Consider the following 121,896-nt stretch of genomic DNA (forward strand, 5'->3'; position numbering starts at 1 on the left):
TCATGAGCATCGTTACCTATCAGTTGCTGGGGTGACATGCTGTGCTCTAATTTCTTACACATGAAATACACATTACAATTTTCTGAGTTATTAGGGTGATGCTTGCCCTGATTCCTGCTACTTTACCAAAAATTAAATCGCAATATTTTGTGATATAGTTCCGAGAAGAATCGAGGCTTGCCCCATAAATACACCTACAATACATTTTAGAACAATTCAAAACACCTATAAGAGAATGACAGCTTCTAAATTGTTATTAAACTTGTTTCCAATTATGGTTCTTTGTGGAAATCAAAAATTATTAAAAAATAAAAAATATTAAGAAGTAATTTGTTTGATATCTCACTATGAATTTGAGGCACGAAAATTCTCCGGAATCGATTGGGAGATAGATACTATGTCCAAATAATAATAAATATTTTTTTTAAAAAAAACACACTTCTGGCTCCAGCAATAATAACACGAAGAAAAGATACAGCTAGGCATAGAGAAGCTACACAAACACAAAGCTGCGCTGAATAGCATACTATTTTTACTATAAAATCACTGAAAAAACTATTATACCTATTCTTGAATTGTAATACAATTCCACAACGAAATATTTTCATAATTACCATTATTCATTACAACTGAGAATAATTTCTATGTATCAATAAGCACAACACATTTTCAGATTTTAACTATTTAATATTTTCAGAACACTCCCGCATATAATTTTAATCATTATTTAGTGTCCTAGGACTCAATCGTTAGGGCGTCTGACTACCATGAGAAAGACCCGGGTTCGGTCCCCGGCGGAGGCGAACCGGGATTTTTTCCCATCTGTTCAAGCGGCACGGGCGCCCATCCAGCGTCGTATAAAGTGGGTACATGGAGGGAACTCTGGCGGGTAAAGGCGGCCACCTTCGGCCGTGATCAAGAAAGTATGGAGCTCTAACTCCACACTCTCTATACGCCTACATGGCGTAGTGAAAAGCACAGGGGAGCACTTTACTTTTTACATTATTTGGTATCCAGTATGTCATCATCAACAAAACATATTACATACACGCACACACACATACACAGTTTTTTGGGATAACAATTATAATTTGTTACTTATTAGAAACGCTTATATTGAGAGCGAAGCAAACAAGAAAAATATTACTCATTTCATATCTTTCATTCTTTCAAGCAGGCAATAACAATTTTACTTTCACGAGTCATGATGTAAGTAAACTGCTACATTTTCTTCGTCCTCTTGCATCTGCCCCGCCTCCCTCCCCCAAAGCCCTCCTGCCTCCTCACTCAAGTTATTCCTTGCTCGAGGGCACCGAGGTCATTGGACCGTTCTGGTACTTGGCACCCTGGATAGAAGCAAAATCTAGCAGAATGAACAAAATGAATCGGAAACAAAGATTTACTGGGGGAAGGGAAAATTTAACCATATTTGCGTATTGCCTTACAGAAACTGTGCTCTCAAACAGCAGGGGTACAACCCAGGGATAAGTCTTCTCTACCATTTGATTGTCATTTCCTTCCCTTTATCTTCTCAATCTTTCCCTTGTTCCCTTAAAGCAAGAAAGACCGCTCCTTGCAATTTGTCAGGTTCGACAGGTGACAACTGTCCTCTCGCAGGAATATTTTATGACATGCAGTTCAGAGAGTATTTGGGACGCAGTGCCGCCTTCGGTTGTCGGCAACCTTCGCGCCAACATTTGTTGAACAAGCTTGTTGTATTGTCTCCATTCAAGCTTTGTGCTGGTCTTAGGACCGCCTTGTGCCTTGTCAAGACGTTGCTTTCCTGAAGATAGAAGATCGCGTTTTATTCGTATTTCTGGGCCTCATCGATAGCGCAGTGGTAGCGTCGTTGCCTTGTAATTAAGGGGTCCCGGGTTCGACACCCGGTGGAGGCACATAGTGGTTCGGACCCCACTTTAAACTGTAGGTCCAGTCCCGATTAGCCTTACTGTGCATAAAGTGGACTTAAAACAATAACTCAATCAATCAATCGCATTTCTGGCTGCGAATTTAGGCAGGGACGTAATGATAACAATAATAGGACGTTACAAAATCATATTAATAATAGTAATAATGATGACGCCTTTAACATTGAAATTATTTTCAAATTTAAATTCTAGCAGTATTCCAGCGCAAGCAGCACTTTACATTACACGAGTGATTTGTAACTCTCCTCCAGACACAAACGTACGCAGGATTTTCTTTCGGAGGGGAGGTGGAGAATGATTTGGTAATTACCACTTTTGGGATTTCTTTTTAAAGTTGTTCAAAGAGAGAAATGGTATCTAGGGTCATTTTAGGGGGTGTGGGGGTTGAACTTACCAATTTGTTTTTTCCCCGAGTTCTTTACAGTTTTCATTTCAAAATTTTGTTTTTCTCAAAGTTTCGAGAGAGTTGTAGCCCCATCAGCTCCCCCATGTGTACACCAATGCCTCGAGATGTAATAGGAAAAATAGGACGCGTGCCACTTTTCTTGCGCCAATTTCGAAAATTGTGCACCTCTAAACTTGCACCCTGCATTATCGCAAAACGACGTTGGTGGTTTGTACAAGTGTCATGAAGACACTGACTTAGGTATTTTCACACTTTGTTTATTTCTGTCTCAGTTCGTGTTATCAGTAGTAAGCGCGTTTATAATAGCCACAAGCCATGCTAAATAGACAGGTAAATTGGCGCCAAAAATGACAACTTCAAAAAGCCCAAAAGTAGGTAGTGAATATCAATTTGTTATAACCTTTCTTTTCAGTTCATTTGTGAGTTTTCCTTCATTAATTGCCATTTACTTTTATTGTATGTATATTTTATTTTTCAAATTTTGTACCGCTTTTTTGTTACTTTTAGTTAATCGCAATGTTGACGATTATGAATGGCAATTAATGAAGGAAAACTCGCAAACGGCCATCACAATTATATGTAACATGCAGAATATTATTAGCGACTCAAATATTCTGGTTTTTCTTGTTTTTTAACATTCTCAAGAATAAATTCACATTTTTGCTTTATATTGCATATTTCTTATAACGACACGTTCACCACGGCGGGCCTCCCAGGTGTGGTTTACCACGTTCCCTTATAACCAAAGAGTGCCAGGTTCAAGTCCCGATGGAGGCACATTACACAATGGGTCGGAGTCCAATTGACATTATAAATCCAGTTCCAATTAATATATTTGAGCATAACATGGACTTTAAACTATTTTTGATTACGATGACAAGTTATTGTAATAATGAAAGAAAATAATATCTCCTTCAGGATTCAAACCTAAGACTCAGTTTTACAGAAATTTTAATCTCTAGACCAGTGGTTCCCAAAGTGTGCGCCGCGGCGCCCTGGTAGGCTTACGGGGCCGCCGCGTGATGTTCCAATATTTTCAATGAAATTCAGTCATCGATATGATTGTTCCAAATATATGTTCTTATTTTGTAATTGTTACATAAAAAATGTTTCTGAATTTTAAATATGTTTATTTTTTAACTTAAGGCAAGCAACGTAAGCTCATTAACAGAGCGTTACAAGTGTTAGATAGGGCCTCCCCGGTGGCGTAGTGTTAGAGTTCGCTACCTTGTAATTAAGAGGCCCCGGGTTCGTTACCCGGTGGAGTCACTTAGTGGTTCGAATCCCACTTTAAACTGTAGGTCCAGTCCCAATTAGCCTTACTATGCATGGACTTAAAACATCAATTCAGTCAATCAAAGCAAGTACTAGATAGGCCTACATTCATGACGTAGGCGCTGTGGAAAAATCTTGAAGGGCGCCGTGAAACGAAAATGTTTGGGAACCCCTGCTCTAGACAGTGGAGATTAGCTTTGTACCTTCGTTCGTCAGTGCTGTATATATTTTTTTAAACAATGCAAATATAGGTAAAAATTATTTCTCCGTTCTGCGAGGTATCGGTAGACCGTTAACATCTGCTAGCAATGCCAACAATGCATTAGTGTACATGTTATTATCTCGGCTTCCACTCTCTCCGACATTCATTCTAAACCATGGCATTACTTATTTAATTTATTCCAGTGTTCGTGGCGGTGGCGGAGAGGTAAGCGTGAAGGGCTACGAAATCAGAGATCCCATGTTCAAACCTCCACCAGCCATTGGTGACTCATTCTGTTTGTCTATGCTCCCATCACTTTTCCATCCGTCCATCATTCATCAATCCACATCGACTTGTCGTAAAAATTAACCTACGAGGTAGGAAAAAAGGTAAAATAGCCAAAATGTAAACCTATCGAATTTTAGCCGCCTCAGTGGCTGAGCACGTTTGCTCCCGAATTACGATTTTGTCCCCAAATGTTCTATGTCCTCTTCATGCACAAATAGGAGGCCAATCGGGACTGGACGTACACTTTAAAGTTTGATCCGAACCACTATGCGCGTCCACTAGATATCGAACCAAGGATATATATGGAATTATATGGTGACGACATTACTACTACGCGATGTCCTCCCCTGGACAGGCAGGCGTGTCTTTTGTTACTGTCAATTCATTAATTTCTTGTATCACCGTTGCATATCTTTGACGAAAATCAAAGTACATCCAGTGTTCGAATTAAAATGGGGGGGGGGGTAATTTAACTCCTGACCATGTAAAGAATTTACCCTCATAAGTATATTCTAGATCATATTTTGCCATTGCTCAGAATTTGACGCAATCATTTCTTTCAATTTCAAGTAAATGTTACATTAATATCAACATATATATTGTCAGTTTCTGAACTAAATTTTACATTAAAATTAATACTGTTGTTGGTTTGCAAATTACAATATATATATTTAATGATAAAATATTTCCTGATTAATTTGCCTTCCTCTAAGAAAAATAATTCTGATATTAAATAAAAGTCCACTGAGACGAGATCAGTGATTACTGAAATCTTGTACACTAATTGGAAAATTTGTGTTATTTACTTTGAACCCAAGAAATTTATATAAATCAGTCCGTATGTTTTAGATACGGGATTCTTGAAACCCCTCCCCTAGAGAAATTTCTGCCCAATGCAGTTGGCTTTCTATCAGGTACAATTCTCAAAATTAGAATAGGGAAGCTGTGAAATTTTTCCCTCAGCATTTTTTTTCAATTTGAACACTGGATACAGACATACACATATTTCATTTTTTAAATTTAATCTACGAACACACACACACACACACACACACACACGCATATATAATTGTTTTACAAAACTAATTGGTACTCACTTTGTAATACGCCCAGTTCCATGCATTTTAGATGGTATGACGTGCCTTCGTGTTCCTTGATTTTTTCACATGCTTTCTTCCAGTTGCGCATCCCTATTTTCCTGAAATTTGGTTCTGCATATCCATGGACGTCCGCAGGATTTTTTCCAGGGAGGGGCGAGCAAGGTAATTTTTTTCCAGGGGGGGGGGGGTGGCAAAGGACATATATTTTCCTCCAAAATAGTGATGCCCCCTCAAAAAACACTGTTTCAGTCTGAAATTATCATGTTCCTTCAATGAATTTATAATAATTAACATAAATTACTGTGATTGGAATGCAATTATGTGTGAATTATATAATTTTTGGGTATCATTCATTTTCCAGGGGGGGCTGTGGCCCACCCTTGCCCCCCTTCTGGACGCCCATGTGCATATCCTGAATCTGTGCCAAGTTTACGGCATGGAAAACAAAAACATGCGTCAAGTTCCACACTATATTCTAGCCACGGCGCAGATGCAAACCAGTGTTTTTGAAATGACCGCTTTCGCTTTCCGAACGTAGTATTTGGATACTTTTGCAAAAGTGGTTGCCTAGGATTATCTACCCCAAGATCAGTAATTGTTTTCACATTAGTACATTCACTTGTTTTGTCTAACTTTGGAACGTCAGAACTTGGACCAACACCCTCTTCATTGCCGTCATCTTCCACATGTTTTGAGATAGTTTTAAAATATCCGCAAGATGGAAATGCACAACAACGCTAGAACTCTTCCCACACACGAACAAATACACAGTAACCGTAGGAACCCGATAGCAGACCTTCCTCGCAAGCAAGAACACAAAGCTAATCTGTGGCTCTGAAGCTGAAGCATAGAGCAATTTTAAATCTCAGAACAATGTCAGTACTGGAGAACTCCCTCCATAGCCTATGTCGCTCGACCACCTACTGTTGACCGCTCGGCCACGGCGGAGTCTTTCATTCCATCTGTATTGGAAGGGTCATTTGCAACAAAAGGGTCGTATCTCTGGTTTCCAGGAACTTAGGGCAAGGGTAATAACCTCTAAGCAGGCAGATTTTATGACCTTGGTTATAATCTGGTAAGCAAGGAAAGGGTGGAATTTTGCTGTCCTACATTTGCTTCCGAAGATTTTCTTCGGAACAGTGTTTCCAAATCTGCTACAAATTTACCAGAAAATAATATGTAGTATTAATTTAGGATAATTTTTAATCGATCAAAATTTTGTTTGCGGGGGCCAGAGTTACAACTGCCGGGGCCAAAGACCCCCAGCCCCCCCCCCCCCTAACGACGTCCCTGGTTGCCTACTTACGTAGCTCCTAAATCCTACGAAGTCCTAGGAGGAGCTCTCTCCTACAAGGAGAATTTATATACATAACGATTTCAGTTCAGCATAAGCAGTTTTTATCTTATTGCCAGGAAATGCACGTAATATTACAGCTTCATTTATCTAAATGAATGATCGAGCAAACAAAAATCTCCTCACTGAAAACTAATTGTTTTTCATTGCATGGTGCCTTAACCAGGCACGCAGTGGCGCAACCAGGGGGGTAGCAGGGGGCATTGCCCCCAACCTTGGACGGAAATTAAGTCTAGCGGAGGGGCAAGGGTGGGGGTCAAACATTAAAGTACAAGAAAAAACAGGCTAGCAGAATTTAAGAGTAGCAGGGCTAAAAGGTACTCAAGATGGAATTAATTTTCATATTTCTCTTGCATTTTCCTTCCAGACGGCCAAGGGCACCTGCAGAGGGGGAATGGAGGGGTAATTGCAACACCTTGATTTCAAATTTTATGAAAGTAGAAATATATTATAAAATATTATACAGTCTCATCAAGTTCAATGCCGTAGCAAGGGGGTAGCGGGAGTCGGTCCTGGGCGCCGAATGATCTAAGTGAGAAAAGTTTTAAAACAGAGAATGCCATGGCGGCCCGTGATATTATTTGCTATTAAAGTTGGTTTGTTACGAGTTGGATGAATTGATTATGTAATGTATTTAAATAATATATATGCTTTAATGAAATTTCGAATATGTACACAATTTAGTGTTAGCATATGTATTTCTTATTTTACGTTGCTCCATGTGAAGAGAACATATCGTAAATGGAAATTTTACATGCCATATGTATGTACATTCGGAATGCATTTATCATGCACTTTCTTTCTTTCAAAAACAGTTTGTGTGCTTGTTTTCCATTATTTGCTAATGTGAAATTGACGTGTTGAAAAAAATATTTCTAATCCTCTGTTTCAACACAAATGCTTCACAACCGACTTCTACCCCCTTTTTGCATGATTTATGAGGATAATAATGCCTTTCATGCTACTTTATTACTATTATTGTTATTGTCGGCACGTTTATCCAAGTACTTGCCCCCCCCCCCAAAACGAGGGTAACGGCAATGCCCCTGGCTGGCTACGGCCCTGGTGTTCACAGTAGAACAGTGTGTTGTTCGACTCGCGACCTCGTGACATGTTTCAGTCCTGCCCCATATATCACCATAGTATATATGTATATTGCTTGTTTACGACATATACTTATGGATCCTGTGCCACAGAAAACCTATTTCAATGTGTGTGTGGGGGGGGGGTGTAGCAACATTTGTAAATCTCATTTCATTGGCGATGTGGCTTACGAAGCTTTGAGTTCCCTTTTTTAAGTAGTGAAAATCTATTGCAGTTGGCAACACTGCAGAACGGTGTGGACCCGGTGCAGTGTCTACTCGAAGCAACTACGTCATGCAGAGGGAGGGGCGTGCAGTTGATTGAATGAACGCACTGAGACCTACTAGGTATCTTACGACTGCGGGTACCCGGTGGGTTTTCAATACCTGCCAAGAAGGATCCGGGCAGATGGTCAGGCAAGGTGCTCAAGCGAGGGTGTTGCGCAGGTTGCATGGCATTTCAGGAGCGATGTCTCGCGAACGGGTCTGCTCCAGGTCTTGTGCAGGCCTCTAAATATAACCCTGTTCCTGTATTCTTCACTCAATGTTTTCGGGCCTCTCATTTGGTCGCAGTGGTAGCGTTGAATCATTGTAATCAAGGGATCCCGGGTTCGATTCCCGGTGGAGGCACATAGTGGTTCGGATCCCACTTTAAACTGTAGATCCAGTCCCGATTAGCCTTACTGTGCAAAAAGTGGACTTAAACCACCAATTCAATCAATCAATCAATGTTTTCGATTCAATGCATTTTTAATTTGATTATTCCGCTCGAATATTAACTAAATAAACTTTATTTCTGTTCTTAACAATAAGAGAACGATAAGAGTAACGATGTCAATTTCCAGGGGGGGGGCACCGACCTGTTCGACCCCCTGCCGACGCCCATGACTCTGGGCTCCTGGCATTTCAGAGTGGCAGGTTTATCATATGTTGCATCTTTCGTTTGATAGTCCTCAATTCTAAAGGGATATGCATAACTCGAAAGTGGGGTGGATTTCCCAGAAGCAGAAAGATGAGATTAGGAGAAGGTATCTTTCCTATTGCTGTTAGTTTGCCATTGTCAGCTGTGTGCTGTGAAGTGTGTCTAGTTTCTATAGTTTGTTCATCTGTGGCCTCGTAATTATCCCCCTTGTGTAAGCAGCATCCGATAGTTTTTCTTTTTTATTACAATTAGTAATTGATTTGTGTAATTCGTTTGCAAGAAAATTTCCAGTGGAAAGTAACTGAGTTCCGTTTTAAAAATGAGTAACTGTAACTCTGTTACTTCTTTAAGCAAGTAACTGTTACTAGTTACCTTTTAACAAGTAACTTTCTGAACACTGCAATTAACCCCAAACACATTTTTGTAAATTTCCAAATGTATTTAACACAATCTGGGAAGAAGCTTGGACTGGGTAATAATTTTTATTATACACACACTCTAGGCCCGTACACAGAATTCTTTTTAGGGACGGGCCACATCCGAAAATGTGTTCACATACACGATTGATTGATTGATTTGCTTTATTTTCCTTATTTTACTTCGCTTTGTGCCACTTTTGGGTAATTTGTGAAGATGGGGATGAGTGATGAAATTGATGAATGGACACTCACAAACATCCATGTCCAGCCCGGGATTCAAACCCAGGATTCATGCCGTCGTAGCGTAGTGTGTTTGTGTATATTGATGCGTTCACTTGTTTCAAGAGCATAACTACGGGGATCGTGACTGTGAACGCTTTTGGGGGTCAGATGGTAGAGCTAGGTTACGTTTTATGGTCCCCATACAATCTCCTGACAAAGACTGTAATGATTTCAAGTGATATCAACGATGTACATCTTACCTCTCGGCCAAGCGGTTGAGTGTAGATGACAGGCAACAGAGCACGGGGTCCTGAGTTCGATGGCCCCCGTCTTCTTGCCGTGGCTGGCGACAGAACACAAGCTGGTCTTGGAGAGATAGCCTTGAGAAGGCCGTGAATTACAAACCGTGGTACTGAGGCTTGTCTTTTTGCATATGAACTGTGTAGTTGCCTTTGGCGAAAGCTACGTCTCGGTTTCCCACGCCACGCTTCAGACTTGAAAAGTGCAGAAGGTCTTCGCCTGCTAGCTGGTAGAGTTCTTAGAGCTTCTACTGAATTCTGTGGTGTGACTAACTGCCGAATTCTAGTGCCTAGCTCTTTTAAGCTGCTGGCAAATACTTCCTATCTGCATGCTCAGCTATTCCGTATTTGCCATCAGATGACGGGCTTGAACCCGGTAGTATCGAAGTATGCAGAGTCTCCTGACATCATGTGCTTCCGCTATTTGTGGGATGTTACGTTGTGCAGTGTATGGTCGATTGACCGAGCACAGATGTCTGGAGAGAGATTTTACCTTTTTACAGTCTCCCTTGAATCGTTTCACAATATAGTATATATATATTACAAAATAATTGACATGTTGAAATGTTTCTTTTAAGTGTTAGATTTTATTTAATTCTTGCTTTCTGTTAATAATGATCAATAAGATTTCATATTTATATTAGTCTTGCATTCGTTTTTTATCTTTATTTTGTAAATGTTTGCTAAGACCCGTACGCAGGATTTCTTTACGGGGGAGGGGGTAGATCCGATTATATGGAACATATAAGATCAGAAATGATTGAATTACATTTTTTAGGTTGCTTTTCTGGCAAGTTCTTGCAATCGCGACCAAGAGCGATGATATGATGAAGGAACGCACTCACAAAGAACACCTATTGGTACGTTTATCCTGGTACTTGTCCCCCCCCCCCCCCCCGCCAAAAAAAAATATCATGGTTGCACCTCTGAGATCAACTAATCTTTTGCAATTCATTTACATTTACTTTTAGAAAAAAGTATGGAATAGAGGTTATATGTTTATATTCATAAAAATTATAACAAAATAGTACAGTATTGCACTAAATTGTCAGATATTTATAGATATATCAGATCACTAAAATTATCGGTAATTTTACAGACATCCCTATTTCTGCTGATAATGACAAGAGTACCGATTACTAATCTGTCCAATCCCTAGTTCTAAATATTAAAACACGTACATGAATCTGGCCAATGAGAAATAAAAACAATAATAATTAAAGCATCATTTACACCTTATACCAACAAGCTTATGAACAAATAATATGAATGATTTTTACTTACCTTATTGTTTCTTTCCTAACAAATATTAATTTTTAATACAGTACTTCTATTGTGCCCAGTCCAATATAACCTTTGACGACTGTTTGGATGAATTGATATATTGTTAGAACTAAATATGTACGAGGAAAAAAAAAGTATATATGCTTTCCCACTGCTGCAGCACAGAGCTAACTGTGTTAAAATAATTGGGACTAACTGAAATAAAGGCAAGTATTAATCTCATCATTTTGCTGATGTAGTATATAGGGTTATTAAAAAATAACTTCCTGTTTTTGCGATTTTATTGTGGGGAACTTACAGAACATATCATTCGGGTCTGATATTTACAAGTTTTTATTCAAGCAGTCGTGCATACCACTGGCTCTACACTTTGCTGTTCGGAGCATGGAATGTAACATGTAACATTGTAACAATGTAACATGGCACCATCTCGACAGGAAAAGGCACCATGTCTTTTGCAATTACATGAAACAAAATCTGTTACAACCGTATGACAATGGAGGAAGGAATTTCATAAAAAGCCAATAATGGCGAAAATAATTCGTAAGTGGTACACTCCGGTTCACATAAAGTGGGACACTTTATAGGGTTGAACAATTTAAGAATCTGCCCTTTTATCTGAATTGGAGTGTACAAACAATGGCTGTCTGTGCAAAGGGAAATACAATGGTTGACCATCACTTTCGAACTAGGCTGTGGACTGGTTCACGAAACTTCCCAACTTTCCCACAGAAATCAACAAATTGGGCAAGTCGAGAGCTGCCACAAACAAGAATTGTCTGAAAGTGTCTACAAATGAAGCTATATGGCTTGCGATTGCTGCAAGCACCGACTTCTCTCCCTATTTACCATGTTGCATTGCATGCTCCTAACGGCGTGGACAGCTCTTCAAATAAAAACTTGTGGATATCAGGCACAGACGATAGATACATTCCGTAAGTTTCCCCACAATAAAATCACGAAACCAGCAAGTTATTTTTTAATAACCCTGTATAGAACAGGAACGACAGCAGAGAATTGCAGAGTACAAATATCAGGTATAAATCAACTCAGCAAGAACATTTCACAAATTTCTGGTTCTCATTACCAGATTTCTGCAGGATAAATATCAATAAGCTAGAATAACTGCATTTGAAGTGCTAGCCTTCTTAGTACATTTACATTGGCAAAACATAAATTTGGCATAATCAAACAAAACATTGTGTAGAAAATATAATTTTTTAATTTTATTTTACTCGGCAACCAATATTATGCACATTTACATGCTTCCATTCATCAACTATATAATCAAGACCAAAATTACATCTAATATCACACCATGATCAGTCTTCATGAAAAAAAAAAAAAAAGCCTTTGCAGACATAATTACACAAACACATCCATCATGCATACAGTGCAATCTTAATTGTACTATTTTCATGAGCCAGAGGCAGAAAAATACATATAACGTGAAAAATGTAAAATATGGGTAGTAGTTGTTACATCAAAAACTTGAAAACACAAAATGAAAGAAGAAATACAAATGTGAACACAAATGCATTGCATACATAAAGACAAACTGAAATGTTATTTTTTTGTACTCCATATGTGCCAGCGCACTCTTTCATGAAAGAGGATAACTTTTGAGCATTTCTGATCATTATCCTTACATGAAAACGTAAAGATACCCAACTGAAGAGTTAGTAGAACAAAATATTTTCTTCCAAAGTCTAAACCTAGAATTCCAATGGACAAGTTGACTTTGTAATTTGTCAGTTTTGTGACAGCATTTATTTGATCGCATACGGCAAGTCTCCTGAGAAACCATTGAATTTTGATCGCATAGCATTGAAGAAACCTCAAAGGGTATTCTTGTAAATCAAATTGTGCCTCAGTTACAAATATGGCAAGGAAATTGAATTCTCATGGATCAAACTATGCTGTAAGACCCACAACAAACATGGGGGAAAAAATAGAACCCTCATGAATCAAATTGTGACATAAGCACCCAGCTACAATATGGTGGGAAAGTGTACCTAGCTTACAATTAATGGAGTGGCAACCTGTATTACATTTACACAGCAATTTAAGTTGATAAATTCAGACTCAACCAAGACTCAGATTCATTTGTGTTTGCTTGCTTAAATTTTCACATTATGGCATCTACTGTGTGTACCAAATTATAATATGTTATGCTTAATATCTTAAAAAATATATATATTGAATGTTACTTGGCCTCAGCTCTCACAAATGTTTCATCAATTCCGAAATATCGAGACTACACTTCATATCCTTCACCTGCTTTTTACCCCAAAGAGACAAGCAACACACGTCATTTGAGGATTTCCCCAAGTAAATGCAGGCTTGTGCAGTCTTATTCAACTGTGTGATGTGAAACGTTGCTGTTGATTTGTTCATTTGCAAAGACATGTGTCACTTGTCCCTTCGGTGTGAAATCTCCCTTACACAATGTGAGCAGAAGACACACACTTGCCAAGACTCATGCGGCAAGCACTGTATATACCCTATCTATGCATTACTGTGCATCTAAGGCAAGATCACATCTGAGATGGATGAAGCTACCTCACCAAAGGCTCCAGTGTCAGTAAAAGAGAGGGGGGAGTATGAAATTGAGACATCCACATGAATTTTGCCACACGTTTATCTTACTCATAGGAATATATCTAACATTGTATGTACACAAGACTATTATTGTTACTGTTGCAATGCTTTGCATGTGTATATTTGAACCAGCGGTGTCAATTAAAAAAGAAATCATATGCCATGAAATAAGGTTAAGTATATTACCTCCCCTGAAGAAACAGTTTGCGTACCCACATTTACAAACTGCATGGCTTCTGTCCTTCGTTGCCCTTCTACAATGACATGATCTATTTTTATACATTGTTCGGCAGAAACAAGACCGTCAGCAGTGTCGACTCCACGACTGACATTGGTTTGAAGCTGAGAGCAATTAACAATGTCACACACTCCGATTGGAGTCTTCAGCAATGTGTCTTCGGGAGCAGCATCCTCACAGTGATCCGTCATTGTGCCCACTTCTTTCTTATCGACATCTGCGCACACATCCTCCATGTTTTCTAGAATCTTTGCTACCCAAGAGCTGGCCATGACCTTCACACCAGCCTCTACTGTATCTGATAACAATTCTTCACCCGTCACTGAAGAAATGGCTGACTTAAATGCAGATTCCAGTAGATCACTCGCCAAAACCATCTTCTTCACTTCCTCTCCAACAAGAAGCATGACCGTGCTACTGAGGCAAGTGGACGCAGATTCGTTGCCATAGGTGTTAAGAACATCGACCAACGTGGACTCCAAAATATGCTCAAAAGCCGCATTAAGGCAGCTGACTGAAGAAGGCTTGCAGATCAAATTATCATTGACATCTTCAGCATCAGATCCTGTTTCTTCACATGGCTCCCTATCGCAAGCACTACCTGGCCACAGTGTTAATCCGTCTTGTTCACCAACAGCTGTCTTGGCTTCTGATGAAGATGAATCTGGTGATGCTGAATTCAGCTGCTGGGATCTACAAGAAAAATGCAAAATAAATAAAAAAATAAGATGGGATCTGAACTGGCCAATTGAATTACTTTACTGTTCTAGCAAAAAGTAAGTAACTCTCTAGCCTTCTTAAACTCGGAGGTTTATGGCTGCAGGAACACACGCCTTCCATTTGTTCCTATCCTGGACAAGATCAGTCCAATCTTTCCCTCCTTACTGATTTCTTTTGGGTCCATCTCAACGTTGTCCTTCCATCTTTGTCTTGGCCTTCATACAGGTCTCTTACCTCACTGCTCTACCAATACAACAAAGACCCTCTGGTGCAGTTGTTGAATTTTCAACATTAAGCAAGCAATGCAATCAGCTGCTTGCCATGCAATCCTAACCTTGCATTGCCAAAATGTGTGGCATGCTTCAACACATGCCCATCGCCTGAATTCAGTACCAAGTGTTTGTGTCATTATGAAGGAAAGAATCACTCACAGCAAGAACAGAGATGGAATATTTAATGTTGTTGAATTTTTTGACAACAAAGCAAGGAAGGGATGTTATAAATAAGGCAACAGGAATAGGGATACCAGACATCCTCTTTTTCCCCGACATGTCCTACATTTCAGCCTTGTGTCCGGCATCTGTGAGGAACTTCAAAAATATCATAAACGTCTTAACATTTTGAGCATCGCATAACATAAATTAGGAAAATACATGTTTCGTTTCAACACACATAAATCATGAAAGTTACAGTCTATGGACTGCACTCCCAAACTCAATATTGAAATTTATTTTGATTTGGTCATTGCCCAGAAAAAAAAGTGTGTCCAGCTAGAACAAAGATGGAAGCAATTAATGAACAAAGTTTTGGGGTCACTATTCAATGCCTGAGCAGAATTTCTTGCTTTGGAGTTTAAATGGAGGAAATTAATCATGGAACTTACCAGGCGTTTTCCATTCTTATTCAATTTGTTGATTGTTAAGCAGGGGGACACACAGAACAGTTATTGAACTAGAAAACATCCCAAATAAAACTTATGGAAACATTCCAAGTTATGTTAATAATTGCTAAATATTTGTTTGCAAATCTGACCTCCCCAATAGCATAGTGGGTATGTCATCACCTTGTAATCAAGGGGTCCTGGGTTCGATAACCGGTGGAGGCACATGGCACAGTGGTTCGGATCAAACTTTAAACTGTAGGTCCAGTCCCGATTAGTTTATCTGTGTATAAACTGGACTTAAGACAAGAGTTCAATTTCAACTGTTTGCAATTACAGGTCATATTGATGATAGAGTCTGCACTGCTAATGGATCAGTGTAATTTCAGAGTTTGACTGTTCAGAGTTTCATACGTATATTTTGACTCAACCTGAAATTTTGAGAAAAATTGGTAGTAAGAAGTGCAATGTTTAGTATTGATTAAAAGTTTGGTAACTTCCCATTTAAAAAATCATTCTTTTTAAAAAACTGAAAATGTGTCAATTTTAGATGACTTTTTAACATGTTCTAGGAATGTGTATTATTTACTCGGAATGTTTAGTGTTCTACTTTTCCCTTATAGCGAGTGATATGGTAACCCCAAACATGACGGGACAAGCTAAAGGGAACATTTTTGTTTTAGAGTGACAAGAGGAGTAAACAAACAAATGTCCACTTTAGTTCCCAAACTGACCACAGCTGTTTCCTTCTTGATATGATTGAATGTTGCTTTTCTGTCACTTTGGCTAGTAATGACAATGAATGGTGATCAAATGAAATGGCAAATGCACGCAAGAAGAACAAAACAGCACAAAGCTCACAGATGATTATGCTGGCTGTGGGTCTAGGAGCACCTTGCAAGAATGCAGCTTACAGGGTGTGGAAGAGACTTTGACATTTAAAGACTCTCCTATTGAGAATGAATTACAGGAATGATTTTTGAATATTACAGCAGTTTTTCGAAAGAAGAGAAAAATCAGGGTTGCTACTTTTTTCATTATGAAACTCCCTGACATTTCCAGAATTTCCTAGTACAGAAAATAAATTTTTCAAGCATGATTTTCTATTTTGAAACTTGTTTTTTTAATTAAATATAGGCCTGTTAAGTATTACGAATATTCACTTTCACCAACTTTCTTTAAATCAAATTTCATTCTACACACAAAAAATACACAAAAATTACGATCAGCATGAAATATGTCATGTGTTATACTAATCACTTGCATCTAGCCTTCAGGCTAATGTAACACAGGTGCATTATTTCACCATAACATTTTCGCTATGTAAAAACAACTGAAAATGTTCATAAATGAAGGGCTCGGGTGCAAAACATGATGACAAAATGCAGGTTTCGAGATATTGGAAGTTGTTTCAAAAAAATCTGATTTACAAATTAGAATAAATTTCTAAATTATTTACAACAAATATGATTCACTTGTATGTTGTTTACTATCATACAAACATGATATTTCATCTGAATTATTTTTTTCGGTGGTGTTACATGCGATTTGTTTGAGGGTTGTTCAAGGAATTGTTGTAGTTCCCATGCTTTACATGCAACGATATTATCAAAATAAGTGATCAGATACGCTTTATTCAAGCTAACTTGTGATGTCAGTTCAATAATAATATTTTGACATTAGACTTTTTATAGCAGCCATAACAATTTGTAACACAAAAATGAAAGCCTTTAATAATAATAATTTTATTCAATAAACAATAACCTGAGCTACTTGTTGTAACAAGTTTATGCTTTATATGTCTATGACTGAAATGAACACAATTAGAAAAGTAGATTTCATCATTTTATTATGTTAGTATTTAAAAAATAAGTTCTGAATGCTTGTGATTAAAAATAACTTCCTTATATCTATATGGAGATCAATATTCGTAAAATAATGTTTATATATGAGCGGTTTTTCAGCTTCACATATCTACTTCACAGACACAGAGGCTCTATTTATTATCTCAGTATGCCAAGCAGAATGCGATTCACAAGCCTCTTTTGACACAAAGCTGTTACGTAGACTATCCAAATTGCATACAATGGCAATATTAGATTTTTGTGATTCAATAAGCAATTTATACATAAGATAGAGATGGTCTTTTTTTCGAAAAATTGAAAATCGAAAAATCATTTTTTCAAAACTGAAAAGTGGAAGTATGAAAAAAAAATCGAAAAACAAAAAAGCAAAAATGAAAACCTTTTTTTTATAAAAAATATTTTATTTTTCGAAAAACGAAAAACGATTTTTTTTTAAAAAAACTTTTCTTTGAAAGACTATTATTATGTTAATTAAATTACAAATACGTTATTAGGTCCACCATAAAAATATTATAACTTTTAAAATGCACATTACAGATATATGAAAGAAATATTTTATAAAAAAACTAAACTGTTCCAAATAATTGATATGATTCAGATCATATTACACATTCCTTAAGTGTAATACATTTTTGATGTTGCTTGTAAGGCATGGTATCTTAAAGCAGCCTTAAATGTGCATACCCAATTAAAAATCAAACTAATTTCTATGTGACTTCAGTTATTTATATCTAGTAGAAGAAAAGTATGTGCTTCTCTACTAGATCCCAGTTCACATCCAGGTACGAGAGTAAAATTTAATTCGAAACTGCCATTATGAGCACTGCTGCATGTTAACAATGGTATCTACAGTAGATACCATGTTTTACATGAAATAGAATGTACGTGGCCATACACAGTTTTAGTCGCATTTTTGATTGGCAACCTCTTCATTCCCCTCATTCTTAGTCGGTGGTAGATATTCCGGGTCATTATGGGAATCATATACACTTTCAAACTCATTCTCATCTTTGCTGTTGCCTCAATAACTTTCCGAGACACGTTGCAATTCAGTAACAGCCGTTTCGCCGCCATCTTTGCTACTTACCATACTTTACAAGAAACGACTGGTAGATACCATAACTTCTAACACGTCTAGCTCTGTCATCTGTTGATGAAATGAAACACTTCAAGTATGATTCGACTCCATTTACGATGAACTACACGATGCACATTGTAACTCCAAAATGACCAAAATGTCACTTACCATGTTTTACACGCAAGCCCTTAAAATAATAAAACCTTCTTAAACCATACAAAGTTTTCACTTTCTAGCAGATTTGCTATATAATTCCTATTATGCAACAAAAATTTCTCCAGATGCTGTGATTATAAACATAAACAAAGAAATAGAATTTTCTACTACACTATATTTGTATATTTGCTTTCTGCACTCTACATATATAGGGTTACCAGACATCCGGTTTTGTCCAGCGTCCAGGAGGAATTTGAAAAATATCATAAATGTTCTACATTTTGAGCATCACAAAATATTAATTAGGAAAATATGTAAAAGAAACAAATTATGCAAGTTACAAGTCTATGGACTGGGCTTCCAAACTCAATAGTGAAATGTATTTTGATTCAGTCATTGCCCAAAACAAAAAAAAAAGTTTGTTCTGCTATTAAATAAACGGAACCACTTTCTGATAGCGTCATTGTTCAATTCCTGAGCAGAATTATACTGACTGTGAGACCAGATGCCAAAGCCTCGCTTGTCTGTCAAACACAGTTCAGGATGCATTAATACGAGAAAGCAGATGTAATTCTCTTCTTAAATTCAGCTTCAGTTTTTATCTTAACTGGCCCTTTGGTAAATATTTTTTTCTTAACCCGGTACCGCATGTTGTGCCATATCTGGGACATACCGTTTTTTCCGTTCTAGGGTTTTCACCTTTTACCTCTCTTCAACTACATGTGCATGAGGCTGTTCGTTATGAATGTGTTACTCGGTCCGCAGGAACTGGTGCCACCTTGTGGCTAATTTCTGAATTACAGCACGCCAAATGTTCTGTTGTGCTCTTCGTGTGGACGTGAAGTTGATGGACAAAAATAATATTTTTTTTCAGTGATTATTTATTTCTGACCAATAAGAACTATATACATTTTGTTCCTGAACATTCTTGTTCGATTTACAATTGTTGTATACAATTATTTGTTACGCATAGTGTGAGAACTTGGTTTTCTGTGTTTGTGCCACATGTGGCACATTGTGCAATAGAGGTCATGGATCCAAATTCCTTTTATGGGCGAAAGAATCTCCCTAGAACATTTTCAAATGAGTGGCAACTGCTGAGTAGCAGTGAAGATTCTGACTTGTCTTGCTCTGATGATGATCCTGAATGTAAGTATAATTTTATTTATTTTGTATATTGTTGTATAATCATGATAAAAGTAATAGAAATACCACAATGAAAACCATTGCAATCACAAAACGATAAATTGTCATCAAATATAAATGATTAAGTATGCAGTTGTCCTTCCTAGGTTTATAGAAATGATGAAATTTATCATATTATGATAATGATATGATATCATATTATCACTGATAATTATATCAAATTTGTAAAGCATGGTGGAATTTATTATTTGCAGGTTATACAAATAATAATAATAATAATTCCACTCAGGTAAAACAGCGATAGCAAAAAATCAGGCGAGGCTAGGCTGACTCGGTAGCTCAGTGGTTAGAGTAATGGCACGGTATGCCAGAGACCCGGGTTCGAGTTCTGGTCGAGCCTGCATTTTTCGCTGAAAATTTCTACGTAGGACATCTCCTGTGCGTGCCTATCTAAAATAATTTCATATTGATTGAAATTACATTGCTTTCAAATTTGTTGCATGTTTAGAAAATATAAATCCTAATTACTCATATTCTTTATTCCAGATGTACCTGAAAATGATGACTGTACTAGCAGTGATGATGATTCACAAAGTATGGAAGATGTTGAAAGAAAGTCATCCAATGAAGAACCAGCTGCAGGATCTTCCTCCGAGGGTTGTCAACAATCTACAAGAGCTGTAGATGGAAGACGCATAATATGGAAGCACAATTACCTCCAACATTCGGCTAGTGACACATTATTTTCAGGTGTTACAGATTTGCCCCAGTGTGTTTCTGCTCTCAAAAGTCCACTTGATTTCTTTTCCTTTTACTTCACACCTGAACTGATAGAACTGATTGTGGAACAAACATGACTCTATTCAGCACAGAAAAGGCCTCAGAAACCAATTGATCTGACAAAAGATGATATGGAAAAGTTTTTAGGTTCTCTTTTGTGGATGTCTATCATCAAACTGCCTAGATCAAGACTATATTGGAACAGCAGTTTCTTCATACCCCAAATTGCCTCCCTGGTGCCACTGAACCAATGGGAAGAATTAAAACAGTTCTTACATTTCAATGATAATTCCACTCAGGTATCTCGGGATCAACCTGGATATGATAAGCAACATAAAATAAGACCACTCTTAGAAAACATAAAAGTTCAATGCCTGAAAGTTCCAATGGAAGAGAATCTGTCTGTAGACGAACAAATATGTGCTTTCAAAGGACGGAGCTCACTAAAACAGTATAATCCCAAAAAGCCTCATCGCTGGGATTATAAATTGTATGTTATTTCAGGAGTCGGTGGACTTCCATACAATTTTGAACTTTATAGTGGAAAATTCCTAATGAAATTGACTGTGGTGCATCAGGAAATGTGGTAATTAGATTGACTCAACCAGTCCCAAGGCATGCTAACCATAAGGTATATTTTGACAATTATTTCAACAGCCCTAAATTGCAATGTTACCTTTCAGGTGAGGGAATTTTCAGCATTGGCACAGTCAGAATAAATCGAGTTCCTGGATGTAATTTAGTAAGTGAAAAAGATTTGAAAAAGAAAGGACGGGGTTCATATGATGAAGTTACAGCCACAATAGATGGGACAGAAATATCATGTGTCCGTTGGTTTGATAACAAGACTGTGAACTTGATGTCAACATTTGTGGGAAGTCAACCTGCAGGAAAGGCTAAGAGATGGTTTTCCTCAGAGAAAACATTCAAAGATGTTGACTGCCCAAGTGTAGTTTTGGCTTACAATAAGCACATGGGAGGAGTGGATTTACTAGACTCACTTCTGTCACTGTATAGAATACAACTTCGTTCGAAAAAATGGTATTTCAGGCTATTTACTCACATGCTGGACTTCACAGTTGTCTCTGCATGGATTTTGTATCGTAGAACTAAGATAGAGCAAGGAATGTCTCCACGTGAAGTACTAAACCTCTTCCAGTTCAAAGCAGAAGTTGCGGAGTGCCTTGCTTTATGCAAAAAGTCGAATATTCGAAAAAAATCTGGTCGTCAGAGTAGAGAAGTTGAACAAGAACTGGAAGCCAAGAGACATAAGGGCCCAAGAGCAGCAGTCCCTGTCTCTGATGTTAGGTTGGATGCGACGAGCCATTGGCCTGAAGTTACTGATGATCGCCAGAGATATAAGAAACCTAAGTGCAGTGGCAAGTCCTTCATAAAATGTTCTAAATGTTCTGTTCATCTGTGTCTCAAGAAAACAAATAATTGTTTTGTTGAATTTCACACAATGTGACATAAAATAATACAGTATGGTTTGTTAAATATTTACTTCACTATTCACTATAATTAATTCCTTGAGCTTCACATGTGCATATTGTATCATATTTGGAACATATTGTAAGTGACTTGAAAAATGTTCTAAGTGTTCAGTTCAATTTTATCAAAAAAATTATTTGAAAAATTACTTTGCACAATCCCATAGAAACTAATAATGCATGAAATTTGCCCATTTTTACCATTAATGCAAAGGTGCACAACGTGCCATATCTGACACATACTGGTATCTCAAATTCAAATAGTGGTAGATGATTTTGGTTAACATTCTTTCCATATGTACAACCAATTGACAATAAAAACAAAAAATAAATATTTTTTTAGTTTCATTTTCTTAATTCATGCAATGGAGGGTTAATTACTAATTTCCAACTTTTCCTAAGTAGGGGTCGAATAAATAAACGTTAAGAAAAATGAAACAAAGGTCTAGAAAAGTCCAGAAAAAGTCAAGAATTCTGGATGTGTTATTTTGGTAGACACCCTGTTATTGAACTAAAAACTACCCAAGATGAAACTTCTGGAACCATTTTAAATTACAGGAATTGCTGAATATTTGTTTGCCATTACAGGTCATAATTCAAATGTTGAGAGAGTACTTCATTACCATGAGCACAACAGCACGAGATAAATTATTTTTCAAAAAGTCTGTAAAATGTTCGGTACTGGTCCCTTTAATTTCCATGCTAACATAAATATAGTTTGACTAAACCTGAAATTTGATAAAAATTGTCTTCTCTGATAAAACAAGTAGTAACGGGTGCATTGATTAGTATGATTGCAAGTTTTGAAATGTTGAATTTAAAAATTCATTAAGAATTAAATTTTTTAAAACGGAAGTGTCATTTTTCAAATACTTTCTAAAGTGTTCTATAGAAATATGTATTATTTATTGAGAATGTTTTGTGTCCTACATTTTGGGACAGCATGTTCTACATTTCCCTTACAGCGATCTTGTTAACCCTACATATATTTACTACTATTATGCAGAATCCACAGATAACAGTAAGACTAATGTTCATTATATAAAATTCTACTAGCGTTATACTCTTACAAACAAAATTTCTTTGCTTGCCAACAAGACCAAGTTCTTATAAAATAATAGATGATAACCATCTTCTTCATCAATCTTTCCAATAATTATGATCATGTTATCAACCTGGTTTAGTTATCAATCAGTATAGCTGGACTACAACTTTTACGTTGATATTCTCTCTAAAACCTAGTACAAAGAGAAAATTAAATATAGTACCTACAAGTCTATGTAGAAATGAAATTCAAAGGAACCATAATTTTGTAATAAGATGAGAATCATAAGAACGAGATGAACAAGTTTCTGAACTGAACCAAATGTTCATTTTGCAACTCTTGCAGACTCCAAAATGCATGTAATTTCCAGGTGATGTGCAAAATTCCATAACATTTCCCTGTTTTCCAGATGCATAGCAAAACCTACAAATTTGGAAACAGCTGCCCTAGCCTCAGCCAAAGGTCCAGCCGAGCCTTAAGTGCTTATCTTTCACCCCTTACACCCTATCTTTCACCCCTTACACCCAAGACAAAAATTCACTTTAGCATACTCATCCTTATGGACCTATTATTTCATGGATATGGGCATTGTCAAGAAACATGAATGTTCATAATAAAAAAGAAATGCAATGTACGCTTTAAGGAATATTTAGAAAATAAACACTAACACTTTATAAAATACATGCATAGTATACCATTTTTCAGTTTGAACTACAAAATTTTATGAATAAGCTTACATTTCTCATTATATTTATCAGTTTTTAGAGTATTATTAAAGTTATAAATTATTGTGTGTATGTGTGTTGCAATTATTTTTTTTTTTAGCAAGGGGAGTGAATCTGTATGCAAGGAATAATCTGCTTGAATGTGGAAATTTAGTCTTTGGGCGATTCTACATCAAATCAGACTGACGTTGACCACTGACCTCCCGGATTTTGACAGTGAGTGGGCATGGACCTTATTTCTATGGTGAAAGTGAAGTGAAAATAGAAACCCTCCAAATAACTGAACCCTGAAATTGAAAACTGTTGGACACAAACTCTATTCTAACTTGGTTGACTGCCAAGAACATGTGTTCGACAAAAAGCTGTTTTATGTTATTTTGATTAACCAAAATAGGTAGACAAGCGCTGTTAAGTAAGAAAAATACTAAATATCCAGATTCTACAGATATTGTATCTGCCAATGTCAGTTGGTAATGCAGGTGTACATACACAGAAACCTCGCATGCTTAAGAAGTTGTAAGACTCGCAACCAGTGTGTCGTAGAGCATTTGTCTGTTCAGACACAGATCACAGCAGGCACTGTAATGAGAAGCTTCAGGATGCCAGAAAATGTACTTCCTCTGACCTGAAGATTTGTCATTCTACACACTGCAATTGGATGTCCATTGTCTGGTCTATCTTAATATGTGTGCACTCTGGCATGAGTGGATGGTGAATGAATAGGGGCATGCATATTTCGAAATTTGAAAAAACACATTGTAGTGTTAATTTTTCATGTTTCTGAAAGGAGTGAGATGCATTTTGTGACCATGTTTTGTCACGAAATAATGCGAAATGAACTGCAAAAAGCGAAATTTACTCTTAAACATGAAATTCAGGGTTTATTCACCGACGCAACACCTTCTGAGGTCTGAATTATCCTGAGAGTTATGCAATTCCCGGAAAAGTTTTTAATTCTGCTGTTAATATTGGAGAAGCAAAAATGGACTCCTTTACACAGAAATAAACTTAATACTCAGATAACTACATAAATGGGCTATTAGAAGTGAAATGTTAATTCTGTGGAATAAGTGTAGTTTTTAAATCAAATTTAGGATTATGTTCACAATTTTAAAACCAAAATGTCTTTTTATATACCACTTTTGATCCAATTTTTCACCGCTATAACACCGATATTTTATTTTATTTACCACTTTTGAACCCGAAATTTACCCAGTTTTTATACCAAAATTTTGCTTTTTTATTTACCAAAAATATGTGCCTCTATGAATGAATGATGGTGAACGTAACATTTTCATTTTATTTTTATTACTTTAACTTTCATTATTTCGGGGTAAAATGTATAAATTTCATGGCAGTTAAAAGCACTTTCATTCCTGAAAGGAGGAAAATCATTTTTCTATGACAATTAGTTCTCAAGCTACAATTTATTTTAATTTGTTTATTTACTTTTAATTTTTTTTTTGTGCTTCATGGCACCTGGAAAGCCATGAGTGGATTACCAAGCAATGTGCATGATTAAAAAGAACTAGTATGTACTCAACCATAAGGGAAGTTAAAATTTGGAATGAACCAGAGTAGATGTAAGTATTGATAACCAAATACAATTACATATTGTAAAGGAAGAATGAATACCTTTCTGAAGAAACTTCTATGACAGGAACATCCAAATCTTGTGCAGCTTGAATACTTTCTTTATCTGTACATTTATCAGTTCCTGATGTATCATCCTGTAAATGTAATACATTAATGAAAACAAAGAACTCTGTTCACTTAGAGAAATGATAAAGATTACTGCTACTAGTAATGAACTCAGATCTAGTGTTATTAGAGTACATCCGTCACTTCTTTTGCATGTAAAAAAATATGAATTTAACTGCATTTCTCCATCACAACCGTTTATATAAATTTAAAAAAATATTATGTTCATATAATTAAATTTGTTGTGTGATTGATTGATTTGAATTATTTTACTTCACTTTTTTTCTGACACTTTTGGCAAGATATGGATGAGTGACGATTGATTGAGTTCGTGTTTTAAGTCCACTTATCATTAAGGCTAATCGGGACTGGACCTACAGGTTAAAGTGGGATCCGAACCACTACGTGCCTCCACCGGGTATCGAACGTGGGACCCCTTGATTACAAGGTGAAGATGCTACCACTGTGCAGTCGGGATGAGTGGTGAAATTGATAAAGGAACATTCACAATGAACACACCCTTGCCGAGTCAAAGATTCAAACCCAGGACACCTGGCATCTTTGCATGCTGTGCCATTTGTTGCATGAATAATACATGTTGTGTGTCAATAATGCTAGATAATAATTTCATATAGATCAACCAACTTGAACATCAAAGTCTTTAAATAGATACTTGACAGTGCATGCAGTTAAAACATGGTGCCAAAAACTTCCATCACAGACATATTTTGTGTGTGTGTGTGTGTGTGTGTGTGCCTGTTAAAAACTTCCTATATCAATTGCTAAAACAAATACTGCAACAGACTACTAACCACAATTAAAGCTATACTATCACTGGGGACTAAAATCTCCACACCATATTTAAAAGCTTAGACTGTACAGGGGCACTCAGCACACGTAAGGATACAGGGCAGCACACAGCCCTACAAAGCATTATACTGGCTGTGTATCCAAGTGCCAGAGCCTTGAAGCAGTTGCTGGGACCTATGCACATTTTAACATGCTATGAATACATATAGGAAGGGGGGAGGTGATGTGATCAGCATCATGCTCCAGATGTCTTTACCCCCTTCAGCCAAGAGGCACTCTATGCATGGACATTGTCAGAAAAATTTCCACCTAAAATCAAGCACCCTGGGAATCGAAACCTTGGTCTCCCACATGGCAGACAGCTAGCCGCCGTGGCAGAGTGGTTAGCACATGCACTACGAAGCCAGGGGGTTTTGGTTTGAATCCTGGCCTGGGCATGGATGTTTGTGAGTGTCCATTCATCAATTTCATCATATCATCACTCATCGTCATCTTTGCAAATTAGCCAAAAGTGGCACAAGAAGCGAAGTAAAATAAAGCAAATCAATCAATCACGTGGCAGTCAGGTGCCCTTATGAGTGGACCTCGCTAAAAGAAGAAGGTGGACCTTGCTATTGACTGCACCTTCTTCTTCAGACGAACAACAAACAAAACACTATAAAAGTTCGCTCCTAATGAAACATCTCATTTCTATCATACATGATGGACTCATACTTTAGAGAATGAAATACAAGGTATCAAATTAATACACGCAAAACTGTTTTTTTGTTCTATTAATGCAGGTACTTGGACAAGTCGCATGAGGATGGTCGCCAAAATTAATATATTTTGCATAAGTGAGTACTTCAGTATATTAAGACCTAGTGGACTAAGTATATGGATAAAATTCTTTGTCCTGAACATAAAATGTGGCATCAGTGTGGCATGTTTTTGGTAAGGTGCAGCTGGTCCTTTGACAGACAGCAGCGGATGCCTTTTGAAATTTCCACTCCTTTAAAAAAAATGTTATGAAATTGCAAACTGTGAATAAAATACACATACTTAAAATTCCATCTAGAGCATTAACATGAATCTTCCTGCAGTTTACTTTTGCTGTTGTCTAAATATTTGTATTAGTTTAATCCCTCAAGGTTTCCACCTGTTGAAGCGGCTCCGGCATCCACCCAGCGTCGTATAAAATGGGTACCTGGAGGTAACTCTGGGGGGTAAAGGCAGCCAGGGGTATGGTGCTGATCACATCACCCGCACCTTTGGCCGTGATCAAGGAAATGTGGGGTCCTAACTCCACACCCCCTATACGCCTTCATGCATGGTGTAAAGCACAGGGGAACATTTAACCTTTACTTTACTTTTTAACCTCTCAAGCTGGGACAATGTACACATGTACGTTTGTGGAATTTTGTACTAATTACGGTTCGGCATGTACGTTGGATGCATGGTTGACTTAAAACTGCTCTCATATGCCATGTATTGGCGATAAAAATAAATCGTTTTAACCAGTTGAAGAGCAGTGTTAGTCTTTACTGCCATCTACAAGGTAGTAAGGAAACTACATGCACAACTTTATTTTCACAAGTCAAACATTTTAATGGCTGCCATGTCGCAACCGGCAAGTAATGAGTAACTGGAACGGAGCTTGTTGGATGGAAGTAGTGTTAGTAGTTTTGATTTGGCTTCCAATAGTGTCAAATGTGCACAAGAAGAATTTACTTGCTTTGTAAATAACGAAGCTGAAGATGAAAAATATGAAGAGGAAATTTCAAACATCACAGTAATGAACAAAATATATCCAGAATAAATGGAAAATACATAAATCGCAAAAATTCACACCAATCAAGGTAGAAGACATTGTGGATGAGTAACTCTGAAAGTTTGATTTAAATATAATATCTAGTTGTTTCTTTTAACAATAGTCATTTGTTACAACCCGAAAATGCTAAATCTTACCAATTTAAATACCGCTTGAGGATCAGCTGGCAGAAATTTTAAATCCTGGCCCTGAGGGGTTAGTATTTTGACACAGCCATGAAACTATTGCAAATATTTTGACAACAGCGAAAGCAAACCACACAAAGATTTATGTTCCGAGGAACATTATAGGAGGAATTCTAAACATATGTAATTTCTCAGATTTTGTAACATCATAAGTAGTTTCTCGCAAGGGAAGGAAATTTCAAAAAGTGCCTCGCTTCCATCGGTCATAAGGCCCAGCCGATCCTTAAATACTGTTAATTTTATAATGCATTTTTCCAATATATGACATACAAGACATTATCCTGTTCTGTATTTCTAACTTACATTATTCTCTGCTTCATTCTCACAAATATCTTTAGGTTCAACTAGGTTTTCACTTTCACGTAGTTGCACATCTCCATTTAGGGGCAAACAATCTTCACTTTCATCCATCAAATATTTCTGCTGGAAGAAACAAAGAAGGGTTCAACTAAGAATTTAAAACACAAAACACAATAAACAAAATAGAATTAAAGGCAAAATGCATATTGCATATAAGCTCTGGTACAGGTGTGAAGAGTTCTGAACACTTTGCGACACTAGCAAATCTATATTCTCAATTCTTCCTCTCTAGCCTTCTTGTACTCTACAGGGTGTCCGAGAAGTACCCATACCCCTACATTATATTGCATAGTGCATAATGCCCCTAGATAAATTACATTTATTTACTATAACATATGTATCTATTTTTTACATTATTGATTAATTGATTTGGTTTATTTTACTTTGCATTTCTGCCATGTTTGGCTAATCGTAAAAATAAGGATGATATGATGAAATTGATAAAGAGACACACAAAGAACACCTATGCCCAGACCAGAATTCGAAACTGGGACCTTTGTTGTTGTAGCATGGTGTGCTAACCACTCCACCAGGAAGGAGAGCTCTATTTACATTATAACATACTTGCAAACTTTACATTACATTACAGTACATCATTGGCCCTGAGCATTGTCCTTCGTGCATCCACATACACATTCCTCAGTCCTGTAACTACGTCTGCTCAGATCAGTCATGTTGCAACAAGTGACATACAAATTCTAGTGAGTGTTCCATAAGAGGCTCAGAGCAGGGATGCCAACCCAGACCACTGTCGCCACCTCCCCCCACCCCTGTAACCATAATTAAAGTTCCCAACATCAGGCCCTGCCAGTTCCTACAACCCAAACAAACAACTAGTACTCTCCGATCGAACCACCCTACACACCAAAGCATCTATTCTCCAGAATTTATATCTGCAAATCATTTACTTTAAGTCTACACTATTCTCACCTTCCCTCCATCTTCTGCCAAGCAGTCCGGAATACAGAGACCAAGACGTCAACAAAAGACAACACCTGGGATCAGCGAGTCACCACAGAATTTCTACACCCAGTGTTAACAGTGTCAATCAGTGATTTTTTTTTAATGTACACCCACAAAGAGTGAAACAAGAACGAAGTTGACATAGTGCCGCCAAAGGACACAACAAATATTCAATGTGACACTCTGCAAGGACTCTAAATATTCAGTGAACATAGTAAAATTATGTGTGTCACAAAAAAGAAAAAAGAAAAAAAAAGAAATAGAGAGACTGAATGATAATCAAAGCAATAAGCACATTGTTATCATTACCACTAGTTGAACTTTACAGGTGGGTTAAGGGATATCAATATTTAATCAAAGTATGTTTAACAGCATATTCAAATTCATGTAATATTAAATTTTGTTGTAAATAAATGATACTCACTTATTTATCCTCACTCCCCCCAGCGGTCAGGGGAATGTGGAGAGCACAAGGGAGAAATCTCAAAATCATATCGCCTCAAGTCATCAACCAAAACTCAGTGAGGCAGTGACATACAAAATACCACTTATGTGACATCGAACGCCGGTAATACCATAATCACTGTGAGATCAAAACAAGTAAACAACTGTAATTCCGGAAAGATTGGTCAGCAGATGTCATGACAAAATAACCAAATAAACAGACAATGAAATTTGGAAGAAGGAGTCGAAGTCATAGTTGCAGTGAGGTGCTTAAATAAGCGATAGATCAGGCAAAAGAAACGTCAACCGTTGGTGGCACGAGATAAGGAGAAGGACCTGTGGACTGCAACTCCTGCAATCCACCTGCCATCACCATCGCCGCGAGCCACTGTGTGGCAGAAGCCCATTTGAAACCACTGCTCACATCCGCTCGGAAGTGACGTACGACCAATCCGACCACAAGACTGCCGACGCCGATCAATTGCACTCTGTGGTTCACAGAGTACATCTGAGGGAGAGATCGCCAGAACCTTGTCAGCTGCATTCCCGGGCCAAGTCATTCCCTACAAAGATACACACCGAGAGGAAAACTGCCTGCCAGCGAGTCACTCACAAGCTGTCCGGACTTCCTGAACGAGGGTAAGTTGTCGACCAAGAGCCTCCCTTAGTTTCTCCACACCTTGACTGGGGCAAGCAGGGGCGATAAGTGGGTTTGAGCGAGATCACATATGTCATTCATACGAGTTGGGCAAGCGTTCCCCTCCCGATCCCTCTCAATGCTTCAATGAATTCAGTGAACGCATCAATATGATGACATACAAGACATTATCCTGTTCTGTATTTCTAACTTACATTATTCACTGCTTCATTCTCACAAATATCTTTAGGTTCAACTAGGTTCTCTTCACTTTCACGTAGTTGCACATCTCCATTTAGTGGCAAACAATCTTCACTTTTATCCATCAAATATTTCTGCTGGAAGAAACAAAGAAGGGTTCAACTAAGAATTTAAAATCCAAAACACAATAAACAAAATAGAATTAAAGGCAAAATGCATATTGCATATAAGCTCTGGTACAGGTGTGAAGAGCTCTGAACACTTTGCGACACTAGCAAATTTATATTCTCAATTCTTCCTCTCTAGCCTTCTTGTACTCTAGAGGGTGTCCAAGAAGTAGCCATACCCCTACATTATATTGCATAGTGGATAATGCCCCTAGATAAATGACATTTATTTACTATACAATATGTATCTATTTATTTACATTATTGATTAATTGATTTGGTTTATTTTACTTTGCATTTCTGCCACGTTTGGCACAAAGAACACCCATGCCCAGACCAGAATTCAAAACCAGGACCTCTGTTGTCGTAGTATGTTGTGCTACAGTGGCACAACTACAGGGGGAGCCCTATTTGGGCAAATAGCAGGGGGCAAACATTGGCGGCCAAGGGCACCTGCACGGTGGACACAGAGGGGCAAATCTTATGCACATAAAAATACATTTAAAATTTTATTGCTCGCTTTGCTGGCAATGCCTGCTTTTCTCAGTCTCGTCAAGTTCAGAGCTGTAGCTAGGGGGCAGCGGGAGTCAGCCATGGATGTCAACGATCTAAATGAAAAATGTAAAAGAGAGAATGCCATGGCATCCAGTGAAATTAAATTTATTTGCACCCTATTAAATCAACATTGTTTTCAATTGCAAAAATTGGATCTAAAAATTGTCTTGCTCGCTTCGCTCACTATGCGATTATTTTCTGTAATGTATTTAAATAATATGTGTTGAATACATTTTGAATATGTACACAACTTAGTGTTAGCATGTTGCATATGGATTTTATTTTGTGTCGCTCCATATTGCATATGTGTAAAACATATGTTGTACATGAAAGTTATATATGTTATATGTACAAAAAGAATTATCTTCAGAATGCATTTATCATTCATTTTCTGCCATTCAAAAATACAGTTTGTTTGCCTGTTTTCCATTATTAGCTAATGTAAAATTGATGGTGTTGAAAAAATATTTCAAATCTTTGATACTACCACTAGTAGTAGTAATAATAATAATGCCATTATTGTTATTATTATTATTAGTACATTTATCCTGGTACTGCTCCCCCCCCCCTGACAGACGAAAATTTGTGGTTGCACCTCTGGTGTGCTAACCACTCTGCCATGAAGGAGAGCTCTATTTACATTATAACATACTTGGAAACTTTACATTACAGTACATCATTGGCCCTGAGCATTGTCATTCATGCACCCACATACACATACACATTCCTCAGTCCTGTAACTATGTCTGCTCACATCAGTCATGTCGCAATAAGTGGCATACAAATTCTAGACCCTCAGAGCAGGGATGCCAACCATGAAAATGATATCATTCCCAAGCAACCGAATACATTCAACAGTCATAATAAGATACATGTGAGTAGGGGTATGGGGACTTTTCAGACATACTGTATATCTAATGCTAATTCTTGTTCAACAAGTGATTCTAATCGTAATTGTGTCAATGTGAAGTTTTGATTCAACGGTGGCACGTGCAATGTGTTACAGGGATAAATGAATTCTGTTAGCACTGGGAAAGGACCACACGTGAGATGTACCATGTACAACTTTCAGCAAAGAAATACAGGCTTGATCTGATCTGAACCCAGATCTCTGACATACTCTTACATTGCTCCACAAACAGAGGTACCGAGCCAGATCTGGCTTCATTTGTTTTGTTTTTTTGCTTCTGCTCATTTACCTGTTTGTAGAGTTGTTTCTGTCAGTGCTACTGCAATGTGATCTGTTGCATTTGAGATGTTCACTATGTTGATGGGACCTAGTCTATTATAGAGTGGAGGTGCATATTACCTTGAAATTTGGCTATGTGCTTGGAGAAACTAGGTACTATCGACATCATCAGGGTTTCCAAGGCAATAGATTCAATTGCAATTGCACAGAAACATTCCACACAGGCATGATAGTAGCAGTGAAAAATCAGACACAACCAGGGTTGATTCATAGCTCAGTTCATACCGTATCATGCCAAAGGCATGACTCGAACCCAGGAGCCCGGGCACCATAGCCCGATAGTCTAATCACCTCATAAAAAGTGACCGAGTATGAAAGAAGCTGGAAGGAGCTTCTTTCAAGCAAATTACACCTGCGATCTTCAGCGGATGTAAAAATCCGCCGATACAAATTCTTCCGGAATCGCAGGAAAGATAATGCAAACACAGCTTTACGCTGAAAGTGCCATTATCAAGAGATGCGGTCTCTCAACAGCCGAAAGTTCGAATTTCATTTAAATAGCTCGAGAGAATATTTCTCCCCAGTCGGTATCTGAAATCTATCGCGTGCACAGTCGTAGCCTCGGAATTATACAAGCAGTTGAACTAAGAAAGTTATGGCGTGAATAGTTGTTGCCTCTGGCTTCTAGTTGATTATCACCCTGCGTTGGCAAGTCGATCTTCACATCGAGATCTACAGGTAACAAACGTTCCTAAATACTTTCTCTCACACCCCTGCCAGACCAGTCAATTGAAGTGTTTAAATTTAATCGTGAGTATAGTTCTTATTTCACGGGGCAAGCCCCTTGCTAGGTAGAGTGTTGACGGTGCTTTTCAGAGCTATACCCCTCTTACGATACACCTCTCGCAGCCAATTAACTGCAAATATCAGGCTTCACATAGGCTATCAATGGTCTCTTAATGTAAACAAACTGGTGTTTATACAATACAGCAATGGCACAGTATGCCAAAGACCTATGTTTGAGTCCTGTTTGAGTGTGCATTATGCTTCAATTTCTACATTTAGGCTGATTTCCACATCTTAACCATTCACACCAGTATTTCATGATCCAATTTGCATTCCCTGAATATAAAAATTGCATGCAACACTACAATAATGTTATAAGATATATTCCCAAGCTCTAGTATTATATACCCTCACAGAATATCATCAAAAGAAAATAACATTTAAAATATAAAATAAGGATGGGACAGATTAATCGATACTCTATTGGTATCGGTTGATATAGGCATATCGGTTTATAGGTAAAATTACCAATTATTTTACCAATTTGATTGCCAACCACTTGAAGGTTTCCGATAAAAACAACCAGACTGCACCTGCATCACATAGGAAAGACGTTCAAGTTGAGCATACCTCATACACTGTCAGAAGGCAAGAAGCAACAACGAGTGAGACAGCCTGTTTCTCGTTGCTTTTTTGGCACAGCAACACATCGATATTCGGTCCAGTGCTCACCAGTTACGAAAAGTGGGTCCTATATGACACTTCCAGGTGTGCCCGACATTGGTTGTCAACACGGAACTTTGTGCCTCACGCCACAAGACCACCTTCACACCCATGCAAGATCATGCTCTGTATGGTGGACTAGTTGCCAAGTGGTGCACTATGAGCTTGCTACCAACGGGCCAAACCATCGCTGGGGACCTCTACTCGCAGCAGTTGCAACGTGCGAAACAGGCACTGAAGCATAAGGAGCCAGCATTGGTTAATTACAAGTGTGTCGTGCTTCTTCACGACAATGCCAAGCTGCATGTGGTGCAGGTGGCCAAGGACAGAGGCCTGCACAAGACCTGGAGCAGACCCGTTCGCGAGACATCGCTCCTGAAATGCCATGCAACCTGCGCAACATCCTCGCTTGAGCAGCTTGTATGCCCACCTGCCCAGATCGTTCCTGGCAGGCATTGTAGACCCGCCGGGTACCCGCAGTCTTACGATACCTAGTAGGTCTCAGTTCGTTATTTCCATCAACTGCAGGCCCCTCCCTCTGCATGACGTAGTTGCTTCGAGTAGAAACTGCACCTGGCCCACACCGTTCTGCAGTGTTGCCAACTGCAATATATTTTCACTACTTAAAAAAGGGAACTCAAAGCTTCGTAAGCCACATCACCAATGAAATGAGATTTACGAATGTTGCTACCCCCCCCCACACACACACACATTGAAATAGGTTTTCCGTGGCACAGGATCCATAAGTATATGTCGTAAATAACCAATATACGTATATATAGTGATATAGGGCAGGACTGAAACATGTCACGTTCGACGCTGAAGTCGCGAGTCAAACAACACACTGTTCTACTGCGAACACCAGGGCCGTAGCCAGCCAGGGGCATTGCCGTTACCCTCGTTTGGGGGGGAGCAAGTACTTGGATAAACGTAACAACAACAACAATCACAATAATAGTAATAAAGTAGCATGAAAGGCATTATTATCCTCATAAATCACGCAAAAAGGGGGTAGAAGTCGGTTCTCACGCGCATTTGTGTTGAAACAGAGGATTAGAAATATTTTTTTTCAACACGTCAATTTCACATTAGCTAATAATGGAAAACAAACACACAAACTATTTTTGAAAGAAAGAAAGTGCATGATAAATGCATTCCGAATGTACAGACATATGGCATGTAAAATTTCCATCTACAATATTTTCTTTTCACATGGAGCGACGTATTACATAATCAATTCATCCAACTCGTAACAAACCAACATTAATAGCAAATAATATCACGGGCCGCCATAGCATTCTTTGTTTTAAAACTTTTCTCACTTAGATCGTTCGGCGCTCAGGCCGACTCCCGCTACCCCTTTGCTACGGCATTGAACTTGATGAGACTTGTACTTTAATGTTTGACCCCCACCCTGACCCCTCCGCTAGACAATTTCCGTCAAAGGTTGTGAGCAATTCACCCTGCCTCCTCTGGTTGCGCCACTGCGTGCCTGGTTAAGGCACCATGCAATGAAAAACAATTAGTTTTCAGTGAGGAGATTTTTGTTTGCTCGATCATTCATTTAGATAAATGAAACTGTAATATTGCGTGCATTTCCTGGCAATAAAATAAAAACTGCTTACGCTGAACTGAAATCGCTAAGTATATAAATTCTCCTTGGAGAAGAAGCTCCTCCTAGGACTTCGTAGGATTTAGTAGCTACGTAAGTAGGCAACACTGGCTGCAGCCGTCCACGTGGTGATGAAACACCTGGAGCGACACGCTGCCGGAGGGCTGTTTTTTCCAGCAGGTTTTGCAGGCGCCCGGGTCTTGTTGAATGCCCAGGTACCTTGTAAGCGCAGAGCACCTTGAAGATCGAGAACCCGGGTAAAGACGCAAGTCGACTCGTTGCCGTGGGCAGGCGAGCAGGTAAACCTGTTATCGCGTGCAAGCGGGCAGTGGGTAGGTAAAAGGCAGACTATGCTGGCCTCTAGCCAAGGATACCAAACAGCGACTTGGCTGGGAGACACTGTGCCATTCACGGCACTTCCCAGACCTTGAGCCAACAGATTATCGCCTCTTCCATTCCCTGGACAATCACATTCGTGGGAAATCCATCGCAAATGAGGCAGACTTGTGGCAAGCACTGGCAGACTTCTTTCCATCCGAGACCCCGAAATTTATTGCCAGGGCACTGCACAGCTGGAAGCATGTTGACAAAAGGTGCTGGATGCCGATGGGGGTTACTTTGAGGAATAACAGTATGTGACATTCTTTGCATACTTTTTTGTTTCTGATGATCAAAGACGGCAAGATCTTTTTTGGTTACCTTGTATATATGTATATGTGAGGAGGCAGAATAATTTCACTCTATGCCCTTTACCACTAAGCACTTAATTCACTTAACGAGGGGGAAATTCCCACCAGAGCCAGATAAAAGGTTATTAAACACTGATAATAGAAGGACCAGTCTTCATCACTGTACCTGTTGATGTTCCCGATGTGCTGGCCTGTGGAGGGCATCTATGTTGGGCACGGCCCAAACCTCCACACTGGCCTATTCTACACGGTGCACACACTAAGGCTACTGGCTTCTGACTCTCTCCGTCACTAACTTCTCACTGTCCCGGCGACCTCTCGACACCAGGGAGTTGGCTGGTGTTTGCTGATTTAGCATTTAAGGCCGGCACGTGACAAGCCACCTCCCCCTGAAAAGAAATGGGGTTGGCCAGAGAACCAGCCCATTTCTTTATTAACAAAGAAGATATGATTTAAAATATGGAATTAAATATATGTAGTAAAATTAACTTATCCACCAATAAATGAATGCACCTCGTATTTGTCGCCTCTCATCGCAAACTGTGTATACAAAGGAAAGCCCGTGCATATTCACATGTAACCACAGAATAGTAAAGTTTATGTAATGTCACATTAAGTTGCACTGTATCAGGGTGGAAAATTTAATACACAAAAGTGAGTGAAGCGAAATGGAACAAAAAAAGATACAAAACACAAATATATTGATCTCATGACGAGCACTGATCCAAACACTGTTGAAACACTTGCAAAAATATCACTGTTTACACTGGAAGAAAAATAAGTTAGGTGTTCACCAATGTGGAAAAATTACACATTGACGTTGGAGCAGAGGCATGGCGTGCATGTAGCCGGTGTTACCGCAGGTAACAGCAAAATGTAAAGAATTAAAAAGTTGTTTCAATAAAGTGACAACATTGTTAAATACGTTAATGAACCCCGTTGCCATTGAGTAAATATTGCCTAGGACATTTTTTCTGCAGCCGAAAGAAGCGAAGAGGGAGGCCGTTCCGCTACCCTGAAGAGGCAACAAGGGAGAAGAGGGCCCCAATGCAAGGAAAGAGCGGGGAAGGACTTTATGGGGTTATTCATATACCTGTTAAGGGGCCCTGTTGCCATTCAGACCCACCGGAGCAGCCAGTGTTGTCACATCGGATTGGCAGAAAAGAGCTAAATCCCGCCTAAATAGGAATACAATTTCTGTGAAGCAACTAGAGGTAGACTGCAGAGCAAGGCTGGATTGAACTACAACTCAGACCAGTTAGGTAATAGACGAAAATATAGTTCCTTGGTGTGATTCGTGATTTGGACAACCTTGCTCCAAAATACTAAGTTGGCAACAGTAGTACGTACAGCTGGGTTTCCCTTCCACAAAGGAGCGGAGTTCTGTCGTCTGCTCAGTGCTCACCACACAAAGTCAAACTGACCCGAGAAAAGTGTGGTTCTTCTTCTTCCCCTTCGCAGCTCATTGCAAAGAAACGGAGACAGATGAAGAATTGACAAGGGTCTACCACTTTTCATTGGATTTTCGTGGTAACTGTCTCATGAGTGGTAGTTCTTTCTAGGAGTGTTTGTAGCTAAATCACTGTGCTGATTGCAAAACAAGAACGAAATGAACAAATATCTAGCTCGAAGAAATATTTTCTTTACCGAAAGGGGGGGGGGGGGGGTAATAACGTCTAGCAGGCATAAATGTCGTACTGATAGCCGGTAACACTTTTTAAAAAGTCACGCCCCGCCACTGCGTTGGAGACAACATCATGTTCACGAAGAAAGTTCACCAAGAAAGGATAGTTGCTGGAATAATATTAATTTGATGTCCGTTCGTCTGCAACTTTGGATGACATATTGATGGAATCTGAAGCAATGGCTGCATCTTATTTCTATGACAAGTTACACAAGTGATGACACAGCATTTCGTGTCTGTATTATCAGTGTTTAATGTGTCAAAAACAAAGTGTGGGCGTGAATTGGAGCATTGTTAATTGAGTCAGGATGTAAATAACAAGATTGAAATATGGACTCAATTTTAGCTGAACAAATAATTATAACTCTTGATAAAAAAGAGGAATGGAAGTGTCAAATATGTAATAACATTTAATGTAAATAGATGTGAATGGCAATATTGCAAAAAGTCAGGAAAATGGCAGATGCAACAAGGAAAAATTCGGGATTGGGGACTTGATTTGGTATTTCTGTCCAAATCGTGTGAGTTGTGTTCGGTAGCAGTAGTAGTAAAAAAAAAAAAAAGTGTTTCTTTCTGTGTGAGAGTTTGGTCAGTTTTAACGATGCAGCACTCTCAATTAAAATTAAAAAGTCACCGAATGAGAGTTGTACAACAAGTGCAATGAAACCCTATTTTCGCTGCTAGCAGTGAAATTAAGAGGGCCCTCTTTCCGTATGCAGTAGTTGTAATCATCTTGCACATGCTTTTGTTTAAATGTACAGGTAATGCTAGCGAAGCAGACGATCGGGCTGCTTCGATGTTGTCTTCAGGAGTCCATCATTCTGACATCACGGGGACAAAGGATCGGCACAATGTTGTGGGAGAGAGAGAAAAAAAAATGTTTCGCGTGTACGGGATTTAATATCTTAATTTCCTTCATTCTTGTGTTGGACTTTGCTCTTGGTTGGAACGAGAGTTGCATTACTCGAAGTCGGTTCGATCGTCTGTGAGCACTGAACTTAGTGCTGACGAGAGAAAAATTCCGTAACCTTCTTGAGTACTGTACTTGGAACCGGCGAGTGGCACATCCGGTAAATTCAATGCCTCTTGCTTGTGGACTGGAATGTGCTGACTGCCGCCTCGAGTTCAATTTCCTCTGCACCAGATTTCTAAGATCGTCATGATCTTACGAGTGCAATAGTCATTGAAACTATATATTCTAAGATAAATGTGCGTCCCTATCCTATATGAGCAATACCTGGTCGAGAACAATTTGTGCTTCCGACTTAGACTATTTGGTGTTAAAATGGAGTCCTCTGTTAAGTTTTCTCTGGCTTCCAGCAATATGTTGATAGTATGAAAGTGTAAACAGTGGTACAATTTGAATCTACTCCAGACTGTCTTGGCTCCTCATCGAGAATTGTGAATTTATAAGACATAGTGATACATAATTTTTCCAAATTGGGGTGGGGATCTGGTATCTATTATGACTATATTACGACAAAACACGCGCCTAACCACCATGTTACGTTTTAGGCTGTTCGCCGACTTAAAATGCTTGGCTGCAAGAGATTGTGTGTGTGCATATATATATATATGTGAGAAGGCAGAATAATTTCACTCTATGCCCCTTACCACTAACCACAATTTATTTGGAATTCACTTAATGAGGGGGAAGTTCATGCCCGAGCCGGATAAAAGGTAATTAAACACTGAAGGACCAGTCGTCATCACTGTACCTGTTGATGTTCCCGAGGTGCTGGCCTGCAGAGGGCATCTACGTAATGCACAGCCCAAACCTCCATGCTGGCCTACTCAGGGTGGCTACTCTAGGACCATGATAAAATTCAAGTATAATTCCCGGTTTTCAAGGTGAACTTCCCAAAAATTCAAGCAGATGTTTTCTCTATTTCAACCTTACGTATTACCACCTCTCAACATCCACACTTAATAATATAAAGGGTCTATGTGATTCCAACATCCAAAAATTATAATTCAATTAAATGGTATACGTAATATAATTAAAATATTTAATTTAAGGTGCTGAGTTTCTATTTACAATCAGAGGCGCAACCACGAATTTTTGTCTGAGCGGGCGGGAAGAAAATGCCAGGGTAAATGTACTAATACTAATAATAATAATAATAGTGTTAATAATAATGTTATTAACATTATTATTATTATTGTTGATTTATTTTATTTTACATTGCTTCTTGTGCCACACTTGGATAATTTGCGAAGATGGGGATGAGTCATATGATGAAATTGATGAATGGACAGTCACAAACATCCATGCCCAAGCCACATGCCGGGACCAACATTGTTATTATTATTATTATTATTATTAGTAGTAGTAGTAGTGGTAGTAGTAGTAGTAGTATCAAAGACGTTATTATCCTCGTAAATAATGCGCAAAGGGGTAGAAGTTGGTGCTAAAACATTTGTGTTCGAACAAACGATTTCAATTATTTTTTCAACACATGGCACAGTAGTTCGTATCCCACTTTAAACTGTAGGTCCAGTCCCGATTATCCTTTCTGTGCAGAAAGTGAACTTAAAACCACAAATCAATCGATCAATGTTACAACATTTTTTCATTTAGAAATTTTGGTACCCAGGGCCGACTCCCGCTGCATCCTAGCTATGGTTATAAATTTGATAAGACTAAGAAAAGGAGGAATTGCGAGCGAAGCGAGCAAGAATATTTTTATTTGCATAAAAAGTGAATTGGATTTGCGTTAAAAAAGTTGTAATTTTTCACGTCTATGGAGAAAAATTCAAGTAGAATCGCTTAATTCCCGGAGCCAATAATTCACGCATAATTCTCTGAATTCAAGGAATTCCTGGTGAGTAGCCACCCTGCTACTCTACATGGTGCACACACTAAGGCTACTGGCTTCCGACTCTCTCCGTCACTAACTTCTCACTGTCCCGGCGACTTCTCGTCACCAGGGAGTTGGCTGGTGTTTTCTGATTTAGCATTTAATGCAGGCTCGTGACAGTTAGGCATAAGCAACAGGCTCTAAAATGTATGTACGAGCAATATTTACAAGAAGCCTTAGTTGAACAGTTGATAGTGGGAATTCGTTCCGAGGCTACTAGAAAGAAGTTATTATCTGATGCTTCATTGACGTTTAGTAAGAGTTGGTTTGAGTTGGTGTTTTAAGTCCACTTTATGCACAGTAAGGTTAATCGGGACTGGACCTACAGTTTAAAGTGGGATCTGAACCACTTGCGCCTCCACCTGGTTTCGAGCCCGGGACCCCTTGATTACAAGGCAATGACGCTACCACACGTTTAGTAAGAGGCAGGATATTACTTTGCAAATGGAAGCGTAACGCAACTCCCATGCTGCGTTTGGGATCGAAACAAGAACCTCTAGATTGAATTGGGTGATGTAGTTATTTCTCATTCATCTCTCAGATGGTTATCACTCGCTTGGCCTAAATGTGATAAATGCAAGAGGTTACTTTTAAAGGAATGGCGATAGAAATTAACTTAGATTAGATATGGGTTTTATACTCTCCATGACTGAACCGATATGGATTGGTTTAGAAAAGGATATTACTTGCCTTACAAATATATGAAGATTGTTCCTACCCTTGTCCTCTCAACTATCACTTGTCTGACCTCCCTGTGAGACATCGAATCTATCACACACCATCGTCCAATAATCGTTCTCCACTTTGCTCCTCTCTCACAATCCGCAGACCTTACTCTCTCTCCTATCCTCGCCAACTGATCACACCTCCTGACAATTCCTGCACTCATGCCACATACGCCTTCCAAGTCAATCACCCGACCTTTTCCTGATTACTTATTCAGCATTCCTTTCTCTGATACCTGCTATGCTAAGACTTTATACTTCCTACCCAATACCTTGGATACGATACGCTCCTCTACCCCCTAAAGAAAATCTTTTGATTTTCACTTAAATATGAAAGATTTAAAGTTGTATTCCATACCGATCCTTTCTATGGAGAGATTTTTTTATATTATAAAATATAGTCCCAAAATTATTGAATTAACATACCATAACCAAAAATATGTAATTTGATTAATATAGTTCTTTAAAAAGAAAAAAAGGAATGGAGAAAAATAACCAATAAACAAACAAAATAAATAAACAAAACTTGTCAGCGTATGAAAGGTAAAGACTGACATGTGAGTTTGTTATGCTAACTCGTCAATCTGCTCGTGCGCGTATTCATTGAGAGTCTTACGCTCCACACCTAAGTTCCAATACTACATGATGACGTAACGAAGGCCGTGCATAAGCATGCAACACTCTGACACCACGTGAGAAAATTATAAAAGCATTGTTCCACAAGAATGGATCTTGTCAAAATTGATGTCTCAATGAGACACTAGCGAAGTAGTATGTAATTGGTCCTGTAAACACTGACACTGTACAACACTATTAAATATTTTGAAGTTAATATTTACAAAATCAGCAACGTTTGTGATACTCATCCGAGTTACACTTGCACACACATTTTCGATGTAAAGTTCACCGTCTCTTACTTTAGTGTATCGTGTAAATATCGCTGTTGTTTTTATTTGTAATATATGTCAATTATCACAGTAAATATTTAATTAGAAAACTTGAAGTTAATCAAAATATATACACTGTATCAGTAACTGTCCTTGAGTAATAATATATGTACATGAATTTATGTATTTGAAAATAAGAATATAATAGTGTTCGATAGATAAAATTACAGCACTAACATTTGTCCATAAAATTAATGCTTGACTGATTCTGATTCTCACAAAGAGTTCAAGTAAAATACCATAATTTTACTCTTGTTAACATCACTTAATAGTCTCTGCGTATAGCAATGAAGTTTCTTCTTGAACCAAACCACGTATATATGTATATAGTAGTTCCTTGTGGCCGTGAAAAATGTTTTTTACTTTGATGCATTAACTTTGCAGCTACAAATATTGTCATTGATGAAAAACGTACAGCAGAGAACTGCATATCGTCGAATTGTGAATGTGAAGTATTTAGTTGTATGTAAATATTCCTTCAATTCGATGTATGAATGTGTGTATCAGCGTTGGATATTAGCCTCACTACTACTTGACTTTAGTAGGAGTTAATTAGAATATAATGAAGGAGATCCATGTTAAACGATTTGGTGCTTATCAACTGATTTCGCTGAACTACGTAATTAAAACTGATGAAAGGTCTAATTGTAATTCCTGTTTCCATGTGTCGAAAAATTAAAAGAAAAATCTCAGAAATAAAAATCTTGAGAAATTCTTAAGAAGGTTCGTAGATCAAAATAATTTCTCTGCGTCCTTCAGGTGTAAATCGTGTTGATTTCTTATTTCTCCAAGGTTTTAGCTGGTGACCATCTCTAGACGTTGACATCTGTGAAAAAGCTGAACTGAGGACTGTTAACATGGTTTCATAATATTGTTAAAATGTTCATTTCACCGTTAAAATTTGAATTATCTGTGAGGCAATTCAGGTAGGTTTTGGAAAGGAAATTTGCATCATATATCGAACAGGCATTTCCTCCTGATCGTTAGTGTAATGTTGTTTGTGAGAGAACTTAATATGTCTGTATGTGTAGAGGTTTTGTTGAGACAAGGGCGCCTCTAAGTCACCCTTATTTTAAAAAAGTAGTGCTTGTAAATATTACAAGTATGAAAAATCTTGTAGTTGAGGGTTGTTACATTTTAGGAAATTGAATTTGAAAAGGAGTACCGATTCAGTCATAACATTTACTCTTACTATAAATTACCCAAATTCTAATTAATGCCATCCTTTACACACCAAATATAATTAGAATCTTGAAAAGAGAAAAAAATATAACTACTAATAATTACTGAAAACAAATTGAACTTTACATATGAATGTAATGTAATGCTGTAAATACTCTTGAAGATGTTATGAGTGTATACTGTATACTACTGCAAAATTTTAAATTATAATTGATTTCTGAAAATATATGAATGCTTAAATTGACTGAAAATATTTATAAATAACAATTGAATGAAATGAAATACTTCAAATATTACCTAAAAAAATAATGTGTCGAACGATCGTCCTTCTGTTAGTATAATATTGTTAAAAATTACGTCATTAATAAAGATTAATTGTAAAATATCCTGTGCACTTGCTAATATTGTCCACATAAATTGAAATACATAAAATAATATTCTAAGAATTCGAAATCTCGTTGTCCATTATTGACTCTTTCCCCCCTAATAATATTGTTATCAGTCTAAGAATATTAAATATATATATACAATTGTGTATACAAAAAAAATATGGAGAGAAAAAAAACGAAAGTTGACAATTGGTAGTGTTTAACTATATATATAATCACCTAAAATTAAATGACATAAAAATGAAAACTTAATTGCAATTTATATTCCAAATGTTGCCAGATGAAGAAATATCGTTCTGAACGGACATAAGGTTGCATGTTCTTTTGTATCCTTGGAGTCGATAGCCTGAGTTGAAAGAATGCTCTCGGCAGTTTATTCAGTTCCCCGGCTAATGTGGAATGTGAGATATCTGCTGTTTAATTTGCAACGTGTTGGTTACTTCATGTCAAAAGAGAATTTTGCCCCTGCCGATGTAGGGAGATATCGTTGCCGCAAGAAACGAATAGAATGCCTAACTTGCATATTTCTTCAGTTGTTCTGTCTTTCTGAATGTAACTCAAGTTTCCCCATTGCTTAAACAGGAAGGATTTCCGTTGCATCCGAGTTGAACTTTATCCTTTTGCTGACGAAAGACATTTTACCATGAAGGCATTTAAAATTGACTTTGGATATCGCTTCAAGAAGTATGAAATACATGTGAGGGAAATTTTTAGTGGGAATTTTACAAGATGGGAAATTTCTACCATGCGTAAAAAAAATTAGGAAGTACTCTAAGTAACTTGATTATAACATTCAATAAACTAATCGAGTCGTATTTGGAATGAAATATCCCAAATTAGATGGATCAATGTAACTTACATGTTTAATGAAAGATACTTTACTTCTTAAGACTGTCGTAATTCATCTCATGACTGTGTCGTTAAATTGTTAATAAAATGTGACAAGTGGCTGCTGATAACTCATGATCATAGCTGTATGTGTAAAATACTACTTATTTCTTCTATGCTCTTAATTGACTTATTACTCTTCATATTAGAGTTCAAATCTAGCTTTTATGTAAAGTTATGTAAGAAAAATATACAAAATAATTAAATCTTAATATAGAATGCGTATAATTATAAAAGTAATCTTAATATTTATATTATTTCCATGTGATACATTTAATTTGAGCTTTATAATTATCCAAGAACCAAAATATTCACTATTCTCTTCGTATTATTATTATCTATATTATAATTCTTATTATCGCAATACTTATTTCGTTATTATTGATCTGTAGCTCGTTGAATTGACTAATTAACTGGCTGTATGCATATTCAGCTTCTATTATAACTGTCTATATTTCTGTCATTTATTTAGTTATTAAAATTATAATTGTAATTATTACTTAAAATTTAAAAATTTAAATATTAAAATGTGCAATTGTTTAAACCCTATTTTGACTAACCACGCTAAATCATACAGAATTTTATTCTCATTTTTCCTTACCAAATGTGCTTAACACATTTTATTCATAAAAAAAAATACTAAAGTCTATTATTGACTTACACTATTTATCTTTTGTAGTTCACAAAAGATTATTTCCATCAGTTCTCTGCAGGCCTACAGAAATCTGAGGAAAATTCCTTGCGCGCAATTTATATTCATCACCATTCCCTTTGTTCACTATCCGTGAATACAATAATATTAATTATTATTATTATTTTTGCACGTTACTGTACTTGTTGTTCATTATTATGAAACCTCGATGACTACGATTTATAACTAATGATTTTAGTGTGGTAATAACTAGTTTTACACTGCCGTGCAATTATTAAGGGCTAAACAATAATATTTCACATAATTTTAGTGTTTGTTAGTTTAAAAAAAATATTTGCAAGATGTAAAATTTATTTAGTGCATCAGAGTACTGAAAAGGAAGTTACGTACAGGGTAAAAGGTATGTTCCCACTCATTCACTCCTGACTGTTCCTGTTCTTCAGTCTCCTCATCACCATTTACATTCTCATCGCCGCTACCATGTTCCGAAGCATAGTATTTCTTCAATCTCTGGACCGAAATTGAGTCTACGACTGTCTGTCCCCGTTTTGTCTTATATTCCACTTTGTAAACATTGGGATTTTCTTTTGCTATAATTTTACAAGGTCCTTTATATACTCCCGAAAAGCATTTAGCGGTGTGTACGCGATGACTGCCATCGAATACTAGAACCAATTCTCCTGGCATAAACTGAATGGATTGATGACGTTTATCGTAGTACTTTTTTGCTTGTCGGTGGCGTTTCTGTAGACTCTCATAAGCTGCTGCTCGTGCTTTTTCGAGAATCTTGAATCTCATCTCGTTGTTTACATTCACACTGGGCATTAAATGTAGTCCGCTCTCCCAGACTAATCTAGGCGTAAATCCATGAAGAAGAAAAAATGGACTGTTCTTCTAATTCTCCTGGTAATTAACAATGTACGACCACACGGACGATTGCAAGTATATAAGCCAGTCTGTGTGTTTTGAGTTCACGAAGTTTTTCATAAGTCCCTGTAAAATAGCATGTGATCGTTCCAATAATCCAATTAAATTGTGATTAGCTGCTGGAGCGAATTTAAGATGGATTCCACATTTCTCCGATAGTTCTTTAAATAAACTAGCTGTGAATGAAGTACCTCTGTCCGTATCTATATGAGAGGGACATCCATAGCGTAAAATTACATTTTCAAAAAGGAAGTTAGCTGCTGTCTCACTTGAAGTATCTGCTACTGATTGAGCAATTAAAAATCGAGTACCATGATCGATTGCACTTAGTATATATTTATGGCGGAGCAAACCATTTGGTGGATACAGTCCGCTAAAATCTAAAGCGATTCTATCGAATGGTTTCTGTGAGTTGAACGTTAAAAGTTCTCCATATGGCGCTCCTTTTATGCGCTTATTCTGCTGACAAATTACACACTCCTTGACCATTTTCTGAATATGGTTCTTCATGAATGGAAAGTAAATCCTATCTAGTGCATTCTTGTATGTTTTAGTGAAGCCATAATGCGCTCCTCCAGCCGGTAAACTATGCAATGTCTCAATAACAGTGTTGCGAAGTGACTTCGGTATGCATAATAATTTTTTAGTCGTAGCCCCCAGTTTATGTTGTCTATAAAGAAGTCCATTTTCCATAACATAATAGCAAGCTTGCCTCTGCAGCGAGGGGCTGGGTGGGTTGTTGCCCTCCTCGTCTTCTTTTCCTTCCAAAATATTCATGATATTTCCAAAAAAAGAATCCTCTCGTTCGTGTATAGCAACATCAATTGTCTCATCTAACAATAACAATGTACGTGGCTCTGGAAGCTCCTCGTCTTCATCCTGTGGATCATATTCTGTCTCTCTGCTTATAGCATCCGCCATATTTTGTGTTGTTTTACAGTGAATTGGCGTAAAATCGAACTCGGCCATCAACGTGTACCATCTAAATAATGTGTTTGAAAGTTGCGTTGAGGAGCGAATGAATGTGATTGCTTGGTTGTCGGTAAATAATTCGAAATGTCTCCCAAGTAAAAAGAATCTGAAAGACTTAAATGCATATATGATTGCCAACAATTCTTGCTCGATGGTTGAAAGTCGAGTTTCATGGTCTTTTAACACTCTACTGCAATAGGAAATAGGCTGAAAATCACAGTTCGTATTCGGTTGTAAAATCACCGCGCCAATAGCCTTACTGCTTGCATCCGTATATACCCTTACTTTTTTTGATGGATCGTATGCCATTAATACAGGAGCTGTAAGTAAAGCTTCTTTCAACCTCTCAAACGCAGTTTGCTGTTCTTCCCCCCAGAGAAATTTCTTCTTTTTTCCTATCAATTTTTGCAAGGGAAGTGCCATCTCGGAATATGATTTTAAAAACTTCCTGACATAGGATGTTAATCCGAGAAATGTGCGAACTTGTTTCACAGTTGTCGGTGTCTTATATTTCTTGATAGAATCAATGATTTTGTCATTGATCCGATAACCAAATTTCGAAATTTTATGTCCTAAAGCAATAATCTCAGTGTAGCCGAAGTGACATTTTTCTATTGCAAGTTTCAATCCCGAGGCCTGTAAACATTGTAACATTTTCTTCAAAGGTATTTCCAAAGCAAAATAAATCATCCACATAATGGGCAAAGTGATTGGGATCCAAATTTGAGCACGCTAGGTGAATGCAACGAGTCATTGCACTTGATGAACTGACGTGGCCCTGTGGCACGACGTTCATTTGATACTGTGACATTCCTGGTATTGTAAATGCTGTATATTTCTTACTGTCCTCGGTGAGAGGAATATTAAAGAATCCGCTCTTCAAGTCTGCCGTACAGTAATATTTCTTGCCCCCCCATATTGTATAATATTTCATTGATGTTATTCACACCCAGAGCGTCAAATACAGACGAAACATTCAAACTGCGATAATCCTGGCATAATCTATAACCCCCCTTTGCCTTCTTTTCAAGGATAACTGGAGAGTTGAAGGGTGATGGTGTAGGAGAAATAACACCTTGCTTTAATAAAGTCTCAATCTGATCTTTAATTTCATCACGAAGGTGAACTGGAATCGGATAGGATTTTAAGTGAAATTCTGTGTCATCTTTTAGTTGAATTCTATGTTTATAATTCGTGGCTTTGCCTATATCATCCTTTGACCATGCAAAAACATGTGGATATTTCATTAAAACAGCCAAAAGTTGCTCCTTTTGCTGGGGTTCTAAATTCGGATTCATATCAAACAGACTAGGGTCCGCCCGTGCGTCACTGACGTTCCCTGACTCTTCCGTCGCGAAAACCTGTGCCTGTTCACCAATCTCATCCTTATTCTCATCATTAGTGTTACTCATAATTGGCCTATCCCATGTTTCAGCTTTCCCGATAATAGTGCCTTTCTTAATTGTAACATTATAATTTAAAGGATTTGTGATCCAAATGAGATTCGAATCCGGATTAATAATTGCTCTGGCAACCATCAATCCCGTTTTCTCTTGAAACTGTAGGTCCGGTTCCAAGAGTGTCCTATCTTTGTCATATGAATTAGCCAATTTCAATGGAATGCATAAATGTGTCCTGGGTTTCACTTTTATCTTTTTAGCAGCTACAAATTCTGGTTGCAAAACATGCTGTAACAAATGGGAAACTTTGATTGACACGTCAAAAGCTTTCTTATACTCATTTTTAATTTGATTTCTAGGAGGTGTGCCGAATCTATGCAATGTAAGCTTATTTTCATCAAAATCTAACTTAGCCTTTTGTCCCTTCAAGAAATCATTTCCTAATATAGTAACTTGATTAAAATCCTTAACGATTCTAAATGGATGAACAAATGTTTGGTTATGTATAGAAAATGGTAGTAACACAATTTCCTTAACCGTCAGGTAGTAACACAATTTCCTTAACCGTCAGTTGACTATTAGTGACCCCTCTAATCGCAGTATTTATATTAAATCGCTTGGCATTGACTGGTATGTTCTTATCTCCCGTTACCGAAATTTGACTTCCACTATCCAGGATGAACTGTCGAATTTCCCCATCTACTTTCACATTGATGTAAATCAAATCTTCAGAAGGAAAAGTAGAGACCGTTAGAGTTTTCCCCGTAGGTCCTACACCTAGGTCCCCTTCATATGTAGGTTTTACTCGTTTAAAATTGCTTCTGTTATTACGAAAAGTAGAGTAATTTGCATTAAAAACCTGATTAGTATGGTTATTTGGATCTTCACGCCCCTGTTGTTGCTCCAAAAATGTTCGCGGAGATGAAGATGAAAAATGCGAACGCTGAAATCGAGGGTTACCGCCATTGCGCCATCGCACCTTATGCGAACGTTGCGACTGTGTGTCGAGACTATTATTGTGGTTGTTATGCCAAGTATTTCTATTCTGAGCTCTATGATTACTATTATGATAATAGGTTCTCCTATTGTTTCTATCTCTAGGAACATTTTCTCTAAGTGGATATGAGAATGATGACTCAGTGAATGAATGTTTTTTCAGATGTTCTGTAAGTGCATTTACTTTAGCCTCAAGATTCTGAAATTGCAAAACTAAGTCTGACTCATGACACTGGAGTCCCGTGTTCGATTGTAATTGATCGAGGTCTTGTTGTAGTGCATTTATTCTTTCCTCGATCTCCCGATTAGCCTGAGAAAACGTTACGTCAACATGACCATTGACCGTGCACTGCAACGTGATAGTTTGCTGAGTTGGCATGTATGTTCGACTCGATTCAGAAAATGACAGAGCTTTCATTGTCTCACATTCAGTTTCTAGAATTTTACGTTTTTGCACAAGATATTTGAATTGCTCAACATGTTTCAGGTCTCGTAACATTTCATGCACTGAATCATATTCCCTGTTATAAACTTCTTTCATAAAGTTAGGTTGTAAACCCCCGCTTATTTGCTTAATTTGCTCACTAATGTCCATGCCAGGATCTAATTTTAATAACAATAACTGTTTTTCTCTTACATATTTCGAAACAGGTTCATTTTCCTGATGGAAGCGTAATCTGATTTGTTCTTCTAATTGAAAAGTATCCCCCGGTTCCGTAAATTCTTCCACAATTTTAGTTTTTAAAGTTACAAAATCTATATCCTGTGCTTCCTGAGTTCGATTCCAAGTATTGAACCATTTAAATGCTGAATCAGCCAAAAATGCCGGTAGCATTTGCATTTTCTTTAAGTCATTCCACTCATTAAGAATAGCTAAACTTTCAAATTTATCAATGAATTTTAATACATCCTCGTGAATGTTACCTTGAAACTGGATAGTTTCGAGAATGTCGGGGTGGATAAATCTAAATTGTGCCATGATTCTATGATTAGCCTATGCGGAAGAAAAATGCTTGATTAGCTTAAAATTAGCACTAAGTTGCTTGTTTTCATTTCTCATCCCCCGTGGCTTTGACAAGACATTATTAGCAATTCAATTGTTTACTCTCCCGGAAATTTGATAAGTTAGGTTCAACAATCGCGTAACAGAGTGACGACAGTACCGAACACATCTTTGAAATAGTTAACTAACCTTTATGCAACATCCTAATGATAATTCTCCTTTTTCCACAACCCAATCACCGAATAACCTAGTTGAAACTCTACTCTTATTTATTTGCGCCTTACAGCGTAACATATTGATAGGTCTACCTTTTACTTTCTTTTCTTGATATTTGGTAACAGTTGATAATTAACACAACGTGAAGCGCTAACAAGTGAAAATTTCGGCGCCATATCGCACGTACGTAATTTGAAAAGCTAGAAGGCTCTATTATTTTCATCATATTTCGGAATGAAATAGATGAAAATCGCAGTATTTCACGTACTGCAGTGATTTCTCATCGCATTTGCAAAAAAAAAAAATGGATGAGAAGCCCAAAGCACGTCCACCACGTAACGCAATTCCCATGCTGCGTTTGGGATTGAACCAAGAACCTCTAGATTGAATTGGGTGATGTAGTTATTTCTCATTCATCTCTCAGATGGTTATCACTCGCTTGGCCTAAATGTGATAAATGCAAGAGGTTACTTTTAAAGGAATGGCGATAGAAATTAACTTAGGTTAGATATGGGTTTTATACTCTCCATGACTGAACCGATATGGATTGGTTTAGAAAAGGATATTACTTGCCTTGCAAATAGATGAAGATTGTTCCTACACTTGTCCTCTCAACTATCACTTGTCTGACCTCCCTGTGAGACATCGAATCTATCACACACCATCGTCCAATAATCGTTCTCCACTTTGCTCCTCTCTCACAATCCGCAGACCTTACTCTCTCTCCTATCCTCGCCAACTGATCACACCTCCTGACAATTCCTGCACTCATGCCACATACGCCTTCCAAGTCAATCACCCGACCTTTTCCTGATTACTTATTCAGCATTCCTTTCTCTGATACCTGCTATGCTAAGACTTTATACTTCCTACCCAATACCTTGGGTACGATACGGAAGCATTAGAAAAAGAAGCTAGAATGTTCATCCACAATGAAATTACGAACGATGTTTATGTTAGCATGACAGTCGGGAAAATTAAATTCAATGGGTCAGGCAACAGACCAAATTCAGTTCCATTTCGGAACCAATCTGATGTGGCAAGTTCCTCATCCAAAGTACTTTCCTCACCGGATTATAATAAACAGTTTCACCCTTGTACTTGGTACTAAATGTACACGCAGTCACGGAATATGTTTATGTCCAGCAAGGAATTCTGTGCGTACATATTGTGGGATAAAAGGCTGCTGACATCAAGTTGTAGGCAGAAACAGCGATTCATCAACAGGAAACTCTTCAACTTATATTGATGCTGTCCAATGTTGCCAAGTAGATGAGAGAAGAGGACCAATCTCAATACAGGAAATAGCAAAACACACGAGTAAAGAGCCTCTACTCAACCAAGTAATTACATTTATTCACAAGGGATAGCCTCAATGCTTAATGCTAGGACTGACACAGGATGTTTTGGCACCCTTTTTTGAAGGAAGGCAGTTTCCTATGAATCCAATTGTGTGAAGTGGATGGGCAAAACAGTAATTCTGTGTTCTCTTAGAAATACCATATTACAGCTATTCCACAAACATCATCCTGGAGTAAATGCAATGAAAGACATGCTCACCTCACAGTTTTGGTGGCCAAAAATGTCCATAGATCTATTTATTTTCATGCAGAAATGTAATATCTGCCAGGTTTCCAAACCTAAGGTTCAGAAGGGACCGAACAATAAATGGAAAAGCGCATCTTCTGTAGGAGAAAGACTCCACGTGGATCATTTCTTCTTAGCTGGTTGTAAATTCTTAACTATTGTTGACACTTTCAGTCGTTGGTTGGATGTTTGGCCCGTGCATTCTCTCGATTCTTCTGACACTATAAGGTGGATACTACAGTCTTGTTTGGTAATTGGCTCACCTAAAACATTGACATCTGACAATGGACCTGCATTTAATAGTCTTAAGTTCAAGACTTTCTGTCAACAGTAGGAGTACAACATTTGACTAGTCCCCCATACAACAGTCCAAGTAATGGGTTGGCAGAGAGATATGTCAGAACGGTCAATGATCACCTTTACAAGATACTTCAGCAACATTCTCACTTAACGCCCTTGCAGCTTGATATAAAAATTTTGGAACTGTTGCTGCTGTTGCGTAATTCAAGATTAGGTGAAGAAAGAACTCTTCCTTCAGCTTCTGTATTAGCTTTTACCCCTACAACTTGGTGGATAATGGAGGATAGTTGCGGAGACATTATAGGAAGTGATAAAGTTCCATTTCTGAAGGCTCGGAAGCCGGGAAGGTGACCAGAAGAAGAGTCTAAGAGAAGATGATTTAGTCTGGGTACAATACCCTAAATTTGTGAGACCTGCCTTTTCACCGGGAGTGGTACACTGCAGAATAGGTGCTACTTGTCTCTACGAAGTACAGATGTTGGATGGTACTCAGAAAATTGTGCACATTCGATGGATGTAGATGGGACAACACTTCCAAAGAAGACATAAGCTGGAGTGATGGTTTATCTTCCTCAGATGTTCAACAACACACTCCACCTTTTGTCAGGCAGAAGGCAGGAAAAACTACATCTGCTCTGTCCAACGATGGTACGGATACACCCAGAACAATTAGGAGATCTACTTGACATAGAAAACCTCCTGATAGATATCTATGTAATTAAATATGTCTATGCTGTGTTCAAATTATTCTTTTTCCTGTTTTTATATTTTTAGTCCAGGAGAATAATGATAGACGCAAATTATAAAGAAAAGATAACCAAGTTTATAGTCTGTGTGAGTTACCACGACGACACAATTTTGCTATAGGGATGGATGAACATGGAGTAAAAGTATACTTGAATACGTTTTTATTGTGATATATTATGTGTTAGTTTTACACAATTAAATAGGTGTTATCATCATTTGGTGATGTACTTAATGACTTTTATTTATCATGAAGTAAGTCTAAGTAACGGGGAGCGAGATGATATCAGAGGTTCAGATCCCACTTTAAACTGTAGGTTCAGTCCCGATTAGCCATTATTTGCATGAAGCGGACTTGAAACAACAATTCAATTCAAATTCAATTTATCTGTAACAGAAAAATATATTCCCTCATCCCTTGTACATATTATACAATTACTACTAGTTATTATCATAGGACTGACCTGCATGGTAGATTCATGATCTGGCAAAATACCATTCTGATCCTTGTTCATGTTTGTCTCGTCTGTATTGACATCAGAATGGAATTTCTGCGAGTGTGAGGTGTGGGCAATGACATCAGGAACCGTTCCACTCTTGCAAGCATTAACTGCAAGTGCTTGACTCTCTCCCAGCTTCAGCATGTCATCCAACACACCTTCTGCACTTGTACCGACAGCTTCTTTGGGTTCGGCAACATCGTCACCACTAGATGCCAGTGTTCCCTCCATGTTTTCCTTCTCAATCTCACCAATACTGCTGTTACGACTGCGGCAACCAGTTCCCAAATCTTGCTCAAGGGAGTCTTGTGTTTCATCATCTGAAATATACACTTCTCCACCGTAGTCTGTATTGCCGGAGTTTTCTTCATGGGAACTGAAATAGAAAAAAGGTAAGACTGAGCTGATGCAGATATATGAAATTGTTTTATTTCAATTAAACAGTGACACTACTTTTCTGGAGGTCACCCATCCATCGGATGGCCTGTGACACTTTTGCAAAGTCTGAAAATGCTGGAAATCATACAAATTTGCATTTATTTTGCAGCAGAATTTTTTCAAAAATTTGATCAAACAGTTTGTATTTTAATTCTGATCATGAATGTATGAACACTTTGAAGGAAAAGTCTTATACCTAGTCATATCATAAATACTGTCACAACTTTGGAGGCTGGCTGGACATCTTTAGGGCAAGGGCAGCACCGTCCCATTGGGAGGTGTAAGACATGAGTCATTAAGTGGTGAGCTGCAGATGGAAGAAGGTGATTGTGGTACAGATCAGGATGGAACGGGGGCGAGAATTAAAATCGAGTGGCTGTCATTGCATTACATAAGGTGGGGAAAGAAGCAGGTGAGATATTCAAACTTTTCCAGAAGCTTCAAATCTCAAAGAGGTTCGTGTATCGCACTATGCAGCAATACACTGAAACTGAAACTGTGAACAACCAGACCAGGGCAGGACAGCCTCAAACAGTGCGGACGCCAGAGGTTGTGAAAGCAGTGGCGGTGTGTGTGCGATGAAATCCTGTCAGGAGACAGTCAGTACTGCCTCAGGACCACAAGATGTCAAAAATGTCCATGTCTCATGTGTTAAGTTGTAACCTAAGACTGCAAGCTCACAAACAACGTACAGGTCATATCCTCAATGATATGTTAAAGCAGCAGAGGTAGATCAAAGCAAAGCGCCTACCCACGTGGTACACAGCAAATGGGCACAGACAAATCCTCTTCACCGATGAAAAACTGTTCAATGTTGAGGAGGCATTCAATATCCAAAACGACAGGGTATATGCGAGCAGTTCAGGAGAAGCTGTTGATAAGCTCCGACGGTCCAGAGGGGCCATCATCCAGTGTCCGTTATGGTTGGGGGTGAGCTACAAGGGCACCACTGAGCTGCATTTCTGTGAGCAAGGCATCAAAACATCGGCCAAGGTGTACCAAGAGATGTTCCTTGAGGGTATGGTCAAGGGACTCACGAACACCTTCTTTCGCAGTCAGGCCTGGAGGTTCCAGCAGGATTCGGCACCAGCCCGTAAGAATAGGCCGATCTAGCAGTGGCTCCAGACGACCGTGCCGGACTTCATTTCCACTTCTGATTGGTCCTCTGGTAGCCCCAATCTTAACTCTCTGGACTACAAATTGTGCGCTGTTCTTCAGAAAATGCCGTGCAAGAAAAGACACCCCAACATCGCCAGTTTGAAGTGCTCTCTTGTGAAGACAGAGGCGGACTTCCCTATAGATATCGTGCGTAATGCAATTGATGCGTGGCCACAAAGACTGAAGGACTGTGTGCTTGTTAAAGGTGGTCATTTTGAGTAGCTATAGGTGTTTTGTGTTCTTCACATATTCATATACCACATATTCTATGGATATTACACTATCCCTAACCATCTTGTGTCTATTTCCTGCAAACCTTGTGACAGTATTTATGATATGACTAGGTAGATTGATATGCAAGGATGAAGATTCAAAATATAAGTTCCACTCAACTGTTGTAGGTTAAGAAACATGTAGTGAGGTAAACAGCAAAATACGTAGGCTATTCGGAAATACACCTCCACTTCGCTGGTACGAGCACATGGGTTACTGCAACGTTCCAGCACATGAGCAGGAGTGTTGGTTCACACCACCCCAAGTGGTGGGTTACTGCATTCAGTGCTTGGTGTGCAGTGAGCGGAGAACGATGGCTGGTGTAATTGTTGCTCCTACCAAATGTGAGTTTTGCGGTGTGATCCGCTTTCTTCAGGCTGAAGGACACAGCGCAGGTGAGTGCCATGTACGGAGAGAAATTCATGAGTGAAGGATGTGTGAGGAAATGGTGCCGGAAGTTCATGAGTGAAGGTTGTGTGAGGAAATGGTGCTGGAAGTTTTGAGAGGAGCAAACCGATGTGCACAATGAAGGTGGCCAGGCAAGACCACCTATCGTGATGGATGCCATTGTGCAATGTGTGTGGACAGAGTGATTCGCGAGCGCCGCCGCTTCACGATATAGGACTTGACTTATGAATTTCCGGAAGTCAGGTTAACAACACTTTACAAGATTGTGACTGTAAAGCTGGGTTATCACAAGTTTTGTGAAAGGTGGGTACCCAAAGACCTCACCAAGGACCACAAAAAGCACTGCACACTGCATGGGGTCGGCATTGCAGTTTCTGGAATGCTACCAAACAAATGGTGACCCTTTTCTGACCAAGATTGTGACAGGTGACGAAACGTGGGTCCACTTTGAAAACGTTGAAACCAAAGAACAGTCGAAACAATGGATTCATACGAACTCGCCAAACAAACCCAAACAGGTGCGACCAATGTGGTCCAAGAAGAAGCTTATGGCAACAATGTTTTGGGACTGCCAGGGGCTCTTGCTGATAAGACTTTATGGAGCCTGGTACGACCATCACTTCGGCAGTGTACAGTGAAACCCTTAAAATACTTCGACGAGCGATTCAGAACAAGAGGCGAGGCATGTTGTCTTCAGAGATTGTTTTGATTTACGACAATGCACGCACACACACAGCTGTAGTCACACCAGCATTGCTTCAGAAAGTTCAATAGGAGGTGTTGACCACCCTTCCTACATCCTGGACCTTGTACCCAGCGACTTTCATTTGTTGGCAAAGATGAAAGTGAGGTTGGGGTCACAGATATTTGAGAGCAACGAGGAGCAAATGGACGGGGTTCGGGAGTGGGCGAGTTCTCTGGCAGCAACCTATTTTGATGGTGCCATGCTATGACAATTGCCTGAATTCAGGTGGCAATTATGTTGAAAAATAGCAAATGCACGTGTGCAACTTTTGTGCATAATAAATTTTTAGTTGCCTTTATATCTGTTTTATTTCTTGCCTCCTGGAGGTCGATTTCCGAATAGCCCTCGTACATAGACACATCTGTACTATTTTCTGACATTTTTGCCTAGTTTCTGGCAACACACATTTTTTATCACTAAATTTCAATAAACCATTCAGTAAGAAGTTCCTCACCATTGCGGTGCAGTCTGATGCTATGGGTTCAAGTCACCCGGGAAAAGCGTAAAAACTTTTCTCCTGAGATTTCGGCCTGTGTATGGGCCACTACCGTGAGGAAATTGGGGAGCTACGGATAAGTAGCGTAACCCAGTCACGGAAACCTACAACAATGACTAGAGGTTTGTTGTACTGACCACTAGAGTTGGAAGTGGTCGGAAAAAAATGGCTTTTTTGGAAAGAAAAAAAGGGAAAGGGATCCCTCTGGGAAACCTTATGGTTAAAGTGTCTAGGACAACACGATAAGACAATTCAGGAACTAACTTCAGATAGAAGTAGAGGTGGGAAGATTTTCTGTTAACATGCTCTAGAAAACAACAAGTATTTGTTTCACCACAGTATAGTGTCCTAACCCCACCCCTCTTATTGCTGAAATGTGTTGCATGTGCCACGGTTGACAGTTGAAAGCATTGCCACAGCTTTTCCCTCATCAGCAAGTAGCTCTCCTCTGGGTATTGTCATTGCATCACTCGTCAGTATGTACATAATGGAAAGATGAAGACACGAAGGTTAAAAATGAAAGGGATTGAACCAAATCTTTTGCGACTCTCGAAAAACACTCAAGCGCCATCCTCTCCCTGTCCTGTTTTAGGGGTGGGGGAGTGCCAAGATGCTTTGCAACTCTGAACTAGCCTTCCATTCTCGGTGTGCACTACACCCCTAGATTTATGGCTGTGGTTTTCTCTCCGATTAGGGAAATGAAGGATGCTATACCGTAGCGAAGACATTAATGTCTACAGCAGGCTTATGGATTACCTAGAGCAAAGTGGAGGTCAAATTCCAAAAATGGAATGTTGTTTGTGAGGCACCATGGGTTTCGGGAGGGGTGGATCAGACTCATCGAACTTGACATCATTCACTTCAAGTTGCAAAATTGCACGAAGCTAGTAATTTTTATTGTTTATAACAGGGAAAAAAAAGATAAGTTAGTTAATATCTGAACAGAAGAAGAAAGTAAAATATGAATTAGATTGAAAAATTTAGCATAAAACACAGGCCTCAGGTAATATTTTATACCATTTAATCCAAAGAATAATTGGTTTGAGAATTCAAAAATTAAGGTTTTATGTGAGAAGTAACAACAAAATAGGATAACTATGCACTGCATTAGTTCAAAATAGTTATTATTATTGTTATTTCTACTATTTATGGTTTATCAGTGGCAGGTAATAGTGATCATTCTGCTATAATCACTCATAATCGTAAATAATAGCATGAACAGTGCTTGTTGAAATTCCCACACCCTGTGAAATTCATATGACAGCCAATTAATTGATCATTGGTGAAATGTCCAAAATTAAAAATTAATCATCAATTAAATAGGTCACAAGAACAACATTGTAACTAAAAGCTTTGCCAACAGAGGTATTAAATTGGAGAAAATCTGCTTTTGGCTTCTAGAATATAATTTTATGAACGCATGTGCACTATGGAACTTCCTATTGGAGGTTAAATGTATAAGAGAAAGCCACATAAGTGACTGTTTTGCTGTTTCTGTGCAATTTGTTTCTTGTTGGATACTAGAGTGCTGCTTCGAGGCCCTTTTGTTCGATTGGCTAATACTTTGCACGGATGATGCTAGATGGCTCACAGAATGCTCGAACATCCAAATGATCGGTATACGCTCGAAGCCCAGTAGTTCACATGTAAAGGTAATTTTTCGGTAGTAGTGGGCCTTCAAATATAGATCGTGAAGTGAAAGATGCAGTGAAATTAAAACTAAAGTGAACAAGATCATCATCTCAACGTTAAAATGAAATTTAGTTTATCTTACCAGTACACAGCAATATATGAAAATGAATAGATGATTAGGGGCTGAAACTACCAGGATGAATTTTTACACATATATTTGTATGATTATTCTCCAATTGAAATGATATTTGATATTCTATATATTTGTGTGTGGGAGATTCGATCGAGTATTTTGGAGCGAAAGTGGCCCAATGCAGTACTCTATTGGATACAATGATGATCGTGGGACCGATTCAATTAACATAACACAAATGGCAACCTCATGGATGTCTACTATTCAACAACCACTTCCAGAGATGGTGTGCAAAACTAAGAATAAACTTTTAATGAATCTAGTACATGACAGCTAAAAATAAGTCCACCCACCAAAGGCCATTAATACGAATAGTAGTCAATAACGATTTGAGGCATTAATTGCAGAATTGGGGAAAAGCTCATCATACCTATCTCTACTCTTCATAGTAACTCCTTCATTCTCCTGTTCAACCTTTCCTGGAACCACCTTTTTCTCAGAAGGCAAATCCTTTTCTGGATGTTCCAATTGACTACCAAGCTGCTCGATCTGTAAAACAAATGTGGTCTCAGTTCTTCCTAATTTTATGACAACACATTCTTCATGTTATTCTTTTTCCAAATTCATAATGTTGAGAACCAGAGGGATGCAACTCTAATTTATGAAATTTACATGAGATTGATTGATTCATTTGCTATATTTTACTTCGCTTTTTGTGCCACTTTTGGCTAATTTACGAAGATGGGGATGAGTGATGATATGATGAATGGACACTCACAAATATCCATGCCCAGGCCGGGAGTTGAACCCGTGTATGAGTAGCTGACACCATAATAGAGAAGCCGACATGAGAGAGAGGAACCAATGTGTTCTTAGGAATATGTCTGACTCTTAAGAGACAGTAAATTAGAGATATGTGACTCCGTCTTACTGCTAAAGATCAGAAGTGAAGATATGTTAATCTGACTCCATATAGAGTCTATATAGAGCACTTCAGAGGAGTTTCTTCAAACAAAACTGAAAGCATCGTTTTTGGAGTTCCATTCCTCTGGTTTTCATGCAACAAATTGTAATAGTAGTTAACTAAGAAATGCACAAAAGTACTAAAAAAAATTAAAGGGAAAGAAAATAAAGTGAAAAGGGTAAATCTAAATTCTTGGCCACATTTGAGGTGATGTGATCAGCACCATGCTTCAGTCGTCTTTATCCCCCATGTAGCCACTGAATAGAAGCTGGGTGATTCCCAGAGCCACTGTATGCAGGGACATTGTCATAAAAATTTCCACGTGCAATCACTTGCTCCAGGAATTGAACCTGGGTCCCCCTGTGACATTTAGATTCTCTATAGCCTGCCACTTCAGCTGGCATGATGGATGAAGGGATATCATGTTTCTATCTGAAATACTCTATGTGATCTGAAGTATCCAGACACCCACCTGAAAATGAAGTACAAGTTTGGGCCACCCTCCATTGGGAACACTGGCAGTCAATAAGGTGTTGGCCCACCCTCAGCCTTGATGACAGACTTCACTCTCGCAGGCATCCTTTCAATCAGGTGACAGAAGGTTTCCGGGGGAATGGTAGCCCATTCCTTCCGGAGTGCCAAAATGAGAATAGGTATTGATGTGGTTTAGCATGAAGTCAGCATTCCAAACATCCCAGAGATGTTCTATGGGATTCAAATCAGGACTCTGCGCTGGCCAGTCAATTAGTGGAATGTTGTTGTCATCAAAACACTTCCCCACAAGCCCTGCAGTATGGATGAGTGGTCAGCAATATTGAAACACACACACTGTGACCCCACCACACCCAAATTTCACTGTCAGCACTATACAGACTGGTAGATGTTGTTCACCAGGCATTTGCCACACCCACACCCTACCATCGGATCGCCACATTGTGTCATAGGGTGACCAGACATCCTCTTTTATCTGTACATGTCCCCCATTTTAGGTGTCTGTCCGGCATCCAGGTGGATTTTTTACAAATCGGTAATGTCCTCCTTTTTTGGAAATAATATAGCATCGAACACATCAAATGTAATGCACAGAGAAGACACAACGATCATCACTTGAGACGTGTTAAGTAAACTGCTCGCCATTAAAAATGCAACACCCAGAAGGAGTAATCGGAATCAGACGAAATGTGCACAGTGTGTAGAGGAGAGGTGCAGAAGGAAATGATTAGGTGTTCAAGGCCGTCATGCTTCATGTGCGCCTGCCACGCCATCTGGTAAGTGGTACCTGTAGCAGGTCAGATGGGTGCAGAAGAGCAGTGAAAGTGCATGGTCGTGAGTGTAGTGTGGTAAAATCGGTCAGCAATGCCACGTCGTCGAATACGGTAGCGATTGCAGCAGGTTTCCCAGTTCGATCGCGGCCGAATTGTTGCATACCGTGAATGCGGATTATCCTACCGTGAGATCGGTGTCCATGTAGGATGGAATGCATCCACAGTGATCCGTGTATGGAACCAGTGGGTCCAGGAAGGCACTGTACAGCGACGTAGAGGTTCAACGTCCGCGTCGGACGACGGAACGAGAGGACAGACGTCTGATACGCATGGCCCTTACAGACAGAACGGCCAAGTCAACGAGGATTGCGCATGAAGTACGGGATGTTTTACAACGTCCAGTGTCCCCACGAACCGTGCTTCGTAGTTTGGCGAACCGGGGAATTTTTTCCCGGCGCCCACTGTTGCGGATTCCTCTGACGCTAGAGCATAGGCGTTTGCGTCTGAGATGGTGCCAAGACCGTCGTGCATGGATGGCGGAGTGGAATGCTGTAGTGTTCTCTGATGAATCCCGCTTCTGTATACAACATCATGATGGGCGTACACACATGTGGCGGCACCGTGGCACTAGGCTTCATGACGCCTGCATCATGCATCATCACATAGGGCCTTCATTGGGTATCATGGTATGGGGTGCCATCGCCATAGGTGTTCGTTCGCGTCTCGTACGAATTCAAGGGACATTGAACAGCCAACGGTACATCACACAGGTTCTCACCCCTGTTGCTGTCCCATTAATCCATGCACTGCATAATGCCACTTTTCAACAGGATGATGCGTGCCCCCATGTTGCAAGGAATGTCCTCGCATTTATGGAAGCTAACCACGTGCCCCTGCTTCCTTGGCCAGCACGTTCGCCGGATATGTCGCCAATTGAACATGTCTGGTCCATGGTGGGTTGCTGGCTGGCCCAACTCAGGTTTCCGGCACGTAATGTTGAAGACCTCTGGCACCGTGTGGAAGCCGCTTGGGATGCCATACCGCAAGCAGACATCGATAGACTCATCCTGTCCATGCCTCGCCGTGTTGCAGCAGTTATTGCCGCCCGTGGAGGCTGTACACGCTACTAGCTCCTTGGGGTTATGCAACCATGTTGTACGTGTCACATGTCACACCACCGAGCTCTAACTGTAATCATTTTCTTATCTTACTATGAACTACATATTTGCCAAGTTTCGTGTTTCTATCTCATTTCCTTCTGGGTGTTGCAATTTTAATGGTGAGCATTGTATTTGAGCAATGCTCACCTAGCATTTGGGAGCTGTACACAATCACATTGTTCGGTTGAGTCATTCGTATTATTCTAATACATTCCTTCGCTCTCTGAGCGCGTCCCAGACTGCAGAAATGCATGCATTCTGTGCAGTTCTTTTCAATTGATTCATTGATTGATTTGATTTATTTTACTTCGCTTTTCTGTCTCTTTTGGCTAATCACAAAGATGAGTGAACACCGATGCCCAGGTCGAACCCGGAACCCCTGGCAATGTAGCACACTGTAAAAACATAGCCAGTCCACCACGGAGGTCGGCCAGTTCCTTTTCGAGTCATGCATACGAAATACAGAAACGTGTAGTGATAATTTTGATTATTACGTATTATTTATTTCGAACCTAAAGTGTAAATTCAACAATGATCTGGTGAGAAATTGTCCAGGTTTTAAAGGATGGAAGAAACAAATATGAGTAAAGTGTAAGGTTGCTGTCACTTTTCCCTGATGTTGAAGGAGTGATAACCACAGGTAAGGTGGTGATACTAATGTTAGCGAAGTTAAAATCGTTTTCTTGTTTCACTCTAAAGTACCTAAAATTTTAATTATTTTTTTTTTTTTAAATAAGTTAATAAGCACTCACTTATAGGGATATTTCATTCTAATATCCAAGAATTGGAAAAGGATCAAAATTGTGTGCTTTAAATTATAGATATTCTTAGTTACAATTGTCATATGTTAAATAATAGATTAGGGGATTGATTTCTTTGCTTAAAGGTAAAGGAAACTACTGAAAAAAATCATCTGAGAAGTATTTGTGTGCAAAATGTTGATAATATTGTTTATATCGATTAAATTATCAATAATGAAAAATGTGTTGCCATTTTTTGCGGTGTCCTCTTTCTTATGATTTTGTCTTCCTTTTTCGCCATCCTCTGTCCTCTATTTTTAATGAATGTGTCTGGTCACCCTAGTGATTCATCACTCCACACAATGGTTTTCCAATGTTCTATGGTCCAGTTTCAATGCTTCTGCACCACGCGAGGCAGTGTTTGGCATTTGCCTGAGTGATGTTCGACTTATGGGCAGCTGCTCGGCAAATGGAAACCAAGTTGCCGCACCTCGCGCCGAACAGTATGGTGCTTGGAGTAGATCCTCATGCAGTTAAAAATTCCTGTGTGATGGTGGCGATGGATGATTGACCCTCTTCAACACTTGAATGTCTCTGGAGGTCGGCTTGCATGCTTTTGGGTTGTACACGTCCCTGCATACTTCCACTTCACTATAACATCGGAAACAGTGGACCTAGAGATGCTTAGGAAGGTGGAAATCTTGCACACAGACTTCTTACACAAGTGGCACCTGACCACGTTGAAAGTCTGCGAGTTCCTCAGACTGTCCCATACTGCTGTCTCACGCTGTCTGCAGACTACTGAGATCCCTGACCATGTGTACCACGTGGCAGATGGCAGTACTGTGTCACCCTCTATGATAAACACACATTTCACGGTGTGTTTGATACTTTCGATCACATAGAATATATCCCACTAAAGTTTGAAATTAGCGAAGGAAATTTGAAGAGACACACAGATGTAAAAAAGATCTGAAAAATTTGGGAATCTGTCATAAAAAAAATAGAAAAAATACTGCTCTAGACATAGGAGATAGTCGGTATGCCGTACAATAACTTCAGAATATATGGTAAATGTAATCACCATGCCCAAAGCTGTGGTCATTTTGCCTTCACGAACCTCTTGCTACATTCAACATCTTAGGAATGGTTATGGTGTGTTGTTTTATGTAAAGGCATGAAAGAAGCAATTCTATTTTGGTCATGAACATCTGGCTACAAGGCGCGCTACTGAAAATTTGCCAAATCTCTATGTTAACTGGTGCATGAAAGTGCCTTAATGTCTGGTATATTAAGATTAACAGAAAACTATCTGTGGGCGAATGTACATCTCATGATTTGGCACACTCAGGAGATGTATTATTTTGAAATTTAGCAATAAATGCAGGCTCGACAAGGACTTGAATCCGGGTCTGCAACATACTATGCTGTTGCTCTCCCACTCAGCTATCGAGCCAGACCTGGCTTAACCTAATTTTTCCCTGTTACTGTTTACTTGCATGGAATTCTCTCTCTCTCTCTCTCTCTCTCTCTGGGATACTGCAAAAGGATCTGTTGCTTTTGAACACTGTTGATGTCAATGGTGCCAAGACAGAGACAGCCTGCATTTTTTGCTGAAATGTCTACAAAGGATGTACAGTCACATACACTTCTGAGTTGTAATGATCCCATTGAAAAGTCAATGGTATTGTTACAAAGCAGGAGTGTCCGTGACTGTACATGCTTGATAGTAGTACAGCGTGTCCACAAAAACATTCCGTGATTATAAACACATATAGCATCACTCTCAGTACTCATATTTACATAAAATTGGTGCCATTAGAGGCAGAAACTTAAAAATTTGAATACCTAACTACCTACCTCAGTGGCACTCAATGTGTGCTCCTCATGTATCGCTGCAAACATCAAGGCGATATTCCCACTCATGCCACACACGTTCCTACGTATCTACAGTGACGGGTCCGATGGGGGCAATGATACGACGTTTCAGATCTTCCAGATCTTGAGGCAGCGGAGGTACGTATACAAGATCTTTTATGTGACCCCATAAGAAAAAGTCACAGACAGTGAAGTCAGGGGACCTCGGTGGTCACTTTCAGAACACAGCATCTTTGTTTCCGGAGCGCCCAATCAATCTTCCTTGAAGTTTCTCATTTAGAAAATTCCGAACATCGAGATGCCAGTGAGGAAGTGCTCCATCTTGTTGGAAAATAAATTCATTGTCTTCTTCTTCTTCTAATTGTGGAAAAAGCCACTCACTGAGCATATAAAGGTAATTCATACTGTTGATAGTGTCCTCGTGAAAGAAAAATGGCCCATACACTTTGTTTCGATACTGCACAGAACACATTTACCTTAGGGGAGTCACGTTCAACCTCCAAAACAAAATGTAGATTCTGGGTCCCCCAAATCCTAACATTGTGCTTGTTTACTTTCCCATTGACGTGGAACGTTTCTTCGTTACTGAAAATGATTTTTGCTGACAGGTCCTCATTATTATCCATAAGTGTTAATAAATGTTAACGGAAAGCAAGTCGTTTTTCACTGTCATCAGGTTTCAACTTTTGCACTAACTGCAGATTGTAGGAATGAAACTTCAAACGAGTACGTAGGATTTTGGACACAGAGGATTTAGGGATGTTTAACACACAAACTACCAAAGTGGTCATTTTGACCCCTCAACGTCATTCATCATTCTTTAATTTGAACATTAATTGAAATATGATCAACAGGTGGCGTCACTTTTCTTCTCTCTAATCATTGTGATTACACCCTAAATATCAGATTTAAATTATTATTGGTTTTCTTTAAAAATGATGATTTACCTAGAACTACGAGGGGGTCATTTTGACACCTGCCTATTTTTTAACCCCGGATAAAAAAACACAACTTTTTTGATTCTTGTAGATACCTTTTTATGAAGATGTATTATAGATGCCCCAGAAACAATTGTGAACAGCCATTGTGGTCGTTTTGAGACAAGGAGTATTAGTGTTTGTAAATTATGGAGTCTGCAGGGAGTAAACGACTTACAGGGGCAGAGATTCTAGCACAGTTGCAGGATATTGACGGTAGTGTTTCTGGTGATGAAGGCAGTGACAGCTGGACTGAAAACCAAGATGTTACAGACCTTGACAAAGAAGATGTCTCCAGTAGTTCTGACGTAGATGTTGAATATACTGATTGTGATTCAAGTGAAGAATCTGAACAAGGGAATTCTACTCAAATCAGTATTAGTGAAGTGGCTCCGGATCAGACTGTGTGGACGGTATTGGATGTAAACGACAAGACATGCGGAAGAATACAAAAACATAATATAGTTCGTACCAAACCAGGACCCACGTCCCACGCTACGCGTAATGTGGATGATACTTGTGCAAGTGCATTCAGACTGGTTGTAACTGATACCATGCTGCGAAATATAAAAAATAGTGTACAGAAGCTGAGGCCCGTCGACTTTTAGTTGATCCTAACTGGTCGATTTCTCTAAATGAGCTAGATGCATTTATTGCCTTGTTTGTATTTCCGTGGAGCAAAGGGGATGAATGGCGTAAGTGTAAAGTGTCTCTGGTCTGAAAACTTGGGCTGCAGCTTCTTTCGGAATGTCATGCCCAGAAATAGGTTTGAAATATTTTGTCAAGGCTGCTATTGGTGAGCCCAACTTAAGAAACTTGAAACGAATACGTAGGATTTTGGCCACGGAGTATTTAGGGATGTTTAGCTATGGACAGACTTCATAGGACTACATACAAATGTCTCCTGCACCTGTTCCACAATTTCCAGACTGGCAGATGGTCTCCCTGAATGCCCTTTCTTATGATCACATATGCACCCTCCCTCTAAAAAATCTCTGTACCATGTCAGAATCGTCTTTTCAGTAGGTGCCTCATGTCTGAAGGTCTGTCGGAAGGCACGCTGGACTGTCACTCCACTCTGTGTGTTATGGTATTCCAGTACACATCAACTACGTTCCTGTGGGTTCGCAATGAATCTCTAACACTACAAAATTCACACTGAACTCAAATGCAAACCCAAACATCCAGTAAACATCAACAGTAACACAATTTGCTTCTAACAACAATGCCATTTACAATAACACATTAACAATCTAAAGATTTTTTCCCTTTTTTTCATTCTTTTATTGTTATGCCATCTATTGTTGTAGTTAATGCCAACAATTACAAATCCGCTAAAATTCTTTGAGCTGTTCTTTCAAATGGTATCGGTATAAATTTCGTATATACATAATTAAAATTATGTGGTCGGTCGTTTATAATCACGGAATGTTTTTGTGGACACACTGTATAATAACTAAACTACGGTGCAGATTTTTTGCCTACTTTATTCCTTTTGTAGTGAAATATAGGCTTTAATGTTTACAGTTCATTTCATGACGGCTCTAGTCCAAAAATTCATTTTTATAATGCCTATAAATGCCTAAAAAGATAGATAAGAACAGAGTAATATCAAGCAAGCATACCAACTTATGTACCACTTCATCGTTTATATTATTGTCCTCGCAATATTTGTATATCTTGGCAGACTGTGTGATTGGATCACATGGGTCTTCTCCAAAACATATTATTTCATTCTTCTTCCCATCTCCCCCTGCTGCATTTCCACTAGACAATTTCTTAATAAAACTTATTTTCTGACCTGCAAGAAAACACTAGCATTGATCAAAGGTATACTCAAAATAATGATAATAATAATAAATAAAAAAATGCAATTACTCTTAAAGCTGTCCTACTCAATGAATATTACCTGGTGGGAAAACAGATTCCCTGGAAACGGGAAATACAGTGAATTTCATAAAACTTCTCAAGAACATTAAGAAGTCATGGAATTTAAAACATCATGTAGATTTGGTGAATATATTTTATTTATACTAATTTGTTACAACAGGTGTTTTATATATGAAAGGAAATAAGTGGTGTGTCTTGTATCTTGAACCAGTGCCTTCATATTTCCACTCTCAAAATATACCACGAAGGGATTTATAAGAAGTTCAAATATTCTAAACTGATCTGGAAACATCAAACTTCCCGAAAGACCTGGAAAAATCAGGGATATCGTTTGAAAAAATTAGTGGGAACCCTGAAGAGATAACAATGACTTGCAGTTTGGACAGGAACCAAACAAGATGTAGCAGTTATTATGTATAACTAGTAATCAGTCATTAATTTAATATTACTGGCATTGACAGTTAAAAGTATTGGTTTAAATTTGATCACATGTCTTTCTGGTGTCTTCGATACATTTGAAAATTTTACCTCAACCAAATTTACTTTACTATGCTCTTTCTTCAGCCATAGGAAAACGATGTCTACCTGAGTATTTGTAGATAAGTCTATATTATGTTCGTGAATCCATAGTGACCATGCAAACTATATGCTGTGCCTCATGCACATAGGAATATTCAGCGTACAGTTGTATTTTTCAAGGGTCCATGGACAGTGGCAAAACCAGAATAACGAGTTGGGAGGCAGAGTGGTGCAAATGTTTTCAGGTGGATTACATTTATAAAACTTTTAGGCTAAGAAAAATATTATTTCTCTATTTTTTTCTATTGGCTGGGAGGAGGGAGGCTGGCCGACTGGGAGGGGGGTTTCAATATAAATAACATTGTGCTTGACTTAACGTATACGTAAGGAATGCAAAAACACCCTTCAAGCTCGCTTACTTTTAGTTCCTTGATTAGTGTGGTTAACACTAGGAGGACGGTGATTTCTTTTCCATGCAATATTATTCACTGCTTTTATTCTGAAAGTGAAACAGCACATGTGTTTCTCTATTTCTTTTATTTTCACATCATTATAAAGTCATTACAAATTCTGCCTCCTGCAGTGGCTAATAGAGGGTCACAAAAGGAACAAATTGTCTGGTCAGAAGGACCATGTTATTCATATTCAGTTAAATCATGGAAGACGTGAAGTTAACTTAACATTGTCAAAATTATAATCAAATATGTTCTGTACAAAAATATATAAATACATCACCTGTGAAAATCATGGTGTGTATGTGTATTTCTTGTATTTATTCCATTTATTTATTTATTTATGAGTGTATTTTATTTATTTACTTATGGTGTATTTTTATTTATTTTTAAGTTTTTGTGTTTGTAGAAACTTTTTTTCTTACCATTTATACTACATATGCTTTTTTCATGGGTGGGAGCTTTTCAAAAATATAATTACCCTATTCTATACACGAATACTCACTATATTATGTTCGTGAATCCATAGTGACCATAGCGGCAAAGGAGGAAACGCCGGCTCCCATGACGTAGTGGTTAGCACATCATGCTATGATGCCAAGGGTTCCAGGTTCGAATCCCAGACTGGGCATGGATGTTTGTGAGTGTCCATTCATCAATGTCATCATATGATCACTCGTCTCCATCTTCGCAATTAGCTCAAAGTTGCACAAAAACGAAGTAAAATAAACAAAAAAAAAAAAAAAAATCAATAAAGGAGGAAACATCAATCTACCGACACTCACATGTATTGTCATCATCTTGCACATCTTCATCTGAAGAATAAATGTAGACAAGTTCGTAAGTAGTATGTAACGAACATCTATTCCGGCATTGTCATTATCTACTCTGTACTCATCATATTCATAAATATTGTCTTCTCCCTCAGATTCGACATCTGACAAATCACGGAGATAATGAGGTAGCTAGCTACATCACAATCCAGTAAGCCACGTTCGGGCGACATAGGACACTGCACTGAGCTAAATAGAGTAAGCGAATAAGAGTTTGCCAATTTTTTACTGTAAGCTAATTCGTTGACCTACTTGAAGTAACATTCAACTTGAAAATACATCCCTTAGATGAACAACAATGAGAAAAGATGAAATAAGGTTCACTCACACTTAGAATACGCTATTGCTAACAGATTTATCTACCTAAGAACTGTACCCGTCAAAATGACGGGTGATCGTACTTATAGTAGTAATCGAATGTAGTATCCTTCACACGTGAGATAAAGTTACACTTTTTACACAAATGTAGAGCACTAATATTTGTTAAAAGTCACAGAACATGGAAGCTGCGGAGCAAAATTAACACTGTCAAAATTACAATAAAAATAGGGTCACTCGTGAAAGTGACGGGTTCCATCCTTCTAGTGTTGAAGAACTACACTTAACTGTGCTATGGGACTCTCATTTTTGTGGAACGACACGATTCTCTGATTCTCCTGCATAACACTACAATTGAAACTTCAAACTGAAAGATTTAGATGTGTTGGTATTGTTGTGATTGTCCATATTGGTATTGTTGGATCCTTTATATCAATATTTTTGGTATTGTCAATGTCGATATTTTCGGTATCGTCGATATCGATATTATCAGTATCGTCGATATTGTTATTATCGGTATTGTCGATATCAATATCGACATCAATATTTTCGATACTCGATATATTGACTCGATATCGAAAAATAAATAATGCACAACACTACCTACATCCTGAAATACTTGTTTCCCTGTAAGGCTATGTTTGCTGTCTTATCTACGGCGATAAGTGGATTTTAATAGTAAATTTTCAATGTCAACTTCTACCACCACTGTAGAGATAAGCAACACACATAATGCATTGAAGGAAGCAAATATTTCAGGGTGTAGGTGTCCCATTTTTATTGCCAGCGACTACACTTAATATTATATTAAAAAAATACCTTGACATGTAGTAAACTGCTCAGAACAGGCTTCACTTATGTATAAACTAACACAATTTAACCTTCATCTTTCACATGTAGCACTACACTCTTTCATAAGCTTCATATGATCCTTCATTCTTTAACATTAATTTACTTATTAATGCCACACCCACCTGTTTAGGGAGCTTTCAGACTGAAGGGCAAGCAACATATGACGGGCAACACAGGGGTTTCACACTGAAGTTACAAGTGACATACTCCTGCAGTCTATAAGCAAGCATTCACCATGCATACGCAACCAACAGACTGAGGCAACACGGTACCCGATATTAAGAAAACAACCAAGAACGAGCAACATACAAGCTACAAATGAGACATGTAGCTTGTCTTGCAGATTCAGTCCAGAAGTTTGCATTTATTACTGAGCATTCACTTCCAAGTGACCTGTGTTGCTTGTTGCCTGTTAATGCGTATCCCTGCAGAAGTCAAGTGATCGTGGTGAAATATTGGATTTTCACCTTACAACATGTAAGGGCATTTTAGTAACACTTAATACTTTAATATTCATAACTAAGTTGGGTAATCGTATATTGGAAAAATACTTATGTGTCAGTAGAAGAATAAGTTAGTTGTAACCTGTTATCAACAATCCTAATTACTAAATAGTAAATAGTAACATTACCACAAAACCAGCCACAGGCCATTTGATTACAAAGTGATGACTTTACCACTACACCATTGAAGAGGCCCTTAACCGTATTGGCCGATACCTAATGGAAAGACTCTGTTGGAATTTGCCAATACCACGTGGAACTTTTCCGACATTTTGGTCTTTCACATGATCTGCAAAAATGCACCTTGACACTTATGCAGTCTAATTATCCTGCAAGTTACGCAAAATTAAAAGTTTTGGTTTAATGTACACTAGTCGCATGTGGAAAACTAGATCTTGCGACTACACAACATGTACAGTGCCATGCAAAAGTTTATCAACACCACATTTTTCTGGGATAACTTTTTCAAACTTCATAGATTCAAGTGAATTTTTTATATGATAGGCAGCAAGGTAGGTAAATCCATATCAACAGGTGGTAGCCCAGATCGGACTATTTACAAGATTAATAAAAATCTTTATTCAATTTTTTCATCCTGGTTAAAAAATGACTCTTATTCTTATCGTAATGCATGAATGCTTTTGGAAACAATCACCAAACTTGTCACCGGTATCAATCCACTTTAGTACTCGGTTTTAAACCCCTTAGCATCAATCGCAGCCTGGAACCTGTCTGGCATGTAGTTGATCACCGAAGGAAGGTTTGTTTCCCATTCTTCCTTCAGCTTGGAAGGCTGTTTGGCATCTCAAGATCGGCCATCTGTAAAGTTCTACTGAGGCGTTGTCAAGATGGTGAAATCCAGGCAGCCATGTGTGAAGGATTCCCTGTATGATTGGAGCATTCTGCATGCTACCCGTACTAATCTCCTTCCATCATCCAGGGACATTACTTGAGAAATAATGGCACCAAGAGTAAAGCCACCATCCGTGGATGCTGTGAAGAAGTGGCTGAGGACGGGGGACTGTTCGGATGTTGGCCTGTGAAAAATCCATTGATCTCCCAAATGAACATGAAGATCAGACTGAAGTGGTTGAAGGAGCACCTGATGTGGACACAGAGCCAGTGCCAGTGGAACAACATGCTGTGGACCATGTTGCCCTGACACGGGGGCCAGTTTACAGGTAAAAAGGTAGTTTGTACTGGATGTTATTTTGAAAGTAATTACGGTGCGCCGGGCAGCCTAGTGCCTTGTCACCGTAGAGGTTGAGAAATGTACACGTCGGGCGACCTCGCGCCTGTTAAGACGTTTTCTTGGAATAAGACGTTTTCTTGGAATAACGCAAGTCTACCTTGTGACAAGCGTACTCCACATGTAATTCATGAAATGTAAAGCATCCAGGTACAAACAATAGAGATTCCAACATCAAAATTAGAGTTTTGGCCGATAATTAGAGAAATGAACGTTCGGATACGACTTGTATATACTTCAACTTTTACGTTAATTAAACTATAGAAAATATCCAAAATTTCCGTTTTTAATTTCACAGATGCTGGCAAGGTAGTTTATCCCCTATAGCAATAAGGTTTCGCAAAGGTTATCCGTTGTCTCTTGTAGTTAATTATATAATTATGTTGACTTGTAGCAACCCACGTGCATTGTCGTACAAAGAAAGATACCCCTAGACAAATCTGAGCCGAGTACGAAGTGTACCGAACCTCGAGTGCGGAGGTAAAGTGTGGGGGGCCAGGTTAGTAACAACCAATGAGAGTAGGTACCGTCTCTTTGAAAAAAAAAGTATGATGTCCCAAAGGCGAAAGGTATGCCCTCAAGTACCACTGCCCACCATCAAGAATGATGGTGGGAATGTGATTGTGTGAGGGTGCTTCTCTGTACTTGGGATGGGTCACCCACCACCCTCGGGGCAACATGGACCAGTCCATGTACAGGGACATTCTCGCAAATGTCATGTACCCATTCACTCCTAATCACCTCAGATGCAGGTTCATCATGCAGGAGGACAACAACCCAAAAAAACGATGGAGGTCACCCAGGAGTGGATTGACCACCACCATCACATGACTCGTATGGAGTGACCAAGCCAGAGCCAAGACTTGAATCCCATCAAGCACATGTGGGATGAGTTGCAGCTCAAGCACAATACAGCTAAAAATGCCCATGAGCAGTTCCCCCAGCTGAAGGAAGAATGGGCAAAGACCTTTCAGTCGATGATCGCAGGTGCCAGGCTGCAATTGATGCTAAGGGGTTGAAACCGAGTACTAAAGTGGGTTGATACCGGTGACTAGTTTGGTGATTGTTCCTCAAAGTATTCATGCATTGCGATGATAAGAATAAAAGTGTCATTTCTTTGCCAGGTTGAAAAAAGCAAATAAAGATTTTTAATAATATTGTAAATAGTCCGATCTGGCCTACCACCTGTTGATACAGAAGCACCTACCTTGCTGCCCAACATATAAAATTCTCACTTGAATTTATCGCAGAAAAACATGAAGTTGATAACTTTTGCATGGCACTGTATTTTAATGATGTAATTCTAGAATATTTTAAAGCAAAACTCTTGGTAAATGTATGTAAATAATTGGAGTGGAATAATTAGAAACTAATGTTAATTAATATTTTGCTGAAGTTTAAATTATCATTACAATCTTCAAGAATTGGTATTTTGTGGGAACCAATAAGAGTATCGACTTTCATATGGTATCAGCTCGGCCCTAAGAGAGACCTCAATTTCTCCCATCACAAGCAAAAATATGGATAACAAAATGAACATAAATCCAGCCTTAACCACTATACCATGCTTATTTTTAGATGCAGATGCTAACGATATGATTGTTCTATGCATACATACCTTTATGCAACACTCTAGGAAGATCAAATTTGGAAAGAGATATACCAAACAGCTCTGCTTTAGCCTTACAGAATTCAATTTCATTTTCACTTGCGTCCCTCATGGTTCCACTACCATCCAGCACCGATAACACCTCACCTATCATTGTTTCCATGCGAGATACCATGTGGTGTTTTTCATTCTTGTTGTCTTTTGGATGCTTGGCATTTACAGTCTCTTTCGCAGGCACCTTCCAAACATAGCTGGTGTACCACTTGTAAGTACGTCCACGTTTGGCTTCATTGTAACTTCTTTGCAGAATCGCTTCGACATGATCACCAACAGCGACAAAATCTTTAACGCATGAATCAGGTGGTAACTGCTTCCCCAATACTTCCAAACTAAAAGAGTGATTCATAGCAAATACATGCTCGGTTTCATTCTTACACTCGACCGAAATCACAAATGAAAAGGGACGAAGCAACTTTACAACAACACCATCATAAATTTTTCCTGGAATTATATTTTCACCCTTGTACGTAATATGCTCAAACATAAAATTTGGTTTGGTATCTTTGTTTCTTTCTTGCATCTCTTCTCCTGGATCCACAACTGTTTCTGGCTTCTTACCGATCCATGCCACCTGACACTGAAACTCTGCTCCACTATGGTGGGGTTTCTTGATGCCTACACAATCAAAGAACAAGTGGGCTCCTAGTTTAATAAAGCTGCTAATATCTACAGAAGGATGGCAATGTTCCCCTTGTACATAAAGGTCATTTTTATCGCACAAGACCTTAGTTTCTCTGTTATTGAAATTTCCAGTAATTATAATTTCATTAGCGTTCAATATTGTGGAAACGTAACCTATCTCTTTTTTATAAACTGTTGCTTCATTCTCTGCAGCTTCCGTTGGAAGATTACTCAAGTTGTGTTTTGATGGCTTCTTACCCTTCCATACCAGTGTTGCTATGAATCTGGCACCAGAAACATGGGGTTGTGGTAGTTCCGTAGCATTAAAGTACAAAAGCTCCTTTAATTTTAAGTGGGTAGATAGAGGCACGTTGTCACACAATACCTTATCTACATAGAACACATTGCGAGAAAACAACGCTTCACATCCACCGAAAACGGAACACCACATGACACCCTCACTCTCGGATACAAACCTCTCCAACAATCCACTGAAATTACAAACTGTTCTAGTTGTGGTTGTGCTAGATGCCATTTTAACAATCAGGTTGTATCCAAGGGGCATGGGTGCGTTAGTGAGCATATCCCCACCTTTAGTATCATTCCAAACCTTAGCAGCTCTGAATTCAGCCCCAGAAGCATGACACCCTTCTAGTCTAACTGCGTTGAAGCTCAGTAACGCACCGACAGTAACGCAGGCAAACAAAGATGTCTTGCAAGGTGCATCATTGATGTACAACACATCCTTATTGAATATAGCCTTGAACTTTTCCCCAAACAGCTCAAACACGATGACAGCTTCCACATCTGACCAGAAGCACAGTAATTTTCCAGTTTGTTTCGTAACTTGATTTTTACATAATTCCGGTTCCAGTCCGGGAAAATTTTCGAGATCAAATTTGGGAATCCTTTTGGTGGTATCACTCTCCCTTCTGGTTTGTGCTTTCATGCCGACTTCTGTTTGCACTGGGCTTGAACTAACTCTACTTCAGAACGAGATAAGTGGCTGTGGAGATGCTTGTTTGTGACAAACACCTTTCTTCATCTTGGAATTACGCTTGCACTACATGGATGAACTCAAATCATAGCTTTAGAAGCATATGTTCTACTTCCTTTTTCTTCACACATACGTTTACACACATTTCTTTTGACCTTTTATCAATATTGTAATAACAATATTGCATAATGTATTATAATACTGGAGTGATTGTTTAAAAAATTCAAGCATGCTAACTATATTCAAATATTTTTCTCCACGTTATCACAGTAAAAAAAAATATGATTAGATATTGCACTGCATGCTGATTAGATAAAGCATTACGAGATATCACTGCATACGCTGCGTTAAAGCAAAACAACTATGAAAGTTAAATGAAGATAATTTAAAAAAATAAACACGTAAAATACCAAATCTATATAACAAGATCCATATTGTTATTAACATTGTTAAACAAAGCTTTTTCCCATTGACAGAACAGAAATGGAATTTCATGAATTACCAATACCCTAATTTAATCACAGACAGGTTGGTGGCCATGTACAGTCATGGAAAATAGTTCTTGGGCCACGAGACCTACGATATCGTAACATCTTAAAGCCTGTTGTCTATGCAATCCAAATAACAAAATTGTCGCTTGGGTTTGCCTGGCGGACCTGGATTCTCGGGAATGATTGAGTATTGACAGCAGCGTGAGTCATACCCCCAAGCCCAGCCATAACAAACAACAGCTGGGTGCCGTGAGTTTCAGGAATTGGTTTCTTAACAACAGCTATTCGTAAGAAAATGTTCTCTTTACTGATATTAGAGTCATTTTCAAGAAAGTTAACTGAAATGGTGGTTTTTGTCGAATCATCATCGCGCAACACACATGCTGTCAACCCAGAAGTCCTTGAAAAAGATTGGAGTTAAAAACAACTACTTGACAAATGATAAAACGAATCGATATTCATTAGTCCCAACTTAGAATTTTGTGTAAGACATGGATCATCATGTCCTATCATCCATTTCATAACTTCATTAATCATCCTCATCGCCTTTGTTGACGCCAAGTGCTAGAAAAGCAATATAAAATAAGCAAAATTAATAAATTACATTTTCAGCGATTTCACGCAGCGACTCAGTTGCATGTAGACAAAGTTTCATTAATCGGGAACCAAGGGCCCCCTCGTTGTGCTTCATTGTCATTTTCCCTCCACTTTGCCTGCCGCGATTAACCTGATGTTGATTAATGCACAATCCACAAAGTGTAATAAAATGTGAATTTTGGGGGCTTCAGTTAAGTGGCTGCACATCCATTACGTAATCGCGATATCATCAAATTGTACGAAGCGTGTCTACACCTACGTAAAGTGTCAGTCCCCGTCATAGGCGTGCACAGACCTTCTGATTAGGGGGGGGGGATAGCCTTGATGATATTTCAGGCCGGAAAAGAATAACGTAATTTCATCTCACTTGTTTAAATTTTATTGCATTGATGGGTGTGTTTATATATACACCCCTCCCCCCGCCCCACACACACATATAAATATTAAATACATACATACATATATATATATACAACACACACACACACACATATATATATATACATATATACCAACAGTAAAAATCATATACATTGTCTCTCAAATCTGCGCGTTCCTTTTCCTCCAAAGAATTGTTCATGCACTTAAGAGAAAACCTTTTAGAAGCAGTACTTCTCTCCTCGGTAATTTAAAATGCATTACAGAAAACAAATTGCGAGCGAAGCGACCAATAAATTTTCAGATCCATTTTTTTGCAAAATGAAAACAATGTCGATTTAATATGGGGAAAAAAATTCATGGAGCGCCATATTATTCTCTTTTACAATTTTTTTTGATTTAGATCGTTTGGCGTCCAGGGTTAACTCCTGTCGATCCCTAGCTACGGCTCTTAACTTGACTAGACTGCAAGAAAAGCAGACATTGCGAGCGAAGCGTGCAAGAACATTTTACAAAAGGTATTTATATTTGTATAAAATTTGAAATCAAGGGGGCAATTGCAGCTCTGTCCCTCCCCCCCCCCCCCCCCCGCGCAAGTGCTCTTGGCAGTCTGGAAGAAATAATGCAAGAAAGACGTGAAAACAAAATCCATCTTGAGTATCCTTTTGTCCTGCTACTCTTACATTCTGCTACTCTTCCTTTCCTTTACTTCCATGTTTGCCCCCCTAAAATTGATTTCCGTTCAAGGTTGTGGGGGTGGGGGGGTGGTTTCGCCACTGCACCCCTTCCCCCGTAGTTGCTTTGAACTTTCATCGGCTTGAAAATACTTAATTTTCTTTAACAGTATAATATAGTTTAATAACGGCGATAGGATTCATCTATCCTAAATTTCTAGGTGAAAATATAATAATAAGGGGCATAGATGTCTGGAAGGGGGGCAAGGATTGCCACATCTTCCCCTTAGAAAACGAATGTCAACCAAAAAGTACGTTTTCCCATGTATAATTTGATTTTAGTCATAATAATTTACATTAATTATTATATTGAGGATGCAGGAATGCGAGAATGCAACACTATTATCGGGGTAATATGCCCCATGGAAAAATACCTTGTCTCTTCGTGGAAAAAATCTGCAGACGTCCATGATTAGGGGGGCATCTGCCCACCCCCGGCCCCCTGGGCGCACGCCTATGATCCCCGTGATGGAATATGTAGCTCAAAGCCAGGGCTTTAAGATCAAATTTGTTTTGTTATTGTTTTTATTAGTAATTACCTCAGTTTTCTTCCTCTGAAGTTAAATTATTCATGACGACGATTTATGATTACATTAAAGACATGAATGAACATACACAATGAACCCATTTTGGTCGGAACTCGAACTCGGAACCTTGTTTGGCAAGAAATACAAATATCCATAAGGCATGAGTGTTTCATTGGAGATGTTCCTCTACTTCCGTCATTTTATCACTAATATATTTCTTTAATATACAATAATAAATCACAACTACCTAAAAATAAATATTATTTTGCATTTTCACATGCATATGTTTTTTACGGTTAGAGTGTGAACTGGCACCTGTTTATTTAGATTGTTCTTTATGTTTCGTGTATAGTTAAAGATAGGACAAATGCTTGAGGAACGATTAGGGCTATAAGAATTCCGTCCGTGACAGAGTGGTTAGCACAGTGCGCTACGATGTCTGATGTCCTGGGTTCGAATCCCGTCCTGCGTATGGGTGTTCTTTGTGAGTGCCCCTTCATCAATTTCATCATATCACTCATCCTCGTTGTCGCGATTAGCAAGAGGTGAAAGAAAAACGACGCTAAATAAGAAAATAAAAAAACTTATAAGAATCATTCTTATTTCCGGACGTGTCCTACATTTCATAGTTATGTCTGGCCTCCGGAAGGAATTTGAAAGAAATCTTATACGTATTTTGGGCATCACGTAACGTCAAATTAGATGGAGAAACAGAAAATCTGAGGGGAGTCTGAGATAACGTGGTTCCTTGGAGAAGTATGCTTAAATCAAAGAGTGTGCATGGTTGCTACTGGATATTCGGAAAAGCAATTACAATCCCAGCTCACAAATTACTTCACGATTTTCTAGATCCGGAAAAGTCCGGATATATGTATAAAAGTGTTTACTTTGTGAAGTTTTATCGATATAACTGTCGGTAATTTGTTCGAAGTAACAAGTAATTATTCTCCTTATTGGAGAAATAAGGCACACAATTCTGTTTTTTCCCAGTGTATAGTAGTTTTTTACATATTAATAAACAAGAACTTCCAGACTTTATTTACGAAATTGTGAATTTTCTCCTTCCCGAATTCATGGATTGTTTTCACTTCCTGGCCCCATGTCGACGAAAAACGTTCTGTCTTACATACACAAGTTGAAATCACATACAGCCGTGCTTTTAATTAGCAGTTGAGGAATTTTGAACTCAACCCTTCACTTCAACATTAATTTTTCAGCTGAAGATGTGTCATATTCTCGTTATATGCTAAGATGTCCTAGTAACCTATTATAGTTACTGCAAATACGATCGTGTCCAACATTTTGAGACAATTTGTCCTACTTTCCGCTGAAGAGTGATCTGATAGCCCTATGTGTGATGGAAACTGTTTTTACTCAATTTCTGATATAATTTATTCCAACATTTCCTTCAACTTCTATTACCTTGTTATTACCTCCAATGCTTACACGACTTTTCCTTCGTGCTCGACCTTTGGGTTCAGAAATGTTTACAACACTCCCATCTCCCGCGTGTAAATAGCAGGCAACACTCTGGAAGACCATAATGTATAAAACTTGTTTACTACATATTTTACGAAAATATTAGAATGTTAGCTTGATATAACTGTGGATTGTAAGGAACGAAATTAAATACCTGTTTTATACGCACACTGGAACGAGCGCAGGCCTGCTGTGAGTCACTCTGGCAGTGAAGGTCACTGATCGAAGTAGTTAGTGCTTGCTTGCTTGCTTGCTACAAGCAGGCGCCTTATCTTTCCTCAAGGAAACACGGAAATCTTCGTTACCTTTTTTCGCCAGTCTAATGGTGAACATTTACAGGAACGTAAGGAGTAGTATCGTATTCTATTGGAATTAGATTTCGTGGTGTTTAAAGGATATCATAACAATATGTAAATCTCTTTTGTGATCTACACTGAACTTCATCCTTACGATTTCTAAACAACCGAAGAGCGTAGTGAACGTGAAACTACTTATTGTTCGCCACAATGGTATGTATTATACAAATGGTCTCTTATCAAAAACCATATTATATCACAGGATGTGATATTTAAAACAATTCTACCACGTATCCAATGTAACCAATATTCGGATTGATTCCCAGCTTCTGTTTGGGTTATTTTGTGTCGCATTTTTACCTCTTGCGATAATCGCGACGATGAAGATGTTGGGTAATGATTAGGGACAATGATTTATGGTAAATAATATTAATGAATTTCACATTTAAAAAGTTACAATTTCGGTATATAAAAGCGGTGAAAAAAGATCATTTCGTTGGAAAAGCGGAAAATAAAATTCAAAGTTAAGTAGTCTGCACCTACCTTCTTTAAGTGCTAGCAGCATATTAATTAAATTCAAAGTTACACCTGACTCCTTCACATCCCTCTTTACCATATCCTGAAAAGCTTTGTACCCTCTCAAAAAATTTAATTGTGAACATGTTTTTAGAATAGGCACATTCTTGCAAATGTCGTACAAGTCTTCATTGACAATATTTCTTGAAAACTGAATAAAACTAACATTTTCAAAAAAAAATTCTTTGCTGGATCTTCGCGGAGCCAGTCATTTAATTTTGTACAAGCCTTGTTGCCTTGAACTCTCGAGCACGTTCAAATACTGAAATAACTTTGGGCATTGTAATTCGCCAAAGAAACTATGAGCAAGCCCCCAAGAAGCACGGACACGAAAATCCTTGAAACTCGTATTTTTGTGTGGCACGTAATGGAGACACAGACTACACACGATCTTCTGTAGGCCTCTGATTGGAACTTTTTGGACCGCAAACTTTGGCTGAAAAAAAATAGTCCTACTAAAACATTTGCGTTTTAGCTACAAAAACATAACATTAACAGCAGAAAACTAATTTCCATATTTTCTGCATGACATCAACGTATTTACGCATTACGTTGGAGCGAGATAGCCTGAGTTGCAGGAATGGAGAAAGGAACGAACGGAGAAGAAAGCGGCTAAATACTTATCACTGACACCGTTTGCACTGTGCGGCATTGCGCTTCTGATGATGTAAAACTACTTTACACAGTCATTGTCACTTGTAATGAAATGTTGAACTTTCACGAGCAAAATAACAGTCCAATGTTATGAAAGAAGATAAATTAATGTGTTTTTTTTGTTTTGACAACTGAATTTCGGTGTTATTTCGTGAACTTCGACACTTTTCGTTTCATTTCGCATTTTGATTTGTATTTCGCAGAACTTCGTGAATAAATTGGAGCCGAACATGGTCATAACTCCTATCCACTTCTCTCGAAACAAAATTATACAAACTTGAAAATAATTTCGCGTTTAAAGCGTTCGCGAAATTTCAGTGTCCCTAGTAATGATACAAATGCAATGCTACATCTAAACCTCAACAGGTTTCAAAAATGGATCCTCTGGCTTTGTAGAGAGTTACGGTGATTTTAATTTTTATTTTCATTTGGTATTTTAAGTCCACTTTATGCACACAAAGGCTAATCGAGACTGCGTCTATAGTTTAAATTGGAATCCTAACCACTGTGTCTCCACCGGGTATCGAACCGGGGACTCCTTGATTACAAGGCGACTCCTCTACTACAGCGCCATCGGGAAGGATGAGAGAGAGAGAGAGAGAGAGAGAGAGAGAGAGAGAGAGAATTACGGTGACTACGATAATGAAGAATTGAAAGTAGCAGAACGACTAAGACATTCTTTTGTCAATATTGGGATTGTTAATGAATGTTATGAATGTCAGTTCAAATTGAAAAAAAAATAAACTAAAAAATTTCCAGAGTGCCGTTACAAATCGTTAATTTTTCTCTTTCCACACATTACTTTGCTACTATGTAGATATTTGCATGCTAAGACGTAGAAAGTGCTTCATTTTCAGTGTGTGGAATTGCGATTTATTTCCGAGAATGGAGTGGGTAGTGGGAAAAGGATCACTTCACATGTTTGGATTATACCCCCTTCCCCTACACACACGCACACAAAATATATCGGCTGTTGTTCTTATAAGGAAATATAACATGTATGAATTGTGTCAAGAAATATTGGAGCCTATTCACATCCCTACGGAACTTGGAAGAAAGCCCACGTAGAGATTGGGAAGTTTTGTTACGACAAAATCGGGATGTATAGTAAATTAAAATGCAAAGTCCTACCTTGTGCTTTGCACCAAGCCATGAAGGTGTATAGGGGGTGTGGAGTTAGTGGAGTTAGGGCCCCACGCTTTCTTCATCAGGCGGAAGGTGGGAATGATGTGATCAGCACCACGCCCCTGGCCGCCATACCCCCCCCCCCTTCCCCAGAGTTTCCTCCAGGTACCGACTTTATACGACGCTGGGTGGGCACCGAAGCAGCTTGAACAGGTGGACAAAATCCCGATTATCCCCCGTCGAGGATCGAACCCAGATCTCTCGCATGGTAATAAAACGCCCTAACGACTGTGCTACTGCGGCACATACAGTAATTAAGGCAAGAATTGTTTTAGCGTTTGGTTCAACGTTTTTAGGGGAATCATTTTCGGAGATATAACAGGTAGCTCTTGTGGGTTCTGCGACCTGGGTTGAGAACAGGCGATTTTCTGACGAACAACATTCCACCTGACAAGTCACGTGACTTTCCTACATTTCCTGTGCCTGTTGGCTTTTGCACGAAAGACGAGTTGCTCTTGAGACAGACAGAATCACCCGATCACCTAATGATGCAATGTGTGTTGCCTACCCTTCCGGCATTATTTACTGCCATTAAAGTCTTATGGGGAAGAACTTTTTTCCACCACTGTACACTAAGTGGTCAACTTTTGAAATCACCGCCCAAGTTTTCCAGTTAGATTCCTGGCATGGGGATGGGTGTTCTTGTGATTGTCCCTTCATCAATTTCAGTGTCCCTTCATCAATTTCATCTGATCAGCACTCATCCTTGTAACCATCTTACAATCAAGAGAACCTGGGTTTGATTCCCAATGGCAGCACATTGGACATACGTTTATACCCCACTTTAAACAGTAGGCATAGTTCCGATAAGCCTATCTGAGCATATTATGGACATAAAACTAACTTTTAAAACTACAGTAACCCCACCGGAGTTACGTAAGTAATGTGTTCCATAAACCTTTATGTAACTTGAATTTTACAAAAGTCGAATTTGTAAATTCCTTAAGTGTAACTTCGTAAGAAAGTGTAATATTTATTATTATTATATGTATTCTGAAACTCTGAGTAAATAAATAAATAAATAAATAAATAAATATATATATTTACACAGTACTAATTAGAAAAGAAAACACCATGCAGCAGTATTTACTCGGGGGTCATTCCATGCCAAATGATCCAATCCAATGGTGGTTGCACGACCATTTTAGAAAAATTTCATTTTTAGTACATACGTTTGTACATGTTTCTAGATACGAAAACCAATGTTCAAAAAAATATATTGTATTTAGTTCTACTGGGGCAGCCATTCTTCCAACATGGTGCATGGCTTTCTTTGCTCATTTAGCACTTTTCAGAAACCTTAATATCTCAAAAATCATTAGAGCTAGAGACTTGAAACAAAATTCATTTTGTAGATAATGAAGTATACTTTCTATGATATTAAAGTATGTTTTGCTTAAAATTGCATTGTAAGTACGAAAATTATGGTGGAAATTGTGGAAACGATAGTTAAGAAATTGGATTTTTAAGCCCGATTTTTTCAATGAAGGGGTTTAGTCTAAGGCTTGATTTTTCTTTCATGTGTAAACCTACCTGTAGGGTGTCTGTAAATAAAATATCGGTGCTTAGAATTTCAACCCTTTTTTACAGCATGGGTTCAAACATGGCCGTTTATTGAATTTGGACAGTTTTCGGGGTTAAATATCTCAGATGGGTCCTCTTGAAAAATTCTGAAATTTGGCATAAAGGAAGCCCTGCATGACCCTAACTCACAGTAAAAATCTCAACTTTTAGATTCAACTCGTTTTGGTCAATATGAGGTAATGTATGTCACCTAATTTCTGACATTGCAAAGTAAGGTTAAACTACATTCCATACTTAGAATAATGAAGTCTTTTCTTTCTCTTCTTTAAATTTGGGTTAAATAAAGCCTCCGAAAATATTGTAAATAATGTTTTAATACTTGACTTACAAGAAATTGAAATTACAGGGTATGACAATTGAAAATCTGCAAAATCTCATTGTAAAAGGTTTGATTTATTAGGTACCAATGGCCAGTTGGTGTTGTCAGCTCCTGTTTCCTATTCATTCTCCTTGTTAAATCAGGCAGAATTCTTTGTTCTTTCACTAAGTTCCTAAGTAAATTATCAGAAACTTGCAATTCATCACATATATTTTTTCTTGACCAAGTGGTAGCAATCAAACTGATGATTCTGACCTTTTCAACATTAGTTTTTGCTAATTTACATTTTTCTTCTTATAATTTCAATTTTATTATTGTACTGGCCATGGAAAGGATTATCACACTTGCTTTCCTTTACTTCAGTTCTAATACTTTGTGAAAAGCAACTTTCCAGTTTCCTTTGCACTCCTTGTATGATGTGAATAGTTTTTCGAGCAAGAACACTTTATTGTTTTTTCTGCAATCAGTCACCTCAGTTTTGAAACAGGAGACACATCAAGAACAGAACAGACTTCATGCATTTCCTTTAGTTTTTCTTGTGTTGGCACAATGACTTTTCATTCTGGCATTTAAGTGAGTCACTTTCTTCAGATATGAAAATTTTACTCCAACATGTCAGGCATATTGATTTAACTGGTATAAGGCTTACCTGACATTTTTTTGCCTTACCATAGTTTGCAAATTGATTTTAAAAATGTCCTTACTTAACTTTTTCTTTAAGTGGTAAGCACAACATACTTTACCATATAAAAATCTATTTTCAATGGTATTTGCATATTGTCTCCACCTGTAGTCTTGACCTAAGAAGTGTTTTATCATTTTCACTGAGTTCGTTAAGATTAATTAGGTGTTTGGGAACCTTACCAAAAGTGTATTTGTGGCAGTCCTCTCCAGTTAAAAATTCTACAGAACACTCCATTTCCAGTCACAGATAACGATCTTTCACAAGTCACTACTCTCAGCACATTAGGCAAAGGAAGAATGACAGCAGAGATTGTGTCCTTGCACAGATCAGTTTCAGGCTTGCCTCACATCCTATCAAAACATGTCTCTGAATCTTCTGCTATGCATAACTCACATCTACTTCAACGAATGTCTTTTCTTGAGTCAACTTTCAGTGGAGTGCCCAAGGAGGGGTTGGTTGGGGGTTATAATCCAATACCTTTAGCCTAGTATTCCATAAACAATTACGCCAAAGGCAGGATAATGTGGCAAAAACAGGGCTTCATTCTTAAAAAGTATATGTAACCCCATCACCTCCCATTCGAAATTCCTGGGCATGCCATTGCCTATCTTAAGCTGCATGTACTGCTACATTTAAAAAATGTGGGTGAAGCTCAGTTTTGGAGCTGACAATACCAACTGGTCGTGAGTACCTAATAAATCAAACCTTTTGCAATGAGATTTTGCAGATTTTCAATTGTCATACCCTGTAATTTCAATTTCTTGTAAGTCAAGTATTAAAACATTATTAACAATATTTTCGGAGGCTTTATTTAACCAAAATTTAAAGAAGAGAAAGAAAAGACTTCATTATTGTAAGTATGAGATTAGTTTAACCTTACTTTGCAACGTCAGAAATTAGTGACATACGTTACCTCGTACTGACCAAAACGAGTTGTATCTAAAAGTTGAGATTTTTACTGTGAGTTACGTTCATGCAGGGCTTCCTTTATGCTAAATTTCAGAATTTTTCAAGAGGATCCATCTGAGATATTTAACCCCGAAAACTGTCCAAATTCAATGAACGGCCATGTTTGAGCCCATGCTGTAAAAAAAGAGTGAAATTTCTATGCACTGATATTTTATTTACAGACACCATGCACACAGGTCTACACATGAAAAAAATCAAGCCTTAGACTAAACCTCTTCATTGAAAAAAATCGGGTTTAAAAATCCAATTTTTTAACTATCGTTACCACAATTTCCACCATAATTTTCGTACTTACAATGCAATTTTAAGCAAAACATACTTGAATATCATAGAAAGTATACTTCATTAGCTACAAAATGAATTTTGTTTCAAGTCTCTAGCTCTAATGGTTTTTGAGATATTAAGGTTTCAGAAAAGTGCTAAATGAGCTAAGAAAGCCATGCACCATGTTGGAAAAATGACTGCCACAGTAGAACTAAATACAATATATTTTTTTGTTCTAGGTTTTCATACCTAGAAACATGAACAAACGTATGTACTAAAAACGAAATTTTTCTAAAATGGTCATACAACCAATTATTTTAAAATTGGTTCATTTGGCATGGAATGACCCTCGGATATAAACTATAAAAGTATGAAAAATATATAAAAGAATATAAAAACAAACTGAAATTACAATTTTCAAATAAAAAAAGTCTTGTCCTCGTTCCCATGTTAACAAAACATTAAAATGCTGACGAAGGCAAAATTTCTTGTATAAAAAATTTGCATAATTTTGCGGAGCCCATGGAAGACTAAAATGCCGCAAAGCAGTGGCATGCGGTGTTTTTATCAAGGCAAGCCTGTAACTTGATTTACTAGTTTATTTAAAAATTATATATTCAGTGCTTCGGCTATCTAATTGTTAACCGCACGCTACTGTCTTTAGACGAAGATTAACAATAAATTCTTTATTTACTGTGAGGGTGGAAACATTACGTTTTTCAGTGTACATCTTTTATACAAGAAATTTTGCCTTGGTCAGCATTTTAATGTTTCATTGTTAAGGAAGTGTTTAATGTCAGTTTAAGAACAGATATTCAAAACAAATTTTGGCTTATATTGTCTGTTAAACAGTATGGTAGATTGGTAAGTGATATTTTAAACTTTTCTGCCACTTTTGGCTAATTCAAACAAGGATGAACATATGAGGAGCCAAACATACACATACATGGACAGAACACAAACCACACAAAATAGTGAACCCAGATGTCAGAGCAAAGAATGCAGCTACTAGCTTGTACTATGTGGAACAGAAGTTGATTGTTATTAAAAACAAGACAAGCTTTACTTGCATGTGGCTTACTACATTTCAGACGTTTCAGGTCCGTCACAGGATCCTTCTTCAGGGCTATCCAATAAAATCACATGAAAAAGGAAAAATGTAAAAACAGAAAGAAAATGGTTGACATGAAATGATAAAAGTCACATGGTAAGAAACTGGCTCATAGTAACCAGCTGTCTTGCATTAACAACTTATCTCACTGTCCTCTATCTGCAACACTGGTCTTGTTCTGCATATGGACAATTCCACTGTGACGGGTGTGACATTCAGACAAATTTGCATTCATTGTTTACTTATTTTACTTTCTTTTTACAAAGCATACTTTATTCGACATTTAGATGCTTTTCGTTTCTTAAAAAAAAAAAATTATTTTTTTGTAAACAGTTTTTGCCTGCAACAGGCATGACAAATTTTGAGACGAGTGTGACACCATGCACATTATTTAATCTGCAGCATTATGGGTACTCTAGTATTATACGGACTACCTCATTTGTCTACGTTAAATTATATTCCACTCGCAAACATGAGTCATTCGGTTAAGTAAGGTTAGGTTACATGAGTGTGAATCGTATTTGGAGAAATACAATTTGGAGGTAATCCGTATAATACTAAAGTACCGGATTCTGGAACAATGCAGAGTTTGAGTTGGTGTTTTAAGTCCACTTTATGCACAGTAAGGCTAATCGGGACTGGACCTACAGTTTAAAGTGGGATCCGAACCACTTGTGCCTCCACGGGGTATCGAACCCAGGATCCCTTGATTACAAGGCAATGACGCTACCACTGCGCCATGGGGGAGGCCCGGAACAATGCAGAGGCTATCAAAATTACTACAAATAGATTCTTCAAACTGCAGTTTATTTCAGAAATGAAGTAGGATACTTCAGAGCTTAAGATACAGAACCAATAAATTACTTCTATTGATATATTACTATATCATAATGAAATTAAAATAAGTGGAAACACTTCACATAAATTCTCACTTCTCCTATAAATAATATCAATGGATCATATGCTGTGCATTTTTAACTCAAGCTATGTTATTTAAAAGCCATGAAACTAATTCCAAATTCTGCATAGTTTCCCCTTTAATTTTATATAATAAGTAATGCTTTGAATTAAAATAAAATTAACCTTGTTTGTCCACTTTCATATGAAATGGCTCATGTAGGAATGCCTTTTCTCCTGTTGGAAGCCCCATTCCCTCCTCTCCTCTTCTGAAGTCAAACTGAATTCGATGTCAAAGTTAAAATTGGTGGGAATGCTGGAAATTTTATTGGGGAAATGAAGATGTGTTTCTTTATTAAATCAATCAGTGGCTTGCATACAATGTAAGCTAGCGTAGCATTGCTTCAGAATGCAATATGCAATAACGTAATAATACATTATATCATTATAATCACACGATTATTCAATAATATCTAGATAAAACCGTTCCATTTCTTTTCTTCGCTACACATAGAACAAATACAGCCCCTGCAGGCCTGCACTGCGGTTGAGCTAAAGCGATCTCCCTCTCGCACCAGTTCAGCAGTGGCAGACAGTTGCGCGCACACCTCAAGGTCATGGGCCGTGTGCATGTATTTCTGCTGCAAACGAAGCTAGCATCGGACAGGGAGTTAGTTTACTCTATATAGAGACAGAGAGTGTATCGGAGTGTTTCAACTCATATTGTTTTCGGTTTTCCTCAGTTTACAGGTTTGGTTTGCCGAATGTATATGAAAGTGTGTGAAGGTACCAGGTAGTATCTAGTAATATAGAACAATGTGTACTATAGAAGTGCTTATGTCCAAGCCGTTTTCTGCCTGTTCTTTCTCAGAAAAAAATGAGATAATTAAAATGGACGGCCAACACCAGAACTACCGAACTTGGTTCAAGAGACCAGAAAATTCACTACACATTTTCAGTGTAATATGTATACCAAATGTGACTGATTAGCTGGTAGCGCTGGGCTAAATGCGGTGTTTTGATGGTATTGTCTGTTGTTTGGAAAGGACCGAAAGACTTCTTAGACCAAAACTGGGTACACACATCTGGTTACCAAATTTGCTTCCTAGGAGAGAAGGATGGAATTTCAATTCTGTTGATCTTGCAGAGGTGTCTTACAGAAGTGTCAAGGGTGAGTTGAAAGCCAGAAACTAGTTATTTTCTATAAATTTTTGCTTATAGTAAAATTGATATTAGGTTCAATTATTTCAATATCTATTCTTTTAATGTAAGCTATTATCAGTTGTGATTTTTATCTTTGATATTTATTCTTTTATATTAAACTATTACCAGCTGTGATTTTTATCAAGGCAAGCCTGTCCCTTGATTTACAATTGTTTACTTAAAAATTATATATTCAGTGCTTCGGCTATCTAAATGGTCACTGCATGCCACTGAAATCAATCCATTTTATTACCATCGTATCTATCCATTCTCTGTGTTCGATTCACTTTTCTTTTCAGGTCTTTTTTTGTACAGAAAAACATACATTGTTAACACAAGACAGCCGGTGACTATTAGGTAGTTTCTAATCATGTGACTTTAATCCTTTTTTTGGATAACCCTGAAGAACGATCTGGTGACAGACCCAAAATGTCAGTTTTAGAAAGAACCAATTAAGCCAAACGTAAGTAAAGTTTGGGTTTTGTCCTTAATAATTTGCAATTCTGGTTATGTGAATATTTAAGAAATTGTTTGAACTTGATTCACTTTAGACACTCTATTGAACTAATCTGAAAATAAAAAGAACTGCAAAAAGGTTACTTACCTTTATGAAGAACATCGGTGAGTTTGACGTTTTCCAGACTTAACCCAAACATCTGTGTGTTGCTTCTCTTGAAATGGACCAAGCATCCCAGGGAGGTTGCCATTTCTCCGTTGTCAAAAGAGAGCTTCACTATTTCACCTTCCACAACCTTCCCCCAGTCGAGCATCATGTCCAGCATGCTCTTCTGCAAGTCCTTCATAATTTCGCTCAGTTTCTTCCCCTTCGGGGCCACCCTCCATGCATGACACGCCTCCCAGAGATACGGATGCTTCTGAGGTTTGGAAGTGTCAACTTTCCGAACTATCACCTCAACTTCATCGTTGACTGCAACAAAATCTTTCACAAGTGAACCATGTTGCAATTTCTCTCCATGCTCTTCTAAGCTGAAAAACATCGTCCAAGCGAACACCTTCACGGAACGACCTTCCACTTTGACTGTAATAACGAAGCCATATTTAGGGTACAACTCTGTGACGATGCCTTTGTAAGCAGTGCAGATCGCAAGTTCGTCCTTACAGCTGCTAGGAACAACAGACGGTATAGCTCCTTTCATTGCAGGCTCTGGAATGAGGGATCGTTGAGCCAATTGTCCTTTCGGTTTCTTACCTATCCAAGCCAGAACACATTTAAGTTTAGCACCACTAGAATGCTTCCTTTTCAGCCACACGCAGTCATAGTAGACGCACGTCCCCACACGCACGAACGAGCCAATATGCTCAGCAGGTGAGCACAGCTGTGAATCTTTATACAACACGTTCTTTCTGCAAAGAACAATTGTGGATGGATCTTCAATAGTACTAGTAATAATTATTTCATGAGCATTAAAGATTTCTTTCACTTTCCCAGATTCCCCATAAAATGCATTCTGTTTGTGGTAAGTGGAAAGAGATTCCACACTTCCAGAGCTCACACTGCCACTTTTACTTCCTGCAGAAGATAACATAGTTATAAATGAAGCTGGGGAAACCTTTTGAAACACAGGTTTTGCACCACTCCACACCAAGGAGGCTGCATACTCTGCTCCCGAACTGTGACACTTTGTCAACATTTTCGCATCGAAGTACAATGCATCTCCTATCTTTACAGAACTGGACAAAGGCACCTTGTCGCACCAAGTGCCATTGATATAGAGGATGTTCCGATTGAAAACCACTGAACTAGAATCAAAACCTGGTGTGTTAATTGTAAGTATACCTTCAGAGTCTGAAATGAACTGTTGCACGTGACTGCAAAAGCCTCTAACTTCCACTGGTTTTTCTATTACCACAGGATCTACAAAATAAAAGCACCGTGAGTTATTCTGTTACAAACTGGTTTACTCATGTTACCAACCTTGACTCACACATAAATAATGCTCCTTCTGATGTTCAACTTATACAGTACCTTTCACGGTACAGTCGTCCGTGGAGCGGCGGCCAGCTCGCTGGGCAAGTGGGAGTGGGTCTGGCGCCATTTAGATCCACAGCTGTTCGCCGACCTTGACATTGGATGTGTCAGTGCTTCAGTATCCAGATAGCTGGTGTCAAGTTTGCATGAGTTCGTGAAGTGTTAAGGTTTTTACAAGTGTTTTTGATTTATTTATTTTTTACTTTACGTATTAGATATTGGTGCTTTTCTGCAGTCTAATAATGCCACGCTATCCGTACAATTTAAAACAACGAATTTTTATGTACAACTCATAAGTTATTACGAATTCTTGTAGGGAAGAAGTTATAAGGCATTTCGCAGCAGAATTCCCAGATGTTCCTGTTCCACACAGAGACAGTGTTCGAAAACTTGTGAACAAATTTATGGAAACAGGGTTTGTTCTTGACAAGAAGTGAAGGGTGAAAGAACATGTACTTACTGAGGAGAAACTAGACGACGTTGGACCACGATTGGAACATAATCCTAAAAAATCCCTCCAGCCCCTTGCACAAGAAACATATATTTTTTTAAGTCATCTGCATGACGAGCTACCAAGCCATACATTAGAAGAATTGAAAGAAAATATCAAGACAGAACTTGAAGCAATTTCGGAAGAGAAAATTAGATAAAAATTTACCGTAAATGTGTGTATGCAAGAGGAGAGCATTTGCAATGGCTCTTGAAACAACGTACATGTTAATTCTAAGTTAATTCTAATTGTCCATGTAATTGTACGATCTTCTTTCATTACATAGCTAGCATTTCCAGTTATGCAGATGTTGCACCAAGTTTGCCGGCAGATGAGCTCTCGCTGCCAGGTGCGCTTGCTGCTGCTCTGTGGACGATTTGACCGTGAAAGGCACTGTATAAGTTCTCTATATATCATTGCTACAAATAACGTACAGGGTGTCCAAAAAGTCATGCAACTGAAAATTTGAACATACATAATTTTTGTACAAAAAGCTTGAAATTTATCAAACAAAAAGATAGGTACACAAATGTAGCCAAAATAAAATTCATCTGCTGTTTGAAATCCACTGTCTATTCTGCACAGATAAGACTGGCTGTAAGTGCAACAAAATTTAAGCAAGACATCTGAACCACTGACTGACAAAGATTTCAATTTTCTGAGTAAGTTTCATTTTGGTGACCACACATTTTCCAATGCCAGGGGTAGACAAAACTGAAAATTGTTCCGACACTAGCCCCTTTATCTCAGGAGATTTTTTTTTCTTCTTCAAATACGGGCTAAGAAATCCATGAATCCAACTGAAATAAAGCTACACATATGGAAATATGATCTTAAAACCTTTAATGTGTTAATATATGACTGGATTAAAAGCAATTAATTCTTACACCATAGTGACTCTCCTAAAGAAGGCTCGATTCATAAAAGCATGAACAAATATGCAATACAATTTAATATATGGCCAACTCTATCATATTGATGCAGCTTTTAAAATTTGGCTAGCTACAGTGCAAAAGTATATAATGGCACGTTTATTATTCTGATTGAATGATATACGCGATACAGAAAGAAAAAACATACTGTATTCATGGAAATTTTTATAAGTGAAAATAATTTTAAAAATTTAGAACTGGCACCATGGTGACCGGAACCTTGAATTTGTCTACCCCTGTCTAATGCTAATTGAAAATAATATTTTATCTACCTGAATTTTCCGGTGCATGACGCATACCTGGTTCAACTGGCTTCAAACCCCTCCACACCAAAGTGGCTCTGTAAGGGACTTCACTGTCATAGGTTACCTTTAAGGCATCGTAATGTACAGCAGTGCCAACTTCGAGAAACTTGGTCAGAGGTTCATTATCACGTAAAATTCCATTCACATAGAATACGCTTCTGTGGAACAAAACCTCTCTGTATACTCCAGACTTATAACACAGAATGCCTTCTTCGTCAGACAAGAAGCGAACAACTGGACTCGTACACCCAGACAGTGTATTACCCAGTGACTGCATCCTTTCCAATCGTTTGCCTGTTTCACTATGAGAAGCTACAGTTCACTCCATTCTGGAATGAAAAAGAATAAAAATCAGGTTCTTAGGTATTCTTGAACCCCCTTACTAGAATGTCAAATTTTTTCATAGTTTATAAAGATTATGTATTCACCAGGGTGGATAAAATCATGATATTTACACTACTCACAAAAAGTTTGGAATATATTATTTTGTTAGACAATAGGTAATAGTCACGGTCTTGAAATGTAACAACACATGGTATCTGTCTGGTGGACATTCTCGTCATGCCACCATGCCTATCACCTATTTCATAATATACATGCCTAATATAACAATATCCCAAACTTTTTTTTGAGGAGGGTATTTAAAAAAAATATATTTTTGATGATTTTGTTCTTTGTTCTTTACATAATATTTTAAAAATTAAATCGGTTTGTAATTTAAAAAAAAAAACATAAAAATGATTGTGTTTTTTTCAGCACAGAATATGTAGATTTACATGTGTATCAACCTTTCCTTTCTATATTCTATACATAGAATGCTATCTATGCTCCATATCAAAAGAACTGCTTGTAGCAAAAGACTGCAAATAGTTTCGTAGAAGTTTTCTCGATCTAATGCTGTGTCAAAAGGTTTTGTTCCTGCTCTTCAATTTAGGTCATGCATTGTTTATCTCTTATATTGGGAAATTTCCTCACTATGCTTCCTTATTTCAACTTGATTTCACATGCGCCTCTCTCAACCTGCAAGTATTCTCCTTGTAATATTGTCTGTCATTTCCACAGCAAATGTTCAATAATGGCCGGGAAGAATAGTGTGTGGTAATTACTTACTCCTTCCCAAACTGCAAGTAGCAAGGTATATTGAGCAAAAAGATATCAGGTGCCATGTTTATATCCAGCTTAATTATAATGACACTATTTGGAGTTTAACATGATAGGTATTTTGTATTTAATTCTACACAAAATACTTAGAAGCCTACCCAGCATCATATAAAGTGGGTACCTGGAGGAAACTCTTGGGGATAAAAGTGGCCAGGGGCATGGTGCTGATCACAACACCCCCCTTCGACTGAGATCAAGAAAGTGTGGGGCCCTAACCCCACACCCCCTATATGCCTCCATAGCATGGTGCAAAGCACAGGGAAGTACTTTACTTCTTTTTTTTTTTTACAAAATACTTGCTATTTCTGTCTATGAAAATTATATATGTTTTACAACAACAGACATGTACCATGTTTACAGTTTACATATTACATCTTTTCTTGTACCTAGGTACATTGTAAGGACTTGTATGGCTCAGCCGAGAGAACTAAAGTTATCCTCACAAAGTTTATAGCCACCAGCGAGGTAGGCCAGCTAAGGCATTCTTTACTTGCGAGGTAGCGGCTGTTGCTTCCGCAAGGAAAGAGGAAGAAGAGGGGTCATGGCAGACGGAGATGTTGAACTTTGAGCGGGGTGAGCTTAACTTTGGTGTAGGTAAGCCCTTGCATGGGTAGACATCGCCCACCTTCAGAAGGTTTGCTCCAATAGTAACGGTACTAAGGTTGTAAATAAATGATCGGTGGGACAAGGAGAATGTTGTGAGTCATTTTTATCACCCTTTCATCCCGAAGGTTGTATATCAATAAGGTAAAGACAGAACATTAACAACATATTGTTTCCATTGTAAAATTATTTCTCTTGTAGCTTACAGTTCTTACAAGCATATAAACACAATTTTTGATGTAACGTTTCAGGAGATTACAGGCTCTCTTCATCAGACATTTCTCAAACAGCTTTCTTCATCAAGCACCATCCTTCATTTTCTGACATAACAATGGATTGCTCACGTTGTTAGGTTAGACAACAACAAAAGTTGAAGCGCTTGGCCTCATCAAAAAGGTGTTTGAGAAGTGAACAATAACCGAGACTTTTAGTTTCATTGATGTTACAGTTATAACAATGTAGCAAATACTCAACAATGTAACATTAGTGACAAGATTCATTGTATTAACTGCATCTTTCAATTTTTGTTAAACGTTACTTCTAAAATTGTGTTTTCTTTACATTTTCCATTCGTATGAGCTTCAGCCCCTCAGTACATATATTTTGTTCCCAAGCTCTAAAAAAAACTCATTTTGTGTAATTGCAATTTCATCATGCTATCCACATGATTTTTACATGGTTCAATTTTGATTTATATCTGTTAATATATTCTGCAGAGTTTTAGCATTACTTACTGTGTGTTTTCTTGGGAATGCTTTTCCCACTTCAATATACTCCTGCACAACTATTTACTTGCCACCAGCCATTCATTTACTGTCATGGCTCATTGCACGTACATCAAACAACTTCTCAGTCAAACACCATGTTTCATCTTCCGACGCAAGCACAGAATTTGTTTGTTGTTAGTTTAGGCTTGTCAGGTTTAAATCTCTTAGCATAAATACATTACATTTATCCTAACCCCTTTAACCTGGCATCAAAAGATGAAATATGGCAAATGGCAGATGGCCAAGAAGGTGATTGATTTATGTGTGATAAGTGAGACAAAGTGAATAATGGTAGTAGTTTGCCAAGTGTGTCATCAGGGAAAAACAAGAATATTTGCGCAAGGTACCCCTTACATCTTTTTGCCTATAAATTGGACATTGTATCTAAAGATATGTGTTTGGTGGTTACGTGGAAATAGGTAATTTACTCTGATAAGTTATTATTTCATTTTTCCACTCAAATTTTCTTCGCGATCGATTTCGTCACCTGTTCGATGACTTTGTCAGTATATGCCTGATGAAGTCATCAGACACATGGCGGAATCGATTGCAAAGAAAATTTGCTCCGAAAAATGAAAAGTAAACTTATCAGAGTAAATTATAAATTGGACATTTTTGAATGCAAACTGTGCTAATTACTTTCAGGAACCTTCTAATTTACTTCGGCAATAATTCCCACTAATCTATGATACTTACTCTTCCTTCTATGAATGGAGAATGACTGGTCCATTAGAAGCGGGGATGCTTGCGTAAGGTAAATTTAGTTTCTTTTTCTTAACAATATATACCTGCACGGAAATCCAAACAGTACTAATTACTTTCAAGAAGGTTCAAATTTAGTGTGACGATCATTGCCACTATTCTGCGTTAATTAGTCTTTCAGAAAATCATTAAACAATCCGAACTGTTACCCATGCTTTTGCTTTGTAAATGCTAGATTATCTATGAGCATAATGATTTTTTTGATTGATTGATTGATTTCGTGTTTTAAGTCCACTTTATGCACAGAAAGGCTAATCGAGACTGGACCTACAGTTTAAAGTGGAATCCGAACAACTATGTGTTTCCACCGGGTGTTGATTACAAGGCTACCACTGCACCATCGGGGAGGCCCATGAGCATAATGAATATCACTGAATGATTACAAGATTAATGTACTTTCACCAAAAGTGATTCTGATCAGTAGTAGACAAAATTAAAAATAATTTAGGTACCAGCCTCTTTTTCTCGGATGCCAGCTTTCTTTTTACAATAAAAAGCCATGAATAAAGCTACGCATTTTCAAATGTGACCTTAAAAACATTAAATTTCTTAATTAATATAAGAATGGATTAAAAGTAATTAATTCTTGCACCGGTGTAGACTTACTAAAGAAGGCTCTACTTGTATAACAGTATGAATAACTATTCAATACATGCTAATATGCTGTGATCAGAACACTACATTATAAAAGTACGTTCGCTACAGCTACAGCTGCTCTTCCAAAATAGCTCGCTACACTACTCCTGTGCGCTACTCGCTACTTCTGCATCTGCATAAAAAACTTATAACAACCACATGGATATTCAAGAGAAACCTCTAGTATGAGAGTCGCACTTACCGGAAAATAGATTCCGTTATTTATTACTGTGATTCTAGTCATCCGATAATTTTGATAGCAGTGTAACTTCAGTTACTTCTTTTTGCTATACTGTTTGAGAATAACGTATCAATGTAAGTGGAAAATCAACTCAAATTTGATATACGAGTATTGCAATTAGGGTGTTACTCAAATTAATTATTACAACTATACACAAATAAAATTTGGTTGGATTATTTATGTTTATATTTATTTGGTCTAGGAATTAATTCGTGCGCCTGGACAAGAGATGGCGTAACGAGTGTATCGTCCCACAGTTCCGTGTATCCACACATGCGTTGAAAACTCCTGTCAGCGTGCATCGTTCGTAGTATAGGGCAGTTGATTGACGCGTCAAAAACAGCATTTTGTAGTCAACTGAACATGGCGCAGTTCATGCCAGATAAAGTATTTTTGCGGGGTGTTCTGCTTCATTACTTTAACATGCAGAAAAGTGCTACCGAAAGTCGTCGTATTTTGGTGGAAGTGTATGATGACCATGCGCTAGCTGAGCGAACGTGTCAGAAGTGGGTGGACGGTTTAGAAGTGGTGATTTCGGCCTGGAAGACCAAGAGCGACCTGGACAGCCAAAAAAATTTGAAGACGAAGAATTGAGAGCATTGCTCGATCAGGATTCGTGTCAAACGCAGGAAGAACTTGCAGAAGCATTAGGCGTTGATCAAACAACAGTTTCCAAACGCCTCAAAGCCATGGGAATGATTCAAAAGATGTCACATTGGGTTTAACATGAATTGAAAGACAGAGACGTTGAAAGACGAAAAACCATTTGCGATTTGCTGCTTCAAAGACAGAAAAGAAAGGGGTTTTTGCATCACATTGTTACTGGCGATGAGAAGTGGATCCATTACGAGAACCCGAAACGAAAAAAGGCCTGGGTGAAGTCAGGTGAACCAGGTCCATCACAACCGAAACGAGATATTCACTGTGCAAAGGTTATGCTGTGCATATGGAGGGATATGAAAGGTGTGGTGTACTATGAGCTGCTGCAACCAGGTGAAACTATTAATCGAGAACGTTATCGACGACAATTAATGCGTTTGAAGCAAGCTCTGGCCAGGAAACGACCAGAATGGGAGAACAGACATGATATACTTATTTTTCAACATTATAACGCTTGCCCACATGTCGCAAAACCGGTCAAAACCTATTTAGAAAATGTCGGATGGGAAGTTTTACCCCACCTGCCGTATTCACCAGACATTGCTCCTTCGGACTACTACTTGTTAGATTGCATGAATAACGATTTGATTGGACAGCGGTTCACTTCTTCAGAAGATATCGAAAAATGGGTCTCTGACTGGATCGCTTCAAAGGATGAGGACTTCTTTCCCCACGGAATCTTGCCTGACAGATGGGCGAAAGTGGTGGCTCGCGATGGACAATATTTTTCTTAAGGTATTTATGTATTTTGTGTTTGAACTACAGCTTCAATGTGTGCGTAACAACCGCACGAATTAATTCCTAGACCAAATACATCAACATATTTTTCTTGAGAATAAATATCCCATTTTTTAATAGACTGGTATGAAGGCATTATTTCGAACTAAAAATATATATTACTATTTCAAGGATGATAACTATGGTAAACATGATGGATAACAAAATTTTCTGAAAATCTAGATAATTATGACAGATATCCATCATTAAGATAATATAATTCTTCTAGAACTGACATTTTCACTAAAAGTTTATGTACAACAATTTAAAAAACTACACCACAGAAACATGACCCCTGCACATTCTCAAGTTTCTGTCGGTTCAATTTAAGGTAAAAAATGAGACATCCAAAGTTGCGAGGCCATGAGGCACTCAAAACACGATCCACCATGTTGATACATCACTGGTCCATGGCTGTTTTATCGTTTGGTTTTCGAGAGTGAGGGACAGATTTAAATAATGGAAGAAGGAGCAATAGTAGTTGGAGGATAACTATGCATTGTAAAGATCACTTTTCTAATGAAATATTCCTGCTGCCCACATGGAAGATTAATGAAACGAGGTGCATGTTGTGCCAAAGGAAATAACATAAAAATGTGATATTTTTCAATTTCATCTTCTTAGCCCTTAAAGGGAGTGTTAGTTGGGGGAACCTTGTGGATCGCTGGGGGATACTTCTATGATATAAATGAGAAACAGGTGGAACGATGCTTCACTTAAGTTTTCCTGTTAGAAATGTTTCCATGAAGACACAGTGGAAATTTTGTCACCTAGTAAGCAAAGGCCCCCACAGGTTCGACACCCGGCGGAGCAGAGGCACATAGTGGTTCGGATCCACTCTCGATTAGCTCATCTGTGCATAAAGTGGATTCAAAACAAAAACTAGGAAAGATGCCTAGTTTGGTATCCCTCCATTCCCCCACACTACTCATCATCATTTTTCCTCATTCTCACAATTAGCCAAAAGTGGCAGAAAGCAACTCTAGATAAGAGCATTACTAAATAAACCATTCATCCTCATTGTCACGATAAGTGAAAGTTGCAGAAAAGCGACATAAAAGTAGGAAAAATAAATAAATTTGGAAATTCTATATTAACTAAATAAAATTTTCGTTTCTGCAGGAAATTACTTCTTACAATATCATAAAATATATTGAGGAATCTGACGTGTAAATCCGAGTGTTCTAAATGTATTGTAATTTTAAAATTTATGAACAAATATTATGACAAAAATAATTGTAAGTACAGAAAGTGTATGTCTATCGTTCTTGTAACAATAATTACATGCTGGTGGGATCCTACATACTGATACTGATCAATGCTGTTAACGTACAGAGCCATTGATTGCTGGCTCTATTGCTTTGTCATTGTAGTGCAATATGGATCCCTTGTTTCTTTAGTAATTGCACAGTAATTAATGCCATTTTGCTATCTCGTACACCATGGACATCCACAGGAAAGGATATGTTTCGGAGGTGGTGCAAACGAGGCATTCTTTACCAGGGGTGCCACAAACGAGGCATGTTTCTCCACAAAATAGCAATGCAGCTCAATTAAATGTAGCTGTTACCTGGAATATATTTATATATGTCAGTTAGTTATCTGGATATTAGAGTTGTTCAGATACTGATGAAATATCTATAATGCATAGGCATGCACACAGGGGGTGGGGGAATTGCCCCCCTTAATCACGGACGCCCGTAGATTTCTTCCACGGAGGGACAAACAAGGTATTTTTCCATGGGCGTATTACCCCGATAATACATCATTTGAATTACTTGAATTAGAAATTATCGCATTCCCGCATCCCCATTATAATAATGATTTTAAATTGACCCCCCACCTTGGATGGTAATCAATTCTAGGGGGCAAACATTGAAGTAAAAGAAAGCAAGATTAGAAGAAGTTAAGAGTAGCTGGACAAAATGACACTCAAAATGGTATTACTTCTCACGTCTCTCTTGCATTTCAAAAGCCAAGAGTACCTGCAGGGGGCACAGAGGGGCAATTGCGCCCTAGATTCCAAATTTTATTGGGAGTTGGCCCTGGGCACTGAACGATCACAATGGAAAAAAGTTGTAAAAGAGAATGGCATGGCCCCCATAAAATTTATTGAGCTCCATTAAATCAATATTGTTTTCAGTTTGCAAAATTTTGAACCTAAATATTTTCTTGCTCACTTTGCTTGCAATTCCTTTGTTTCTGTAATGCATTGTAAATTACCAGAGAGAAGTAAGAACAACTAAGTGCTTCATATTGTTGCTACTGCTAAACAGTTTCGTCTTAATTGCATGAACAATTGTTTGGAGGAAAAGGAGCGTGCACATGTAAGAGACAATTTACGTCATTTTTGCTGTTGGTTTGTTATGGGATGGATGAATTGATTGTGTAATGTATTTAAATAATATGTTTACACACACACATTTTATATATATATATATATATATATATATATATATATATATATATATATATATATATATATATATATATATATACAGGGTGACTGGTAATTAGATGTATTCCCTGAAAGGGGTTAAAGTAGAGACCAATTTGCAATAAATTTGACCATATGATACTCCGTCTGAAAATTAGTAGTTTTCGAGATAATCGAATTTCAATTGTTTTTTTTAAAAAAATGACAATTTTCCACATAAAAAGATGAATTGAGAAAAATCGATCGGGGGATCGAGCTGGGCAGTCATCATGCAGGGTGGCTACAAACAAGCAGAAATGAAATTCCCTGACTTTTCCAGGTTTTCCAGGACAAAATTTACATTTTTCCCTGACAATTACAAACTAAAATAAATCGATGTTTTTGCAAAATGGAAATAATAAACTCATACAGATCCACGTATGGTTTCGTTAAGTACCAATATCATCTTCTATGAAATTGACTTAATTTCTCTATTCTCTATGATTTGAATTCAAACTGCAAAACAGTGAATTTGGAAAATTATTACAATTCACAAGCTAGGGAAGGATTATGGAATTTTGTCATATGCAGTAAGTTTAAAATAAAATATTTGATTATTTTTAAAGTTACGACTAAATGAGATAAGAGTGAAGAGTGATTGATTAAGAAATACAATTTGTAATTTATAAGTCTCCTTATACATTCTCGGTATTATATGTTGATATTTCCACTGAGGTTTGGAACCCTCTGCTTACAAGAACCATGAGTGCGGACTAATTTTTCAATGCATAAATATACTTCTCTCTTCTCTGTCAAGCAAACAACTTAACTCTTTTGAGCCTAACAATGAAAAAACAGGAATTTGGCATTGAAAACTGCTTTATTGTTTTTCGAAGTATTCTCCTTTATGGTCAATACACTTTTGCATTCGTTCGAACCATTTGTCAAAGCAGTTTTTCCAATCTTCTTGAGACACCTCCATAATATGGTTTTTGAACGCATCAACGGCGTCTTCCGCCGACGAAAATCCTTGTCCACGCAATTTATTCTTGACATTCGGGAACAAGAAGAAGTCATTGGGTGCCAAATCAGGATTGTTCGGCGGATGACCCATCAATTCGATTTTTTGACTGTTCATAAAGTTGGTTGTTAGACGAGATGTGTGACAGCTGGCATTGTCTTGATGAAGAATGATCCGACGGCGTTTGTTTGTTTTCCGTATTTGACCTAAGACCTCTGGCAAACAAATTGTTGTGTACCATTCAGAGTTGACCGTTCTACGTTGCTCTAAAGGCACAGTTGCCACATGACCAGTTTTCCCGAAAAAACAGGCGACCATTTGTTTCGATGTGCTTCGAGCGCGAACAACTTTTGTTGGATTGGGTTCATCTTGAAACACCCATACAGTCGACTGCTGTTTACGTTCCGGCTCATATGCATATATCCATGATTCGTCACCTGTTACAATCTTATATACGTCTTTTGAAGCACCATGATTGTATTTATTGAGCATTTGTTTGCACCAATTGACGCGAGCGTCATTTTGAGTTTTTGTCAAATTGTGTGGGATACAACGAGAACATACCTTTCTCACAGCTAAATGATCATGTAATATTATATATATGCTGGTGGAACTAATGCCTAAGGTTGCCTCAATCTCACAGTATGTCACATGACGATCTTGGAGTATTAGGTTTCGCACAGCATCAAAGTTTTCTTGAAGAGCAACTGATTTTGGACGACCTTCGCGAATCTCGTCGGTGAGCGAATGGCGGCCACGATTAAATTCGTTATACCAGCGTTTCACAGTGGCAAAGGATGGGGCTTCATCGCCAAATGTGGAAGTAAGTTGATCGATGCACTCTTGTCTTGGTAATCCACGTCGAAAATCGTAAAAAATCATCGCACGAAAATGTTCACGAGTTAGTTCCATTTTATTGTTGTCGCGCAATCTCCAAGGCAACATAAACAACACAAATGAAGCTATTGACAAAACATTTGAAGTACGTTATGGTCAATAATGCCAGACAATTCCGTGCAAACGTCAAATCGCGCCTAACTTCAATCAGTGTTGCCAAGTCTCAAAATATAAATAGTGACCCTCGTATCAATGGGGTTTCTGCTTCAGTACAGTATATCCAAGTGAAGTACTGTGAAACTGACAACATGCAGTTATACCATTAATGCTGACGAAAAGGGTATGTAGGTTGCCTATTAGAAATTTAACGCAAGGAATTTATAGAATAGCATTGTATAGGTACCTGATTTAGCTAACCACACATTAAAACAGAAACACTAATAATATAAGCTTCTGAAAGTTCATATACGAGGGGAGTGCTGAAAAAAACTCCAAGCACTAGTGGTCGGAGAGCGACACACACACATGCAGGCAGGAAGAAGTGACATGTAGCTGTAATCTGGTACAGTTGCAATGCAGCCGTTTTAGGACAGTTCTAAGTTAAAGATTGCAGCTCTCATACCACCGACTGCCATGTAGCCTACATTGCACGCTCAGAATTTGGCACAGAGCCACCAGCAATCGTATGAGGTGTGCAGACCGGAAAGTATGGTGCAGACAATTCACGGAAGGCCAGTCGAATGTGCACAACCCCATACAGCTGAGAACACACGGGCCCTTTGCATCACTTCAGGTGAGAGATCTTGAACCACTCCCTGTACAGCCCTCACCTTGAATGTACAGACTTTCATCTCTTTGTTTAACTGAAGAGGTTTCTGGCAGGGCAAGGATTTGACAGGTACACTGTGGTAGAGATAGTTCCAGTCTTTGACGTCAGACAGATATGCCATGGGCATACAAAATTTAGTGCCATGCTACGACGAATGCTAGAACAACGGTGGTGATTATGCCGAAAATTAGGTTAGGACTCACTGTTGCTAATGCAATAACTTACAACTGATATTCTTGTTTTATTTATGCCTAATCGGTAGGGACCTTGATATTTTTTTTCTTTTCAAATTGGTGTATTTTATTTTTTATTTTTTACTATACGGTGTTATTTTTCCCAAAATTAACATTTTCATTTTAGCGCATTTTCTGGCAAATATCTGAAATTATACCTTCATGGTGTTTCTAAACTACTGTTTGAAATTGTAAGTCACATGGCTTACGCCTCTTTGTGAGAGTTTGATATCTTGAAAGTTATTTTGAGAAAGTTATTTTCCATACCCCTTTTTTAATTTTAAGGTAAGGATTTGTAGATAATGGAATTTTCCTAGTATATACTGAAGGGTGCATATGACCATAAGTGGCGACACACCCAAAAAATTTAAATCAATCATTCTCACATGACAGATACCGATATATTATGGCACCAAAAATTGGCATTATCCTTTTTTGACTTGTTAGTGTTACGTTTCCAAAATTCGCGTTTTTGTTTTAGAACATTTTTCTGCCAAATATACCGAAACTTAATACTCCATTGTGCTTTTAAACTATTATTTTAAATTGGAGGTCAGATGGTCTACCCATTTTCGTGACAGTTTGATACGTTGGAACAGATTTTTGAGGAAGTAAAAGTAAAGTGCTCCCCTAAACTTTTCCATGAAGGTGTATAGTAGGGGTGTGGAGTTAGGGCCCCACACTGTATTGATCATGGCTGAAGGTAGGGGTGATGTGATCAGCAACATGCTCCTGGCTACCTTTATCCCTCAAAGTAACCTCAAGGTACCTGCTTCATATGATGCTGGGTGGTGCCGGAGCAGTTTGAATAGGTGGAAAACATCCCGGTTCTCCCCGCAGGGGATCGACCCCGGGTTTCTCGCATGGTAGTCAGACGCCCTAACGACTGAGCTCCATTATTTCTCGCTCGACAAATGCCGATGGTGCACACTTAGCTTGGTAATTCAAAACACATCTCGCGCGACAAATACGAACATGTGGCTCCCGTGTGACTGTAGATACGCACTCGATCTCCTGTTAGAACCCTGCCACTTTGCTCTGTGATGCAAATGGTTTTGATAGAAGTTGAAAAATTCGTGGGAAATACATGATTTAATGTGGCTGTCGGAAATATTCCATGTACGTATAACTCTATAGTTTACTCTTGAATAAAATGTTGAAAATCTTGCATATTCTATGTACACAAACATGGTCTAGAAAAGTCAAGAATGTTGGATTTCATGGAATTTTTCGTTGTTTTAGGACATTTCTTTTAAAAAATCGCTAAAAACGCCAACAATTCGCATTTTATGCCAAATTCGCATTACTTCGATATTTCGAACGGGCGAAAAATGTGTCCAGACATCACTGCACATTTCTAAACATAACTTCGCACTAATTACCATTTTTCACGGTTTTGGCGTTTGCAAAAAATCAATGTCCCTACTAATTGGAAATTACTTTCTGACCACCCCTCGTATAAATCAGTAGATGGAAAGTGAAAATTTAGCAGGGCTGGCAGAGAAAAGTCAATTCTTGAAGAAAGTGATTTGCTTTTATGATTGAATAATTCGAGTAAATACGAGTATGACATTAAAATATTTATATATTTATTATTAGTAATTTATTTCATAATATTGGACATTAACCTTACTCAGTGAGAGATTAGTGACCATCTCCCACGCGTTTAAAGAGACAGGACAGAGAGTGGCGTTAATTTCATTGCAATACTAGTGTTGCAGTAAATTTGAGGTTGGGAGCATGCACTTGCCAATTTTTATAACGTTCATCAATGCAGATTTATGTTTCAATTTTTCGTGATAGTATTCAATATATATCCCATTTGCTTGGATTCTTCTGGACATCTAAGAATAGTGCAATGTCATTGTAAACGGATGTTAACTTGTGCAAAACCAGTAATACGTCAGGATGATGAAAGAAAACATTTGTAAGCACTGCTACATTAAATAAGGCAAAGTGAGCCAGAAGAGTAATTAAATTCCAGCAGCATATTTGCAGTCTACAGCTCTTCTTGTTTATGCATGCGCTTTTTGTTGGATGTTGCAGTCAATGAAATTTCTGTCGCATGTTGTAGTGAGATACTCTGTCGGGTGGAGATATTCGACAAAAATCGTATGTATCAATGGAACCTATTTGTTTCCATGTTCCTTCAGTTTGCCCAACAAAATGCCTTACTACGACGTCCGATAACTATCGGACGGCCCCACCCGCTCGTATTCCCTCCATCTGTTGACAAGTCCCCTTACTACTCCCATACAGACAAGAAAAAATGATAATTCAATGCATTTTCCACGTAATATTTAGAGGCTTAGCCTTTACTCCCCCGATGATACCATATGGTATCATCAGAGTAAGGTCGTACTGGCCCGATGATACCATATGGTATCATGGTACGAAATGAATGTGCTTTTTGGACCTTCATACTCTTATGTTTGGGTGGAAACACTGACACAGGTCTGGAGCAAGCCTGGGAAATTCATATTGATGACCAACCTCCCCCCTCTCATCAACATATCCATGCCACATTTCCGAACAGAGTTTCACATTTTGGCTCATTATTCAACTTGTATGGCACCCAGGAATATGAAACATGTTTCAATCTCTTTTGAAACGTCCATTGTTTGAAGAGAATACTAAGGTTTGCGCCCTCTTCCCAAAATAGCGGGAGAAGAGAGGGCAAATTCCAGATTTTTCTTTTAAAATTCAGTGGTCACGCCCCGAAGCCCCCCTTCCTCAGTTCGGTGTTCTGAATTGTACACGGTTGCATGCTATGATGTTTTAGCTGCAAAACAAAACTTATCCGAAGTACATTGCTCTCATAGTGCGCGAGTTCTAACAAATTTCCTCCAAAAATGCAAATTACCTATTTTCCGTAAAAAAAAATAATCACATTTTGGCTTATTATTCAACTTGTATTGCACCCAAGAACATGAAACATGTTTCATTCTCTTGAAAAATGTTACTAAATTTCGCGCCTTCTTAACAAATAGCGGGAGAAGAGGAGGCAAACTCCACATTTTTATTGTTTTTTTGATTGAAATTTGGGGGTCGCGCCCCCAAAACCCCCTTCCTCGGTTCGGCGTTCCGAATTGTACACGGTTGCATGCTCTGATCTTTTAGCTGCAAAACAAACCTTATTCCAAGTAGATTACTCCCATAGTGCCCAAGTTATAAAAATTTTCCTCCAAAAATGCAAATTACATATTTCTCGTAACAAAAAACAAATAATCACATCTTGGCTTATTATTGTATGGAACCCAAGAACATGAACCATGTTTCATTCTCTTGAGAAATGTCCATTCTTTAAAAAGAATACTAAAGTTCGCGCCTTCTCCCCCAAATAGCGGAAGAAGAGGGGGCAAACTCCAATTTTTATGTTTTTCCCATTGAAATTCAGGGGGATGTGCCCCCCCAGCCGCTCCTCTTCGGTCCGGTGTTCTGATTTGTACACGGTTGCATGCTATGATGCTTTAGCTGAAAAACAAAACTTATCCGAAGTATATTGCTCCCATAGTGCCCGAGTTATAACAAATTTCCTCCAAAAATACAAATTACTTATTTTTCGTAAAAAAATAATAATCACATTTTGGCTTATTATTCAACTTGTATGGCACCCAAGAGCATGAAACATGTTTCATTCTCTTGAGAAATGTCAATTCTTTGAAAAGAATACTAAAGCTCGCGCCATCTTAGCAAATAGCGGGAGAAGAAGGGGCAAACTCAAAATTTTTGTTTTTTCATTGAAATTCGGGGGTCGCGCCCGCCAAACCCCCCTTCCTCGGTTCGGCGTTCTAAATTGTATAGGGTTGCATGCTCTGATGTTTTAGTGCCCATAGTGCCCGAGTTATAACAATTTTCGTCAAAAGAGTGTTCGAATTCAATGAAGACGAAATTCCCTGACATTTCCCTGACTTTTTTTGACACCTCAAATTCCCTGACTTTTCCCGGTTTTCCAGGTTTTCCAGGTCTGTCGCCACCCTGTCATGCTGATATATCATGTCAGGTCTTGTAGCTAGAGGCACATCCTCGAACAACATTGCCATCCCGTTCCTCAAGAAATGTTCATAAGTGATGCCTTTTAAGATTTGGGGCAGGAAAAATGGCTCAATCAAATGATTGTTGATTATGCCCATCCATACTTCTGCCTGGGTGTGCGACTGTGGCTGGATGAAAATTACCCAAATAAATGGATTGGCCGAGGCGGCTCGATTCCCTGGCCGGCTCGATCCCCCGATTTGAAGCCTTGCGACTTTTACATTTGGAGCCACATGACAAGACACCGCTAAACTCGCAAGAAGAGCTCAGGGAGAGGATCTGAACAGCTGGTCAACACATCAAGGACACCATCACATCACGAGTTAAGAGACCAAATGTCCGTAAAAACCTGCGTGCCTACATTCGTAACGGAGGTGCCCACTTTGAGCAAGACGTGCAATTGTAGTGTTCATTAATTCCATTCACATGAAGATGAATGAAGTATTATTTCTTGTACACAAATATGAATGTTAGCAACATTTGTACCTTGTTGGATAGCAGATGACACAATGATGTAATTTAAGTAATTTGTACGCTTCGTGTCTTACCATTTTTGTTATTAATACGTTGCCAAGTAAACTAAGAGTGCAATTTTTTATCATCACTTGTAAGTTTAGACCCACCCGTTACTTACATGTGATTGTTATTTGGGAAAAACTTTTTTTTTTCAACGAACCACTTATTTGTTAGCTATCAGAAAACGCTGAAATAATTTACATACAATGAGCTGTTTTTTCTCAATTCATCTTTTTATGTGGAAAATTGTAATTTTTTTAAAAAAAAACAATTGAAATTCGATTATCTCGAAGAAAACTACTAATTTTCGGATGGGGTATCATATGGTAAAATTTATTGCAAATTGTCTCTACTTTAACCCCTTTCAGGGAATACATCTAATTACCAGTCACCCTGTATATATATATATATAGGATAAAAGCAAGGAGGCCCAAAAGGGCTAAATAAAAATCAAAGAAGGAGAAAGGAAACACTTACCAGACAGTGGAAAAATTAAAATTTTCGCAGTCTAACTCTGCATCTTCGGTGTAAGAAAAAAGACTGAACCGGAAGTTGGAGATCTGGTAGAGTTGCTAGGTCTCGATCATAGAAGAAGTAGTGCATAGTCCCATTCTGCACAGTGATCCTGAAACCAAAAACATCTTTACCCACAAACCCAGAGTGGTTTTCAAATGCCCCCCTAACCTCCAAAACATCCTGGTCCGCAACACTCCCTCTCCAACATCCTCCTGTCCACAAATGCAACCACCCTAGGTGCAAAACCTGCCCCATTCTTATCACCTCTCACACCCTCCCGGTGCACACAGCCACTGGCAAAATTACCCTCCACCCCAAAGGGACCTGCCACACCTCAAATTTGATCTACATCCTCACCAGCAACATCTGTGATGAATTTTAGCTGCGGGAAACATCTACCACCCTCAACCTTCACATCAATAACCACCGTGCCTCCACCCACAACCTGGACTTCACTGTCGCCGTCCACACCAACCACCACAACATCAGTTTCAACGACTGCTTCCGGGTAGCGATCATCCATCTCCTACCCCAACCAGCCAACACCTCTGTTCGCAAAAGATGGGAGAGGGCCTATATATCGGCCATGAGTGCAACCACTCCACCTGGCCTGAACAAGGTCACCCAGTAACTGACACCCCCCTTCCACAAAACATCCCTCCCACCCTACCACCTGCCGCCTGGTGATGGAACAGTGTTTTTTTTTTTGTTCTACGCACTACTTCTTCTGTGATCCAGACCTGGCAACTCTACCAGATCTCCAACTTCCGGTTCAGTCTTTTTTCTTACACCGAAGATGCAGAGTTAGACTGCAAAAATTTTAATTTTTCCACTGTCTGGTGAGTGTTTCCTTTCTCCTTCTTTGATTTTTATTTAGCAATTTGGGCCTCCTTGCTTTTATCCATTATATACATACAGAGAAATAAATATTACCACCGGGAATATTTCGTGAACAACAATAAATATTGAAAAACTGCTTTCGCAGATATATAGGTATGAGAGGGGCTCATTAAATTAGTGGACACATTACGTTCAACTACATAAGGAAATACGATTTTCAACACAAACTTAGTTGTTTTTTTATGGAAACCCCATTTTATTTTCAGCTCATTTGAAAGTACTTTAAAATTCATTAAGACTGGCGTTTGTTACATTGTAATACGTCAAGTAGTTCTCAAGTAATTGTTAACGTGAAGTTGAGCGTGAAGGCTCATCCCCACTATGCCTGTCGGCATAGCTGAGTGCAAATGCAGTCGTGCATACAGCCTGCACACTTATGCTGCATTTTTTCTACACTCGCCATAGATAAGTATCATCTCTGCCTTTTCAGAGTTTGAAATACTATTTTCTCAGCAACAGTTTTGACATACATACACTATCACAAATGTCTCGTTAATCAGTGTACTTTGTTACTTGCTTTATTTGATAAAATTGATAAATCAATTTGAAAGAAAAATGTATAAGGTGCAAAGTTTAAAAGTTGAAAACTTAAAGATTTGTTATGACTAGAGTGCGGATTTTGCATATTTGCATATTTTATTCCGGTTCTCTAATTAATATGGAACTGGGTTCTAAAGTTGTTTCAGAGCATTCCGAACCGAAGTAGGGGGATTTTATAGTGCATATTTAAGGTGTTCGTGCATATTTACTGCGTAAGCGCATATAAATGCATATTACGTGAAATAATCATTAAATTGATAGTTTTTTTTAAATATATTTGTTTACTTGGTTAATGTTTCGTCTGTGGAGTGCTTCTGAGAGTAAAATTTTCAAGCACAGGTGTTCGAAAACCTCTGTTTATGCGCTGCAGGGAAGACGGTCCCCCCTCCCTCCTGCATACCTGGCAATGACACAGAGAACATGTGCATCCCCTCCCCCAGCCTTCTTCCTTGTCCTATATAAGGCAAGGGAGATTTTTGCTCGTAAACAGTCTGAACTCCGTTGAATTTGTGTTTGTATGTCTTATTTTCAGAAATTTTATGGCCAAGCGGAGATAGGGAAGACAAGTTCCTAATCTTCGTCACAGATGCAGCGCCTTACATGATTAAAGCAGGAAAAGCATTACAAGTGTTTTATCCAAAGTTGACATATGTAACGTGTGTTGTACATGGTCTTCATAGGTAAATTCAATTTAATACAAGATTTTGCAACCTTACTTGACATGGAAGCTGTTGTTACTTCGTCTTTACCTTCAATGGTCACTATGTGTGTGTAGTACTTGAAAAAATAAATGTATTTCGAGGAATATTTTTTGTGCCTATATTTTTCCTTTAGTGCATAATTTGCATATTTGAGTGCATATTTTACTTGTTTTTAGTGCATAGATGCATGCATATTTTCCACTTTTTTAGTGCATATTGATCCGCACTTTAGTTATGACCAAATGCAAAGAGTTGATTGTTCCGATGTACTAAAAAATATGATGTAAATGAATGAATGCCAATTAAAAATTAGAAAGATGTTAATGTACTAGCCTTTATGCATGTAACTGATGGCGGAATGTTTAAAATTTATACCTTTTAATTAACAAATATTTGTTAACTCGGAAAGATGCATTAGCACTTTTTAGATAATTTGTCAAAGCTTATTTATTTACAAACTACTCATTTTATTGTAACCCACAGTTGTTGAAAAAGGAGGATATGTATGTTATGAGCAACTTGTGAGAATGTTTGTTTCAAGCATCAACTTCATGTTACAATTACTTGAGAACTATTCAACATATTACAATGTAACAAACACCATTCTTGATGAATTTTTCCGTAGTTTCAAATGAGCTAAAAATAAAATGGGGGTTTCCATTATAAAAGTTTGTGTTGAAAATCGTATTTCCTTATGTAGTTGAACCTATTGTGTCCACTAATTTCATGAGCCCATCTCATACCTATTTATCTGCAAAAGCAGTTTTTCAATATTCATTGTTGTTCACAAAATATTTCCGGTGGTAATTTTAGGTGACTCACCCAGTATATACACACACACACGTGTGCATCGATGCAATAAAACTAAAAAAATGAGATGAAATGAGTTTTTATCTCCCAACTGAACTTTCATCGAGGTTTTGGACCCCCTAATCCAGCGGCGTATACTCTGGGTCACCTAGGTAATCGGAGATGACCCGACTATAATTTTGAAAAAAGTTGTTTTTTTATTTCTTCACAATATTCTTCCGAACCAATCTTTGATTCGCATATTTCTTTACTTCCAGCGCGCGAATGTTTTTCAAACATTTGCCGCTGAATGTCCGAGAGGCTTCCAGCCACTTTCTCCAGCTGGTGGAACTGGTGACGTCAGGGTGAGATTCCACCGGCTCCCTTTAAATCCCTTGACGGGAGGGGAAGGAAACACTGCTTCTCAGGCGCGGTTATTCCGTGGCAAGGGTAAGCTCCTTCTGGAGAGAGTCCATCGGTCGCACTCTCCACCCCAGAGCCTTTGCCGTTCCCTTGGCTGGCACTTCCACGGTGGCCTTTGTATCGTAGGAGCTGTGTTGTTTACGACAGGGAAATTTCTGAGGAAACAGAATTCTGGGTTCGCAAATTACATACTGAAAAGGAAAGTAGAGAAAATACATCTGAAAGTGCGCGAGAAACAGGGAAATGTGAACATTTGCGAACCAATTCTATGTTAATTCTCATTTTACATTTGCTTCTGTCTTCCCCTGCTATTTCAACAGATATTGTCATAGGAAAGAAAAAGCTTTAATATTGAAGATGACGTTAATTAAATAAATTAAAATTTTAACTAGAAATTCAAGAAATTACACCGACCTCTGTGGTGGAGTGATTGCCACAACTCCCTATGACATCAGAGCTCCAGGGTTCGAATACCGGGCTGGGCATGGGTGCTCTTTGTAAATGTCCCTTCATCAATTTCATATCATCACTCGTAGTGATCAGACAAAAGTGGCAGAAAAGCGACGTCAAATAACAATTTAGTAAATCGATTAATGAAGTAATTAAACTATTTATATGCTTACTTTTATTCATTTTTGTATTTTAAAATGCGTGATTACTTTCTTTGTAGCCTTCAAAACAAGTGAGAGTATTTCTTTCACAGAAATGAATAATTTTTAAAAGGGAAAGCTATCAGAAATAAATGATATATATACGTACACATATATTAGGTAATTTAAGTTGCTTCTCCCCCCTCTCTAGATTAATAATGATAAAAGATGTTTGAATGTGAAATATATAAACAAAAAACGCAATGATTCCAACTTACAGAACCTCGCGCATCGCAGGGAATATGAAGCCTGTGTCAAGCAGTAAGGAACCACAATAGAAGATTGGCGCAGGGAATTGAATGCGTGTTGTAGCGATTCGAGAATTTAATATTTGTTTAGCTGTTAGTGGTTTAGTATTCGTGCTAGTGCTGTGTTTAAAGTTAAAGGCAATGGATATAATATAATATTTTGGTGTGAAAATATTTGGAACGGGATCTTTTCCGGAGAAATTGCAAATAGTTAATGTAGGTAGGCCAGTAGAATCTCTTGTACCACATGTCTTGAACTCAAACTTCCGTGTATAAAAACAAAAATCAGGAATTCACGAGTAACTGGGTACTGGGGTAACTTGAATTTTACACTTCAATTAATATTGAGGGTTTTTATTTCACTAATGAATTCCTTTCATATTCTTTGTTACAGGTTTTTTCTTATAGAGTTATTATATTATCTTGTTTTATTGTTTGAAATTCTAAACGTAGATTAACTGCAAGTGCAATCACAACAATTATTCGACAGTGGTCCTAACAATAAGGTAACATTTTTCACACATACATTCGTAAATCCTGTATGAATGTTGAGGTAAATTTGCAGGGAGACTTCAGGAGTGGGTGGATGAATCAAGTGTCTGAGATTACCCACTAGTTAAAACCAGCATACGCCACTGCCCTAATCAGAGGGTCTGCGCATGCCTATGCTATAATGTATGATAATAAGATATTTATAATCTAGATTATCCATATTTCCACGTAATAGAATTTGTCTTTGTAAACCTCCTGCAAAAGTAAGCATTTTTAAAAATGTAGCGCCGCTACAGCTACCGCTATAAATTTTGTAGTTAGCTACAGTAGTGACACTACAAGTAGCATGCTACTTCCAACCACTGGTAATATGTAGCCGACTCGACCATATCACATAGATTATAAAATTCTGACAGCCGCAGTGCAAAAAATTATAATGACATGTTTACCATTCTGATTTAATGGAACATGATACAGAAAGCATAGAAACATTAAAAAAATATACTGTACTTGTTATTTTTTAAAAAATGTAACAGAAATTTCCACAAGTAAACTCGAATTATTAAAAAAAAATATTAGAACTGGATTTGAAAATCCAGGAACCAGGTGAATTTTTTCAGGTACAATGGCAACTGGGTACCCTGTACTTTCCTACCCCTGATTCTGATATCTGCAAATTACTTATGTAGCTACATTATTCTATATTTTATTTAAAGTGATATCACTGTGTTTCTTCTTAAATCACACCATTTAAATCTTGATTTAATCACAATGTAAACCAAAACAACCTTGGCATTCATGACATTTTCTGTTGTTTTTAGATTGAGGAGATGTGGTATGATTAAGTAATATATCTCTGTTACCTTAGCCTGCAGGCTTCACACAAATAACTATAGCACCCAATATGACAATTCAAAGCTACACAAGATGGGACGGGACATACAAAATATTAATGACAAAAGCAGTGCCGGATCTACAAATCTTGAGCCCCGCAAAATATTACCAAAAGCCCCCTCTACCTACCTTACACACACATGTTCACAAAGTCACATATAAGGGCCTAGGGGGTGATTCAGAAGTCCTTTAACACTCCCTATAAAAAGTGGGTACAATTGGTCATGGTAGAAACAGGTTAGGCTTAGGGGGAACCACATTGGTGTGTTCCAAGCGAACGTCCATCATATTGGTGGCTGCCATTATGAATCCAACTATTTTCTTTTTTAAATGGGAAGGGGATGATGTGATATATGTGTGTATATACATATATGACACTGTTTTCTCACACCTGGAAAATGATACATTTCTTACAATCATGCAGTCATAACTTTTCCCTGATTAAAAATAGGCTGAAGAAACCTTCACCACTGCATTTGTCGTGAAATTCTAGACTGACTTCCATGCTGGAAACCCAGGGTGGGTGATCTAAGGTTGGAATTTTTCCGACATTGTCCCAGCATAAAGTGGCTCTAGGGCCCACCCAGCCTCAAATGAAATGGTACCCATGGTGGCTGCAGCATGGTGCTGACCACATCACCTCCACGATGGCTGACATCGAAAATGTGTGGGGACCTACCACCACATACCCTAAATGTGCCTTCATGGCATGGTGCTACATGCACAGGGAACTTTACCTATATATTGTATTCGTTTCTGTACCTCTGAGTAACTATGTTTATTCTTCACATATGCATATACGAACCCTTTACTATGTCAATGGCTGAGGGACCCCTAAAGGCTTACTTGCCTCTGCCCCCCCCCCCCCTTTTGCTGGGTTTTACAGCTTGTAGATCCGGCACTGGAAAAGGCAATAAATTAGGAGTGATAGGTTTGGTGGCATTGTAATCTCCATGCTTTTTTTAAATTTTTGAATGTACATGCAACCAGTTTATAAGAATAATAAACGGTGGAAGTAAATTGAGATGAAAGATGTCTTACTCATGTGGGCCATACTTTGTTCTCAATTTTACGTAATTTATATTAATTTCATATTAAATTATTACATAAATCTATCGATTACAAAAATCTGATGTGTATTCTTATCAAGTGCCCCCAAAATTTATTCATGTTACCCATGAAATATATATCCTACCCAAAATATGAACTTACAATTTCAGTTTGGGTAATGGTTCTGATTTTTTTTTTCAAATTTTGCTACCAGTATGACTAATTATCATAGACTTTTGGCAATCATTGTCACACAAAATTCCTTAAAATAATGAGCACTCGTTGGATTTCGAAACAGTTAATTACACTGGGGAAAAAACTTTCAAATAACCTTACGCAAGCATGCATGCTCCCCAAGGACAAGGCATTGTCCGTTGATAGAAGCGACAGTAAGTATCGTAGACTAGCGGTATGGGCAAAAATAAGATGTGAGAGGTACCTTGCGCAAAACATCCAGTTTCACATGCTTCACACATTACACATACAACTACCACTACCCTCTCCCTGAATGTTGACAGGAGGCTCAAAGGAGTTTTGTGTTTGAGATCAGCAGTAGAAAGCATTTAGAGATCTTATTTAAATGCTAAGAGAACTAAACTTAACAACGAGACACATTACGAGTATTATTAAAATGATAAGGGAACTAAACCTAACCTAACTACGAAAGCATTTAGGGTCATTATTAAAATGCTTAGGGAACTGAACATGACCTACCTCACCTAACTGCAAAGGCATGTATTGAACAAAATCTTCAAACATTTTGGTGGCAAGAAGAAAGTACACATCCGAATACCGCATGGTAAACAAACGGTAAGGGAACGAGTTTACAATACCGGACCACTCTCCAATTTCTATGAAATGTCGCCTACTAACTAATTGTGAACTCCTAAACACGAATCTGCATGTAATAATTGGCGGTCAAGTATGGAAATCGAGAAAAAAACGAAATAAACTATGTTTTCTTAACGTAACGTAACCCTACCATAAGAACAATAGCTCCACGGAAGACGCCATTTTCCCAACATGAAGAAATCAACAGGCAAGACAAGATATAGTTCTCGTAGCTAAAATATTAATTTTTCTTTGTATTTATGCTAATAGAACCTAACCTAACAGGCATAACCTAACCTCGTAGGCATTCCTCGTCTTACGTCAGCAAGATTGTTGTGCATAAAGGAAGACCATTAACGAATTGCGAAAGAAAGATGGTTCCGAATTGCTGTGTAGGGAGAATCAGCGTGGTAAATCGCAAGGTTATTTTACAATTTCTAGACGTAAATGTACAATTTTAACAAGCGACCGCCAAATATGAACTACAGTTACGTCATCAGGACACCGAAATTAGTAAGTAGGCGAAATTTTATAGAAATTGGAGAGTGGTCCGGTATTGTAAACTCATGCCATGGTAAGGGTTCCAATTGTTTTATGATTTCTCCTAGCACAAAGACTAATTATCGTAGAATTTTGGAAATCATTGTCACACGAAATTTGAACCTTCCTTGGTACCAGTTTCATAGATCGGAGACACATTAAAATCGGATATTTTGTGTTTCGCATGGTTCGAACTTACCAATTGTGTATTGCGGAACATAGTTCAAGGAGACATTATGCTTTTTAAATGAACACAAACACTTTCTCTACTAAAATAACGCATTTTTCTAAGTGCTACTGAACACACATAACGGTGCGATATCACTTACTTTGCGTATGATATCGCTTCTTTTGTTTTCGAATATCAGTGTTTTCCAACCTTCTTCACCGAAAAATACCTACTATCGTGTTCGTCACGTGTGCAAATTGTACATTATGCACGGGTAGCTGACGGATCGCACCACGAACCATTCTGATAAGGTTAGGTTAAGCAAGCATAATTTAAAAAAGGGGGTTGGAAACACTGACACGATTTCCCGGTCAAATAGATACCACGATGAAAGACAATACCTCGACTAACGATGGAAACCTTAGAGAAACTCATTTCCGTAAGTAGTTTCTTCTGTTAAAATGAAGAAATGTGTCTCCGATGTATGAAACTGTTACCCCTTCCTTAAAGTAATGAGCACTGTTTGGACTCGAAAAAAAGTTATTCATGTTGAAAAATACGGTACCACTATAGTATAGAGGTGACGGATTTCTTCAAATATACAGGAGAAAGTACTTACGGAAATCATTTTCTGTAGTGTTGTGGAAGTTCATGAATGTAGTTTTGATCCATTTTAATCGGAATACATGTTGTTTTCTGCGAAAATCTCTGTCCGACACGCTGTTTCTGCTGCCGCCATTTGCTTTCTGCACGAGAGCACAATGTTCCGTGTGTTAGATGACGTAACCCCGTATTCAGTGTTTCAAATTCGCAGTGTTTTCACTAGAACATGACGTGTCGAGTATTTTTTTTTACTATGCTTGCCTAACCTAACTTAACCTAACCTTACAGAAAATGGTTTTTGGGGCTAACGTGAATGGTTTTGGGGCTAACGTCAATGGTTGGAGAGTTATTGGCATAATTTCAAATCCGGGCACGAAAGTAGGTATTTTCTGGTGAAGGAGGTTGCAACACTGCATAAATCGACAAAACACTCGCACAACGCGCGAGGAACCAGTACACTGTCGCCACAATGTGTGTTACAGGATGGATAACAAGTAACAGTAAGTACTCGTAAATGTAGAAATAGACATTATCTTAGTTACAAATGCATTATTTCACCTTAGGAAATGTTCCGCATTCCAAAATAGTACGTTAGCAATGTAAAAAAGTGCGAAATATATGATTTATAGGTGTCACCCACACTACTATAGTAGTACCAAAAATAAAACTTCAAATGTACCTTATGCAAGCATGCGCACTTCTTGGACAAGATATTCTCCGTCGACCAGCGACAGTAAATATCGTAGAAGCATGGGAATGAATGTAGAAGTAAATCGGAACCTTAGTAGAATATTTACAGACTTTATTTTAATGCTAAGTGAACCAAACCTAAGCGAACCACGAAAGCATATATTGAACAAAATCTTAGGTAATAACTAAAACTCCGCAGTATGTGTTAACAGGCGTAAATCGAAATAGAACCATGTAAAAATTGCATTCGTAGTATGATGAAATCGGAATAAAACAAAAGGAACTTGGGCCCTAGTGTTGAGTTTTTTTAATGACATTTGCAGTTTTTGACTCGTTCACTTCATTAGGGTATCCTCCACTGTTCGTGTCCTGCATTATAAGTTCGAAGATTAATATCTGCTACAAGGATGTATTACACATTAACACTACGTAAAGCCAGAAATACATATTACCTATATTGACGTTAGTATCTTAGTCTTCTGCATTAAACTTTGGGGACTCCCCGGGCCTAAGGACTGTGCGCGCGCAAAGAATTTTACAATATAATCACATATTTATATGAAATTTGCTGAACTTACTGCTTCGTTCTTTAATATGTGAAAACTCTTGCAATCAACTATAATGTATGTTTCACATAACGTCACAATCTAGAAAATCAATCACACAATATGACAGATCACTTATCAAGCTCACGTCAGCTTGCTGCTGTAAGATAGCGAGTGGTCTTCCTTATCGCACAACGCGAGGACAACTCTGCGTTATGACGTCAGATGAAGAATGTGTACGTTTTTAGGTTAGCTGTTTGTTAGGTTTGGTTCTCTTAGCATAAATACATTATAAATGTATTATTTATGCTATAAGAACTAAACCTAACAAGCCTAATCTAACAACTTATTCATTTAGCTTAGCAATGAAAGTATTATCCCGTGACGTCAGTACACAAGGTTGTCCTCGCCTTGTGCGATCAGGAAGAACCCCCCGCTGTTTTGCTCTTCACATATCACACAACCCTCAAACAACTTCCCGTCTTATGACGTCAGCGTTAGTTTAGACTTGTTAAAGTAACGCCCCACACTTTCTTGATCCGGTCATAAGTGAGGGTGGTGTGATCAGCACCACGACGTCCCTGACCGCCTTTACCCCCCCAGGGTTTCCCCCAGGAAACCGGTGGGCGCCGGGGCCGCTTCCAACGTTAGAAAAGTGAAAAGTTCCCGGATATGAACCTGCCGGGGATCGAACCCGGGACCTTTAGCATGGTAGTCAGACGCGTTACCGACTGAGCCACCGCGGCCACCTAGACTTGTTCTCTTGCATCCAGAAAAAATGCATTTTTTATACTAACAGGGGTGTCCACCAGGCACGTATCTAGAAATATATTTCGGGGGCAGGGTGCGAAATCATTTAAGACTGGTGGGCCCTACCCCCGCGTCCTTTAAACGTGCCTGCATGACACGGTGCTATTAGCACGAGTTAAAAAAAAAGACACATGTGAACATGAGAATGAATGGTGTTACCTCCCTCTGAGGTCTAAAACTAAGCCATCAGCCTTGAACATAACGTTTAAAACAAACAGTAAACTTTTAATAAATCTAAATGGCCAAGAAATGAAAGTGCCGGCCCCCGTGGCTGAGTGGTTAGCACATCGCGCTACGACGCCAGGGGTCCCGGTTTCGAATCCTGGCCTGGGCATGGATGTTTATGAGTGTCCATATCATCACTCAACAAAACCGAAGTAAAATAAAGCAAATCATAATAATAATAATAATAAAAGAAAAAAGTTCCTGCCTTGGTTGCAAAGAGAATGGTTGTCCCGCCTCTACCCACAAGTGCTTTCAGTATTGCCTGAAGTTAAGAAGCCACAGAGGAGGGGCAATATTGTATTTTTGCTCCCCCTCCCCCCAGTCACGCCCTAAAATATGAGACTACATATATTTCAGCTTATCTTGGTTTGCACTAGATTTATGAAAGTGCACTCAAGTTTCCGTTAACAACAAGAAGCACGTGACATCGCAGTCAGGTCTCTGCAAATCAAGTATCTCCGTAGGAATTCGCTGCTTCTGTTTCTCATTTTGTTTGAAGCCTGCCAGGTTTTGTAAAAGGTGCACCTTGTAAGTTCTTAGAAGTTCAAGCCTAGGCTAATCTCCCCTTCCGACCCGGTCATTGTTCAGAGTAGAATACGTAACTGCAGAAGGAGTGTTTCGGCATTTACTCTGCAAATTG

The 121,896-nt window shown here is 38.3% G+C and overlaps 1 protein-coding gene across 9 annotated transcripts; it reads right to left on the bottom strand.

The window, feature by feature from the left end:
* Positions 1–11,980: 11,980 nt before the first annotated feature.
* On the bottom strand, positions 11,981–120,400 carry LOC145996578 (uncharacterized). 9 transcript variants are annotated; one of them, XM_083133090.1, is made up of 10 exons: positions 120,255–120,400; positions 94,114–94,475; positions 91,034–92,305; positions 68,203–68,378; positions 60,024–60,142; positions 54,275–54,686; positions 30,631–30,753; positions 28,315–28,434; positions 25,141–25,235; positions 11,981–14,313 (listed from the first exon to the last, which is right to left on the bottom strand). In XM_083133090.1, the coding sequence occupies exons 2-10, from the start codon at positions 94,421–94,423 to the stop codon at positions 13,536–13,538; spliced, it is 3,405 nt and encodes a 1,134-aa protein (XP_082989216.1). In that variant the 5' UTR covers positions 94,424–94,475; positions 120,255–120,400; the 3' UTR covers positions 11,981–13,535. The 9 variants fall into 9 exon arrangements, with proteins under 9 accessions (XP_082989216.1, XP_082989220.1, XP_082989219.1 ...); XM_083133094.1 differs by having other exon boundaries at positions 94,141–94,475; positions 120,129–120,400; XM_083133093.1 differs by having other exon boundaries at positions 30,631–30,750; positions 120,129–120,400.
* Between the last annotated feature and the right edge of the window lie 1,496 nt (positions 120,401–121,896).

Source organism: Lepisma saccharinum, chromosome 12 (assembly GCF_977018435.1).
Source record: "Lepisma saccharinum chromosome 12, izLepSacc3.1, whole genome shotgun sequence".
Classification (NCBI taxonomy): Eukaryota; Metazoa; Arthropoda; class Insecta; order Zygentoma; family Lepismatidae; genus Lepisma; species Lepisma saccharinum.

Coding starts and splice junctions, on each gene's coding strand:
- LOC145996578 (XM_083133090.1), bottom strand. CDS start 94,423: ATGCAGTCACTGGGTAATACACTGTCTGGGTGTACGAGTCCAGTTGTT. Junction 60,143..68,202: donor ATGAAGTGGTACATAAGTTG/GTATGCTTGCTT, acceptor TTTGTTTTACAG/ATCGAGCAGCTTGGTAGTCA. Junction 25,236..28,314: donor AGAATGAAGCAGAGAATAAT/GTAAGTTAGAAA, acceptor TTACATTTACAG/GATGATACATCAGGAACTGA.